Source organism: Cyprinus carpio, chromosome A19, assembly GCF_018340385.1.
Source record: "Cyprinus carpio isolate SPL01 chromosome A19, ASM1834038v1, whole genome shotgun sequence".
NCBI lineage: Eukaryota > Metazoa > Chordata > Actinopteri > Cypriniformes > Cyprinidae > Cyprinus > Cyprinus carpio.
Window position 1 is genome coordinate 23,333,036 of NC_056590.1, and position 126,839 is coordinate 23,459,874.

At 37.5% G+C, this 126,839-nt stretch overlaps 4 protein-coding genes across 6 annotated transcripts in view; 2 read left to right on the forward strand and 2 right to left on the reverse strand.

Annotated features, from left to right (window-relative positions):
• The window catches only part of LOC109058164 (calponin homology domain-containing protein DDB_G0272472-like), a 1,959-nt gene extending 92 nt beyond the window's left edge, over window positions 1–1,867 (reverse strand). Inside the window, exons 1-2 of the mRNA XM_019075388.2 lie at window positions 1,436–1,867; window positions 1–1,269 (exon numbers count right to left, since the gene is read on the reverse strand). The exon at window positions 1–1,269 is cut by the window's left edge and continues 92 nt beyond it. Of these exons, the coding sequence (XP_018930933.2) occupies window positions 1–1,269; window positions 1,436–1,648 (1,482 nt within the window). The 5' untranslated portion in view covers window positions 1,649–1,867. The remainder of the gene's footprint in view (window positions 1,270–1,435) is intronic.
• A 1,879-nt stretch (window positions 1,868–3,746) lies between these two features.
• LOC109058163 (regulation of nuclear pre-mRNA domain-containing protein 1A-like) lies at window positions 3,747–22,454 on the forward strand. 2 transcript variants are annotated; one of them, XM_042777114.1, is made up of 14 exons: window positions 3,747–4,068; window positions 7,841–7,970; window positions 9,504–9,610; window positions 9,769–9,863; window positions 9,960–10,086; window positions 10,469–10,644; window positions 12,609–12,759; window positions 16,450–16,599; window positions 16,710–16,856; window positions 17,628–17,781; window positions 17,938–18,193; window positions 20,419–20,524; window positions 21,458–21,592; window positions 21,716–22,454. In XM_042777114.1, the coding sequence occupies exons 1-14, from the start codon at window positions 3,918–3,920 to the stop codon at window positions 21,859–21,861; spliced, it is 2,031 nt and encodes a 676-aa protein (XP_042633048.1). In that variant the 5' UTR covers window positions 3,747–3,917; the 3' UTR covers window positions 21,862–22,454. The 2 variants fall into 2 exon arrangements, with proteins under 2 accessions (XP_042633048.1, XP_042633047.1); XM_042777113.1 differs by lacking the exons at window positions 12,609–12,759; window positions 16,450–16,599; window positions 16,710–16,856; ... (3 more) ...; window positions 21,458–21,592; window positions 21,716–22,454 and adding an exon at window positions 10,979–11,643 and having other exon boundaries at window positions 3,748–4,068.
• A 1,681-nt stretch (window positions 22,455–24,135) lies between these two features.
• On the forward strand, window positions 24,136–43,327 carry LOC109096777 (mediator of RNA polymerase II transcription subunit 30-like). The gene is made up of 5 exons (XM_042777117.1): window positions 24,136–24,284; window positions 24,651–24,889; window positions 24,972–25,130; window positions 31,949–32,056; window positions 42,733–43,327. Exons 2-5 carry the CDS (start codon window positions 24,737–24,739, stop codon window positions 42,826–42,828), a joined length of 516 nt encoding a protein of 171 aa, XP_042633051.1. The 5' UTR covers window positions 24,136–24,284; window positions 24,651–24,736; the 3' UTR covers window positions 42,829–43,327.
• A 187-nt stretch (window positions 43,328–43,514) lies between these two features.
• Window positions 43,515–119,552, reverse strand: LOC109050531 (exostosin-1b). 2 transcript variants are annotated; one of them, XM_042777116.1, is made up of 12 exons: window positions 118,976–119,552; window positions 117,664–118,873; window positions 63,936–64,029; window positions 62,699–62,806; window positions 61,420–61,539; window positions 58,884–59,016; window positions 56,439–56,557; window positions 53,210–53,305; window positions 49,611–49,700; window positions 47,632–47,792; window positions 46,685–46,856; window positions 43,515–46,614 (listed from the first exon to the last, which is right to left on the reverse strand). In XM_042777116.1, the coding sequence occupies exons 2-12, from the start codon at window positions 118,602–118,604 to the stop codon at window positions 46,429–46,431; spliced, it is 2,220 nt and encodes a 739-aa protein (XP_042633050.1). In that variant the 5' UTR covers window positions 118,605–118,873; window positions 118,976–119,552; the 3' UTR covers window positions 43,515–46,428. The 2 variants fall into 2 exon arrangements, with proteins under 2 accessions (XP_042633050.1, XP_042633049.1); XM_042777115.1 differs by having other exon boundaries at window positions 117,664–119,552.
• Window positions 119,553–126,839: the final 7,287 nt, after the last annotated feature.

Consider the following 126,839-nt stretch of genomic DNA (forward strand, 5'->3'; position numbering starts at 1 on the left):
CAACAAGTGCTTCAGTTTTGGATCGTTCCTGTAGCGTTCAAGCAGCAACTCTTTTTGTCTTCGCTCCTTCTCCTTCCGTATTTTCTTCTCCTCCTTTTTCTTGACCTTTTCTTCTGCCCAGGTGAACAGGACAAGTGGCACTTTTCTTTTGCTCTTTGGCTCTTTCACATTGTGCTGAGTCTCATTCTTGGGACCTTCAGGAGAGGTTACACAGAACAGCTTCATCATGTGCTCATCCATCTGCTTCTTTTTCTGAGAGGCGACATCCAAATGGCCTTCTATGGCCTTGGAGTCTCCCATTTCACCAGGGTTATCTTTCTCTTCCTCACATCCCTGGACCTCCACCACTTCACTCGCCCATACTTCCTCCAGCACCTCGCTGTCACTCTCCAACCAAGCAACCATTTGTCGTGGTTTCACTTCAGCCTCCAGCGGTCGGGGGCGTTCAGACTTGAGTAAGTCACAAGCCCGGATGGTCTTCCCTGTGTGCTCCACATACTCATTCTCCTCGTCCTCTATGTCAATGAGCATGAGTTGAAGAGACAGGGAAGAAGTGGACGGCTGAGGCTTCACCAGGCTGGAAGGACACACTTGAGTAGGAGAACAATGCAGATCAACAACATCTGGTGAAGGAGTGGGGCTCGGAGGAACCACCAGTCGCTTGGGAGGATGCACTTGGGAGTGTCGGAGAAAAAAGAGTTCATCGGGTGCTGGACTGAGACGTGGAGGAACAGCCAATGGTTTGGGAGGATCCACTTGAAGAGGAGAACATGGCAGGGACTCTTCCTCAAGTGTGGAAGCTGGCTTTTGAGGACGCATGGGCGGTTTGGCAACTGGCGGCAGGGGCTTGAAGCGAGCAGCTGGTAGAGTGAGGTGTTCAGAAACACTTTGACGCATCGGAAGTTCTCCCTCTCTTGGCTTCAAGAAGGAAGATCTCACTGGAGGACTGATTATAGTTTGCTGAGGTTTGACCTCCACAAGAAATGGAGTTGGCTCAGTGGTCTTTCGTTCCCTCAGTTTTCTTATCTTCTTTTTCTTTTCTCCAGCCTCTCTATGCTCACTTCCTCCCTCCATCAACTTTTCTAGACTCTCCATCTCTCTGAATTTGGCAGACTCTCTTTTTGCCTGCTGCACATATCCACTCTCTTTTATCTGATCAAGTTTCTCTCTTTCTTTTTCAGCCTTGTCTTTATGACTTCCTCCCTCATTCATCTCTCTCTCCTTCTTCACCTTTCTCTTCTCCTGTCTTTCCTCCTCTTTCTCTCCATACTGTAAAAAACGATTTTTTTAAGGTTGTAAACATTGTAATATTATTGCAATACAGACAATACTATTTCAGTCTTTCTATTTCACAATTTCACATTTAACTCAATGGGTTACTTAGTTTCTTCGTAATTAATTATGAAATGTAATTTTTTTCATTGTAAGCTGGTACCTTGCGACATCTTTTTCTGCACTTCCTGTCATTAGCAGTGAAGTCGAAGGCCTTACTCTCACCCGCCTTCGTCAACGGTGCCTCTGGAAGTTTCTCTAGTGCCGCCCATTCTTGCGCTGCACACTGCTGTGCCTTCAGAGATGTCTCCTTTTTGCGCAAGAAGTGAGCAAAATGCTCAAAAAGTTGTCTAAATACACTGCTGAACAGTGCCATTGTGGAAACTGAATGCTGCAAGTGAACTCAGTATTTGTCGTCAATATCTGCAGAAAGTCACGAAAGTATCTTTTGATCTTTTCACTCCTAACACACCAACAGAAGACAAGGGTCAGAGCAGCAGCTTAGAGCTGCCAGAACGGAATCTCCATTATGATGTCACAACAGTGTGCTGAACCCTGAGAACTCGGAACTATGTGAGCAGCTAACATACACAAACACATTCACACTAGTGGCACCAAGTTTCCCAAACAAAAACCAATCAAATTAAAAATTAAAAGAAACAATTACAATGCAGAACAATGGTACAGACCAGACTGGACAGAAATTAAACATCACTTTTAAAGAAACAATGTAGAACAATGGTACAGACCAGACTGGACAGAAATTGAACATTTCAATAGACAATCTAACACATTTTACTCTGCATTAAACTTACAAATTAATAGAAACATTCCCGTTATTATACTTTTTATTGACAATTTTATTTAGCTTTATTAAAAATATATCTGTCCACAATAAGTTATCTTGTGCCTTTTCTATATCATGAAAGACATCTTTTTTTTAATGCAATTTTACAAATGATTTTGATATATCGTAAACATAAAAGAGCAGAAGTAATATTGAAATAATTGTAATATATCTAAAATTATAATGATATTTTATTTTATCTTTATTTATTTATTTGTTATTATTAAAATTTTTGTTTAGTGGATGTTACAGTTAGACTGGTCTTGGTTGGTTTTAGAGGGGCACTAGCTAGACCAACTGGACTGAAGAGCTTAAACTACAGTGACTGTTTTAATATATATATATTAAACACTACCATTCAATATATATAAACTATACCATACATATATCTCTATATATATATATATATATATATATATATTAAACACTACCATTCAAAAGTCTGGAGTCTGTGAGAATTTGTCTTGTTTCTGAAAGACGTCTCTTATGTTCACCAAGGCTTAATTTATGTAATCAAAAATACAGTACAAACAGAAATATTGTGAAATATTACAATTTAAAATAAGTGTTTTCCATTTAAATAAATGTTAAATTGTAATGTAGGTGTATTCCTGTGATAGCAAAGCTGAATTTTCATCAGCCAAAACTGCTGACGTTTATTTATAAAAATGTTTATTACTATCCATGTCGAAAAATATTTCTTCATATTATTGATATTTCTTCATATTATTGATTATTGTTTTTATGTTATGCTGTCCTGGCGTCTTCATCTGTTCCTTAGTGCCTGATCCCCTTTGTTTTCCCCCAAACCAAAACTACATATCCCATCGAAGACTATTAAACTCACATTTCTATTTTATTATTAGTGAATGACTGCAGTTTGAAACAGAGCTACACTGTATGCCTCAACTCGCTGTCTGTGTGGTCATGGATACGATTTGTAACAGCCTCATTCTTGCGCGTCGAGACTGCGCATGCTCAAATTAGGGACCGTCTGTAAAGTTACATACGACATTGTTTCAAACTTCAATAGCATTTGAAGGGACTGACATAGGCTACGTTCACACTGCAGTTCAATAGCAGTTGAAGGGCCCCTATGCGACCTAACTTAGTCACAAATTCTTTTCAAATGTAAAGTGTTCAGGCACCTCCGTCTGAAAATAAACTGTCAAATCAAAATATATACACATAAAATACCAAATGAACACAAACACAAAAAACATTTTCACAACCCAATGCACTAAAAAAAAAAATATCAATATTTACACATAAGGCTCCGTTGGGAAAGCTTTTATTTGAGGAGAATGACTTATAGATCAGTCGTTTAAGCCCGCCTGCTGGGTCACTTCTGGGTCATTTCACGTTCACACAGGAGATCACAAAAGTGGTAGTGAAAATACACCTGCAAAAAAATATTTACACATTCAATTGTGACAGTTTGTTGATTTTGTGACTAAGTCATTCCCTTCAAATGCTATTGAAGTTAGAAAAAATCCTAAAGGTGTGCATTATAGATGACACCTACATGAAGACTTTCAGTTGATTGTGTGACTAAGTCATTCTCTTCAAATGCTATTGAAGTTAGAAACGTGTATACCAACGTCGAATGTAACTTGAGAGACGGTCCCTAAATTTGCGAATATCGCACGTTCAACGTCAAGCCAACTTTATGGCAGTGTGTGGTAAACCAGGGAATGTGTAGCTAGCTTGAGGAGTTACCAGCGTTAATATCCTCGACCTTCGGGTGCTTGGTTTAGGCAAGGAGCCTTTTCTACCCAATTCTTGCTTATAATTGAAAATGTCCGTGTTCTCGGAGCCTGCTTTGGAGAAGAAATTATCAGAACTGAGTAACTCCCAGCAGAGCGTGCAGACCCTTTCACTGTGGCTCATCCACCACAGAAAACACTCCAAAACCATCGTCAAAGTCTGGTATAACGAGCTGAAGAAAGGTAAGGAGAGGTACATTTTACCGCAAACACCTAGAATAGCTTTGCAATGCGAGGTTATGTTAGGTTTTTGTCGTTTTGAAATGAAATTAAACAGCACATGTAGCAAACAAACTAATCATAGGCTCCCTCGCAAGCTAACCGCTTAGCTAATCTGCATGTTTTGATTCATTTACACATTCTGCTGCTTACTTACTGCAGGCTATTATTGAGACAAACCCTCAATTCTTGACTGGTTTTACAATAACACAATAACAGTCTGTATGAAAATTGCAGATGTTGAGACACTCCGCAACATGTGTTAAGTCAGCGCTATGTGCAACTCAGACTAAAGTTTCACTAACGTTACTGCATATAAGATTTTGTTGAATCCCAGAAGAAATATTGAATATAATATCTACATTAGATATGTTATGATCTATTTTCCACTGACCCTGGCAGCCATTTTGAAGCATCTACTCATCTGTTTCCTTACTAGATTCAGTTTTATTCCATATTTTTGGGGGGCTTTAGGCCATAGCCCAGTGTTTTTATTTTATTTATTGTTTGGTCAAGTAAAATTTCCAGTAAAAATGGCAAGACACAATGATTGTACATATAGCCAGGCCCCTTCACTTTTCAGCATGGCACATGTGGTCTATGTTGGGATGAGAACAGACCTGTCTGATCTAACACAGGGTGTGATATATATATATATATAAAAAAAGTGGTTTAGGATCAACTAGATCCCACTCTTTGAATGGCAAGTACTGTTTTTCCCAAACACACACTTGCTTTGCTTGAACACCCAGTCTGATGGCTATAAAAACTTTATTAGTTCCATAACTGCAGATTTTGTCAGTGCTATTGCTGTAGTAGTGATGGACTGAAATATTCAATTGAAACGGCAAAACAAAAATAAAAAGTTTTATAGTTTTGGGTGGCCAAAATCATTGACTGAAACAGTTGTTTAATTAGCGCTTCTCTGATAAGGTGTTTTACGTATGCCACTATCTAGGCCTACTGTATTTCATGCACACATGGATAACATGGACAAATTTTAATGTGACAAAATTATGCTGGAGTAGCAATATGTGCAGTTTGTTTGGCTCATTGCTGAAGAACTTTATTAAGACTGGTTTATCACTTGACAACACTGCATCCTGAATAGTACACCTGAGTTACCCAATTACCTACATTTAATTAAACTTTGTTTTAAATTTTTTTAAGAAATTCATTTTGATGCATCACTAAGTACCAGTTAGAATCCAATTTCACAGTGGCTTTAGGTTTGATTGCTTGGTAATTTCCTGTTTAAAATTTTATGGTGCCACAGATTTTTGTATAGAGATAATTACCAGAAATTGCGTAGGAACAATTTTTAAGGCTTTCCGTTTGCTATTATCACAGGTTAGCACAGTCCTCTTTATCTTCTCACAGACATGATAAACATTCACTTCTAGTCTGATCCTGCATAACCACTGGTTCCACTATAAGGCTTATTATAATGTTGCACCTTTGTGATAATGACACACAGTGCTGTAGGAGTCTAGATTCTGTGATCAGCCCTGTTGTATTTATCTCCAACCGAGTGCATGCGAACATCAGGTTAAGGTGTACATTAATCTTACTTGTCTTAAGGTGCACGTTAATCTGAATGTACAGTATAATGATTAATTTTGTGTTTGGAAAACGGATTACTCTAGTAATTGACGTGTTTGATTTGTTGCCCTGTGATTACATGGCAATGCTGTTTACAGTTGACGTCAGTCAGAGAAGATGCAATACTTGATTGACAGAAATGAATACAAGTTATTAAGCCTCTGTGTAGTTTGTTGTCGATGGAGAAGTGCTTTTTAATCTGCCCTTTAACTTGCCATTTTTCTATATGGAAATAAATTATCATTGTTTTCTTAAGAGTTTCTCAGCAGTTTTATTTAGACCTAGTCAGGGTTTAGGACCACAATGAGGGCTTTGGATTTCTGTATGGGATAGCAGTGCAAAGATTAATTCATAGGATTTCATGGCATCTCCCTGTGATGGGCTAATGGGATAATATTACAGCTTCAGAATAACATGATCAAGTGCAGACCTTGTTTGAATTCAGCATTGTGTTTATGAATTAGATTTTTTTTTTTTTTTTTTTTTTTTTTTGAGTGTTCAAGTTATTACATGGCCTTCATTTCTGCTTGGAGATGGGATTGTATAATGGGTTCATTGATTGGGTGGTGATACTAAAAAAACAGAGCTATCTTTAGATCATCTCTCCTGAGATCTCAGTGTCTCAATAGTGAAGGTGTAGTTTTCAGAGCAGGTTTTTGTGTTCAAAAGGAATCCACAACAATCATTTCTCGCTCGAAAACCTACATGCCGAGCATGGCTGGCCTGTATTGACACCCTAGCGACAGTGTTTTTGTTGCTAGTACATATTTTAATTGCTATTTAGTTGCCTCAAATATATTTTTCCCCCTCTCAACATTCAAAACCAATGGTATAAATCAGGGATCGGCAACCTTATCTGCATGACGTGCCATTTTTAATTTTTCTGGTTATCCCCTTTTTTTTTAAATGCATTCTGAGCTTTTTAATGCATTTTGTATTTATACATTACATACACATTTTTAAATGGTACGATAGAAAACAATAGGCCTATTTGATTTTCATGCAATTTTCCTAAAAAGTTGTTTTAAATTTTTCAAAAGTTTCTTACTTATGTACAGTGTGACCGTACTGAAGGCCACTGTATGCGTGTGTGTGACAAGGCCAAACCGTTCAGTTTGATCACCGTTCTATATTAATGTGCTGCTTTAATTGATGTGAGTGCGCACACACACACCACTTGCAGAGATCTGAGATTGCGCTGTGCAAAAAGTAACATTCATAAACTTCTTGTCAGCGCTGCCACGCGACTTTTATTAATCAATACTAAATTTCTACATTATATTTCTCAGCAACGAGGGGGTAAAAACGCTGTTTTAAAGTAGGCCTAACTAAACTCAGCTTCATTATGTGTAGAGAGAGACACAGACAATATACACCTCTCTCTCGCTCGCTCTCTCTCTCTCTCTCGCTCTCTCTCTCTCTCTCTCTCTCTCTATCTCTCTCTCTCTCTCCCCTCTCTCTCTCTCTCTCTCTCTCTCTCTCTCTCTCTCTCTCTCTCTCTCTCTCTCTCTCTCTCTCTCTCTCTCTCTCTCTCTCTCTCTCTCTCTCTCTCTCTCAAACTGGCCATATTTGAGAAAAAAAAAAATTCGAGTAGTTTGCGTAACTGGATATAGCTGTCAGTCATTTAACATTTCTGTCGTAAAATGTATTGTTAAAAGTGGACTAATATTAAATGATTTACAGCTTCATCTTACCTCGCTCTCTTTTATGTCAAACTGATGCCTCGTGCTCTGCTTCTGTCAACAGTAAACCCCGACTACTTTGATTTGATTGGCCATCTCAGTCATTTTGACATTGATGAGTGCTGTTAGACCACTGAAGCTTTGATCTGAAGCGCCAGTATGTGCAGCGGTCGTGTGCGCATCCGTAGACTAGCGCAAGTTAATTTTCACACTTGAGACGTTATTACCTCAAAATGTACGTCAGTATGCAGTTTTCCTTATTGCTCGTGTGCCAGCGATCATCCCTCTGCGTGCCACTGTAGGTTGCCAACCCCTGGTATAAATGATTTAATTGGTTTAATTAAACAGCTCATGCCTTTTCTTTCAGATCACAAATATTTAAAGAATCATTCCTCCCCAAACAGACAGCCTATTAAATAAAGAATTGTTTTCTTCTCTTTCTCTCTGTGCAGCCCAAGTGTCCCGTAAGCTGACTTTCCTGTATCTTGCAAATGATGTCATACAGAATAGCAAGAGGAAAGGACCAGAGTTCACACAAGATTTTTCCCCAGTCATTGTTGATGCTTTCAAACATGTCTCCAGGTGAGTTAGACCAGTCTGTTTAGCTCCCATTTAAATTCTAATTGTTATATTTTTTTTATTTAGTGGGTTTAGTACGTTGTATTATGGATTGTATAAAGGCTGTGTTATTGTGAAATAAGTAATTTTTCCCCTTTTAATGGTTGAATATTAAGTATATAAGTATATCAATAACACGATAATGATAATTATCAAGGAATAATTTTCCTCGATAAAACGATAGTAAGAGTACGATAATTGTTTGATATAATGTTTATGCACCAAAAGCGGAAACAAAACAGTGCGACTCATTTGAAGTGTGCCACACAGACCATTTATCCGCTCTGCTCAGAGTTCAAACGGCAGTGCAGTGCAAGCTTACTAGAGCAGATAAACAGAGCTGTGAGATCCTGTGTGAGACGCTTCAATTCAGCGAACAACACTGACTCTGTGATTTAAACAAGTTTAAAGCTGAATGAAACAGTGCTGAAAAACAGGAGAAACACTGTGTGCAACAGTACAGTCAAAGGCTTTTCAATCTACAGATCGCTATAATTTACCTTGGATTTACTAACTGCATGATGGTATTGTGGCAGAAATGTGGGATATCAAATTTTCTTCTTATATTATTAATTTAGACATGTATTAAAGGAGTAATGGAATAGTAATGGAGTTACATTTTTACAACGCAAATCTACAAAATGAAATCAAACATTAACATACAAATCAAAATCAATATAAATCAATAAATGAAACAAAAGAAACAAGAAACAATAAATAAATCATCATTTCCATAAAATAATAATAAAGGAGTAGTTCACTTCCAGAATAAAATCTATGGCTGGGAATAGTATAGAGCCAGAATTTGAAAATTTACTGCACCTATATGGATTTTTTTGGGTGGTTTTAAAAAAAATGACAGATCGTTTAGCACTATAAAACAAAAATTATATGCATTTATCATATAGACCCTAAAAAAAATCACAGAAACTTCAATTTGGACCTTCAACCCCTTGACCACCAATGAAGTCCTAAGAGTTTGAAGTTGCATTGATTGTTTTCCTTCAAAAAGTCCATTATTGGAGAAGAATTGGATTGTTTTCTCTGTCATTTGTGATACACAAGTTTTTAATACTAGGATAATTTCCTCCAACGTGTTCTCTCTGTCAAAACCCTTTATCCCTGAAGTATGTTTTATTAGATTGTGCTGGTTTTAACCCTGTGAGAAAACTTTTTTTATTCAGTTAACTCTTTTTAAGAGATTTTTTACATAATTAAGCCAAATACAAATTTTATTATTTAAATCAAATAAAAAAAAAAAAACATAATATAACCAAACATTACACTCACCTCACAAATAAAAAAACAACATAACATTGCATGTTGTTAAACACAAACAGACCTTCAAGGAGTTTCTGTCTATTGAATACTTCAAATATGAATTTTTCTTAGGCAAATATAATTGGGTCTTAATTTGAATATTTGCATCTTGTAGTTGTTGCTATGATTCTTCCTGTGCTAAAATTATACTTACCATGTTTTGTCTACCCTGTTCAGTGAAGGAGACGAGAGCTGTAAGAAACAGTTAGGTAGAGTTTTATCCATCTGGCAGGAAAGAGCCGTCTATGAGAATGACATACTGGACAAACTCTCTGATGTCCTGCGTAAGTAAACCTCCACAAGGTCATACTGATTCCACAGGTTATTGCAACCGCAGTGATAGTCGCTCAGAGAGACTCAGTAGTTTGTTTTGATAAGTGTGATGTAAAGTCATTGTTAAAAGAGAGAATGCCTTTGTTAATGTATGACATGTACCTTACAGAGGTAGAAAAGAAGGCCAAGAAAAGGCCTTATGAAGAGATTAAGGTGAATGATGATGACTTTGCCTCCCAAAGCTCCCCTGCTGAACCTCCACAGGTATGAACGAACGACCTTACGTAATGCATATTTACCTATAAACTGAACTCAAGTCAGTTTATTCTTCCATGTCATGACATGTTTTGTGTGTCTCAGACAGCAGATCTGATCCGAGCACTACAGGAGCTTGAGAACGCAGCCTCCAGTGACGCAGCTCTCCGCCAGAGGATCTCTACTCTACCCCCAGAGGTGCAGGACACCTCCCTATTGCACAAAGTTACAGGTGAGAATGCCAGTAAGTAACTAAGTAAATGCAACCGAATTAATTAAAAATGTAATTGATATGTATTGAATGGTAATTGATAAGCAGTGATTTAATTTATATAGGCTTAAAGATCTTATAGACTGAAACTCATCTGATATTAAAGTTCACCCAAAAAAAGTTCACCAAAAAATTAAAATTCTTTCATTATTTACTCACAGGCGAAAAGTTAACCCAAAAGTTAGCATGACCCTGGTTCCCTCAAGAAAAAAAAATGCTAACTTGTTTTCGGGTTTTGGCCTACAAAAATACATCATCTCTACAGTAATATATAGAAAGCTTAAAAATCACATGTAGTTGACCATTCTGACGGTCTAAGTCTGTCCTGATTGTGTTTTTTCAGATAAAGAGTCAGGGGAGCGTCTTTCTCGGTTGGTGGAAGAGGCCTGCATGCTTCTAGCTGACTACAGCGGACGGCTGGCGGCAGAGATTGATGACCGGCGGCAGCTCACACGCACGCTTGCCGTCTTTTTGCAGAGTCAGAGAGACGGCTTGGCCCAGAACGAGCAGAAACTAGAAGTGGGTAAACTTACTGACTTCACATTTTCTTTCCTTTTCTTCTTTATCCTTAGTTGCTGTCTCTACGTGTCAGTTTCTTCCTTCTATTCTTTCTCTTTATATTTATGTTCATGTTATTACTGTGATCATAGCTGCATGTGGTTGCTTCATATTTGGGTTTGTTCTGCACATAGAGGGCAGTGAAACTCCAGTATCAAGTCATTTTTCGCAAATGCAGCCCTAGATATCTCTTATCTTTTAATTCCTATGCATGAGACTTGCACAACTGGTCTGGTAAGTATAAACACTAAGTTCTCGTAAAAGTTTTATGGACATTAACTGCTTCATTTTCCAGCCTTTGCCAACAGGTAGTGAGCAGGTTCCTGTGTTCCACCTGATGTCGCCTTTTCAGAATAAATAAAAATAAAAGAAAAAACATCAATCTCTTGAGTGTGCATCTTTTTTGCTTATGGCACTAGCTTTCACAAATACATCCTTATTGAGTGACATAACTTAAAAAAACTGGCTGTGGCTATTCTGTAACACTGTAGTTAACATGATTTAAACAATGAACACCTTTGCACCATTTAGTATTTTTGGTTAATATTAACAATGCAAGTTCAAAATGTATAAACTACTGAACAATAGCGTGTTTACAAATGCTGATTACCTAATGCTTGTAAAAGATTGTTCATTATTGTTTCATAATGCCAAATGTGTTGGTTAATTTATAGAATTGTATTATATATATAGAGAGAGAATTTAAATTACACCTTTTATACACAGTTCATCATCTAGAACTAAAAATGTGAAAGTATTGGTTATATATAGTTTTGTTTACAGCTGAACTCAAAGTCTGATTGTACTCTTAAAGGCTGGAAAAAAGTTATAGTTATCCTGTCATTGCATCAGTGTAGTCCATATTTCATTTCCATTTAAAATCTGTGCTGTTTATAGTTTACTTTACATTGTAGTAGAACAAACATTAATCATTTACAAAGGTACAAAATGTAAATTTTTGTAATTAAATTAGTCTTATTTATAACATATGCACACAAAACATCTCATATCACACACACATATAATATATTAAAAAAATATTTTTGTAAAAAATTAAAATTATGATTTAAAACTCTAGTACTGAGATGCCTATCTAATTCTTTACAATAGTAAACATTCTATTGTTTAATTAATTAAACGTGGAGGAATGTTGAAAGGATTTAAAAAGTAACTTTTAGAACTTTCATGTACTTAATTTTACATGATGGAACAGAATAGCAATCCTAAACTTTTTTACTGATGTAAATTAAACATTAGTAGCGTAAAAGTAGTTGTTAGGGAACACAAATGTCAAGAGCTTAAGCCTTTGGCACAATCACAGAGGTTCACTAATACTGAAATATATCCATATCCAAGTAATATATATCATACAAAATGTAATAACTCTAGAAACTTCTCAATGTTCTCTATTCTGTTGTACATATATAAATGTTTAAAATGCTTTAAATAACAGCAGACAATATTGTTTTAATGCATCTGTACTCATTGTAAAGAGAACTGAAACAAAGTGATGTAATAACACACTTTGCGTATCTGAACTAAATTAAAGTTCATTAAATGTAATAAATTCCAAAAACAGTTAGACTTGTTGCACTTAAAGAGCTTTATCTTTAATATAGAAAAACATTTTCATAAAAAAAATATATATATAAAAATATAAATGAAGGATTTCTGCAACATCAGAAAAAAAAACATAATATGAAAATGTAAATTTCGGGGGGGTTTTTTTTCCAAAGTTGTAAATAAAAGAAAGATTATTAGAGTACATTTACAAGAAAATAGTGTTTCAGTTATTTTACATATTATAATTAAAATTTAATTAAATGTTTAATTCTATATTTTTTCCATTGTACATTTTTATTATACTATTATACTGTCAGTTATATTTTTGCACTAACTAGGTTGTTTGCATGTTTTTATTTTAGGAATACAAGCGCAAATTGGCCCGGGTGTCCCAGGTACGGAAGGAGCTGCGATCTCGTCTCAGCAGTCTCCCAGACCTCTCTAGGCTCCCTAATGTTACAGGTGGCCACGTTCGCCTGCCCTCCTCCGGCGATCTTTATAGCCCCTCTGATTGAGCTGGACTCTCACCCCATCACCTCTCTCCTGGTCCTCTGGCTTTCTTTTTTATTTTCTAAGAGTTGACATCACCTAGCCACTAAACTGTTAGTGGATGTGTCCAATATGCAGTCCATGGCTGCCTGAGTGTTTCACTGATGAGCACCATCACTTGAATTCCCCATTGTAATGGAAAAAGTATTGTTCAAGTAGGGTGACCATCCTGGACACTTCCTGGCTGGGATTCCTAAATTGCCTAAAATGTTGGGGATTTGGCTTTCTTTTCTTATTGTCTTGCTCTCATCGTGCAGGCATTGTACATAATCGACCAGGGGGGGAACTACAGAGAACGGTCAAAGCAATGCAAATAGGGCACTGTGAGGACTGTATAGAGCACATCAATAGGAAAATGAAGCCAAAATGAAGACATTTTAAGGCCATTTAGACATCTCGGCCAGTTAAAAAAGAGAACTTATGATTACCCACATTCAAGTGCATTGGAATCAATGCGGACATTTAAATGATAGATGATAGTTGTTCTTGAAAAACAAGATGAGTCCGTAGAAGAACTTCTGATTTTTTTCCTTTTTTATTGCTTTGTTTTGGAAGCTTCCATAAAGAAAGACACCAAAAGTAAGTAGACGTCCTGCTCAACAAACAAACATCTGCAGTGGTAAATTACTTTACAAACAGACATTATATAGCAGTTTGGTTTGATAATACCCATCTGTTCTTCAGTCTGTAAGTTTCTCTCCAGCTCCTCTCCTACTCATTTGATACTACTACTTGTTATTTTTGTATTTTTGCAGTGAATATTCATTTCGGTGCAGCAGCTTATAATCAGCTGCGGTATTTTAGTGCGCCAGTCATATCAAGGAACCCCGTTTGGAAACTGAAGGTTACATGTGCTATAGTTAATGTAGTTATGAGAGCTTTGCAGTGAGCAAAGAGATATTTTCCCTTTTGGGTTTGTGCTTACCAGCATGCATCGCTCCAATAGTAGTGTATACCTTATAATATTCAGATTTTAATCTCTTTAGGTTTATTTTATTGTTATCACGGAATCATGACCCAGAAGTAAACCTATCTGAAACACAATTTCAGATCCCTCAAAAGGTCACAGCGGTCGTTCGCACCATTGATCAAACAAATTCAAATATGTTATCTGTCATATTGTCCCCTTTTTTATCTAGAAACAGTGCTTTGGTAATGATGATTCAATTGTTCATTGTCCCTATGGGTTTGTTGAAGCATTAGTGTTTATGTGCATTTTACTGTATGGTCTCTCCCTCATTGGTCATCTGTGATGAAAAGAATTAAACTACTATACAACCATTTCCTTTGTAGGAGCTAAAGGGGCCGCTCATTGCCTGTGAAACCACAACTTTTAACTTATTTAGTTGCAAGTGTACATTTTAACATCAGCCTTTGTAAGTAATGTCTTGGTCTGAGCCAAATAAAGCAGAAGGCAAAGAATAAAATCATCCGTTTACTTGTTTATATTCTATGAGTGTAATAAAAGTGAAAAGGTGCATGTATTTAATGTAGTCCACATTCTCACTATGCTGTTGAAAGAGGATCATCTGGACATATTTTATTTATTTATTGCCATATGATGTGAAATTTCCATCAGTATCCTTCGGGACTGTTATCAAATTATTATAATAATTTCAATAGTCTTTTTGTGGCTTGTTTGGAAAATCCAATGTAGCCTACCATTAAAGTGATTAAATTAGTCAAACATTTAAACCTAATCAACTTACTGAATGTGTTAGAGCTTTTCAAGGATGTGATAACTAATGGTCTCTCTTGGGCTCTTTCAGTAATGGGGGTGATCAACCATTATAGATCAGCTAACATAATCGGTGCAAAATGCATTTAGGCTGCTTACACATTTTAGAATCTAGATATTTCATGATATATAGTTAACACGTTTGGGAATATTTCTAATAAAAAGGAAAAAATGAATAAAACAGTTATACAGTGCTAAAGTGGCTGCTGTGTGTCACATGACGAGACAATTCTTCTAGAGATTGCAGTGATACATGACATTGTGAAAAATGACTGAATGAATAATACTGAAAGGAGGTTAAGATGGATTCTAAAAGCGCAAGTGGCCCCTGCCTGGCCCCCCCCAGTTACTGTGGTCTAGGACTGCCACTGCTTTCAGTGTCAATCATCGCAGTCTGGAGCAACTTGCAAGCAGCCTGAACGTTTGCGCACGGTTCACAGTCACAAGGCTTCAGATAAATCCGCTTTTTTTCTGAGAACCAAATATTAAGACTTATACCTCCTGCATTTATACAACACGGGTTAAAATTATAATATTTGATTTATGTATTCTTTTAAAATAATAACATCTTACAGTTACAAATAACAATTTTAAAATTTACCACAGCAGCATGGAGAATTTTAGTGAGTTCATTATGCACAAATAAACAGCGTCACTTTATTCATGTAAATGGTCGAGTTATTGTCTTCCACTGTGTCTCCAGATTGAATGATCCTAAAGGATGCTATTGTCGTGGTTTGTATAAGAAAAACACATCATAGTTTGATCAGAAACTGTTTGCACACGGTTCGCAGTCACAAGGCTTCAAATAACAGCGCTTTTGCGCTGAGCCTCATATCATCACTTCATATCCTGGAGATGCTGCCGGAACAGTGACAGGACGAATTTAACGCCCTTGTTATTATATATCTTCGCTATTTTAGCATTTCATATAGGAATAACTCATTTTTTAAACGTTTGATAAGTCAGTGAAGTAAAGGAAAACTAAAATCATGCTCAAAATTGATCCGGAAAAGGTCCATTTGGTCTCGGACAACGGCGCAAAAATGTACACCATCACCTCGGAAAGGTAAATGGACTGTTTTCTTTATTTTAGTGTTTAATGTTGTTTTCATTTTCTTTTCTTTTTTCTTAATTTATTTGTATTGCAAATTGTTATTTTAACGAAATGTTGAGTTATTTTATTGATTTATTTTACTTGAATTAGATTTTGAGTGTTTTATAGGCTAGACTATACACATAAGGGCACAATGAACTTTTTTTTTTTGTTAGGCTACTTTTTTCCCTTTCTTTAATGTAACAATAATGAGTGAAATTACGCAAAGTCATAAGTGTCTCAGTGGAGTGCAAACTTTGCACTGCGCCCCAAAATCCAAGCGAGAAACGGTCTGAATCGATTTGCGAATCGGTTCTGTTCGTTCGGACCGCTGTTTTCTAATTGAATCATTTGGAAAACATCCCACCAAATATTTCCCTTCATACCCAAAAACTAAAATTCATACATCACCAATTTACCCTCATGTCGTTCCAAACCTGTATGAGTTGCTTTCTTAAGATGAACGTAAAAGAAGTTATTTTGAAGATTACTGGTAATCAAACAGTTGGTGGTTACCATTGACTTCCATAGTAGGAAAAAAAAATTACTATGGAAGTCAGGGGCAACCACCAACTGTTTGATTACCAGCAATCTTCAAAATATCTTCTTTTATGTTCAACATAAGAAAGCAACTCATGAAAACAGAGATTAAGTCTATTTCACCTATAACTCGACTAAAACAAAAGGCTACCTTTTGAGAGATAGCTCTTTGTAAAGCATCCTATTTATTTAAATACTTTTCTACAAATCTGCTGTTTGTCATTCAAAACAAATAAGAGATCTTTATTTACTTCTGTTTATGACTGTTCCTTCTGTTTCAGTATGTCCTCAGTTGAGATGAGGGATAGTAAACACTGTCATGATAACAGCCGTGCCCTGGAGGACCGAGAGCGTGAAAAAAAGCTTGCCAAGAAACGCCTATACATTGTTTCAGTAGTGTGTCTGGTCTTCATGGTGGGCGAGATCTTAGGTGTGTGACCCTTACTGATGATTGGCTGCAAATTGGCTGGCTGCCATACTTGTTTTTGCACACATAAAGGATTGCTGGTGAATATGCGCTGCTGTCTGGTCTGTGTACAGGTGGGTATTTTGCTGGGAGTCTGGCAGTGATGACAGATGCCGCACACCTGCTTGTGGACCTCACCAGCTTCATCATCAGTTTGTGCTCACTGTGGCTGTCATCCAGGCCTGCTACACGCACTCTCAATTATGGCTGGCATCGAGCAGGTGAATCACTGGATTTGTAGAACAGTAAATTGTTGTCATGTGGCTCAAAACTCCTGGATGGCTGCCACATTTTTTTTTTTTAAATAGTACACAATTTTTTTTAAAGTAATGTTTTTATTCAGCATTAAATTGATCAAAAGTGACAGTAAAGACATTAAATATGTTACAAAATATTTCTGTTTCAAATAAATTATGTTGATTAAACTTTTTTCATTAAAGAATCCTGAGCAGATAATGTTTACACAAAAATATTATGTATCACAGCTGTTTGTTATATTGTTAATAATAAGAAATGCTACTTAAAGGGATAGTTCATCTTAAGTCGTTGGTCCCCATTGACTTGCACAGTTTTTTTTTCATACTATGGAAGTCAGTGGGGACTAGCAACTGAAGGTGAACTATCACTTTAAGCACCGAAACAGCCTATTAGAATAATTCCTGAAGGATCATGTGACACTGAAGACTGGAGTAATGGCTGTTGAAAATTCAACTTTGTCATCACAGGAATAAATTACTTTTTAATAAATATGAAAATATAAAATATTTAAAATTTTAATAATATTACACCATACTACAATTTATTTTAATTTAATTTTTTTTTTTTTTTTTTTTTGATCAAATAAATGCAGCCTTGGTGAGCATAAGAGACCTCATGCATTTAACATTAAAAAATCTTACCCCAAATTTGTATTCATACTTTGATGTATGCTAGTAAACTATACAAAGTACAGTTGTAATTTCATCTACTTATATACTATTGGGTATTTTCAGAAATCTTGGGTGCTCTGCTATCTGTCTTCACCATTTGGCTGGTGACTGGTGTGCTGGTGTATCTGGCAGTGGACCGGCTCATTCAAGATGACTTCACTATTGAGGGCACAGTCATGCTCATTACCTCTGGCTGTGCTGTACTGGCCAACATTATGTAAGACAAAAACCTCACTGAGCGATGCAGTTCTATTTCGGAGTATATCTGCACCCTATTAATAGCCCTAATATAATAACTTACTAATCTATGGCATTTTAACAAAATCGTTATTTGCTGTGAAAAGTGACCTTCTGTCTGCTGTTCTCTGTGCAGAATGGCCTTCACTCTGCATCAGTCAGGTCATGGCCATAGTCACGGCGGTCTGAGCGGTGGCCACAGCCACAGTCATGACAATGGGAAGAAAAACGGCCACAGCAAATCTAACGCTAATCATTATGATGTCGAGAAGCATGGATCTGGTAAAAGACAACAAGCTAATGCTAGCGTCAGGGCAGCATTTGTCCATGTGATTGGAGACCTTCTACAGAGTGTCAGTGTGCTTGTCAGTGCCCTCATCATCTTTTTTAAGGTAAGATATTATTAGCAGTTTAAAGGTGCCATGTGTAAAAATTGAGGTAAAAATATCCAAAAAATGACCTACACGCATCAAAAGAATGAGAAGAAATAAGGGAGATGATGTCATTAAAAAAATGTCAAGTTATAGTGCTGCAGAGATATCAACCTTAATTAGCATTAGCATTACTAGCCACGGCCCGACAGGTGTCGTATACCAGTTTTCGGCCATGGGAGGCGGTATGCGGGCAACATAACCACCAGCCAACCTGCAATACACGAATAACTCGCACGGCTTGTGGGCGTACTTGAAGCTGATGTCAAGCAACCAACCGCGCTCGGAATCACAAATCAAATCCGATAAGAAAAATAAGAGCCGAAACAGAGTAAACATCGGCACTGCTTTCCATCGCTGGAGACAACTGATGGACTTGAAAGAAATGAGCTTCGACTCCGAAACTTGCAACATTTCTTTTGGATTGGTAAGTAAGATGCTGTTAGTATTTCGCTAGAAGTTTGTTTTTGTTTTTTTTTCGGGAAGTTATAAACATAGAAATGTATCGAAGGCTGTTCGATAAACGTGCTAATGTTAGGGATGGCTTAACCGTAGCTGCGTTTGATAGTAAGCTAGCTATAACTTACCCACAGATCCGATCCGGTTTTCACCTGTTATCTACCAAAGCCCGTCTCTACCAAGCTGATGCTAAAATGTAACATTACCTAAGAAGCTTGAAATGTCTTCGATGATAATGTAATGAACCCGAGAGAGAGAGAGAGAGAGAGAGAGATAGCGCCCCGGCCACGCGCGCACTCATTCACTATATTCAGAGCGGTCAAGTTTTTGAAAGCGTGTGAAAAGAGTCAATTGCGTGTGTCTCACGGTGAATGCTTGAGAGTTGGCAGCTCTGGTTACGTTGGTTGGCGCTAGCTTGGTCAACATCAGCTGTCTGATGTTGACCAATGATGTTGACAGAATGCTGTCTGTCAAATTAATTTAATTCAAATAATGTGTATATACAACTCAAAATGTAATATGAACAAAACGAATATGAAACATATTCACTGGTAAAGGTGAAGGGGAGTAGCTTGAAGATGTCATGTTTCAAAATCACTTGACATCACCCAACGTTCCTCTGGAGGCAAAACGTCCTTTAGGCTTCGGCTATGGCTCTAGGGTTGTTGTGAAGGTAGGGGCGGAGCATAGAGACTATCATAGACAGTAAAAGAAATGGACACAGCGACCCCATTGGAACTCAATTGAGACAAGTGAAGCCCGTTTTTAGCGATTTTTAGCACTTCCGTTTCTGACGCGCAGACTCAAACTAAGCTTGATGACGTCAGCAACCTGTCTGACAGATGTAAAACTTCTAGTAGCTGTGAGTGCAAACTGCCATCGTTAATCTTGCAGACACGGCGATCTTGAGCGGGGAGTTCTTTGGCGTGAGTGAGCAGGAGTAAGTATTCTGATTAATTATTTTGTATAGTATTTTTAAAATGTAACGCCAGTACGCCATATCTCTTGACGTCTCCCCCCGATTGCCTGCGAGCTTCTCCTCCTGTCTGTACGGTAAATTCTCTACTGTGCGACAGAGAGTCGAGTGGTTATGACGCAATCGTTAGCCTATTTTTACAAAAACTGTTTCTAATGTAACATAGAAGGTAATGGAGCCCTTTATACATTGACGTGTATCTTTAGAAATAAATAATGGACAAATGGAGTCTTTATAAACGCCTCAGATGCAAAGTTATTCGCTGTCAAAGTGACGCCAAAATGAATGGGAGTCAATGGGATGCTAACGCAAGTGAAGTTCTGCTACAAGATGGCGGCACGCGGCCGACTTCAACTTCCGGTCGACTTCCTTGCCCCCTGGAGACTATGCCGTTTCTCGTTTGTTACTCTAGAGTAGACCAATTCACTTTATTGAGGCATACTGCCCCCATCTGGTATGGAATGTGGAGTATGACTTGAATAAATTTACAAAACAATACACATGTCAACTTTAAATTCTTAGGTCTGATGAGTCCTAACTGATGAACCAGCAGTATTTAATGTAAAAGTAACATCGGCTTAACCAGTAGCTGTTTGTTATATAGAAAAAGAGCAGAAAACAGGCAGTTATGAGTGAATACTAGTGTTGTCTGAATGCATTTTAATGTAATAGTGTGGTAGATAATGATCAGTATAGATCCAATTTTGATGGCATAATACTAATGAAGAACTGAATTATTTTCTTTTTATAGCCCGAATATAAAATTGCAGATCCCATCTGCACCTTTCTGTTTTCTCTGTTTGTCCTGGGAACCACAGTCACCATCATGAGGGACATTATTATTGTCTTAATGGAAGGTAAAAATGTCTTGTGTTTTTTGCTGTTTCAGTTATGCTTCAGAAATCATAGAGCTGTAATTTAGGTAAAGAGTGGTGACTTTAAAAAAGATTATAAATATGTTTACGTCACAAGTTTACAGACATAACATTGACTAAACTTAGACATACTTTGTCTGTTTTAGTTCTTCCAATGAAAATAGTCCCATAAGAAGCTAAAAGAGAATCTGTTATATCTGTGGATCTGCAATAGTGGTGTTCTGTTCCTGAATTAATCTGTTTTTGAGGGTATCGGTTACGTGAATGACTGAATCACTCATAATGATGTCACTGATTTTGTTCCTGGTTGAGTGAATGATTCAGTGACTCACATATTATGACCGTCACTGGGTTTGTTTCTGAATGAACCAGTGTTTTTGAACGAATCATTTGAGCAAATGGTTGATTAATCACTCACTCGGTCTCTTCTCACCACCTCCAGGTGATGTATGATTTAACCTTTAAAAAAGAGTCACTCATCTTCATTGCTAATAGGAACATGCAAACACGAACAAACTGAGCAATTAACAAACAGTGAAACATCATCAATCAAATTCAAGGACCTGAATGAACTGCTGTAAAAGATAGTTTTGATTAGTTTAATTTCTAAATTTCTGGTCAGCACAAAATTGTCATACTTCAATCGTGAAATTTCGGTTTTGATGAGTTAACTATTATTCTTAATTTAGAATGTAGCAATAATGATGAATAAGTAGGTCTGTCAAAACTTGTGACTGGCAAATTAATTGAAGCTAAATCTTAAATATAAGTATCTATAAATAAATACAAGCTGTTTAATTGGCCACTAGGCATTCTATGGAAGGCTGTTTCATTTTTCATGCCATCTGAATTACTTATCCTCATTAAAACATTTCTTGGAACATGACGGTTTTAATTAGTGTTTCTCCTCCACAGGTACGCCGGCTGGTGTGAACTATAATGAGGTGAGGGAACAACTGCTCAGAGTAAAGGGTGTCAAAGCTGTGCACAACCTTCACATCTGGGCCTTGACAATGAACCAGGCTGTGCTCTCTGCTCATGTGGCTATAGGTAACACTTTTAACTCCATATGGAATCTTTGTGGCATTTATTTGCATAACCTAAAACAAAAACATAAATCTGAAATATGCACCCTAGCCATGAGTTTATAACTGTTCATTTTTCACTCTTTAGATGATACCGTAGAGCCACAGGAGGTGTTGAGAGAAATGACCCAGACCTGTTTCACCTCATACAATTTCCATTCAGTTACCATTCAACTGGAACATCAGGCGGACCAAAGAGCTGACTGTAGCCTCTGTGAAGACCCCACAAAGTGAAACACCCAGAGACTTTTATATTAAAGAGTGGCCCTGGTCCAAAGGGATAAAAGATAATAACTCCACAAGTTTAATTTTCAAAATAAGGTCTTTTTGGATTTCAGACACCTCTGTTCTTGTGTGTTTTTTCACTAATTTGGATTTAAAGGGATGGTCACCCAAAAATGAAAATTCTGCCATTATTTTCTGACCTTTATGATGTTCCAACCCTTTATTGCCTTTTTTATTATTCATGAAAGTTGTTTGGACCCCATTGTTCTTCTTTTGTGTTCTGTAAAAGAAAGTAAGTCATACAAAACGGCATGAAGGTGAGTTTAAATACCTGAATTTTTATTTTGGGCGAACTATCCCTTTAAGAAGAATTTGTTATATTCTTATATAAAAAATAACTTGTTGAAATGTGCCAAATCTAATTCACTGAGCCAGATAAGAAGGTACTTTAGCAATGAAATTAAATTTGAATAGTCATGCAATAACATTAGTTGTTCTGTCGATTTACTTTTTTTTATTAATATGTTTATTTTTTGTGATCAGCAAATAGGACTACTGTGCTGGTGTAATGTACAATAAAATTATTTTCATCTTATTGTTGATCTTAGGTTTGTTTTTTTGTTTATTTTCATTCTTATTTCTGTAACATGATCAGTATGATCATGATCAGTATGATCAGTAATTTTGTCCCATTTTCAATGTTATGTTTTGCACTCCTAGAGCAAAGACTGAATATTCATATTATGGTAACACTTTACAATACGATTCTATTAGTTACAAGAGTTACTAACAATAAGCAGTACAGTTACAGTGTTCATTAGTATGTTATAGTTAAAAATATATATTTGTTATTAGTTATTATTCTGATTTTTATTGTATATGCTAACTAATGTAGTTAACTAAAATGGAATTTATTGTAAAGTGTCCATATTCATATATTCAGAAAAATATATGTATTAAAAAGTGAATATTAAAATTAAAAAGTAAGTTTGCATTTGTTGGTAGTGTACAGTTTGGTGTATTTGCCTTACAGAAGCATCTTTGGTATGTTTTTATCACTCATAATTAAACTAATGAATGTACAACATTACAACTTTGTCTACTATCAAAATGTTTTTGTGTTTTGTATCACTTACCAGGTGATCTTCGTTTATAATCTTAAATTGATGGATGAGATATTTCATGTTTAAGGATCTTCCAAACAAACTCTCTTATTCTTCCATCCCAGATATTTTTACATATAATAAAGCGAGAATTTAAATCAAATCTAGAACAGGTTTCTACACAAATGTTGTTTTCCGTCTCTTAATTCCCTTGTTGGATGTATTTTTCAAAAGAATGCCCATCAAAAGAAAAAGCAGCTTAATTTGCACCATTGCTATATTCATTTTTAAGTGAAATACTGTATCTCATTCTACCTCCTGCTCATCCATGGTCTAATCCTCTTATAGTCCACTGGATGAGGATAGAAAATCAAGCCAAGCTAATAATCAGAATATACAGAGAAAAGCCTTTTTGAAGTGGGAGTCCCTGTGTGGCTTTACACACTATGAATAAGAAGAGTAATCGTCAAACTGTTGTGTGTAAGTGCATATTCTCTACTGAGAGGAACAATATCACTCCGGTTTACAATGAAAGGCCTGCTTCTCTGAAAGCTACACAGACCACAAATTACCTTAAATTATAGTAATCATCTTCTTTGATATTGAAAATGGATTTGTAGGATTATTAGGCATATAAATAGAGATAAGCAAAAGTGCAGGTCTACAAAACAGACTCAAGTGAAATCATTGTTACTGATCACAGGGAGTCTGAAGGTCTCATTGATTCTTTTTGAGTTGTTATTTAAAATCACACAAATTGATTCAGTATGAAAGTCTACAGTATCTTTGTTTTTCTGTCACGAACCAATGATTTGAGATCATTATGCAACTTTAATCTTTTAATTTCCAATAATGCATTGACATTTCTAAACAGACACATACAGTTTCAGTTTTATTTAATCCAAATCATATTACAGGACTGTAGATAGCAGATGACCATTTTTAAGAAGCACTAGGATTTTTAAATGTGGCGTGCATAATAAAATAAAACATAAAAAAATGCAAAAATGTATGTAAAATATTAGTGAACGCTAGATGGCGCGCTGCACCTTCAGCTAAAAAGCGTACTCGCATTTCCACTATACATTTAGTAACAATATATCCCATATAAGCTTGTAGAATATAGATATTTGTTTTGAAAACAAAATTCAAGTACAATATTTATTTAAACAAACATACAGTTTCCATCAAAAAATGTTCTTTGATGAGCTCTGAGCCACACACTTTATATATATGAGACGCGGTGACTTCTCGTGAAATCTCGCGATGGCTGACTCAGACGAGAATACAACACGGAAAACATGACGTCTTGTCAACAACACTAACAAGGTATCTAAACGCTGTTAATGTTTGCATATATTTAGACGAAAATCCTTTTCTGTGTTTATGTCACATAGATGTTATGTCTGATAGTTGCTGTTTGTCCAGTTTCGTTAGAAATTCAAGCTTTGATAATAGTAGCTCAGTGTAGAGCTAAATAATAGATTTTGTTGTATCTAAATGTTTATTCTGTTACGACTATTATTATATATCTTCGCCTGCTTTTGTGTTTTATTGTTTTTTATTTATTGTTTATAATTTGACTTTATAATGCTAAAATGTGAGGTATGGTTTATGTTTATATGTTTTAGGTGTATGGTTCAGTTAACATGCCAGTACTCTCTCTCTCTCTCTCTCTCTGTCTCTCTTATACAGTCATGAACATACATTGTTAACAGACATGCCACAAAATAGCCACTAAATAGCCACCCAGCCATCAGTGCCCACATCCCACCGTCCCCATGACAACCCCTCCTCTGGCCCAGTTCCCTGCGCAACAGGCTCAGGCAGCTCGGGATGTGAACACAGCCTCGCTCTGTCGGATCGGACAGGAGACGGTGCAGGACATCGTCTTACGAACCATGGAGATCTTTCAGCTGCTGAGAAACATGCAAGTAAGTTCATCCCCTCAAAAGCATCCATCCACAGATGAAGACTTACCCTTCTGACTCTCTTTCTCCCTGTCTTCTCACTCAGCTGCCGAATGGAGTCACCTATCATCCCAACACTCATCAGGACCGGTTGGGGAAACTGCAGGAGCACTTGCGGATGCTCTCTGTTCTTTTTCGCAAGCTCCGTCTCGTCTATGACAAATGCAATGAGAATTGTGCTGGTCTGGACCCCATCCCTCCTGAGGTGAGATTATGCATTCTCTATCACATTACATTTAACTTTTTTCATGATATTAAGTAATTTGGTTCTGAATATGAAACCTATCTTTTAATTTTTAACAACTAAAAATCAAGATTGTATAAGTCAGTCATTCATGCAGTCTTTTTTCTTTTATCAAAGAGAGCAGTGAAATAAAGTCATTAGATCTGCAGTTATTTTATTTATTACCCCCTCGACGACTTTTTGTTTCCTTTGAAGAACCAGGTAGTACCAATATATCCCATGTAAGCTCACAGAATACAGTTATTTGTATTGAAAACAAAATTCAAGTACAATATTTGTTTAAACAAGCCTACTTTTTCCACCTAAAAACTTTCTTGGCGAAGCACCCCCTCGATAACTTTTTTTTTTTTTCTTTGAAGAACCAGGTTTACCATTGTCTTGAAAAACCTGGATATATGTTGTGGCTTCATTTTAAAAGTAATTTCTAGACCTGGTCATGTAAATAAAATCGTAAATCTACATGAGCATTAAATATATATTTTTTTTTAGTTACAAATAATGTATATTAAGTAGAAAATGTGTGTAAAAATATTTCTAAAAATCCTTGTCTTTATCTCTTAACAAGTAAATCACAAACAACTGGAATCATCATGTGGCCTTGGGACAATGGCGGGTCTTTGAATCAAAAAGGTTGATAAACACTGGCATATAGAGAATAAAACAGCTTTTTCTAGGCCACTGACATGATTGAAGCATCTCGTATGGGTGTGCATCTTTTTAAACAATTTTTTTAAAAGTATTAATTTTATTACAAAGGGTTGATAACTTGAAAGTGGAGTTCGAGTGATATATATATATATATATATATAAGAGTGTGTTCATTTGATCTTGTACTTGAGGGAATTCTGTCCATCCATAACATAGACTCGCCTGTGAATGTTTTAATTACTGCACCTTGTGAGTGCTAGCTTTCAATTTCCAGCAGAGGAAACATCCTTGAATCACACTGTCATCTTGGCTTCCTATTAGCATTGAAGTGATCTTGTGATTGAGTCCAACTGAGATTCCCGCTGACTCAGTTTGGTCACCCTAAGAGCTCATTGACATTATGTCTGGACTTGTAAAGTACAAGCTCTACGAGAGCTTGTATGTTTTTCAGATCTTCTGTAGCACTGCTGTTATGACTTCTGAAAACATCTGGAATAAAATATAATGTTTAAATCGAGAAGAAAGGATATATATGCTCTAATTTTGCCTTGAGTCATGAGTGACATATGAAACATGAAGTGTTGCTGTGATTTAGACATAATTTGGCCCTCAGGAATTAAGACTCGAATGTGTATGAGAGCAAATTAAGCCCTTTAGAGTTGGATCCAATGCACAGCTGGTCTGTTGAGTCATTTAAGCGTCATTTGTACAATCTTTTTTCTTTTATTGAAGAGAGCGCTGGAATAAAGTCATTAGATCTACAGTTGCTTTAACTGGAGGGTATGAACAACAGCCTTGAGAGTCGGAAATTCAGGTTCTCTCTTCTCATTAACAGAAGTGCCCCTGTGCTCACAGGATATTTATTTTGGCTCCACCTTGTCTTTTTGGATGTCAGGTGTTCTCTTTAGCTCCTGTTGCACTTTCTCTCCAAACAGGAAGTGCTATAATGGATTCAGTGGCATTACCTCATCACCTCGCTAATTAGCTGTGGCGCTCTGTAATGAACAGCTGGCGAAGTCACTCATTGTCAGCATTTTCCAACCCAAGCAATCACCGGCTCCCAATGGTGGAATTTCCTGCACAACGCAAACGAAATAGCCATGTCATTTCATTTACCACCTCATTTTTTCCATCCACTTCAAAGTAATCAACCCGAGTGGACCTCACTGAATCATTGTTTTCAGGCAGCTGGCAGAACACATCCATCTTTCAGTGTCTGGACCTTGAGTTATGTGTTGTCCGCGTTATATTAACTTGCTGGTTCTGTCTTGCTCCACTTGCTGCCGACAGGTGGGTACTTCCTTTGAAACTCAATGTGAGTTTGGTTCAGAAATCATTTTGGTTCTTGTTCTTTTCTAAAATCCTTTGGACCTAAAGTGTGCAAAGCTAATTAAATCAGTCCTTGAGCTATGGCTTGTGTCTTTTCTGTCTGTGCTGGGCCGGTCACCCACCTGTGGTTTGATGCATTCACTTCCTTGACAAACCTGCCAGGGGCTTTTCTCTCTCCCTCCTTTGCAATTCATATGATCAGATTTTTCCTTCTTGCTTTTCTGCTGGCATGTGACAGCCTAAAGCTTGTAAGGTCTGTTCTCTAAACCGCAGACCCATGAAATATGAGGGATTCAGAATGTGGGACTTTATTTTCCTGTTGCTGCTGGAATTATAGATCATTTAAGCTGTTCATTGGTTACCTTTGCACTGCGTGTGTTAAAGTTGTGTTAAAGTTTGATGAAAAGAAATAAAAAGGGAAAAGGCAGACTTACACTACTGTTCAAAAGTTTGGGATCAGTTATATATTTTTTTAAATAAATGAATACTTTTCAGCAAGGAGGTGTTAAATTGTTACAATTTTATATTGTTACAATGTTACAAAGGATTACTTTAACAAAAAAAAATTGAGGAAAAAAATCAGGGTTTCCATAAAATGATTATGCTGCAATAATAATAATAATAATAATAATATACAATCTTGAAAAAAAAAAATTCACTAATTGAGTAATGGCTGCTGTAAATTCAGCTTTGGCTTCATAGGAATAAATTACATTTTAAAATATGTTTGAAGGATCTAAGGATTCTTTGTAGCAACCTGTATGTGTTGCTTCAAGAGAGCAACCATACATTTGTGTATGAAGTAATAATTATTTTATATCATAATATTTCACAGTATTATTATTATTTTTTTTATAAAATAAATGCAGCCTTGGTAAGCATAAGAGACTTTCAAAAACATTGAAAAATCTGACACCAAACTTATTTGTAGTGTAGATCTTAAGATTAGTAAAATATATTCACTTGTAATGGGTTGTTGATGCATAACATGTTTTATCAAGGTTTTGACATGTATATTAATATATAAGGGCACTTGTATATTTTAGGTAATATTACTACATTTTTTTAATTTTACCTTTGACCTTTTAACCTTCACTTATTCTGTTTAAATGGTCTTAAAAGTCCAAATGTTCCTCAGCATAATCCTCATAATATGAGCTGTATGCATAATAAATGAATTGGTGAAAGTCTATAAAATAGTTTGAAAAGAAGTATAGCATGTCACACCACAGGTCATGTCAACAAGAATTTCTCGTCAATATCAACTTCCTGAAAGTATTTCTTGTCTTTGTATTTCTTTCCAGTTTATTTTCATTTTTTCATTAATAATATGTTGTCACACTAATAATTCATTATTAGTCAGATACACTATAACAATAAAAGTCTTGAAAAAAATTTTTTTCCAATTGAAGTTTGCACGATAGGACTAGGTGTTTAAGTGTAAAGTTGTTCTTGAACCTAAAGTTCTCGGATGTTTACAGAATTAAAGAATATACTAGAGTAGAAGTACAAATCTGAACTTTATTAATAATAATAATAATAGCAACATTTGAATGCAGTTATTTTTTAATGAGAGAGTTAGAATTTGTTTGTATGCCCGTTATAAGAAAACTACTGTCTATGCAGAAATGAGGGTATTTTTCTTCACTTGCATGCACTGATTGCTCATCCAGAACACCAGCAGGTGTCACTGTGATGTTAAAGCGAGGAGATCATGATCCAGCGCCAGCAGAGCTGTGAGACCGCTGTCTGTTTGGCAAGGTCACAGAATGATACAACCTCATGAAAAGAATGAGACACTTTATGGATCTCAGAAAGCACATGTGGATAGAACTTAAAGCATTGTTCTGTGGTAAATTGAGGGAAACAACGTAGCAAATGTGAATGAGATTTATTTGAGGGCGGATCTGACGTTTTGCTTTTACTGCAACCCTGTCCATGGCTGATGAAAGGTTGAATTTGAAAGCCAAAGGGCAGTGCCTGTTGAGTGCTTTATTTAAGAAAAATAACAGATGGCTGTTATGTTACAACATTTAAAACCTAAGACTTAAGATCTGATTTCTCTGTTTAAGGCTTTTGAATTATGCAGTAATCCATTACTGGGGCTTCACCAGGTTGTTTAACTTTACAATCTCATATCTTAAGCTGTTGTTTTATTTAGACAATAGATCACCGCAGTAAATGTTTGCATGAAATTGTATTCCAACCATGGTAGTTTTTGTCTTTGGATATTTTTTGTGATTATTTTTCAGGCTATCACATGTAGCTTTGGATAATGTCCCAGCTTATCCCTAGTTCAGGGTGCTCATTTTTAAACTGCCTAGAGATAAACCAACTATCAAAATTGATGTTTCTGTTCACAAATACTAACATATCTTTTTCATTCATTTTTAATCCAAGATGTCAGGAAGGCATCGGATTACTTGTGCCAAGTAAATAATCAAACAAATACCTGAGTCTTGTGTAGTGACCCTGATTTATACAGGTGAAATTCGAAAGGTGCCTCATTCATCTACAGCCGAGCATTAAAAATAAATAAATCATTGCTGTACCTTTGTAGCCAAGACTTGTGGTTTGTGGTAGCTCAGTGATTGAATATCTAGGTTTGCAATCTGAAGGTTTGCATGTTTAAACCTCACAAGTGATGTAATTCATGTACTGTCATCATTGTGCCCTTGAGCATGGCACTTAACCTGAGGTTTTTCAAGTGAGACTGGCCTTGTAATAATAGAATTGCAAGACTCTTTGGATAGAAAAAGTGCTTAAAAATCATTAACTGATTCAAAATTTGTTAGAAGATGATCAGGAGTTTTATTTTCCCTTTCTTTAATTTATTTTTTATTTTTCAGATTAAATTAGCGGAATTTCTGATGTAAATGCACTCATCTGCAACTTTATTAGGTACACCTCGCTAGTTTCGGGTTGAAACCCCTTTTGTCTACTTCTTTGTGGCATAGATTCAACAAGGTGCTGGAAACATTATTTTGGTCTGTACTGACATGATAGAATCACTCAATTGCTGCAGATTTGTCGGCTGCACATCCATGATGTGAGTTTTCTGTTCTTAGCTGACAGGAGTGGCACACAGTGTAGTCTTCTGCCACTGTAGACCATCTGCTTCAAGGTTTGACGTGCATTCAGAGATGCTCTCCTGTAAACCTTGGTTGTAATGAGTGGTTATTTGAGTAACTTTCTATGAACTCGAACCAGTCTGGCCATTCTTAACTACACCATCTAGACCAAAAAGCATCTTTCACCATTGAATGCTTTTTTAAAATATCTGTTAATTCAAGTAAAGTCACCTTTATTTATATAGCCTTTTAAACAAAACAGATTGTGTCAAAGCAACTGAACAACATTAATTAGGAAATTAATTAGTGTGTCAATAATGCAAAATGACAGTTAAAGGCAGTTCACATTGAATTCTGTGATGTCATCATGCAGCTCAGTTCAGTTTAAATAGTATCTGTGCAATCGTTTGCAATCAAGTCCACAATATCGCTGTAAATGAAGTGTCCCCATCTAAGCAAGCCAGAGGCGACAGCGGCAAGGAACCAAAACTCCATCAGTGACAGAATGGAGAAAAAACCTTGGGAGAAACCAGGCTCAGTCAGGGGGCCAGTTCTCCTCTGACCAGACGAAACCAGCAGTTCAGTTCCAGGCTGCAGCAAATTCAGATTGTGCAGAGGACTCAACTGGTTCCTGTTGTCTTGTCCCCGTGGTTGTCTGAGACAAGGTCTTTACAGGGGATCTGTATCAGGGGCTCATCTAGTTGTCCTGGTCTCCGCTGTCTTTCAGGGCTATAGAGGTCCCTTCTAGGTGCTGATCCACCATCTGGGCTGGATACGTACTGGATCCGGGTGACTGCAGTGACCATCTGACCTGAATACAGACTGGATCTGGTGGCTACGGTGACCTCGGAATAAGAGAGAAAAACAGACTAGTAGGTTTCAATTGACCCTATTTGTGCAGCCTATCAATCTACAAATAGATTTAAGTTAATCTTTCCCGGTTCCGGTTAACCTAATTAATACAGCCTAAAAATCATTTAACGGATTTGGATATTAGAAGCGTATTATTGTGTTATTTGTAAGCCAGGTTAAAGAGATGGGTCTTTAATCTAGATTTAAACTGCAAGAGTGTGTCTGCAAGAGTGTGTGCTAAACCATTCAGGGCTTTATAAGTAATGAGCAAGATTTTAAAATCTATACGATGTTTAATAGGGAGCCAGTGCAGTGTTGACAGAACCGGGCTAATATGGTCATACTTCCTGGTTCTAGTAAGAACTTTAGCTGTTGCATTTTGGAATAGCTGGAGTTTGTTTATTAAGCGTGCAAGAACAACCACCCAATAAAGCATTGCAATAATCTAACCTTGAGGTCATAAACACATGGATTAACATTTCTGCATTTGACATTGAGAGCATAGGTTGTAATTTAGATATATTTTTGAGATGGAAAAATGCAGTTTTACAAATGCTAGAAACGTGGTTTTCTAAGTAAAGATTGCTATCAAATAGCACACCTAGGTTCCTAACTGATGACGAAGAATTGACAGAGCAGCCATCAAGTCTTCTGTGCATTTAATGACAATTAACAAACATCATTTAGTAGATGTTTAACCAGAGCCTGATTGTTTTTTTGAAGTGTGAAATAGGCTTTATATTTTCCCTGGCTGCTGCTTTTGTCGTCACACCTCAGGACAGTTGCTAGTGAAGGGCAAACACAAAATGAGTACATAACAGTAACTGAAGTAATCAAAAAATCACTATGTGGTAATTTTATTCTGTCTTTCTTTTTCAGCAACTTATCCCATATGTAGAGGATGAGAGTTCTAAACTGGATGACCGAATGGCCAATCAAATGCGTGCAACCAGCGAAGAGAGAAGAGAAGTACTGGAAGTAAATAAGGTAAGAACCTTATTTTTTGGGGCATTTTATATTTGACAGATGCTTTTATCCAAAGTAACTTACGTTGTGTTTAAGGTATATATTTATGAGGACATGCATTCTCTGTGAATCAAACCCCATTGACACAGGAACACTCCTACATCAAATGTTAAAATAATACATTTTAAACAAAATATTAAATTATTGGCAGTATATATACATTACAACTATACATATAACTACATATACACATTAATACTTGTATTCTGCAAGGATGCATCAAGTTGATCAAAAGTGATAGTAAAGACTTTTACATTATTACAAAACATTCTTTCAAATAAATGTTCTGTTGAACTTTCTATTCATCAAAGATGATATAGATAATAATAACAACTATTGAATTATTGAATAATACAATTACTGAAAACCAAATCAGCATATTAGAATGATTTCTGAAGGATCTTGTGACTTTAAAGACTGGAGAAATGTCTGAATCCTGAAAAAAAAAAAAAAAAAAAAAAAAAAAAAAAAAAAATAATATATATATATATATATATATATATATATATATAGATATATATATATATAATTGTAAATAGGAAACACAGTTATATAATATTATTATAACATTTCACCCTAAACTGTAGTGTACTGCACATTATATAAAATAAAAACCATCCTGAGAGATTTTTTTCAAAAACATTAAAATTTTTTACCGACCCTAAACTGTAGTGTACTGCACAGTATATAAACTCAAAACAGGCCACTTCACTCCCTGCAGAGATCGGTTTACAGTGTCAAGCAATGAGATGTCTGCCATATTCACTTGGATAATGAAGCCATGAAAAAAATAAATAAATAAATAACACCTGATGTCTCTCTACTGAGAATTTAACGACTTTCTTGCAATAAAAAAAAAAAAATCATAATATTTTCCTCATCACCTCCCCTCCACCAATTATTCCTTACTAAATAAAACTGCAGCATGCTCATGAAAGGCAGTCGGTGTGGAAATGTCATGCGACAAGGGCCCTGGAGCTTTTCGCCGGCCAAATAGCCAGCTGCAAATAACACGCTGGATGAGGTGATCATGTTGGGGGAATGAAGGATGTCAGACTCAGGGGAGGTCAAGGTTGCGTCAGGATGTGGAGAGCAGCTGTGTTACAGCTCTCCATCATCTGCTTGTGCAGAATTTGCATGTTCAAGGATCTCTGATGTTGGCTAATAAGCATGCAAGTAAACAAATAAAATATTTCATGTTTTTTTTTTTTTTTTAGGAATTGTTTATTTTGATTGTTTTTGTTTTGAAAGAGTTTATTTCAGCTTTTCATCAACTCCAGTCTGGATCAATGGATGAATTGATTGTCTGTCTGTCTGTCTATCTATCTATCTATCTATCTATCTATCTATCTATCTAAATCTTAATCTAAATCTTAATCTAAATCTATCTATAAAAATGTTATGTATATGCGCATAATAAATCTATAGAAAGATGAGGTATGAAGGATGATGGAAAGACAGATAGACGGATGAATGCAGAGAATGTCATAGTAATGAATGGAGTCATGGATGAACCGGAAGATAGACATCAGCTTGAACGAACAAATGGATGCATGCATGAAAGTAATGAGGCCATGGATGATTGAAAATTAGCACTCAGGTCAGTTTGTTGTAGCATAATGGAGACCGTCTGTCTGACTCATCCCTTTGCAGGCTAGGTTGCGCATTTTAATAGAGTCATGCCATTGTCCTGCTGACTAAGTGCCGCCGTTTTCCGTGCCAATGGAGCTCAGGCTTGATTTAGTGAAACTTTCCTCACTGTTGCTCCAATGAGTTGGTGAAGTGGTGGAGAGATGTATAGCACGTATGGAGTATGGTAATGCCCCGCTGCTTTATGGGACGTTCCGTCACTGAATGATCACCCTGCTCTCGTTATCTGTCGACTGGTGTAATTGCTGTTTGTCAGGGCCCCGGCTGAATAATGCTCCTGCAATCTAGAGCGGCCTTCATCACAATGACCGATCTGTCTTCACACATCTTGTATGTGTTCTGCAGAGTTTTATTGTACCTTTCATTTGTGGCGTAACAGAACATTTTTTTTTTCTCTGAGGTGTAATCGTATTTTAGTCGCACAGAAATTTTGGTGCAATTTAAAGTGGATAGAGAGTAAAGAGAAGCCATCAATGTAAACAAATGCAGGTCAGAAATATTCATCATCTGACTCAAGAGGATAATTTACTTCAAGCCTGTCATCCCTCCCCTCTTCTTGACTCTCTAACTGCTTTGGTGTGAGAGTGGCCCCACAGATGTGTGAGGCCATCCAAAGGTCCACTGTAGTCGAGGCACTGTCAACTCATCCGAGCAGGCGCTTTGATTGAACACTGCTCTAACTGTTAATAAATTCCTGTCACAGTCCATTAAAAAGGCCTTGGAGAGACGGCTGCTCTCATTTATTCTCCACCACTCTCCTCTTTTTTTTTCTCTCCCTCTCTTTTGCACTCTTTCTTCCTCACTCGTCCCCCTTTTCAATGTTTTTTTTTAATACCCTGTTAATTACCCCGTCTGTCCTCTTTATTCAAATGAGAAAGTGAGAAATGTGAGAGGAGAATGTTTGTAATTTCAAATAGGCCTCTCAGAAGGCAGATACCTTGAGCATAATCAACAACAACAGAGGCTGCGGTGGAGGTGGCGGCACAAGCGTTTACCGTTATCTCTGGAGCAGGGCTGGGGCTGAGGGGCCGTGGTGGAGCTGTGCTCTAATAAACAAACATGTCGGAACCATAATGAGGCAGTTCAGAGAAGACAGTCCTCCCCGTACACACACACATGCTCGCAGGAGGCACTCAGTTCTCCACATGATTAGTCAGTTCATATGTCATCCATTAGAACAGGTTTACCGGCTAGAGGCCTTTTAATTGGTGCACATGGGGTCAGGGAGGAAGGCCCAGCATGCTTGGGGCATGGAAAAAAGGGACACGCCGAAAATAGAAAACAGTTCGCAGTGCTTCTTTACGCTTCAGGTTAAGCAATTGCTGTTTGTTTTCCTATTATTACTTTGTTACTAGTATACGAATAATTAGTATACGAATAATTAGCAGTGGTTGTTAATGTAACATTTAAACAACAAATTAAAGCCACTCGAGGTCTTGAAGGTCTAACAGGTTAGTTTAAACCCAAAGGATTATGGAGCTTCTTAAAGAGACAGTTCACTCAAAAAGGAACATTTTGACATCCTTAACATACCCTCATTTTGTCTTCAAGATGTCTTCTGAAGCCATACGATAGCTTTGTGTGAAAAACAGGCCCATATTTATTTAGAAAATTGGAGCTCATTCTCAGTTACTAAAATATCTTTGCATTATCATTGATCAGATTATACAGATTCGCCCTCCATAAATCAGTGCTCAAATATGAACTGACACTGCTCTGATTTGTCTTGCATTTGTACTTTTCTTGGCCTACTACCCATGAGGGAATGTGATTCAGTTTCAGAACGAACCCTTTTTGTCTCCTCAGCCAAATCCAGAGTTTTCCCTTTTCTCCCATAAGAGCAGAGAGGCTAAAATTACATCTTTCTCACTTTAGGCTTTAAAATGGAATTACTGCTACAGTTTCCCTGAAAGATTTCTATTGCTCATCTCTCCTTTATGCTGCCTGGGAAGCGCTCATTGGAGCCAGATGCAGTAAGCCCCCGACAGTCTGAGGAGAGATGAAAGAGCCCGCTCTAAAAAGGGATGCAGGGACATGCCTGATTGGGAATCACACAATCCTTTCTTTAAAGAAAGCTTTCTCTTGTTTTAACAATGTCTTTAGGACCATTGTGTGTTTTTGCATAAAGAAAATGAAGCATATTTTTACATTTTCTGCATTGTAGCACTAGTCACAATCCCCCAAATGCAAAACAATCTCATTACTTTAATACAGTAATAAAACGATCCTCTCTGGACTGTGCTTAATTATTCATGAAAATCTCAATATTCATCAATATTCAAAAAATGTAGTAGTAAATATAGGTTTTCTTTATGCAAAAAAAAACAAAAAAACAAACATAAACATGTCTTGTTTTCAAGATGCATTGTGCATATTTTTATAATCCCTGTGAAGGGACATGCCTTATTTAAGTCTGAAATTCAGTACTGCCTTATTTAAGGATTACAAACTGATAACATGAAAACACTTCAGCTTGCATTAACGTTTGACATGCTGTGGTTTCTCTAATACATTCCATTGCATCAATCATTTCCCAAGTGAATGCCATCGTTCTTTCATCCCTCTCGTCCTTCACCTCTGATCTATGGAGATCTCCTCCCTCCTCCGGCATCTCGGTCTCATCACATTGGGTTGGGGCTTTAGTTCCTCTCGGTTTCGTTTCTCCATCAATCCTTTTACTCCCACTTGTCCCAGTCGCAGCGCTCACACACAGCACACTGTTTAGCTCAAAACCGGAACGTTCCTTTGAAAATCTGATGACCTTTTCAACCTGAACATTGTGTGTTTAATTGAGTTTAGGTTCTTATTTATGAATTGCTCTAGTGGAACAAAAATAATGAGATATTTGAGAGAGGAAAGGAGATCATTTGCAAATCATTTGCAACTAGATCGGTTTATGTTAATTCAGTAGACAGCCTACGTACATATCTGTGTTTATAGTCGCAGATGGAGTGGGCAGGGAATGGTCATGAAGGGTTGTTACAAGCACTGTAAACAAAGTAACAATAAACAGCAAAATCAATACTGCAGGCTGACTGTGTTCTGGTGTTGCCAGATTGAAAAATGTTGGGGAGCAGAGTTCAAGTTCAAGTTCAAGTTCAAGTCTGCTTTATTGTCAATTTCCACATGTACAGTACATACATACAGAGAATCGAAATTGCGTTACTCTCAGTCTCCGGTGCATACAGATAACATTAACATTAAAGCCTAAAAAAATAACTAGATCAAATATAAAATGTAGATACAATTATACAATAAGGGATTTATAAAAAAAAAAAAAAAAAAAAGACATATAAAAGACATATAATAAAAATAAAAGTTAAAAATAAAGTTAAATAAAGCAGCGCAAGGTAAATGACAGATATAGTGCAAATCAATGAAGTGAACAACAGTGCAGTTAAAAGATTTTTAGTGCAAAAAAATCACTTATTAAAAATATCTTAAGTCTGAGCACTGATCAATGGAGACAACCTTCAATACTTTGACATTTCACACACAGTCTCTCTTTACTGTTGCTTATACTCCAGAGTAGATGTAGGAAAAGAGGTTTACTGTACATGTTGTTTCATTTATGGTGCACGGTAAAGCAAGTATCATTATTACTGTTGCTTATAGTTATGAACAAACCCCTTTGCGCTTACAGACAGGAGTGAAATCGCGCAACTTGTTAAGAAGCGTGTTTTATTTCTTTTCTAAGTGATATTTTATAAATATAAATTTAATTAAATTTATAGTTAGAAATTAGATTAATTTAAACGTATTAGTGCTGTCAAATCGATTAATCCTATCCAAAATAAAAGTTTTTGTTCACATGTGTGTGCTGTGTATATTTATATGCATATATAAATGCACACACGTACAGAAATATTTACAGCTATATATTTATTCATATTTGTATATGATTTTTATTATATATAAATATAAATATTACATTTATTTCTTAAAAATATACATATATATGTGTGTATTTGTATACATATACATAGCACACACACATATATTATGTAAACACAAAATTTTACATTAATAAGAATTATAACTATTATGCTTAAATACTTAAAAACTTAAATACTATTATTTACTATTATGTTTACTTTGTATTATTAATACTATAATTAGATTATTACTACTATTATGTACAACTTTGTGGTCTCTGGAATCTCAGTGAAGTTAACCTCAACAGAACTTGAATGTTAAAGATTTTTATTGGTTGTGCCATGTATAATATGGCACTGTGTTCATTCTGTTATAGGTGAGGATTGAAATGCAACACTCACTTTTATACAATATGTAACAGGGTTTTTGCACCATCTCTCTCTGTACACCAAGGGGTCCATGGTGCCTTTGGAAAGTGATGAAGACCTTTGTACAAGCATCATGTTCTGTTGGTGACTTTTTTTCAGAAAATGTAAACATCTAGTTGTATTTTTAGCTGTCTTTCAAAGACTTTGGTATATTTTCTGCTTGAATTGTAAACATGTCTATAGGAATCTTGTTGAAGGGCAGTTGTGCAGTGTTTTTTTTTTTAGATTTCTGTCACTCATCATTTACCTCATTCTTGCCATTAGCAGTCTTTTCATGTAACACAGAGAGGGGCCATCTGGCGTCAGCTTTGATCAGAATAAACAGCTGATGAAGCTAGTTCAATTTTTGGATGTTCAGCAGTGGCATTAATGCCAAAAGAACACACTGTACACATCATTACTCTACAAGATAGTTGACATTGGAGAGATGTCTAATTCACAGAAAATACATCTGTTTAGGGAAATGTACCTACTTCATTCATTCATTCATTTTACTTTGCATCTCACCTAAATTAAATCACATATATATATATATATATATATATATATATATATATATATATATATATATATATAAAACATTATACACACATAAACACACACACACGTGTGGAGTCCAAGGTCACAGTTTTTATGAGATTTGTCCCGATTGGACTGACAAAATTTTGAATTGTGATTTCTGCCACAACTTTTTTTTTTTTTTTTTACGTAATAATCATGCAACTTATCAAATATTAGAATGATTTTGCTTTAGAAGTTGTATTCAAAATCCCCTGGGCTTAGACATTTTAGGTGTGATGTGAATGGGAATGACACTTCTAGGTTAAATCTAGTCAAGGTTTTGAGAAAGAATAAGCAGTGTCTTTAAAAAGCAGAACTCCATGGTTGCATTAAAGATGTTGTGGTGTCACCTGGATTAGAATGAGGTAGTACATAATTTCCCGCTCTTCAGTCAGTGTAATCCCCTTGCTTCACTCACAGACACTTACACTAGTAATTCCTACTCAATCTCAGCAAACAGAAATGCTAAATCAAGTCGAGAGAGACGAGGCGGATTAGCCATGTGGAAACCAAGGTCACAGCTTTTATAATGAAGACTTGTTCTACAGACAGTTCCTGCATTTCGTTTAATTCTACAAAAATATTATTTTAAAATTCTTTCTCTTTGATCAGTATCTGCAATTAACACATATTAACTGGTATTTGTGTTCTTTTGGTTCAGTGGTCGAGCATTGCGTTAACAGCGCAAAAGGTTGTGGGTTCAATTCCCAGGGAACACGTTAGGTAAAAAACTTATAGCCTGAATGCACTGTAAGTTGCTTTGGATGAAAGCATCTGCTAAATGCATAAATGTAAATGTAATGTAAATGTATTAATCCAATCAGACCTCAGAGACTAATTTGTGGTTCTCAGAGTTTTGGGTGCCATTTAAAAAAACACTAATTTCTTTTTTGCAAACTGGTGCAGTGGTCCTAGCACATCATCCAGCTGTCACTCAGAGTGTAAAACATAGCACATTTGAACGAACCTGAATTTTAATAAGTTCGCATTTTGATCAAAAACTCTTCCCTCTGCGCACATTATTGAGGGAGGCTGCTTTGATCTCATCGTGAGTCGATGAGGTAAGAGAATCAGATGAAGGGAGAGGCGAAAGGAGACGCCATGTTTGAGCTTAGGACTGAATTATATGAAAAGTAAATGCATCAGATTGTCTTCATTGTTATAGACAGCAAAATTCAAATAGTTCTCAAATATTACTTCCTATTGTCCATGATAGCAATACTATGAGGAGTAGTTTATTAAAAAAAGAGAAAATTCTGTCATTTATTCTGTCATTTTTGTCAGTGAAAGTCAATTGTTGTTTTGGTCCCCACTAACTTTCATTTTGTAGGCAAAAACGAGTGACATGACTGCGAGTAAGTAAGTGCATTTTGGGTGAACTGTCTCTTTAGTAGTCAGAGTATCACTGTACAAGTACATACTAAAGTGCCTATTAGACTTCAGCTCACACTGACTTCATGTTTATTAAGCAGTCCACGGTGGCTTTCAGTGCTCGATAAGAAGAAGCAGTTTTGTCATGAGAGCTGTGCTGCCACCTACCATTTGCCTTTTTTTGCTAACTTCTGAAACTCTTAACTGCTTAAATGCTGAAAGCCAGTGTGATGATGAGAGCCCTTTATCAAAGTTAACATCTGTACTGAGGATCATGATCAAGTGAGGCTTAACGTCTCTGCTCTATGAGAAACTTGTGTCCTCTGAGCTTGCCTCAGGACTCCTGTTTCAGTGCTTGACAACAAGTGCCTCAGACTCTCTTCTTGTCAGTTTTCCTGGAGCGATCATGATCCAGGTTGACCCTGCTAAGAAAGAAAGAAGCGATCAATGTAGTGTTCTGCCCTGTACCAGCTGGGACCTGTTCACTTATACAGAGTCTTTATTGGGTCTTAATGGTGCTAGACAGAAGTTCAGCTCACCAGGGTCATCTCTTGCTGCTGATCCCGCCAGGCCTGTTCCTGGAGCTCTGCTTTTTCCTAGTAGGTTGAGAAGCACCATTGCCATTGCCTGCTGTGAGAAATTTGCCTAAAATGTAATATGAGGCATCATTTTTTGTGTGTGAACTTTTGTGCAATAAGGTTATAGATATTAAGCCTATATGCTTCCATTTAAAAGTTTGGGGTAAGTTTATTTTTTAAATGCTTCTATTCAGCAATATCAAGGATGCATTAAATTTTTTTTTTTAAAGTGGCAGTAAAGACTTTTCAGGTTATTACAAAATATTTGTTTCAGTTGTAAAAACGATGATTTTCTTCCATGTGGACGTTTGGACGGTGAACCGTTAAAGAACGTGACACACGTCTCCTGGAATAGTCATAGAATTCAACCAATCGAATCAGACTTTAAAACTCCTAAAGTTTTCCCATTTTGTGTGCCTCATGCATCAGATGTTCAGCCAGTGGTCTGTGGGCATGACGCATGAGGCAGAGGCTATCTATTGACCAAAGAATCCAGAAAAAAATGTATCTCAGTGCTCTGCTGTCACTGCTAAAAATTTCATGTCAGCTCCTCTATTAAACTGAATATATTAAATACATGTATCACTAGCTATATCTCAATGTCCATTGATAGGTACACCTGTGTAGTACAGATCAGCCTGTCTGAATCGTTTGAGGCAAGGATTCAGCAGACCATGCTGGAAGAATTCCTCAGCAGTTCTAGCCAGGTTAACTCAATACAATCACACAGCCTCTGCCCATTTACAGGCTGCATCAACCTCTCATTTCAGTTCACCCCAAAGGTGCTCTATTGGATTGAGATCAGGGGACCGTGTTGCCATTGGAACAAGCTAAAATCATAGAACAAGGTGGAGATGATGAATGCTTTGTGACATTGTGCATTGTCCCAGTGGAAGTAGGCTGTTCATTTCAAATGGGTAGACTGTGGCTATATAGGGATACAGATGGTCAGTAACAATGCTCATACACCACAGCATCTAAATAGAGCACTGTTTGTATTTAAGGGTTCCTGAACTAATACACCACCAGCAGCTTGTACTATTGAAATGAGGTGGGATTGTATAAGCACATTATTCTTCTGCTCTGGCCCAACACCATGAAGCTTCAGAGATGCTCTTCTGCACAGAACTGTTATAAAGAGTGTCAGTTTCAATGACATTTTCCTCTAGCCATTTCCTTTAACAAGGTTGTTTTTGGCCAGAGGACCTCTCGCTGTTTCTAGCCTGCTGTGTCCAGTACAACACCAGCAATCATACAACAAAGTGGCTTGTATCACATTTATTGGCCTTTCAGTTTGGTCGAAAAACAGCTGAACATCTTGACTTTATCGGCTTGCTTTTTGTGTTGAATTGCTGTCACGTGTTAAACAAGTAAATGTAAAAAACTTGCTTCTGAGTATAAATATATATATACTGTATGTAGTCCTTTTCATAAAGCAGTTAAACTAACAAAAGCAACAACTTAAGGTTATGCTATTTAACTATTTACACAAATACAACATGCAGCAGTTTTCAGCACTGCTTTTCAGTGATAATCTCCAGCAACACAGTAAAAGAAATCATGTTTCACCTGAGTTATGAATGCGAGTTTGCCTTGTGAATCGAATAGAAGAAGCACAATGTAATGCCAAAAAATTGAAAAGAAAACACATTTTATGTGTTATCTCACATTGCAGTGTGATGAATTCTCCACTGAATGAACTAAATACAATCATCTGATCGGTGTGGAAGCTTGTGTTATTGGCATGGTACATGCAAAAACAAAGACTGGGCCCAATTAAAATGATCCAGCAACACCATGTTATTTAATCACATTTAATTAATTAATAAATTAGTCTCTGGCAAAATATAGTTTCTGTTGCGCTACAGATTGTGTGGTAAAGGAAACATGCACTATACAGTGAATATAACTGATCACACTATTCTGTGAGTTTGCTTACATTACTGGCTTTACAGCTCTGCACACTGAAATAATGACATATAATGTGGCGTAAGATGAGTTTTGTCATGCTACACAGGTAGTTGTTGGGAAAAAAACCGTGCTACATCATTTTGAAAATAGCTGTGCTGTTACACTACTGAAAAATGTTATATGTCAGTGATGTTCTGCTCATTAGTGCATTAGTCATTTTCATCTCAATAACTGAAAATGTTTATTTCCATTTTTATCACAGAAACTCAAACAGAAGAACCAGCAGCTGAAGATGATCATGGACCAGCTCAGAAACCTCATCTGGGAGATCAACTCCATGCTGGCTGTCAGGAGCTGAAACACACACTCACACACACATGCGTGTGCAGTCATACACTGTTGTGCATAGACTGCTGGTATTCCCTGCATTCGTGAGCTCTGTCTTCAGCGGGACACGCAAGATAGATGCAGGAAAGAGCAGCGAGCCACAAAATTGAGAGAAGGTAGGAAGCGAAACGAGGACTGGACTGAAGAAATTCTGCTACATTCATAACACACGGTTGAAATACCATTCGTTTCAGCTGTCTTGGTTTCAATTTTCAACGTGATGAACATTAGGTCTGAGCAGTCTTTCACTCAGATATGCTTTAAAATTAGCCTTTTACGCAAGTATACTGCTCATATTTTGCATGCGCGATGGCTCCTATTTAAGGTTAAACTGTGTAGTATAGTTATAGTTCAGTCGTAACTTGCAGAAAAATATTGTATGAATAAATATGGCATACTAGTGTGGCGTTAATTTATCTATTATGTATGAACGTATATACCAATGCTATTAAAAAAAATTCAAGAACAAATGGTCTGACTTTAATATTAGATATAAAAGCATCCTATTCAAAAAGAAAAAAAAAGCACAGTGGTCTACAGTAACTGCACAATCAATAGTGCTAAATTCCAGCATGTACAGTACAGTATACTCTACATTATTTATAATCCCTTATCTGTAAACTGTAATAGGAAAAAAAAAACATGCAAGTCATGTCATTATAGCATCAAATATGACTTTATTCATTTTTATTATAAATCATTCATACAAAATTGGCATTTTGCAATTTCTTTATTTCCTCTATAAAAAGTCATCTGTTAATTACTGGGATGAAGAGTCAGGACAGGAGGGAGCAAAACAAAACAGCTTTGAACAAAAATAACCCAAAAGAGATTGGCATTTACTCATAAATAGTCTAAAGTGGTCATGCAAGTCTGGTTAACAGCCTAACGTGAGAAATACAGTTGAGTGTTTAACAGATGCTGTGAAACTTTAGTGTCTGCAGATGATGCAACTTTATTTGAAAGATTTTGCCGCTTCTGTCCTAAGTGACAGCGGGGGTCACAAACTCAACTCAGTTGAATCAAAAGGCACAATCAGGGAGAGATCAGTGATGTTTCTGAGCATGACTTCATATTGCTTATTGCTAATCACAGAACATAATGTAAGATAAATCAGATGCTAATTTTACCAGTTAGCCTTGAGACAGGATGATCTCGACAGAATTAAAAAGTACAGAAACAATGAAAGAATCAGTTTGCTAACGATAACATATTACAATTGCATGAGTTTATGTTTGCCAAGATTCTTTGGTGATCTTGCAAGTGTGTGTAGTGATAGCAGCAGCATTCAACAGGCCAATTTCAAATGAATGGCTTTGTCACGTTAAGCTGGATAATTAAAATAACACTGGCATCGATGCAAACACCTATCAGTGCGTCGTCTGCACTGACGAGGGCCTTGGGCAGATCTGGACGATGCTGGGCATATCACGAGCCCTGATGACAGTGTTGGCAAGGGCATCATGACGGAATGTGATGCACATATTAATCAAAACAGATATCTGATGCACACATCTACCCATCAAAATCATCTTGGATGCATCATCCTATATATAATTGTGTAGCTCAAGCTGTATGAACAAGGATTATGTACATTATATTTTGAAGTGTACATAATTGGCCGATGACATTGTGCGAGGCCAGACGTTAAATGTGTGATATGACAGCAATGACAACCACAGGTATAAATGCTATGGAAAATTTTTTTAAATTAGATGATTTGCTGAACTTGAAACTTAACCAGATGTGTGCCGTTTGTTAAAAAAGACAGAAAAGGATGACAAAGACATAATTACTAATGATCATTTTATGCAACTGTTAAGAGGGCAATTATAGTAGAAGCTTTCAGGGACTTGAAATTAATTCACACTTGTATAACAAGATTCAAGCAAGCACCTTAACGTTAAATGTCGAGATGGACATTTTACAATTTTATTCAGGCCATTATAAAGATTTTCAGTTCATTCGGGTAACGTCAGATGAATCACAGTAGCATTACTGCTAATTTCTCAGGCCTTTAACTCATGATTCAATGTCAAATAGCTTATTAAAATACAATTGTAGTCTGCAACTTGGGTTCCTAAAAAACATTCAGTGTCAGGTATGCATTTAAATTTCTGCTAAATTCATAAATGTAAATGTCACCGCATCTACCGAATTCTGATGCATTATGTGAAGAAAACATGAAAAAAAAAAAAAGGCTTTGGCTCACAGCTGGCACATTTTAAGTCCAGTCACCTTCACAAAAGGCCACTAAAGCACGGCACTCCTTCAAGTCATCAGACATTCAAGTACCTGTGAGCAGAGGCTAACAACATGCTCCACTCCAATTCTGGAAAACAGTGAAACACTGCAGGGGCCCAAAGTCTTGAGAGCCGTTCCCTTGATATGAAATCAACAAGAATGGATGTTCATTTTGATGTAATAGAAGCATACTTGCCACTTTCTAGGGTACATAAATTTGCCAGGTGTCCATTTGTGGCTGAGTGAGTTTTATATGCGAAGGAGTCGCATTTAAAATAGGAGGCCGAAGGGGAGAATTGAGGCAGTGTTCATTGAACTTTGACGGACAGCTCATTTTTCACAGGGACAGGGAAGATAGAGGAGGTGAGAGACGTCTCACTTAAATTACAGCCATAAGTCCTTACGATGCAACCTGTCATGCGCTGATGTCTACGAAAGCTTTCTCACCTAAACAGATGGTGTTACTGCACTGTAAGCTCTGCCTTTGTTTCCATGCTAATTCTTCTCTTGCCTATGACAAACGTTTTTTTTTTCTCCAAGTCGGGCTGTTTGATAACATGAGGATTTAGGGATTTCTAATGAATTTTTTTTTTACACTTTAAGGTGGATTTGCATGAATTAATTAGGTAGGGAGGGTTTGACAAGCTACGTAAGGCAACTCATTAGTCTTGGCACCATTTTTGAAAATAAGAAATAAAATACTGCAGGGTTTTTAAATGGTTTTTATACCACTAATAAGAGGGACCACCGTTTCAAATGTAATGTTATGGCCCTTTTTTGCACGCTGCAATATTTCTGCATCTTTTCACCTGCACTGTTTACATTATAGCCTTGAATCACTTCCACTGAAACAAAATGATTATGAAGCCTTTTGAAAAGGAAAAAAAACCTTAACACCTCAAACTTGGAAATTAAACCATGGGCTCAATTGTACACAATCATGGCTCAAGACCTTAGAAAGAACTGATTCAGAAAAAGTGATGCTGACATCCGAGGCAGGAGGATGGATGGATGGATCTAGATGTGGCGGGATGAAGAAGTGCTAACACGATGACGCGTCCCTCCTGTCGTCCAACAGCTCGCTCATGTGCTGGGAAAGATGAGTTTTTCTGTGGCATTTGTTACCAACCTTGAAACAAAACTAAATCTTCCGAAGAGTTAAAAGTGTGTCACGTGTGTCTGAAGGTCCACAGAGGCCATCACATCCTGCTGTCTTTGTCCTTTGCTTGTGTGCTGAAGGGAAAACTGAACCCACTATGGTCCTCCTCTGCTCTGGTGAGTCTACTGCGGCCCCCTGTTGAATGTCCGTCAAGGGGCGCCAGTCTGGTCAGAGCCGCTCGATCTCCCTGTATTTCTTACGGAGGATGGAGACCTGGTCCTTAAACAGAACAGGGTCCAGTCTCATTTGGGAGTGGACCAGTGGCATGCCACCAAACCAGCTGGCGAACTTGTTCATGCAGGTCTGACGCTGGGCGAAGTGGTCCGGGTCCGCCCAACGCGAGGCTCGAGATGACTAAGAGGAACAGATGTACAATGTTAGATGGTTTGCTCAAGCTCGTGTAGGTTTAATTATCTACACTTACCTGACCCATCATGGTCTCCTTGTACTGCTTTTTTTGTGTGACCTTGATGGGCGGCAGCTTGGTGACAGCAGACACTAGGAAGTTCATGAGGATGTCCTCACAGTTGGCCAGCTGGTCCACCATGCTCTTCAGGCTACTTGGCAGGAAGTGGGAATACAGGAAGTGGTAATATCTGTAGAAAAGGACAGAATGGAGGGCATGGACATTGTCAAGGACAGGTTGAGACAACCAAATCATAAATTCAAACGCTCAGTGTTGGACTGGATAAGAGATATTGATCAGCCTTTTAATCAACAGGTTCTTTTTTCAATACAATTTTCCTTAAATATATATTTAATGCCTGCTTGTCCTATAAATGTGTCCTTGCTGCAAGTTTCTAGATTACTACGGAAACTGCACATGTTTTTCTGACACAACTGAACAATTCTACATTTGTGGTGGCAGGTGGTGCCCATCAACTTTACAAAAATAATAATCTGAAAATATTTATTTAAAATAAATATTATGCATGTTAAATTAAATACAATTACATACTAAAATAATTATATTGCCAAGAAAATAATTTTACAGAAATACTTTTTTGAGATTTTAAGAAAAATCATGTCTGTGGTGTTACCATGATAGAAACAGATCCTTATATTTGGACTACTTCCTGTTTAGCATGATTCTATTTAATCTGGGGATTAATATAATCAATATATATATCATATTTACAAAATATCGCCTGGTCTACTTATCGCAATGGTAACCTACATTTTAAAGGTTTTCTAGAATTATGTAAATTTGTGATGTTACTGCTTTTAATTTTGGACATAACCAGATTATTATCTAACATTTAGTATGAATAATTGAATGAATTTCATTAAGTGTTTACTCGACCTATCAAATGATCTATCATATACAGTCACATGATCTTTCTGTGAAGCAGCTGTTTCCAGATGCAGTACCTGTGGTAAATGGCAGCTCCGGTGAGAACCATGGAATAGTCATTGGTCCATTTGGAGGTGTAACCCCAGCGCTCCTTATTATTGTCCCAGAAATGACTGCGGGCAGGATATCCCACAATTCTCTCAGGAAAACTCTGCCACACTGTGAAGGCAAAGTCCACCTGCAAGGCAACGTTGAGCTCAAGTTAGAAGCTGCTCGCCAAACCAGCGGTCGGTATAAAGACTTAAAAAGAAGGAATAAAGAATCGAGGATGGTGGCATGAAGGCTCTCTCATGACAACATCCAGACACAAAGATACACACATACACAAACACGCTTTCAAAGCTGCAGGCTGAGAAGATGCCCTCCTTTTTCGAAGATCAAAGCATTTAAACAAATAATTACTGAAACACATCAAAAGTGTCAGCGGCGGAGCCTCAGCTGGATCCAAGTCAGCAGTGAATGGAACCACACACATACAGACACACACACACACACACACACACACACAAACACAGACTAACTATATACACTGAAACCCTGGCGTAACCCCACCGGCAGTACATCCGCCTCACATATAATGCCAAAGTCTCCAGCTACACAGATGGGTTATTATGGGAGGGGGAGTTCAAGAAAGAAAGAGTAATTGGAGTTTCCCTGCAGTGTGGTCAAGATAACACATCATTAAAGATATCCATTTCAGGAAGAAAAAAAAAAACAAGGCACAGGAGGGAAGACAGGTCTAGGAGGTTGACTTCAGCTGTGTGGGTTCTCACTGACTGCTGCCTCTGATAAGGGATGGCCATTTCTCACTGGCGTACACTGCATAATGCAGGGGACAGAAAGAAGCTGAGAGAGGGAAGAACCGAGGGCTGAAGAGACCATGCAGAGCTGATTATGGGTGGCGGAAGCACGGTGGTTGCCAAATCTGCACTGCCAGCTGTAAGGTTGGGGGTTTAATCTGAGAACGGCTGAGGAGGGAGCGATCACAACCCTGCTCAAACGATAAGGCGTCTTTCACTTTAAGGAGCTACAGGGTTATAGATCCGACATCTGCCCTATTGTTAGCTGCAATGGATGCTATTTTTAATATAGGGCCAGGAAAGGAGCGGTCTCGTTCCCTGAGGCACACTTATGATGTTATGCACGTTGTCTTCCACCAAAAACTTTTTCATCTGCCTGATCCTTTCAGGGTATTCTGGCTACTCTACGTATATGTAAATGACCTCTGTTATGACTGCAATATATATACACATATATATATATTATTATTATTATTATTTTTTTTTTTACAGTAGCCAGAATACTCTGAAAGGATCAGACAGATGAAAGTTTTTGGTGGAAGACCACTTGAATAACATCATAAGTGTGCCTCAAAGAATGAGATCTGTAATAATTCAATAATAAATAAAATTAGTACTACTTTATGGATTTAATCTTTGTAAATATGTCTGTCACTGATGTTCACGTTTCTATAAATGGTGTTTTACTCATGAATGTCATTATACTTGTTGAGTTTTGATGTTAACTACGTTAATTAAATGTAAATGATTCAAATAAATTAATTTTGTTTAATGGACCATCTTGGTTTGTTTAATTAATAATGAGAAAAAAAAATGATAAAACTTTTCCAATAAAAAGGGACTGATCAGTTTTAATCTAAAACAAAAAGCAAACGTTTACAGATGACATTTCAATCAGCTTTGATGGTTCCAAATCAAATCTTTTTAAATTAACATCATTAATAACTATAACTGCATTAAATGTGTCATCAAATCGCACACATTAACTTTGACAAAGCTAAAATAAAAACGTCTCTGAACTCCTGTCCAAGACCCCAGAAAACAGCAAAAACTAAAGATGACATTTACAGCCATGAATCGTGATAGAAAATGAAAAAAGAAACTTTCTAGGAGGAAGCGGCGTCTTCTGCAGGCTAACAGAGATGATGCTGCTGATGTGTGAGTCAGAGACGGAGCAGGAGAATTACAGTCCATACCTCAGTGGTTGACAACACAGTGTCCTCATCCAGACTTAACACTGCATCGCTGATGATACTGTCATAGGGCTGAAACCGACTGCTCATGACCTACAGAGAGAAAATAAATATGTACGGTCAGATTTTGTCTTAAGACTTCAGATAGAAAGCTTGTATGCCTCTCTTCATATTTTTCTTTGTTTGGATTAAACTCCAAATATTTGGTTATTATTGAGCATGTGTGGTTGATGCGGAAATGTACAAAACGGGACACACATTGAATTCCTGTCACAGACGCATTCAACAACAGGCCACCCACACACATCCCCTCACAGTGCTTCAGAAACATGGAGCAAACTCCACATGCACAGCACAGCACAGCCACATGCAAACATTTCATTGAACTTTTGTCAAAACACATATGGACAAATCAAGCCTCAATAGCACTAAACGTCAAAACAGTGTCAGGAAGTGACAAACTGAGTCATAAATACACCAAAAGAAGACGGTGTCTAAAAGCACAACTAAACAGGAAATAATACACATGTGCTTCCCATTGTAAATCCCCCCTCAGTCCCACAAGCTGTCTGCCAGCAGTGCCCGCAGGGAACACTCCACATACAATCTGCACTTCTAGAAAGCCACTGCCACAATATGAGGGTGAAAGATGAGTGATGCAGGTGAGTGATGGCTCTGTGAAGTCAGGATTAAATCTAACGCTGGAAGTCTCACATCTCTCTCCTTCAAATCCACAGACACCATAGTGCCGTACCTCAGAATCAAGTTTGAAAACTGAGTTGAGTCATGTTTCAAGTAGATTTCATGATCATTTTCCGCCACTAATATATTACAACTAAGAAGTTTGAAACCGAAAATATTTGTGTTTTGACTGTGTCAGTGTTCAGTTTAATGCACAAAACATTGATAAGCTTGGCTGAATGTAGAAGAACTTTAACTTGTTTAATTTTTCACATAAGAAAACAACACTGTGAACGGCAGGGTTCAATTACCCAGATTTAATGAACAATTTTTATTTTATTTTTTGGTTTAGGTTTCTTGCTAAATGAAAATATTAAAGGTGCTGTATGTAGGATTGAACCCAGTGGTTGAACTAGGTATTGCAGTCCAAATTCAAAATATTGGAGAGGGTTTTTTTTAGCCGGCCCCTCCTCCTCAGACTTGATGCACACACAGGTTGCCAGATTGACGACACCAACAGGAACAAGTGCACTTGACGATGAATGAGATAAAATACACTGTGTTTTCTGCCAACTGGCAACCAGGGGTGCCGAAATACAATTGGGTAAACTGGCAGTGCCAGGGTTTAACAAACCAAAACAAAGACCGACATTCCGGCCCGGAACGCACATTTTCAAAGGAGAATAACTGACTGTAGCATTGTTTTTTAGATAAACAAGTATGTAAACTTGGCATGTTTCTTTAATATCTGCAAACATATTATGGTATTCTTATGCTTAAGTGAAGTCAAAATCTTACATACAGCACCTTTAATTTTGGTCTCTGTAAAAAATGCCTTCGGGTGCATCACTTCTTTAAAAAAAAAGAAGAAAAAAAGGCCCTTATTTACAATCATATCACACAGTGCATGTTTTTGCATGCTTGTTATTCTTAATAAAAAAAAGAAAGAAAAACATTTTAAAAGAATAAAAAATGTATCTTTTATTAAAATATTATCTGCCTTTTCAAACTTTTCTATTGACGTAAGTCAGCTTGCATGGAAAGGTTCACAAAATTACACAGAATTCTTTTTAACTTTCCAAACAAATCCCAGTGGCTAAAATCAAGTCCAGCCTTATATAATTCCCCTTAAAATAACACTCCAAAAAAAAAAAAAAAACAATCAACAAGAAGTAGTTAATGTTTTATCATGCAGTCCTTAATGAAATCCAGTGCAGCACAGCTGTACCACAGGAAGTGAGTCTGAAAGGCAAGGTATTCTCTGTAGGTTCTCATATACTGTAGAAATGGGAGTGTTTAATAAGGAAAATGTCCAAAGCAACACTTCAGTGTGGCATGGGACCAGGCTGTCATTCATGGCTTAAAAGAGCTGTCTCCTCATCAGCTAGTCTGGGTGGGAACACACACACACACACACACTACTCTGTAAACAAGACAGCCACAAGCCGTACAAACCACAGGCTGACTGGCACTACTTCACTGCTCTCTTCCCTCAGCCAGAGGAAAACTAATCCCTCTCCGCTCCAAACACTGGGAAGCAACACTCACACTCACAGTCCCTCTCTGTTCCACAGCTTTAGCCTACACCAGAAACATCCACACAAACCCTATGAGCAACTAATGTACGAAAGTACAGGATGCTGTGTTATGTGTCACCAATATTTTACTGCAATACATATAAATATAGTCACAATTTTGTGAAAAAATACTTTACCAGGGCAATAACTTTCATTCACTTACATATACACTACCATTTTTTCAAGAAAGAGTTTTCTTATGCTCACCAAGGCTGCATTTATTTGATCAAAGATACAGTAATACTGTCAAACACTAGTAAAATTAAAAATCACAATTTTTCTATTTTAAAATGTAATTTTCAGCAGCCATTACTCCAGTCTTCAGTGTCATATGATCCGGTAACGCTTTATTTTAAGGTCTCATTCTCGCCATTAACAAACAATTAATAACTACATTTGCCTCAAACTCCTAATTTGTTGCTTATTAATAGTTAGTAAGGTAGTTGTTAAGTTTAGGTATGGGGTAAGATTAGGGATAAAGTAGAAAAAAAGTAAAAACAGCCAATATGTTAATAATAGGCATGCTAATAAGCAACTAGTTAAAAGTGAGAACTGGTCCCTATACTTAAGTGTTACCCATGATCCTTCAGAAATAATTCTATGCTGATTTGATACTCAGGAACATTTCTTATTAATATCAATGCTGAAATCACTTTCACTGACTTTTACATTAACTGTTCCCTCCTGGAGGGACCCTCGACCCTCTAACATTTGCACTCTCTATTCTATTTCTATTCTTACTAGTTTTCTTTAAAGAAAAAGCCTCTAACACTAGCATTCTCTATTCTTTTTCTATTCTATCTTCTTGTTTTCTTAATATTTATTATAAAATAAACCTTGCTATGTGTACTGCATTAGGCTTACTGAGACTTGTCACAGTGCTTACATATTATTGCCCTTCTGTGGGTTTTAATTGCTTCTATTGTCCTCATTCGTAAGTCGCTCTGGATAAAAGCGTCTGTTAAATGACTAAATGTAAATGAAAAAAGTTGTAATGCATAATATTTTGGGGAAACTGAGACACATTTTATATAATTCTTCACAAAAGTTCACAAGAACAGCATTTATTAGAAATAGATTTTTTGCAACATTATAGAAGTCTTTACTGTTACTTTTAATCAATTTAAGGTGCGTTGATGAATAAAAGTATTAATTTATTTTTTTTAAAATTTAACTGACTCCAAACTTTGGAACAGGAGTGTATACATAAAAACCAGCATTCACAAAGTTCCATGCCTTTATTTTTAGAATTTTAGACATCTAATACTATCATAATGTCATTTGCCAAAAAAGTGGAAACAACTTGGGAAACCTTATTGAAATCTCAAAGAAACCATATCTCACCTTGTTCTCTCCTTCAATTACAATAATTGGCACGGAGGTGGCCGGCCATCGATGCTTGGCAGGTAAAGGCTTGTCACAATTCCACAATACAATAATCTGAGAAACAGAAGGAAAGAGAGATCAGAAACACAAAGCAATTTTCAAAACTATGCATTCTTTTGAATTATACAGTACATTTCTTTTACTGAGGCCTCAGGGGCAGAAAGACTAAATTCAGATCCAGTCGCCAGTCGCTTGTTTCTTTCCAAAGAAACTAAATAATACAAACCATAATATACTATATTCCATACTTTCATACACAGTCATACTTCATTAAAAAGCCTCACTTAGAGCATGTGACAGTAAAACGTATGCCGTGAATGCCAAACATGCCACATTAAAACATCTCAGTACTTCACTCAGGGCTTTTCACTCGGTGAAGTTTCTGTAATTGTTTATCTGGTTTTAGCATTAGCCTGGAATGTCGCAAGTTTGAGATGCAATGTCAGTTTCAATTTACAGCTTGTCATAGCCGTGAGTTTTTTTTAATATTCATTTTGTTTTGTCACTTTCAAGTGTCTTTGAGTGATTACACCTCCGGCCGAAGTGACTGGCTCTGGTTTTATGTTAACACTCATAAATGTCTCATGTGGAACATTTTAAGAGGGGCCCTTCCTCTCAGAGAGTGTCTGTGATTTAGAAGTCAGTTAGTTCACAGAGCGGGGTTAAATAACTCATTAAGAGCACTCGAGTATTTCAACTCACCCTTTGCACACTTTCAGGGGGATTTTTCAGGGACATATACATGTACAACAAAACATTGATAGACTATCAGAAAGTTTTAAAAACCCACAAGAAAAATAAATGCATATAAATGAGAATTTAAAATGCTGAAATGATTAGGTCTCTGGTCTCATTTCTTTGATCTTGACATCAAAACATGACACACGCACACTGAATAAGCCTACAGAAAAGCAATAAAGGCGTGAAAGTGAAATTGGGTAAAGACCTAGGCTTGCTGATGTTATTAACTTTCCCTTATAACAAAAAAAGAAATAACAATAATAATAATAATATTTAAATAGAAAATATTTTAAATGTATTTCTATAAAATATTTAAATAGAAAATAATTACATGAAAAATATTTTATTTTATTTATTATATTTTAGTTTTCAGTGCACTTTTTGTTGTTCACAAATACATTGGCAATGGCATCAGGACATGATGCGGGCTCCATGAGCATCATTATTAAACACAAGAGCTGTTCAAAATGAAAAAGTACTATATTAATGCACTGATTTTTAAAATCCTGTTTTAATGCGCTGGTGATATAAACTGCCATCAAGCTTTTTACTTAACCGCATCTTTCATTTCATTAACTCCCAATCGCAGAGTCACGTAGCTCTCAAACCATGAAGTAGAACAATAAATGAAAGCTTGACTGTCTAATGATAGTACATGCAGGAGGATCAGGAGGCCTCTTCAAACTCTAAGTATTCTATAATCTATAATAAGAGACATCAGAGACATAATTAAACTACTTAAACTCTTAGAAACAAAACAAAGCCTGAAGGTTGGATTTTTTTGATAATGCAAACTGCATTCATGGAGGAGCGAGGCAAAGATAGGCCCATCAATGCTAAAGCATTCTGTTATACCATTTACTATATTTAAGCTTTTATGACCTTAATTTTGATTAAACTTTTTAAGGACATGCAGGGATCCTTTAAGTAGTTTTATATGCCTTATTTAAATGTTTATTTTTAACTGTCATTAGTTGTGGCATGCTCTGCAATGTCTTTAAATGCAGACAGTATCACTTCCCCTAGTTTTGGGGGTACACGCGTACTAACTCACAGCGGTGGGCCACAGACTTGGTTACCTAGCCTGCCAGAAATAGCTCAAAAGACACCCGTCATTCTCCTCTACCTCCCCTTGATTATTTATATCCCTGCTTCCTTTCCATTCCTCTGTGCAAAGACTCCGGCTGATGAATTGTAGCTAAAGGGTGTTGTGCTATTCCCATCCCTCCACTTCAGCTGGAGTAGAGCGTGCTCAATTCAAGCTCCGCCAGAGAAACGAAAGCCAAGCGTTCAGCAGCCGAGTCTTTTCAAGCCCTCCCGCGGAGAAGAGAGGAGACAGTCTGAGAAAACCACCAGCTTGTGTGTGTGCAACATGCTTCACGCAGTCAGCGGGGACACATTGCATTTAATTCCCCACCTCTCCTCCTCATTCTCCTCCCCCACTAGCCCCTCTCTCTCCTGCACCTTAGAGAGGAATCAATACGTATTGGTTCCCAGGTTGGTAAACACTTCAGAAGGCAGTGGATGCCATGGAAACGCATGGGCTGCTGGGCTCTGGTTTAGTCCCTGAGGTTTAAGAGGGGTGTAAACCGAGGGGGCGGCAGAGACGAGTCATCCAGATGCACTGAAAGTATGATGCTTCAAATCGCTTTTAACATTGAGAGAGATCCACTCATCTTCAAGAGGAAAACAACATCGCTGTGTCCTCATCAGATCAAATTGCATACATTTCAGCATTTTCTGAAGTTCAGATATCAAACAGTCTAATGGGAAGCCTCAAGCAGTCAAAAAGTTAACTCAGTAACTAGTTCATGTCAAAAACAGCAGTCAGCTCTGATTCTGATACAGATGTTTTTTTTTTATCGTTATAGGAATTATAGCAGGGCTGTCAATTTAATGTTAATTTAGCGCAGTGGTCATCAGCCTTTTTGACTCAAACGCCCCTTTTGTCCATCACAATATTCATTATCTGTATGGCCCTATTCCTGCAGATATTTCAGATATTTATTTATTAACAGAAACTGAAATTGTTGATATACTAAACTGATTAGCCATGATTCATTTTGAGATTTCAAGAACTGTGTGTTCTTCCATAAGAACAACAGATATAGATTTTTATGCGTTTTAAGCATTTCAGTTTAGATTAGTTTGACTATTTTATTATATAATAATAATTTATTAATTTAAATACTTTTAAGTCATCCTGCGGAGCCCCTGGAAGTTTACTGAGACCCACTGGTTGCAAACCACTAATATAGTGCAAATGATTAAAAAAAGTAATAAATATTGAAATACTGAATTAAATTAAGTGAATTTTTTAAAGGTAATAAAGTCATGTTTCGTCATCTTAACTGGGTACTTTTTTTTCAGCAAATACTGATATATATTGCAATAATTTGCCATTGTTTTAATTAATTAATAAGCCATCAAAAGAAATGGATGTTACCTGAGCACAGTACTGGGACCTTGCCACTGAGACGAGGAGCTTGAGAATAGGCTGAGACTGAGACACCAGGGGTGTGACTGCATGGATAACAGCAGTGAACTTAGGATTCGGCTTGATCCCTAAAAAAAAATAGAAGAGAATAAGTTTGAAAGGACCATAATTAGACAAAAAGAACCATAATCAGACAAAAATTATATAACAAATCTATGCTGCACCTGTTCACTGTACTTGGGTGGGTGGGTTATTCTAAGGAATTCTGTTGAATGGATTTAAATTTAGTAAAACGGGAAAAATTTCTAATAAAAAAAATGCAATATTTGATAAAATTTTTATATTTAATATTTACCAAATATACACAGATTGAATGATGCATACAGATTACTGAATGTGAAGCTTTCTACAGAACTCCTGTGAGTTTGATAATAAGCCGTATATATATATCCATAAAATACTTCAAGTACAGTGATTTAGTTGTATGAGTAATGCAGGATTTAATGGGAGATAAATAATGCATGTTTAACAGTTATTAAATAGACTTCATATTTAATTACAATCAATGATAATGGCATTAATATCATGCACATTGTTTTTAATCTCTCAATAGATGCAGCGCTTTTTTCATCTATTGCCCTCTTTGCCCACAAGACGATAAAACAGACAGTTGGCACCATCTTGAAATAACTCACCATGTTTAATTGGACAATCTAATATGATAATTCTTTCACAGATACAAGATGATAATTCTTATTGGTTACCACATTTTTTCCCACACTTACATTTTCCCACTAACAAGAGGTGCTCAATCAACAGCTTCATACTGATTGGCCTGACAAGCAGTGCAGATTAAGATAGAGACATGCGTGGGCTGCATTAGCAACTGTGGCGATGCACGACTTTAGATTGAGAATATGGATTTTGCAATCCAATTACACAGGGCTGGTCGATAATCTATCACGTTGTACAATGGTTGTCACTTAGCTGCATGGTAAATTTTTAGATATCAAGACACCTCTGCAATTAAGAGATGGCAGGAGAGGGTGTTTAAAAATAAATCAGATGATTACAAAGGAGAGAACCAGAGACAACGCAACTTGGGTTTTGAATGAGGCTAGTCACAAACTTGGCTATGACAAGACCCACGTCTGTAAAAGATGAAAGAGGATCTGAAAGTCCCATAATGCATGTCTGTCATATCTTGGAAAGCTCATTAATTCCAGAAACTTCTGAACATAACCTCAAAACGTCATGCAGGACTAGTTTCTGAAAGTTTAGGAGAAAAGGGTGTACCAATATTAAAGTCAGAAAGACTTTTGCTCTGTAAAAATCACTCACTTGATCACTCTATAAATGTTACATACAGAATAAATGCACTGTAAATCAAGAGAAACTAGTGAGCGAAATCAGAAGTAAATGCTGCTGCTGTATTTCATATTACTTTATCTAACATGTATCTTACTTTGGAAAATAAGGATGACAATGTTTATTATACATGATTTGTAACTAAACATCATCAGCTTTGTGGTTTGGGTTCATGAATGGCATGATGAAAATAAATCTTTATTCTGTTTATGTTTAATTTATTTTCTGACAATAATTAAAAACAAGAATGAATGCAATCAGCTTCAGTTGTATCATTATAATTAATTATATACAGTATTTTTAGTTAAATTGATGTATTTTAAAAAAATATATAACACATATATATAACATATTAGCTCATAACAATTCAAAAAAGAATTTACATTATCACGTTTTTTCATTTCTCTTTTGAGTTGATATTTTTCATGGAATTAATGGCAAAATAAATAAAATGTTACATTTGAACTTTTTTCAATTATTTCTGACAATTTAAGACAATTAGCAGAAGATAATAAAAATTGCTGGAATGAAGGAAGCAACAAACTCTTTTTCCTTCACGCTCAAAATTTTCATTATTAGATTATGAAATATTATTTCAGCAAGTACTCAGCACTTGTACACTGCAAATCAGAATGCATTATTAGTATAAAAGAAATCAGTAACACTTTATTTTAAGGACCAATTCTCACTTTTAACTAGCTGCTAATTAGCATGCATTTTACTAGCATACTGGCTGTTTATTAGTGCTTTTAAAACAAATATTAATGCCTTATTCTGCGTGACCATATTTTACATCCCTTAATCCATCCCATACCCAAACTTAACAACTACCTTACTAACTATTAATAAGCAGCAAATTATGAGTTTATCGAGAAAAAACTCTGAATTAATAGTGAATATGCGTTCCCCATTCTCAAGTGTTGCTAAGAAATCTCTATAAAGTTGTTCACTCAGAATTTGGACAACACTACAAAAATGGCAAACCTCCAAATAGTGCACTATAGGGAAAAGAAGAGCAATTTTAGAAACAGCTTTTGTCTTTAACTTTGGAAAAACTGTGCGCTATAAAGATGATTGTCTAATTACCAAGTTCAGCGTAGAAGAAAGGGAAGTCTCCCAGGTAGGATGAGTAATGGGGCAGTGTAAAAAGTCCACCGGGATGACTGTTCCACATCAGATTGCTCCTGGAGGTCTGCTGAAGCACTCGGTCCTGTATGATCTACACAAACAGGTAAACAAACAAATAAACAGCCTGCATTACAGCCTGTGTAAATCCTAAACAATTCCAGCTAAATTCCCCAGCCATGAGAGCTATGAAGTTGTCATTTGGAGAAGTCTTTGTAAAAGGGTAAATTAATGTTTCAAAATAAAACTTCAAATTGAGGCGCAGCTCTGGGTCTATAAACTATGAGACAAATTATCAAACGCTCCAGCGATTTCACCACCCTCATCTTGCCAATCAGATGCCCCAGCGCTAAGACAGGCAATTGCTTCTCTGGCCTTGAGTGAGGCTCTCAGCGATGAATGGCTGCTGTAAAAATAGACAAAGACTGATAGGCTTTTTTGTCATCGTCGTCTTTGGGTTATATTGTGCCCCTTGGTGTGAAAGCGGCTTGGCTTAGTGACAGCCTAATCGCTGGCAACTGGAATGGGGTTTCACACAAGCTGGATGTCTCTGAGATTGTGTCTTCATCGTAGCTTCTTAATTCTAGCCTGGAGGCTTTTTCATAGTACAAATGACAAAAGTCTTGTAGAATTTACTGAGCAGCATCTGGAGTGCATTCATCAGATGTAGGATAGTGAGATTCCACAGACAACCTCCACCTCACACAAATATACATTTCAAACACAAATACAGACATTTTCTATAGACAGAATCACAGCTGCACAATTAGTTTGGGTGTGAAGGTGAATGGGGAATATATATATATAAATATAAATATATATATATATATATATATATATATATATATATATATATATATAATATATATATATAATAGGTATAAATAAATAATTTAATGGTTATTAGGATTAAGAATGACTAAACAGAGGAATCTTCACATTAAAATGTGTGTAATTTAGCAGTACCAAACAATCACTAAATTTTGTGTGTGTGTGTGTGTGTGTTTGTTATAGTTTGACAAATATATGTTTTAAATTGCCAATATTTTGTTGTGTCATATTCAAGAATTGTACTTTCATTAAAATGGCATAATATAATGTAATACACATTACTGTTCAAAAGTTTGGGATCATTTATTAAAAAATTAATCTTTTGTGACAGCAAAGATATTTATAATGTTTCTAATAAATGCAGTTTTTTAACTTTGTATTCATCACAAGAACCTGAAAAAATGTTTTTCCACAAAAATATGAAACGGCACAACTGTTTTCAACACTGATAATAATAAGAAATGTTTCTTGAGCACCAAATCAGCATATTCGAATAATTTGGAGACCGGAGTAAAGACTGCTGAAAAATTCAGCTTTGCCATCACAAGAATAAATAACATTTTAAAATATATTAAAATTAGAAAACAGTTATTTAAAATTGTAATAATATTTCACAATATTGATTTAAAAGTATTTTAGGAAACAAATGCAGTCCTTTAAAAAACATGAAATCTTACAGACCCCAAACTGAACAATATTATTATATTATATTATATAATAAAATGTTATCTGAGGTGACCAATATAAAGCACAAGTCTGAGTGTTTGCCCTGTGTTTTCTTTTTGCTCCCCCTGGCGCAGTCAATAACCATTTGACACCAGCATAGATATTAAGCAGTGGCCTTTCAACCTTGCAGAACCCCACCTGTCATCTTAAAAACCCAATCTGAGCGGCTGATGAAAGGCCGTTCCTCTCGCTCAGCTAAAAGTCCTCCCTTTTAGTGACTGAAGACATGTGATTGACGACTCAATCTCGCAACAGGATGGCTGCAATCTTCCAAATGGAGGGCAGCGGATGAAAGCAACTCTTCGGATGCTAGCTGTAATTGCAATGACGCTGTACAGGTTGAGGGTGCTCTGACAGCTCTGTCACTAGCTCATAGTCTTCTGGGGTTAATTGTTGTGATTTGTTGATTGTAGACGCTTATGCATTATATGACACTGTCAGTTGCTAAACATTGACCGCAATGGCATGTGGATCTAAGAAGCAGGGGGAAGTAGTTACACTAACAAAACTTCTGACAGAATATATTTCATATATAACAGTGCCAAATAAACGCACAAAAGCACCCAATTACTTTTAGGGTCGCTGTATGTGTCTAGCCAAATGCTAGTCAAGCTAATAACTCTAAGAAGAGGTCACTGAACCAAGGACATGCATCATTTCCCAGACACTGATAAAGGGCACGTACAGAATTAAACAAGGCATGTGAATGTGTACGCACTTAGCACAACCCCTAATAAATCATCATAATTCTACACTTTGTCAAAATATTTAAACCCAGCTTGTGTGTCTGGAGCAGCTCTTTCAAATCTCACAAATGAGAAAGAGTATCGAGCGCGCGTGTGTGTGTGTGTGTGTGTGTGTGTGTGTGTGTGTGTGTGTCTTAGTGTGTGTGTGTGTTTGTGACGGTGGGAGACGGCATGACTGAACAGTCATTGCTTACTTCTAGAGTGGTGAGCACAATCTTCTCCACGGACGAGAAGTAGGCCTCCCACAAGAACTGCGTTTGCTGTCGCAGAGCCAGAATCTTATCCTGATGAATGGAGCGCACCGTGGACGGGATCTGCACAGGGAGAGGGAGAGAGAGAGAGAGAGAGTGATAAATCAGCGCCCTGCTGCTAGAGAGGTTATGTATGAACAGAACAAATGGAACAAGTGAAAACAAGGGAGGTATATGGGTGTATGAGGTGGACATCATTTCAGTGGCATCTCATACTGCTTGGTTAAACAAATCAAATCCATATAACCTGAATATTCTGAATCTTAAAACTAGATCATACCAGACTAAGACGGCCAAACCAGTTCAAGCTGTGTTTTAGAGCAAACAATGAGTTCCAGCCAAGTAGGACTGGATCAACATCCTTCATTTGACAGGAATCTTGATCCACGACCAAAAATCAAGAGCCCGACCGATATATCGGCCGGCCGATATTATCGGCCGATATGAGCTAAATTCAATCAAAACATTCCTCTTCATTAACACAAATGTGCATAAATCTAAAGACATATTGAATATCATTAATCATTATAATTAATACAGTTCAAGGAACAATCATAATTAAACCTTCTCCGAGAAAGACCTTATTGGTCCAGATGGGAGAGTTTGACAAATGTAATGTGCAGTTTTTGTATGAAATTACCATCAAAGCTTAACAAGTAATTTTTGATATATTCCCTCTGAGCGAACCAAAATCATTTTTTTCTGTCTTTAAAAAGGAATTAAAAGCAAAGAGAAGAAGAAAAAAAAAATCTAAAGAACACAGGATTAATTGTGAATACTTTAATCTTTTGACAGCCTTAATATAATAATAATTTAGTCACAATTCCTGTGAAGCTCCAGCATTTCCACTGTTCAAGAGACAGTTCACCCAAAACTGAAAATTCTGTCTTCATCGCATGAAGATATTTTGAAGAAAGTAAGTCATACAGCATTGGAATGATATGAGTATGAATAAATGATAAAAGGATTTCTCTTTTAACAAAGGAAATCCTGGAACCTCCCTGGGATACATGTACATCAGTATGGGAATCACTGATTTGGGGTAAATCATTTCAGGTGATTTTGAATACAATTAACCAGCTTAATCGGCGCAGGTGTAGTCTAAAAGCTCCAACCAAGCTGACTGCAGCCCCAATATGTCTGGCACCACTATTAAAGTATTTGGGCAGAATACAAAAGATATTCTGGAAAAAATGTAATAAAAACACAACAGATTTCAGACCTGCAGTAGGAGCCTCTCGTCCCCGATCACAGCAGCCGTGTTCCAGTCGATGACCTCTGAGAAGGGGAGTTCCCAACCGTTACTCAGCATGACCGGCACACAGGCCGCCTACAAACACACAGACAGAGCGATGGGGTCACAGCGCGAGTCATATGTGCTGTGTTTTGATTACAGGACAGCACAAAGACAGAAAACACACAGATTAATAAGAAAGAGAACAAACACAATGGGATGCATATTAAATTGCTTATACTGAATGCCAGAAAAGCCATTAGCCTTGTTACTGATACTGACTCAAGAGTCCAGCATACAGACGCCTACAGATCAACATCCAATTCACTTATACAGTTACACATTTGACAGTAAATACAAAAAGGGAGAGAGAATAATAGATAATAGTTTGTTAAAAAAGTTTCATAAATGGGCCAACTAATGTTTTAATTAACATCCAAAAGGTGACAAGAAGGGACAGAGTTAGTACGCAGTTATGATTAGTGATGTTAATGTTTTCAACTTGTGAGGAAGAGTTGCACAAGAAAGAAGTGTACAAAAAAGGATCAGAGGATAGATGGAAGGGTGAAAATAATCAAGGAAGGAGGGAAAGAAGGAAGAATGAATGAGCTTGAAAGGATTTAGAGAAAGAAGGATGGATCAAAGAATGTAAGAAAGAAAGTTCAGAAAGAAGTAAGTGCAGAAGGATGGATGGAATCAAGTAAAGAATGAAGGAGGAAAACATTCGGAAGGATTTAGAGAAGAACAGAAAAAAAGGACGAAAAAACAATGAAAAAGATGTATGTAATGACAGAAGGAAGAAAGTGTGGAAAGAAGATATAAAAGAGGTTTAAAGGAAAGGAAGTGAGGAAGGAAGCGTGCAAGAAATGAAGGGTGGAAGGATGTGAGTGCAGAGGGAAGTATGTGTATAAGAAAAGATCAGAGTATGAAAGGAAGGGTGGAAGAAAGTAAGGAAGAATGGAAAAAAAGAATGAACTTGGAAGGACTTGGAGAAGGAAGAAGGAAGGATATAGGAAGTGCAGAATGGAGAGTATGGCAAGAAGGAAGAAATAAAAGAAGTACAGAAGGAAGTGGGGGAAAAAAGAGACAACATCAGGAAAAAATAAAAGATGAAAAGGAAAAGAAATAAAAACAATATGAAATTAAAAGGAAATGAAACCAAAGAAAAAAAGAAGTAGAAAAAAAACAGAAAAAGATGTAGACCAGAGGACAGATGTGTGCTCACCTGCAGAGCCTCCAGGAAGCGAAAGGATCCCAATCGTCGCCCTCGTGGAACCAGGCAGAAGGTGGAATTGTGCAGCATTTCACGATAGTCATACCTGCACAAAAACAAAAACACATGAAAAATACAAACACCTTTCTTTGATTTTAAGTGTCATTTCTCCATTAGTCTCCCTCCGTCCCACCGATGATCAGACTGATCAGATGTGATGTGTAGTGAGGTTGTGACACCTGCCCCTGCACATTTATGAGGTATATATATATATATATATATGTACAGAAACAAACAGTGTGCACACATTCAAACGCTTGAGAAGACACAGCCATGTTTTTCCCATATCAAAGAGACTGTCATCTCTCTGCCCCTGTGCTCTGAGCTCAGGGCAAGCACACTGACACAGATGGCGTCCTGTCCTCTCATGCGCGCACGCAAAAGATACAGTGTCAAAGAGCTCTCGAGGTTAAAGGAGCAGGCAGTTATTTATCAAGCAAAAAATCATTCATCAGTTACTTGTTAGCATGTAAGGTGAAGGTTGTGCGACGCTGACTTCCACGTGCTGCCATTATCTGCCTTGTGATGATCTTGCTGACTCCAGAACAGCTGTGCCATTTGCCTTCTCAGCTCATTGGTAGATGCTGACTTTGAATACTGCCTGAAATGGCAGGTTACACACACACACACAGCCCTACAGAATGAAACCGAGGCACAGAGGCCATTCTGTCGCAAAGTGAACAAACAAGGCATGTGTGTGAGCACACACGCACGCGTCCCAGCTGTCTGGATATCGGACTGATCCCGTGTTAATGTGATAGAATATGAATAAGGCTGGAGGGCGAGCGTTGGTCTCTGTGGTGCCATTTCACGTAGATTAGCTACCTGAGGAGCAATATCAGACAGTCGGCAAACACTAAGGCTCAATCCATGCCTCAGTGTGAGCCCAGGACAGAAACGATGCTTTTCCATACAGTTCGTAATCTACTGGTCATCAGGCTTTCCTTGCCCAAAGTAACAACACTTTCCTTTTTTTTTTTTCACTCAAAATATTTTTCTTTAGTAAATCAGCATACAAAGAAAAAGGGCACAATAGCCAGGTGTATATGTATATAATATTATACATATATTCATACTATACTATACTATACTATATATATATATATATATATATATATATATATATATATATATATATATATATATATATATATATATATATATATACACACACATTTGTAAGTCATTCAGTCACTGCAATCATTCAGTACCACAGTATACACCAAACTATCATGGAATTACCATCTGATATCTCAACTGCACAATGGTTCCACCACAGTTTTTTCTTTCTGTATGCATTGTGTGTATTGCCCATGTTATTTCAAAGCAGCTCCTTTTACTAATTTCCCGTCAAACACTGAGTATCTTTTGACTTTGGGAAGCTCAGAGCACTTAAAACAGCAAAGCAGAGATGAGAGGGTGTTATAGTCAGTGTTTATACACAAGTGAGAATTGTTTGGGTCTTTAATGGTGCTCAGGCACACACAAGTGTTTCTGTGAAGTGAATCTGTGGCAATGAGCATCTAAGTTAGATGAAATGCAGTAGAGAAAAGAACAGTGTTAAAGTATTAGAGTAAACTGCTGGTGAGTGAATCAATATCAGGGTCTAAAAATGAGGATCACCCTCTGTGATTGTGTTTATTTCACAGGTTGGGTACGATTATACTACCCTGCCCAAACACAGCCCTAAGCGCAGCTTTATGCTCCGTCTCCATAGCAACTCCGGCTAAATGCTTCCATTCGGAGTGTGTTAATTATATGCGTTCTGCACATGGCTGATGGGGGGGTGGACCTTGCACAATGAGGTAATGTTTTAAAAATCACCTCTGTTTTATTTCTTTTGCTTTCCACCACTTTCTAAAACTTTCTCTCTCAAACTACCCCACCTCTTGCACATCTGAATGAAAGCTTCCCTGGGAAAGAGCCAGAATGGCTGTCACTTCTGAAGCAGAACAATCAGCCTACGGCACAGCGCTCCCACTTCCCAGCCATCATCTCATGAGAAAAACCCACAAATACTAACTAAAGTGTAAAACAGATAAACAAATGTGATATGACCATATTAGCATAAAAATGGGTAATTCATAAAATATGAGGTAGTCTCAGTAGTAGAATTAGTGACAGTAGATTCATTTACAATAGTTAGAGATAACAATTAGGCAGTTATTTCATGTAAAAATGACATATTTTGTGCAACAATAAGGTTGTGAGAGACAGAAGAGAAGATTTTTGAGTAATCAAGCAAACAAATAGGTAAATCTGGTGTTTCAACCAATTCACTGAAACATCCAGATCGAAAGAACTGATTCACAAAGATGAATCAAACTTTGATCTGAACTACCTTTGGAGTCAGTAAAAAAAATTTCCTTTAGAAACAAATTCATGCTTTTATTCTGCATTAAATTGATGAAAAGTGATGGTAAATACATTTAAAATGTTACAAAAGATTTCTTCTTCAAATAAATGCAGAAACGGCTTACTGGAATCCTCTTTAGAATATTTAAAGCTATATAAAAAGTGCAGTATTGGTTAAATTTATATTGCAAGAACTCATTGAGAGCAGAAATTGTATTGAAATTGCAAGCGAAATCAAGGCTTCCTTGAACATTTTTGAGTGATGATGCACTATTAGCATAAATGCTATTTACACAAAAATCATAATCTCAACTAAATCAACTCACTGAAAATGACAGTTCAAAAGAACCAATACACAAAATAAATTAAACAACTATAAGTATTTTTGCTATTTATAGCAAAATCATAATCTCAAGTAAGCAAAAAGAGGTTAGATTTGTACAGAAAGCTTAAAACTTCTGCTTGAATCTGTTCTCTCACGATTCATTGCATAAAAACACAAAAGAAAAAAGGATTAATTACAGTTTAATGGGAAAACATAAACATCAACAATTAGTTACAGTAATTATATTCATTGCCATAAAACTGACATTAAGTAACAGAAAGCCTTCTGTGTATGAACATCCTCACATGACAGTTACTAGCAGGCCACACAGAGATGCTTACAGCTCCCTGCGGGGATGAGTGTGTGTACATGTGTGTGGCCTTATGAAGTGTCCGCACTGTCTTCAGAAGTCTCAATGCAACTAATTCATTAGAGCAATTAGTGCTCATTAGAGGGCTTATGCTAGTTTCAATTAGCATCCACAACATAAGATATCCTAGAGGCATTCCAGAAAACACCCCTGTCATATAATCTAATCTTATAATGGCCATATGCCCCAACTATACCACAGGAATCAAATCGGGGCCAATTATGGGCAAAAAAAAAAAAAAAAAAAAAAAACTTAGTTACTAGGGCTGGGTAAAAAATACAGATATCTCGATATTAATCGAGTCTCTTTTTTACGGAACGACATCAATTCTTAAAACGCAAGAATCAATTAGTCTAGCCTGTTTTCAGTTAATGGACGGAACATTGAAGGGCACTTCCCAACCAATAAATCGCAATAAGCATTGTGCTTTGGTGCTTTTAATATGAAGCAAAGTCTCAGATTTCAAATTCTGTCCATCCATTGTATTGCAGTATTTAAAGAATAAATGCCGTTTTGGTGCTATTTAATGTGGAGTGACAGATCGCTGTAGCGCATCAGTTGAACAGACGTGGCAGAGCGTCGCACACGTGAACTGATCATCTCCTCCACATTAATACCAGTTTCAGCACAAAATAAACACGACTAAACATCCGAATGCAAGTTAAAAGAAAGAGTACAACTTTACAATCTTTATCCTGTAATCACTCAATCAGTGTTTCAGCCGCGCAAATACGTCAATATAAAGTCTTGTAAACATCGTCACGTAATGTCACATTTACATATTCGGTCACCATAAACTCATTAGTCAGCCAGAAAAATAAACTATAGAGAGGGGTATTTTGCTAAATATATGCACAATATAACATATTCATTATAATTTTTACTGTTCATGTGTTTTTTTTTTAATAAATCCATTTTTTTTATGACAGCCAAAGTAAGTAAAAATATTAAGTAAAAATATTATGTAATTGTAACTTTATCATTTTAAAAACTTCATTAAGTGTAATTTTAGCAGTTGTAGGTTATAGATTACAAATCAGTCAATTATAACCTTATTATAGTAATGTAGTACCAAATGACTCAAGTATACAGTATTTTACAGCATTAGTTGAGATTTTTTTTTTCCTTGAGAAAATTTGGCAAGTAGGATACTGTACCTGATATATATCCAAAATAATCGACATTGAATCGAATCGGTAATCGAATCGAAAGCGTGTGAATGAGAATAGAATCAAATTGTGTAATTTGTGTCAAAACCCAGCCCTATTAGTTACTACTCTATATCCATGTATATACTCTATATCAATCTATCCTACAAGTTTATCATGAAAACCTTTCAATTGATCTCCCCCTCTACTAACCAAAACAGACTTGAGCCAATTGCAAAAACGAAACAAAAAATAGTGTGAAAAAACCCCCCCAAAAAACAGGTGCCTCAAATTGGTTGATGATGCTTTGGACATGAAATGAAAGGACAATCACATAAAACGGTCACACACGGACACGTTTTGTCCTGTTTGATTGGCCTGTCAGCATACAGGGACACTCTCCATACAGGCCAGTTATCCTGTCGGGGCACGGGGACAGAAACGTGTCTTGATTGGCTGGCCTGTCAGCATACAGGGACACGCTTTGTGAAATACTGGCTGTCCTTTCGCCATAAAGGGAATATTTCAGCCCTGACTGGCTGTGGGGTCTGTATAGTTGGAAGTGCAATTCAGACCGTGGCATGTTGATGACCAGATGTGTCTCAAAGCACCAGTTTATATCCAGATGGTTGGCAGGACTGTGATGATGTGACCGTGCACAAGTCTGATTCAGGACATGTCAGCACAAGCCTGCTCTGCGGTCTCGCTCTAGTCCTGCGTGAGAAGCATTTACAGATGGAAGAGTCGCTTGTTTCATAGATCACAGACTACAGTGGTTTTAAATATTCCCAAGATGTCAGAGTGCTAAACAGCTAAGTGGGTTGAAGTTGTACTGTGACAGCCCTTCGTACTGGTCTGAATCTGTGTATTCCCAAAATGGGGGGAAAAACAGCATCCTATCAGAACTTGTGAAGGGTTTATATCGACAAACTTTAGAAATCAGAAGGAGCCTTTTATGCTGGAGTTAAAAAGCAGCATTTCTAACTTTTACAGATTCAGACAACTTACAAAAACAACTCAGATTTTCGATCTTTCAGCCATATAAAATGCTAAATTACATTATTTTTATCCAAACACCAAGAGGAACAAGCCTAACATAAATAAAATGATCTCGCTACCTATTATCTGAGGTTTTGAACTATTCTAAAACAATCCACTGTTTCTGTTTGGTCTTATTGCTTTGGATTGATGGCGTTTTGTTCTATTATTAATGGACTTATGTTTTTTTTCCCCACAGCAATACGAGTTCATTTTACTAACAGACCATCTACCATAGCCTTTCCCCCTAAAGGTGAACAACAAGTCATAATTAGCTCATTTATTTGCAAACACATTTAAATTTATTCTATTTTAGGGCTAAACCCGCAATATCTCCTCACCATATGTGACTCCAAGACAGAGAGGGAGAGAAAGGAAAAGAGGGAGGGCACGCAATCAAAGCTGCAGATGGGGTCCCTCAATTGCTTGTAGAGATTGTCCCTAAAGAGCCAAACCCTTGTTTATTCTTCAAATCCAAAGACTCCAAATTGCACACCACACCCTGGCTATGACTGCATGACACTGGAAACATTATTTGCTAGATTTATATTATTTGTTTAGAAAACAAATCATAAAAGGTGCATCTCACAAAAGCATATCCAGTTAATATTACAGCACAAAATAAAATGGAAATAAAATAATTTAGATAAAAATTTTTTTTTTTTTGCATTTTGACATTAAAAAAAAAAAATCTTTGCATTTTGACATTCATTTAATGGCAATTAAGCGCATTTCAACAATTATTCAAATTAAATTGTTGAATTAAAATCTAAAAGAGTATATATTATACAGTCAATTTTGCATTACATTAATGACAAATTGGGGATATCAGAGAGATAGATAGAGAGATAGACAGATCTTTGAGTTTTCTTTTTGGGCTAAAACATGACCCGGTTTTATAAAGAACTAGTGGCATTTTAAAAAGAAATTCCTTTGCAGGACAGTGTTATATGATACAGGTGTGTCTCTTAGAACTGGGTCATGTCACATAGCTGGAGGGGGAACTGACAAAGGCGAGGGGGCTGCCGACTCGGTCACCAGAGGTCAGAATGTGGTTTTTGGACATTGTAGACAGAAAGCACCATCCCTAACAAAGTTCTAACAAAAGCGGCTTCTTTCAGGAGGAGGCTACAGCGGGTGTCAGGTTGCTCAGAAAGACACTCACAGAGAGGAACCCTGGGGAGAAAGATGACAAGAGAACGACGCCGCAAAAAGAAAAAAATGGATTGAAGACACAAGGAAGAATGAGGGAAGAGGCACAGTGAGGCTGGTGCTGCTCTTTCCACCTGGACAGGAAGTAGAGCAAAGTAACATGGAGCACCTGCATTCTCAGGTCTATGTGTTGACAAGCGGCAGACTCACTTCAAGCTTGAAGTGCCGCTATCATGTGGCATTAAACCTGATTCGGTGAAGAATGGTTTGCAGTTTTAGATCACAATTATGACGAAACCCAGCGAGCCCACTAAAGCGCTCATTAGAGTCTGTTCAGAATAAACAGTATGAGGCTAAAAGAAGTGCCGTCTTAAAAGAAGTGAATGAGAAACTGACTAATAACACTTTCCCCACTCCTGAAAAGATGTAATTAGAGAAGTGAATATAAAAATGAAGAAATTGAGATGGGGAATCAAAAGAAAAAAAAAGGTGACTGGTCACCTGGCAACCTGATCTTGTGAGAGTGTGTGGGTATAATATTTCTTTTTGATATGGAAAAACAAAGCACACGCACAATAAATGGATGGCGAAAGTGAAGTAATTACATAAATGTATAGCAATATTAGATTATAAGATCTGAAAAACTAGCAGATACAAGATGAGATGGAGGAAAGTCTTTGCTGAAATAACTTACAGGAGTAGAATGTAATGGCATAAAACAAATGAATAAAAACAAGCCTCTTATAGTCTATTAAATGATAAAAACAAGTGTTGAAAAAGAAAGAGAGAAAGAAAGAGCAGAAAGAAACGAAAAAAAAAAAAAAAAAAAAAAAAAAAATATATATATACAAACAAACCTGACACCTTTAATATATCTTGGACAACATATATGTTGTCAAGATTGAATTCAAGTTGAGGAAATAAATAAACAAACAAACCTGACACCTTTAATATATCTTGGACAACAATACAGCTGGTGAAATCTCCAGAAATGAAACTGTAAACTAGAGTTTTATAGCAAAGAATGCAGTAAAAGGCTTTTTCTTTGATGTCTTCATTCTACCACAGGCTGATGACATGCACACTCTCTCTCTTTGAGAGCGATTATTTAACTCTGTGTTTTTCAGTCTTTCTTAATTTCTTTATTTGCAAAGAAGCCTATATCACCTCAAACAGACAGATTCTTTTGCCGAAGAGCCATGACATCGCCTAAAAGAATTGGTGCTCCTTCAACTGAAACGCTGCACTTCTTAAGGTAAGAGTCACAACACAGGTGGAGGGAAAAAGGCTCTCAGAACTCTCAATGTCAATTACACCACAAAACCACACGCAGTTGGGACAGCACAAAAAAACCCCAACTTCACTTCTATAAACAAAAACACACCTGTGTATAACCGAGATTTCCGTTTGAGTTTACGCAAATACAGGCTGAGTTTGCATACAGTTCCTTGCAGTGACAGTGTAAGTGTCATCCTCCTGTGAAGCATATCAGTGGTTACCAATGCCATTCTAAATCTCTGGTCACAGTCTCAAGATGAAATAATCTGGTCAAATGTCATGAAATCAGCACCATTCTGAGGTTGTTTTGCTATCAAACAGAGCCAACCTCAAATGGGATTTTTTTTAAATTTTTTTATGTAGGTCAAATTTGACTCATTCAATATAATACATTACTGCTTTAAGTCTTATTTTTAATTTGTGAAGTACTTTCTGTATGGATGCAAGACTTTGTTAGGAGTAATGAATAACCCAAATAAAAATTAAAACCCCATAAAACTGCAATATCAAGATGAAATGGCACTTTTATTTGAAGCTATGGCAAGGCCAGAATAATTAGATGACATGAAATGAATCATCCTCTGTGCATGGTGAGTTATTAGCAACAGTAAAAAGAAAATCAACATGAACTAAACCTATCAATTAAATGGGAGTGGCGTCTTACAGGCCTATTCACACAGAGCATGAAATTTCCTGCAACAAGATGTTAAAAATGACACAATGTGCCTCTATACAGCCCCGGAAACCAAACTGCAAAACGTCACTTTGAAATGAAGCAACATTTAATACATTAATGTGAATTTTGGCTTTGTAACATCACACTTGATGTGAACAGGCCTTTAATTTAAACCCTTGAGAACTTGTCAGTCAACATGACAGCGAGACACCAAACACCTAGAAGCCTCACTACCCCTGTAAAACACAACATATTGCACATGAACTGAAATAAAAACTTAACAAATCAATGATGTAAGACCATATGTAAGGGAATGTAACAAATTATTTGAAAAGCAAATCAAAGCTCTCTTATTCCACAGCAGCTCTTTAAAAGCCAACACGTTCATTGTCTCGGCTTATGCTTCACCCCCAAGCTGTAACAGTTCAAAGAAACTCAATAAAACATTTAAGACAAGCCTACGATCCCCCCTCTCTCAGCAATGTATGACCTTGGGTTAAACGTATTTAATTAGAACACGAGATTCCCTCAACTCTGCCTTCCCCCAGTACAACAAACATCCATCCTTCATATGGATGGCTTGTGCCTCCTTTTAAGAGAGCTTTGTTTTCAACTATGAGAGTGGGATTTAGGAAATGGCTGGCATACAAACAGAAGACTTCAAATAGCTGTGCGGCTTTACGCCACACCAAATGGCACATCTGGGTCGCGGCTTCAAAGAGCTCCACTCCCACACCTTTAAGTGCCAAGGCAGGTGATGAGATACTTCTGAAAGCTGTCTGAATCCCAGTGTTTGATAATAGGAGGCAAGTGCAAATCTAAAGCAAAGTGACTGCTCTATCCTGCTGCAGAGAACCCCCTTTCACACATAAAAGGTTTTCTTGTTGCAACGGACAAAAGCTGTATAGACTGGTTGTGGTATGCACTTTGCCATTTTCAAAACTTTTTGTTTCTTTTTTTTTTGCCTGAGGTCAAGAGAAGCAGTAGTGAATTTGGTAGTGGAGAAACAATGCAATAAAGTCATCAGATTTAATGTTCCACTGCATCTGGGGAATGTTGGAAAGGTCAAAGGTTTATACTTAGAAAGACAGCTTATAAAAGTCAATGTTTCATAATGGGGAAAATACACCAGTCGGAAGGAATGGTCTACTCTACGGTCACATGGCTAATCTGAACTCTTTTCTTGATCCTTTTCTGAACTATTTTCTTGGTCCTTTTCTTTAAACATGAACACACAAGCTAAAGTAGCAAATGGAAATTTTACCACGTAACACTACTGAATGCACAAAAAGGAATATTCAGCCATATGCTACTGTTTAAAGGCAGAGAGATGTCATTTACTCACCCATTTAAACCTGTATGACTTTCTTCTGTGGACTTTGTTTTAAACATTGTTTTTGTTTGTACTGTGAAAGTCAATGAGGTCCATTGTTGTTTCAGATCCTACTGACTTTCATTGTATGAACAAAGACAACACTCTTATTATTATTCTTCAAAATGTCTTCTTTTGGGTTTCTCAGAAGAAAGTCAGTCATACAGGCTCTGGCGCTTCAAATCGCCAACTCACACTGAAAACGAATGGTTTTAGTTCGCTTCGTCAGTGTGAACGTCCCAAAGGACTGCTGTGCTGACATATGTACTTAAGGTGGTTGACAAATAGAGCAAATAGCCACTGAACTAGAGGCCAACTTCGGTAGATGTCAGTGAATTATTCATCGCTTTATTCGGCTTGCATTGTACAGCTCATTTTTATTGAGTTTGTATGAAGTTTAATGTCTTATGTGTCCAAGCCCATATCTAAAACGGTCATTCTTGAGAAAGTGTTCATGGGATAACACTATCCATCCACACAACATTAAGGCACTGTCTCCCTGATGCAGTGACATGAAAGAGTGCGGCTGAGCTCACATTCGTCACCCATGCTGTTCTTGTTGACACCTCAGGTGTCACGGTGAGGTCATTTAGGCCCCGTCCACACGGAGACGGAGCTTACCCCAATCCGATCTTTTTTTTTCCTCGTCTCAAGAAATATCCGCGTCCACACGAAACCGCTGGTATACATGCCAGACCAGCATGTGGCGCTGTAATTCTTCACAGAGAGACACTAAAAACGTAGAAGAAGACATGGACTATGCTCATAAACCCTTGCGCGTGGTACCCAAACGAACATGGAACAATACATTTATTAATCTGTGTTAATGTTAGTTAATAAAAAAGACAATCGTTCAGGTTTGTTCATGTTTTTGTTGCTGTTACGTGATGTAGAGGTGTCTGACTGCGGGGGGACCACGTGGGCTGATGAGGTTTCAGAAAATATATGGGACGAAAACGGACGGCGTTTTCAAATTTATCCACTCTGGGGTTTCAAAAAATCTTTTGTGGTCCCTTAGAAAACGCCGGATCCGTGTGGACGAAAAAGCAGGGAGGACTCTGCGTATTCACAGAAACGCGTCTCCGTGTGGACGGGGCCTTAGCAAGCAGGGAGGACTCTGGGGAATCTTCCAGAAGTGAAACCAGGGTTATCCTACTGATCCAACCCTGACCACTTCAAAGGGATTTTCTGAACCCTTCCCATATGTGATTAAATATAGTGTAAAAAGCTATTTTAAGAGAGGTAATTACCTGTGATAGCTACATGCGAAATACAGCTTAGCTTTGGCTTAAAATACACCCCATTCACATATTAAGTGACCCACTGTTGTAATTACAATAAAGTCAGATGAGTACTGTAAATTAACTAAGACATTAATTAACATATCACATGTCAATTAGAATGAAAGACAATACAGACTAGCCCTTAACTACTCTATAGACAAACAAAAATTCATGTTACATTCTTTAAAGATTTGAGAACTGAAAAAGTGAAATATTTTATAATTAAGTTTTTAATAAGTCTTTTATGTAATCTGCCATTTGAACTGTCAAGGTTAGTTTTTGTAGCCTTTCCAAAATGCTGCGGTTCAATAAAATGACTACAGTCAGACATAAAAGACTTTCCAGACACTTATTCAACATCTACGAGTCATTCCTCTCAAGTTTTAGACAATAAATTTTCATTGAAAACAATGACTATGTCACTGGCAGACATCAGATCCTAAGGCATACAAAAGAATGATGAAACGGTTCTCCAAGGAATTGATTCATTTTATGGTATGTGACTGTGATCCGCCAAATGGCTTTCATGCATCAGTATTTTAGACAGAAGGGTTGGTTCTGCATTTACAAGTCAATCAACTATGATACAGATCAAATATTAATGTTTTCCGTCTTATATAGTGTGCATGGTTCCTAGATGGCATCACAAAGAATGCATCCTTTAAGTTTATGCATCCATACAAGTTTTAGGGCAAATACTGATTTGTTTCATTTTTCAAAGAACATACTTCTTTGGCATCCACGGCTTTTGGATAGTTTTTTTACTAATAAATTGTATACATAATAACATGTTTTGCAGTGTATATCATGTTTTATAAATGTATATATTATAAATGCCTAATGCATATAAATGCATAACCAATGCAGTATGCAGTTTTTCATACAATGTATGCAAGCTGAGCTTCAGACACACATCATTCATTTAAAACCGCAGCTTGCCACTAAAGTTAGAACTAATGTGCAAGAGGAAAAATGATAACAGGGAAAGTTAATATGCTAATTAGTGAACTAAACTGTAAACAACCTTCAAGTCACTGTGTAAAATAAAGCGCATCCTTGATGCCTTTAAGAATATGAATGGAACTTCAAAGCAGCCAAGAATGAAACCAGGCAGAGGCAATTATCAATGCTCTTTAGCACAACATTAGTCAGGAGCTCAGACATAAATCTCCAACATTCAGGTCATGATAATCTTTAACTTCTCAGAAATGCCACAGCATTTGTCGGCGGAGGAAGATTCGTCCAACCTTAGCTGACAGACAGTGGAAATGGCCAGATTGTGACAGATAAACACAAACAGACTTTCTAAATGTCACACTGCCAGAGGAACAGGGTGCGCAATAGCTTTATCCTGCTCGGTGGCCTGTAACGATGGAACCACTCATGTTGATTGGAGAAGAAACAAAAAGCACCGCTGTGATTGGGCAAAGACAGAGTTCCAACCAAAGCAGATAAAATGTCAGCGGATCTGACAGTGCCGGACTGTGTCTCTGTGGAGCGTGGATGCTTCAGAGGTCAGGGAATGCGCAGTAGTGATATTTAATCAACCTGACAGCTCTCGGTCTGGAAGTCACTTTCTTTGAAAGAAGTCCTTGTTCAAAAGACAGGCCTTTCTTTAAATGTGACTGGTTTGAGGGAAATCCTTCAATTAAGTCCTACCACTGAGACTGAAGACTTGATGGGGGTTGGTGGTCACGATAAGGGGCAGATGAAGTGAAAGACTTGTTGATACACCAGTATCAGTAATATCAAATTCGGTAAATGTGTTAAAATGTTGTTTATATTTTAAAAAATATATATTTATATATAAACATTAATATATAAGCATCAAATCATGCCTCTATGCAGAGAGAGAGAGGAGACACTAAAACCTGGACCATCAGTACTCAAGCCTGTCATAAAAAGTTAAGTTTCCCCAAATGCTCATTTTACATTCAAAACCTCACCATATTAAAATTCAATAAGCAGATAATTCTTTTTAATAAAAATAGAAATTATTTTTTTTATGAAAAATTATTATATATTCTATTTTGCATAAATTAAGAAAAAAAATGCTAAAAACTAAAGTAAATAATTTTTAATGTAAAGTATTAAAATTATAAAAAGTGAATTCATGCATCACATCATTATAATGTACAGTATGAAAAATGGATATTCATTTTGAGATTTTCTAAAAAGAAAACAGTGTTATTAAATTATTAGTGTTTGGCAAAAGTAATTCAAATGTCAATATAGGGAACATTAGTGTGTACAGTTAAATATTCAATATCAGTATAATATGCAATTAAATACATTAAAAATACACGTAAAAGAATGTAAACGTACATTTAAAAATATATATATAGATAAATTTATCTTCAACTTTAAAATAACAACAACAACAACAACAAAAATACTGGTTCAAAATAACAACTGCATTAGTTTCATTGCTACATGATCTTAAGATGCTCAGGTACAGGGCGCTGCGTTCGCCTCTTTGCTTGAATGATGAGTTCTAATGGCCTGTCTCCAACATCCTAGCCACTATAAATCTTCCAGAGGAAAAATGAGGTAGCAGTCACATGTGAGAGCATGGTTGGCGTTCAGCATGTCTACACACCCAACACTTCATATGATTAAAGGGCTGAAAGAAGCCAAAAAAAATAAAAAAATCCTTCTGCCTGCATTTTAAACTAATCAAACCATTAGCGATATCAACTCTGGAGAGATTTCTTTCCTTTTTCTTTTTGTTACATTTGCACTGTTGGCCACAGTTAAAGGAGGTTAAGCCAGACCAGGACCCGAGATGTGCTCAGAAGTGGATCTGCCACAACAAATCAAGGCCCAACAGATCTGCAGGGAAGCTTTTCTAAAGCAGCTGTGGAGCTGCAGCTTTTTCTCTCTCAGCTATGCAAAACATATGAGTAATGAACACTTAAGTACCTGCATGTGTAGGAGCCTGGAACCAGACCCCAGGAGATCTGGGAAAAACACGGATGCACTTTCACCTTCTTAAACCATTTTATGTCCTTTCATCTCTATCTCCTAAAACAATAAAATCATGCTGACTCAGAGCAAGACAAAAAGACATACATAAATCAGCAGGCTTTACTCTAGCATCCTACTCTGACTCTCCAGATAATTAGCTCTACTAATTACTTTGAATATGACTCCTACTTCGACAGATTGCATATGAGGACACATTTATGACAACATTAAGAGGTTTAGACTTAAGGCTAAGGGTGAACAGGAAGTGAGTGATAGTGCAGAGCTCAATAGATCTCATACTAAAATTAAACTTTGCACTTCATCAGCATGGATGTAAAAACCTCTGAAAGTCTCGACTTCGTTTAATTCCTAGATTATAGTGTCTCTTTTTACATAAATAAAAATGTCTCTTTACATAAATCACAAATTGAGGATAATATTTAATAAGGAGTTTCATCGAATAAAAAGGGCTTTCATTTCATCAACAAAACTGTTTCAGTTAATAAACACACCGAACAGTAGATAAACACTGGTAAACTGATGCGCTTTGCTAGCACATAAATGTATTACAATACACATCTGCAAAAATAAATACACAAGTAAACTTGTGAGAAACTTGTCAGAATGTGCAAGTCACGTTGTCGACAACAGTGCATGGACCAAACTTTGAGGGCAAATGGACTCAAGTTCACACCAAAAGCAATAGTGTGAAACCCTAAAGCTATGAAACCATTTGGACTATTGCATCAGTGTCCAAATACGCATTTGAGTGTGAGCTGCCATGACAATATGGGTCTTTATTATAATTGTGCGATCAGTTTAGCAAACCCGGGAGAAAACGACAGAACCACAGAAGTCCCAAGGGCGGAAGAGTGAGACAGATAGAAACACTTATTTCAGCCGGCGAGTCTAAACAGCCTGTCATTACACACAGCAGCAGAAAGGAATAAACATCCGCTGTCTCCTGCTTTCGCTGTCTCTGGCTCAGAGGGAGGGAGAGCCAGAGTATGAGCCTTGGAAAGGAAAAAAGGTAGAGCAAAGAGTGAGGGAGGACCTCACAGAGATCAAATCTTGACTTTTTTTTCAACCATACAGCTGAAAGCGCTACATTTATGGATATGCACTGAGAGAATGATAATTAACCCCACTTATTCGACAGAGTCAGCACTTCACAGTTCACAGGAAATGATGAAATTCACCTGCCACAGACGCACTTTCGAATGTCTTAAAGGGATAGTTCACTCCAAAATGAAACTTCTGTCATTATTTAATCAACCTCACATTATTCTAAACTTATATGAATGACTTGCTTCTGTGAAACACAAAACAAGAAATTTACAGAGGAATGTTTCAGAGCTCACACTGAACAAAAAAAGGATTTACTTTGAAACAATTTTCACTCAGAAATTGATGGATTTCCCAAATAATTACAAAGAAATGGCATTTAACATGTTGAATTAAAATTTTGAAGTAGATTTTTTTTTATTGTATTTTCTTGTAAAACTAAATTTTTGTTTTATTTTCAACTTCAAAAAAATATGTGGGTGTTGCTCACATTACGATATCAAACTGTTTAGGAAGGCATGGAATTTGGTGAATGCATGGACTGCTTATCTCTCCTTTTTAGAGATGGCCCCTTTCCACTTTTTTATAAAAAAGAGCAGGGTGAAAATTACTCAAATCTCCTTCTGTGATTCACTGAAGAAACAGACATATGGGTTTTTGGACGACCTAATGGTGAGTAAATCAACAAATTTTCATGTTTGGGTGAGCTGCATCTTTAAGTAATTACAAAAGTATACAGTATGCATTTGCATGTGCCTTGAATTTTTGCTCTACATCATAAGATCCTAAATCCTTCAACTTAAAGGGTTACTCCATCCCAAAATGAAAATTTGGTCATTATTCACTTACTCCCATGTCATTCCAAACTTTGTTCGTCTTCGGAACACAATTTAAGATATTTTGGATGAAAACAGGGAGGCTTGAGACTGTCCCATAGACTACCAAATAAATAACAGTGTCAAGGTCCAGGAAAGTATGAAAAGCATCGTCAGAATAGTCCATCTGCCATCAGTGATTCAACCGTAACATTATGAAGCGACGAGAATACTTTTTGTACACAAAGAAAACAAAAACAATGACTATTCAACAATTCCTCTCCTCTGTGTCTCTCCAAATCAGCGTAGCGCCATTTTTGGCAATTCTGAGCAGTACGCAGGTGGCGTACGCTCTTCTGTGTCAGCCGCACGGCACCGCTGCACTGTTTGCTTTCAAACCACAGCGTAAATACACATAAAAAACGTATCCTTGTGGCGTGGCTGATACAGAAGAGCGTACGCCATCTGCGTACTGCTCAGAATTGCCAAAATGGCGCTACGCTGATTTGGAGAGAGACAGAGGAGAGGAATTGATTTGGCTTAGGCAGATGGACTATTCTGACGATGCTTTTCATACTTTCCTGGACCTTGACACTGTTATTTATTTGGCAGTCTATGGGACAGTCTCAAGCCTCCCTGTTTTCATCCAAAATATCTTAAAATTGTGTTCAGAAGAAGAACAAAGCTTTTACGGGTTTGGAACGACATGGGGGTAAGTGATTAATGACAAAATTTTTATTTTGGGATGGAGTAGGGCTGGGTGATATATCGCATGTGATCGTCACGCGCATTTCGTCAGTAAAGCCTGTTCCCTGATTACCGCTAAATCGCCATCACCTGCTTTCAAATGGAGCGGCATTTAATAGACAGAGCCGTAGATCATTGACAAGCTACGCAATATCGCATTCATTGTCGCAGATGAATCTCCTTCGATAATGAATGCGATATTGCGTAGCTTGTCAATGATCTACGGTTTTGTCTATTAAATGCCACTCCATTTGAAAGCAGGTGATGGCGATTTAGCGGTAATCAGGGAACCCCCTTTACTGACGAAATGCGCATGACAATCACATGCGATATATCGCCCAGCCCTAGGATGGAGTAACCCTTTAATCCACATGAGCTTTCCAGAGAGATCGGTTTAAACCTGCTGCAAAATGAGAAAAAAATTATAATAGCCTGCATTATTTATTAGTGAAGCATTAAAAAAATAAAATAAAAAAAAAAACACAGTTGGCCACGTTTTATTCGAGACGTGACTCACTCTTCTTCTCTTTCCATCTTGAGGAACATCATCTCTTCCTACTTGACCAGGAAAGAGGGATAAATGTGGTCTTTATTTGCGGGGTGTTAATAAGAAAGTCTTAAAAGGCGTGACATTGTGTTGTGGCAGAAGTGGCCTGGTGGGTTTGTTTAAATGTGTGTGGCGGTCACATTGATAGTCGAGGCATGTTCGGGAGAGGCTGTCAGACTGTTCTCACGACCTCCCCTCCTCCTCAGCCCATTTTATTCACTCAACTAGCTCTAATGAACTGTGTATGTTTGTATCACAGGAAACTATGCATGAATTTTGCCAAAACTGAATGCATAAACAAAGGCAAATGAGCAAGCAGGGTGATGGATGATAAACTTGCTTACCTTTGTCGATGAACCGCAAATAAGGAGAAGGACATGCAGGGATGCAGGGGAGAGAAAGAGAAAGAGAAAGAGAGAGAACATTAATGACATGTCAAAAATAGAGGCCGAATTTCAAATACATTTCTTTTTCTAAATTCAGATTTTATGAACTCTGTGACACACAGAGCAGTCAAAATTGAAAAGAAAATACATTTGCAACCCATTTTGCTTCTGTAAAGTGACATCTCTGACTGAAACATGTTCCTATGGTAATTCATTTATCCTATAAATGTTTTTCTTTTTTTTGATAACAATAATAGCATTATCTCTTAGCAATGATAATCTTTTCATGTCATGGGTGATAAACAATCCCATACCCTTTTGTCTAAACAAATGAAAACAAAACACTAAAAACTAAAAAACTTTAAAGATTAAATATAGGTAAAATGAATATGTACTATTAAATATTCAATATGCAACAATATAGATATACAATTTCTACAACCAAAAATCTCAAATATAAGTCAATTACCTGTATGAAATAACTGCCATTCATGAATTGTGCATAATATAACCAGGAACATGCATAATAATCAGTTTAGCTTTCATTTTGACTTCTAGCATTCTAGATCCTAATAATGCCATACACAAATGAAAAACAGATTTCTGTCATAAAAGGCACAAATGGAAATTTCAGGGGAATAATTTCTCAATTTATCACACTGTTCAAATAATGACACCACGTACTGCTCTTAATTTGCTTCTTTGAGCTTTATTACTTAATGTTAACTTGAATAATTACTTGGGAAAGTTTGGTCCAAAACTGATGTTTGTAGGGTTGTGTCTCCATCTAACCAAATCCACAATAGGACAGACAGGCTTTAGGGATACAGGGAAACATCCTCATTAGACTGGCCAAAGTGGTCTAGGGTTTAACCGAGGAGACACACCCCTCCCCCCATTTGTAAATCCATCACTAACACCCCTCAAGGACCAGGCAAAGATATCTCCTAAAATATAGAGCTGACAGCAATGAATGCATGGACACAGAGAGAGTGAGATAGACGGGAAAGCAAGAGTGTGGGTGTAAGCCAGATTGAACTTATTTTTAAAGATGGTGAAGAACAAAGTAAGATTGAAGAGAAAAGAACTAGGGAGGATTACGGAAAGTGAGAACGAAAAAAAGAGACTCACTGAAACAGGAGAAACCGAGGGAGATGAGTCAGTGAATGTAAGAGACACCATGGTGAGTGAATGAGACCATGTGTTGCTCTCTTTGGTCACTTCTCATGGTAAATACATCTCTCTCTACATTAGATATGAAGAGATTAAGGACACACTTATTACAGTTTTGTAAAAAAAAAAAAAAAAAAAAAAAAAAAAAAAAAGATTCTACATAAAAAACCCCTCTAAAGTATAAAATGACACTTTAAATGCTGCAAATAAATTAAGGGCTGACTGATTTGGCATTTTCATGTTGTGATGATAAACGGTACGTCTAAATGGTTGATACCAAAATACGAAACTATATCATCTAAAAACTAAAAATCTAAACATTTTAAGTAGAGGTCGACCAATTGATCGATTTAGCAGATTTATCAGCACAGATAGTTGATTGCTGGAAGTATCTACAAAATTCCATGCCAATAGTTTTTCCGGGTTGTTTCCGTTGATGGAGCGACTGACAAGGTCTGTACGACAGTACGAGCATTAGTTTTGTGTTTAAATGTGGTTTAGGGGCAGAAATAAATAGATTTATTGCTTGAAAATTTAATAGCTAAAGAAAAACAGTAAGTACATTAGTAAACAAAAATGGGGGGGGGGGGGGGAAAAAAAAAAAAAAAAAAAAAAAGAGGATACGATCAGAATTTAATTAATGGTTATTTTACAGGCAACTTCCAAAGAAATTACAATGGAAAAACTAGTGTGCAAAATCAAGTTAGGAAACTTTGGACAACTTTCTTCAAAGTATGATTGGGACTGGCAATTTTAACTAGTGTGTGCTATTTTGTGTGCAATATGCATTAGACTGTCCATTTCATATGTGAGAGCTTGTTCTTTTGTCAGTCTATAACATATGTATGCTTCTGGCCTGAACACTGTAAACTCAAATATCTGATTCGTAGGGATCAATTTAAGCCCCAGAGGGCAAAAGCGGCTAACAGAGTAATAAGACTGACAGCACATTCCAAACTCAACTGCAAATAGCCTAGAGTAAACCCGAGTTTAAACCTGCAGTCTGCAAGATCTTTCACTGGTTTGGTGCAGGCACAAATACAGCCTGACACCTTTGATTTAAGAGCTCTCAACTAAATGAAAAAGGTCCATAAAAGACTGACACTTTAAAATCGGCTGTGTTTGAAAAGGAAGAATAGTTCAATGCTTCCTGCACAGTATGCACTTTACATTCCTGACTATTTTTTTTTATTAAAATGGTATTTGAAATACATTATGAAATATATTTTTTTTAAACTGTTATATGATTTACTCTCATCACAACCTGATCCACGGATTAAACTCCGCTAATGTGTATTAATTTCAATCCAAATTTGCCTGATTTAGAAGATTATCTGGATACTCTTTGTTTAAAGACTATTTGCATACTGCAGAAATAGTATGAGTAATATGGAAATGTGCAATCCAGAACCTAAACATAGTTTCACAAAGGCTCCAAAGAGAAGGTCGCTATAAGCTTACAGACTAGATATGGAGCGAAGCAGTTAAACGTGACAGACTGGCCAGCCATTCTGGTTTCCTTCACTTTAAAGCTTTACTTGTATCAGCTGGTTTTTCAATTGAAACCAAAATGTCGCAAAAACAGAGAATGGGTGACTTGAGGGAAATACGTGTCTGAGGTTTTGACTGGGTTGTCAGCCAATCCTTAGCTGCTGACCATCAAAAGCACAAAGTGGGATCTGTCTGCAGACTAAGAACTGGGAAAAAGCCTCAGCTGGGCAGAGCGGTTCCACAGTGCAGGAATGGCTGCAGCTGGAGATCCGATCTGCTGCTGATTTTATCAGCTGGAGCTCACAACAAAGGTGGCATCCTGATACAAGCCATCGGTCACATCTTTCAAACACACTACAGCAAATTATATATGTCAAAAGTAGAGCTGAACGATTAATTGAAATCCAACCGAAATTGTGTTTTGGCTTGATTTTTAATGAAATAAATATATGCACAGCGCCAGCAGTAAATGCTGCTCAACTCTGCAAGCGCAAGTCGCTTATAACGTGCATCTGATTAAGCAACACACTCTAAACATCCTCTCAAACTTAATGAGAAATGTTTATAAACCTGTTGTTGAGAACATTATAACATGATTTTACTCCAAAACATCAGTTGAGTGTTTTAAAATTATAATATAATACAAAAATATTATACTGCTATGTCGATTAGCACTGCATCATAAATTGACTTTATTATTATGAAAATACCAGAGATGGCATGAAGAACCCAGATAAATCATATATTGTTGTAGTTTTATTGTCTTCATGTTTAATCAGTTCATATGTTATACAATAGCTAGATAACTTTCTCCATATTAGAGATTTCCTGGAACGTCATGAGTTCTATTACTTCTGTGATGGATTTGTGGCGTTTATGTGTGAGGGCGCCCTGTGGCGTCCAGTATGAATGAAACTGACATTACATGAGTTTAGCACTCAGTAATGAGCACTCAGTCCATTAAATAGGCCAAAAATAGGAAAAATAATACTTCTCTCTAAAGAAATTTGAAGCACAGATATGATAATCCATGGTTTTCTCCAGTGTATAATTTTTTTTTCTTTTTTCTTTGCCCACAGTGGATGTATAAAAGGTTCATATTTCATATTAAAGACATGGACTCCATTTTTGATTTTACATACCTCCTGATAAGAATTAAGATATTACTGTCAAAGATTATCACACAAATCATGCATATTTGTGCATGAGAAAAGAGTCCAGAAAAGAGGGACAGAAACACAGCCAGTTCAATAATGTTTATGGTTTTCAATCACATGTAATTTACACAATCTCGCTTTTCTGCACTGTTTTGACCTCTAAAAAGTTGAGGAACAGACATATTTTTAATGTTTCACAGAATGCACCAGACCATAGCCTCACAGCCTTGATTTTGTTTGCATCAAAGGAAATACAGCAAATATGTCACACGGAAGTGTTGTACTAAGAATACAAGAAAGGGATAGTAAAGTTATGATGGGCTGAGGGTCAAATTAAGGTTTGTTAAAATTCCCAGAGCACTATTAAAATTTACACTCAAAAGAATTAAACCTCCTAGAACAAGCAGGCCTACCCCTCAGCCCTGAGGTGTTTTGGCATTACATGAATTCTTCAAGAACTGCAACACAGCTCTGAAATGCTAAGCCACGTGTCTTCCAGACATCTCATCACATACGTTAACTTTAAAATCCCATACAAGACAAAAATAAACTTTTCCATATTAAAATCTAATTTCAGCACTCAGCAACAGAAAGCAAACAAGTCAAGCAAGCAAGTCTGAAGAAGACCGAGATCTCGGCAACAGAATATTTTGCTGTAGTAGCGGATGCTCATCTGTGTCGAGTGGAGCTCATCTGCGTAAACTCAGAAGCCACAGTATCCACAGGGGAAAGCACTGTAGCCGCAGCAGAGAGGGGAACTCATGCTTTGCATGCGTCCTTCCTCCTCCGCACACAAATTTTTCACCCGACCACAGATTGCTGGTAATTGATAGAATCTGACAGCTGGCCAATGTCATGATTTGTTGGGAGCTGCTAAAAGCTCCTCTGCAGCTCGGGTTGGGGTGTGTGTGTGTGTGTGTGGGGGGGGGGGGGGGTACGGAGGAGCCCTGAAACAGTGTGTGATTGTGTTAAGAGAGACGGACTGAGTGAAAGTGTGTGTGTGTGTGGGATTGGCCATGATGGACGAGTCTCTCAGGCGACAGTGGGATGGAGACAGCTGTGTGATTGTTGTGGAAATCCCTGAAGGGTAAAAAGCCACACATAAAATGTTTTTACCCTCTCACCATAACCTACTTCCAAAACCACATAAACCACATTTAAAGTGCAAATTCATAACCCTTTAACAGGCCACTCAAACATTTGGTACAGTATATTTGGAGTCAATATATCCCATTGAAAAAGGTTCACAATTTACTCTACCTGGCTGAAACATCTCTACCATATATAAACATGGAAAATTAGTGTTCCAAATATAAATATATTTATACAACTTTCTGGTTCTTGAATCTGATTGGCTGAGAGCCTTTTCCAGAGATGCGATATTCTAGTGATAACAGAACTCCAACCGTTTCACTGTGTGTTCAACAGTGGTTTAACATTATATAAATAGTTTTGGATAATTCCAACGTGCTGTCTTTGGTCTTATTAATCTATTATTTGTTCCAGAACAAACAGTTTTGGTTGAGGGCAAAGTCTCATAATGTCATATTTTATATAACTTTAGCTAATGCTGTATCAGAGTATTTATGCATTTTTTCATGCATTTTTAGCAGACGCTTTTATCCAAAGCGACTTACAGTGCATTCAGGCTATACATTTATTTTTACCTGCAAGTGTGTTCCCTGGGAATTGAACCCACAACCTTTTGCGCTGCTAACGCAATGCTCTACCACTGAGCTACAGGAATCATATTTTTCATAGGTATTTAATGCTGTTGTATACAACTTCTGACTGAATTGCCTAGCAAATCTTATGATGGCTGTTGTTGCTGTTTATTAAATATTATTTCATAAATAGTAGTATTTAATAATAATATTTAGTATTGAGAAATTGTATGTGTTTGTGATGGGGATTTTAGTTACATTATTCCGCCATTAGATATCGGCAAGAGACTGCAGTCAGCAGTAAAGACTTTTACTTTAGCCATGCAATATAGCTTTATATCAGCATGCTGTGATTACCTACGACATTTAGCCTGCAGCCGAATCACAGCCGTGATGATAAACAACCATATTGCATTGATTCTCGTGTGATATTGCTCATTCATTTTCACACATATTATAAAACATCATTTTTATATATTCAGGTGTGCACTTAAGTTTACATAGCCCTTGCAGAATATGCAAAATGTTCATAATTTTAACAAAATAAGAGGGATCATGAAAATGGCATGTTGTTTTTTATTTAGTACTGTCTTGAATAAGCTATTTCACATAACAGATGTTTATATATACTCCACAAGACCAAATTTACCCCGTTCCAAAGTTTACATACCCTTAAATCTTAACACTGTGTAATTTCCTGGATGATCCATGACTGTTTTTATGTTTTGTGATAGTTGTTCATGAGTCCCTTGTTTGTCCTGAACAGTCAAACTGAATGTTATTCTTCTGAAAAAGCTCCAGCTCCTGCACATTCTTTGGTTTTCAAGCATCTTCTGCATATCTGAACCCTTTCCAACAGTGAGTGTATGATTTTGAGATCCATCTCTTCAAATTGAGGACAATTGTGGTACTCATACACACTCATAAATTTAATATATGTACAAACGGATTAAAACAAATATTTAAATACTGAACCTATTTAATTGATTCATGCTTATGGTTTTATTGTAAGCTATTATTGTTATTCCAAAGGGGTCACAAAAATCTTCATAATCTAACTAAAGGGTATAAGGAACAAACCAAACAAAGTAAAACTGCACCAGGGCAGTTTTCTACCTTCTCTCTTTATCTATTGTTTTGTACATTTTCTTTTTTTGTTCATTTTTTTTTTTTTTTTCATGGTTTCATTTTCTCTGTCTCTCTCACTTATTCGCTTCCCATTCCTCCAATTTGCTCAGGGTAAAAATGAAGATAGATGAAGCTAGACTTGCCAAGAAAAGCCAATAGTTGCTGTGGAAATTGTGTTTGCTCAAATATAATTATGAACACCTTACACACACTCATATTTTTTAAAGTCAGAAGAATTATTGCGGGTATGCGTCAGGTGTCGTCTGTCTCTCTTTCATATTTCTATTTCAGGAAACTTCACCAGAAAATTACCTATACTGAGTTTTTGTTTGTGTCCATTGACTATACACAACTATAAACCACCTTTTCCGTACTGTTCACCCTCGTCTCGTGCAAACTCATTTTCTGACAAACAAACACACATGCATGTGTGTCTGGGTCTCTGAGGATTCTGGGCTGTTTCTTTCCACCAGCAGCCCTGCAGGGGAAACACACAGTCAGTAATTAATCACGGTAGATATTTATGAGAGGGGAGTGGTACATTTCTACTGCACTGCACTGAAAAGCTTCATTACCACCAGCTAAAGATTCCCACGTTAACTTAATGAGGGATGTACACACACACAGAGAGAGAGAGAGAGAGAGAGTCTGGCTTTGTACACATCTCCATAATGTGTTGTATCACCTATATGGACACGTGCTCACACATTATGGACACATTTTCTGCCCACATTCAAATACTCATTCATTCATGGATACATGGTCATACATAAGGCTGCGTGTTTCATTCAATAATCACAACACAGTGATAATTTGGCTGGCTGATAGTTCAAACTGATTACTGAACTGTTTAACACTGTGACTGGATCATTGAGGCAGAGAGCTGAACTTCTGTGAAACGGATCTACTGATTCACTACAAAAGATCTGACTCAAAATTAACTGGCATCGCTACCTCTCTCATTATAGAGTGAATAACTATAGTTATTCTATGCTATAATTATAGGCTCTCATTTAAGTGAATAACAACTTAAAGTCAGCATAAAATTTAAATTTACCTTTTTTTAAATGCAAGTTACTTAATCTTACAATTTTCTGGTAAACAACAAGATTCTCTCTAATGACATGCAGAACTTCTCCAATCATTCAGTAGGCTGAAATCACACATGAAAACAGTTCTAGACGACTATATAGTGCACAGATCGTATTGGACAGTTGAAACATGGAATAGAGCAACCAGCACAATTCTTCAAAAATTTTGGACCAACATGAATGTGAGTACATAACAGTATTTTCAGATTTTGGGAAACTAATCTTTTAAGCCCAACCAACTGATAACCTCAAACACAGGTCTAACTCTATAGACATTAATGAATTCTCCCTCAAATGCAAAAACTGTGCATAACTCACTCTGGGACCTATCGCACACACGGCAGCATAGAATGCAAGAAATGCTAGCTGTTTAACTTCAGGGAAATCAAACACACTCCCACGCACAGTGACTTCAGTGCTGGAATCTGTGTACACAGAACAGAAGTACTAGACATCCATACCAAATGACCCTCCGGTCCAAATCTCTCCTCAACCACACACTATCCTCTTAACTACACACCCCATCGCAATCCTACTCTGGGCTCAACTGCCTGCAGATAGCAGAGCTACCCTGACCCTTAACTCTGAGGGATCAGACAGATCTGCACACCTGGCATGTATGGTCAGATCGGAGTAACTGTTTGTCTTAAGTTCTTGTCTCGGTTGGAGTGATGACTCCAGCGAGACTGCCAGTAGTAGACTTTACAAATCTTGACAAAGTGCACACCCTGCTGAGAATTTGCCCACGGTCAAGTCTCTGAGGTTAGTGGTATGACACTCATCTGAACTCCGTGCAAATTTATGTTTCTTGAGGATTACCAATGCAAGTCAGGACAGCATCAGAGATGAAGCTAACTTATTTAATAATAAAAACACAATTGGACATTAAATTCCAGACTTTTACAGGCTTAACCAATTGAATATCTGATAGATAAATAAATATAAAATATTGGTTGATAACTAATGCTAATGTATTATGCAGAAAAATAATATTAACTTGCGATATTACAGCTTAACTCCAACCAAAACAAAACCAAAAAATAAATAATACTTATAAAAAGTCATTATATCCCAATGCATGTTTTGTTTCACTCAAAAGTTCAATGTGAATAAACTGTGAATGCGATTTCATGTTGTTTTTGCTTCGTTTCTCATTTAAAGTCAACATACTGAATCACTATCGAAACAAGTATTCAGGCACAGACTGCCTAAAAAAGGATCTCACGGATACTGATCCAGGATCAGTCATGCTGTAAATATGTAGCAGTGCTGCTCTGCTGTCAGACATTCTGGCCTTAAGTTGATCTTAATCTGACTACAGAAGAACACTGGTATGTCTCCAACTCTTTGACGGGCCGCTTTTTCCCAGAATGACTTTTGACCCATGTTGTGCGTGACCCTCAAAGTCCAGAGTGGGCAGACACCACCTGCTCCCCTGTGATCTTCAACACACTGCTGGACTAGAATAAACACACAGATCAAGCTCATGAGAAACCCACAAATAAGCAAATACACTCAGATATGTTCTTGTGAGCACAAGAACGCAGAAGGGGCAGATGGTCATTCCTGTATATAAACATGGGCACATGCACTCAGCCTTATTTTCTCTCCTACACACTTGGTCTTTAACTATTAAAAGAAGCCGTTCCAACTGCGATCCCTGTAAAGTACTCATCTGCTACTGGATCTATAAGAGGCATCCATGTGATCTGAATGTTGCCTCATTTATAGCGCAACATCACATGCTGGGCTCTCCATACAGGAAAATACAGCAGCATTTAAAAATAACTCTGCTTTAAAGCTTTAAAAATGCAGTGACTAAATGAGTGTCCTCTAAAAGACAAATGCACAATGCAGCACGTAATCACAGAGAATGCTTCCACCAACAGAGAAAAGAGGTGCAAAAAGAAAACGAGTACAAAGAAAACTGTTGAATGCTAGAAAATGCAGTTTGAAAAAGATTGACGCCACTTTAATAGGCATAAAACTCTTAGTTTAAAAAAATAAAATGAAAGTACAAACCGAGGCCAACCGAAATAATACTAGTGCAAGAATACCCAAGACAATAAAACAATCCTTAGAGCCCTTTGAAACTCAATACACCACATGAACCACATTACATACAGTACACAAACCTCACACGTTCTCTTAAGTCACTCTTTGTAATGTTAAGTGCATCTGTGATAAAAATCCTTGGGAAAATATTTTGCAACATTTATTTTCCCCTGAAGTCTACTTATGTTTCTTTCACCACTACTGGTTTTGCATAACCATTTTGCACTATCCTTGTGTTTTAAACAGCTCCTTTTTTTCTACTGTACCTTTGAATAGTTGTTGATATGCAAACATGGACAATCATAAGTTACATCTGCTCATTGTTCGATCCTACAGATGAGTGATAAAATTAAACCAATAAACAAAACAAAAGTTTAATTAAAATTAAAGTATGACAGGTGTTTAGTGGGGAGAGGTTGCAAAAGAGGATTTGGGGACATCAACTAAAAAAAAAAAAAAGTCTTTTTAGAGGTAGACAAATTAAATTAAAGGCAATGCAGCCCTCTACATTGCAAGCAAATCCCTCTCATATGCGGCTAAATCGTCACTCTGGGTGACTAAATGTCTATTGTTGGCTAATAAATTCTTAGATTTTACTCGCCAGTGTATGTGTAGAGGTTAATTACAAGGTTAGCACAGATATATTTTCAATCACTGAACACTGAGTGCCTGATTTTCGCTCTCCATCAAGCAATCTGTCAATTCAGCTCAATGGATGCGCAGCACACCTGTATTTGATGCACTGTAAGCTAGTGTTAAGGCACACGACTCGCAAAAACTGTCGCTTTGTTGATAGAGACGTGATAGAGAGAGAGTCTTACATATTCAATACAATATTCTTTGTTGTATTTTCCTGTCAAAATAACAGAGTTAATTTAGAATTAATCAGCTTTTAAGAACAAGCAGAAGATATGTGGGATTTCTCAGGCAGTAGGCAGAACTAATGTGCAAGCGGCAATCTCATTGGCTGGCTCTCTATTACTGTCCCTCTTTTGATTTCAGCAAATAAGTTTGAGTGAACGCAGACACCGTGATTAATATTCTTGAACCCAGCAGCTCATCAATCCTTAGTGTGTTGTATATTGTTAGTATAGTAGTAGAATTAGTAGTAGTATTGTCTTTAAATATTACTGTCATCTATTTTTTTTTCAGAAACCCTGGATGACCAACAATATCTTAAGCATCTCCACCACTAAGTTCAGTTAAAATGACAAATATGCATGGGTTACCAATTTTTAGTTCTAATCACTTAAATTCTATTATTATATAGTGCTTAATTATCATAATATAATGCTTGATTAACTGATTAAGAAGCTAAGATTTAAGAAGCTGTGCAATTTTACAAAGATAAGTTGATTTGGTGGAATCAAATACATACATGTATGTATGCATATATATATATATATGTGTGTGTGTGTGTGTGTGTAAAATAGTACAATATATCTGTCTGACAAGTAAACTAAAAAATGAACTAGCCAATGGCAATTATACTGCCAAGGTGTGTGTAGAGGGTTGTATTGTGATTTAATAGTAATAACTGGAAAATAGTTCCCTATCTGTCGGTCACTACGAGTTATGTCGAATGATGCATGGGGTCTCACATGGGAGCCCAATCATTTCTGAGTTTAAGAGAAAATGCCAATGAGAATTGGCTGGTGGATTTTGCATGCAGATCCACTCCCCGTGCACATGAGTATATAAGGCGACAACATGCATCCACTCATTAGATTTTTGCTTCGGAGCTGTGTGGTTGTTTGAAAAGCTGTTATACTCCACAAAGCTATTCATCTGCTGTGTGTCAGGAAGCTGTTTTGGTTGGCGGTACGGCACAAACAGCAGTGTCCCTTTCAGGGAGCCCTCTGTCACTACCCATCTTGGTTTCTCTGCCACAAGCAGAGGACCGCCGGCTAGTGCTCTGGGAGATTTAAGAGTGACAGTGAGAGCTTCTCCGCCAGGCCACGCCCCATGGACCTCTCACTCCTTCTGCAGCGCTTGTCGTTTGCGGCTGCTGAGTGATTCTGCTGGGCTGTCTTATGGTGGTCCCAGTACATCCTGCCCTGGGGGGATCAGATGTCGATTGCAGGATTGGGGGATGGGCTATTGACCTCTTTGGATGAAGATTCGGTGGGCTCTGTCGAGGGCTGTGCCCAGCAGTTTTCGGTAGTACAACAGCTAACTGAGGTCATACAGCACATCTTGCCCTGACGTGATCTTCCAACTGCCACCATTCCATCAAGGGCCGTGTCTCAGCCTACTTGTCGCTGTGGGTGCCCTTCTGCGTCCTCCTACACCGGCTCAGCCACATGCTGAGACATCGTCGAGGCACACAGGAGAGTGGCGCACCCCGTGTTGCATCCGGCCGTTAAGTCCTCCAAGAAGACGACAAAGTGGCCCTGACACGGGCAACCCAGAGATGTGGGAGACTGCTCTCCTATTTCCAAGATATATCCTCATTTGGTACTTTTCCACTGCGTGGTACAACTCGGCAAGGCTCAGTACGGCATGACTCGGCTCGGTTTGCGTTTCCACTGCAGTTTAGTATCATTTTAGAGTGGGTGGGATTATTCACATGTTGTTATAATTGTGCCGCCTCTACTGCCGCGACTTTGGTTGTTAAAATAGGTGCACTCGTTCAAAACAGTTGCGTTCGATCCTTCGCTGGCTGTGCTGATTTAAATCAAGTGTTTCTGTTGTGTTTGTGTTGCAAATTCAGTGATGGAGGTAGTGACAATTCTGTCCAGCCAATCAGTGATCGGCAGAGTTTACACGTCACGTTGCGCCGCCTCTACTGCCACAACTCCTAAAAAAAAAAAAAAAGTTTTCATTCCGCGTTGCCCCATCAAGCTCTCGCTGGATCCGTTCCTCTGCTATCAACGAGAGGAACATCTTTACTTCCGCAACAGACAACAAAACTTTTTGGTTGTTAAAAAAAGGTGCGCTCGTTCAAAACATTTGCATTCGATCCTTCGCTGGCTGTGCTGATTTAAATCTAGCGGGTCTGTTGTGTCTCGTGTTGCAGGTAGTGACGATCCTCTCTGGCCAATCTGTGATCAGCAGAGCTTACACGTCACGTTTTGGTAACAGTACGGTTCACTTGGAACCTCAACCGAAGTGGTACTAAAAAAAAAAAAAACCCAAACCCCCCAAAAGTGAACCATACCGAGCCGTACCGTGCCGTACCATGCAGTGGAAAAACGCCATTAGAACCTCAACCGAGGTGGTACTAAAAAAAAAAAGTACCAGGTACCAGGTACTGTACCCAGTGGAAAACCTCCCAAAAGTGAACCGTACCAAGCCGTACCATGCCCTACAATGCATTGGAAAAGCACTAATTGATGCCTATCCAATTTTTATGTACGTCTGCATCTCAAAATCCTTCCCAATGCACATCACATCCACACACAAACAAAACACGCTCACCCACAGTCCATTCAGCTCGGTGACAAATCAGAGTACATCCACCAGCTATTCAACACAGCCACTGAAAAATGCGAGGCCATTCAAATGTCATTCAGTGTGAGGAGACTCTGTCATTTACATATCTACAGCTCTTTACATAAAGATGCCCATCAAGGCCCTGTGAGCCTTGCTTTCCCCCCCTCAGGATCCATCCAGTGTCATCAGAAAAAACGTGGTGGGTTTCCTCTAATGGCTCAGCTACAACAAAATGAGATAAAGCGAACTACACAAGGTCAAGGTAGAAAAATGTCAAACTTGTTTTATTCAGAGAGAGGGTTATGGAAGCATGAAAGGTGCAATCTGAAGGACGAAAGAGGAGTTCACAAGGTTAGAGAACAGAAACGCCAGGCTTTCTTTAGAAGTCTGAGAGAGCAATAAAAATGGAAATAGTAAACCTACCGAACACAAAGAAATCAAAAACTGACTTCAGAATAAAATGACTATAGTGCATTTCTACTTTTAGAAATGTTAGACTACACACACACACACAAACTAATCTAAAAGACAAGGTCTGGCCTTTGCCATGTTTGTGCTTGACAGCAGAGGAGGTGTCCAACAGCACCAGGGACATTTCCAAAGGCATAGGGGTCATTGCCATCGCCTATGTGTGTGTAGCACTGTGAGGACCAGACACACACATCCACAGGGGGCTAGACCCTTAACGACATGCAGACAGCCTCATGCCTGGTGAGCAGCCAAAGGGCAAGTATACACAACTGCCAACACTGAGACCACAATACAAAAACACTTCAGTTGAGACACCTGAACAGATTTGTACTGCCTGTGTTTGGTACACAGCCAAACTACTTCATGCTACAAAAGCACTAAAAATATATTTATTTTTGTAATGTTATGTGTGGTTTTCATAGTATTCTTTTGCAATTATGGTCCCATCGCTCCAACAAAACAAAATTTAGGACTACATCTGGATTGGTAATCTTCAAAGACTCGTAAACAATACATTTTAAAATGAGTAAACTCCAGGGCTCAACAATAAGGATATTTTTTTCTGCTTGCAAGTCAGACCAGTAGTTACTTTCCCTGACATCTTTTTCACTAGCCAAACCACAAAAGTTTATTCTTTATAAAAAGAAAATATACTACAATCTGGCAGCTACAAGTTCATGAACACACTTTTTCTGGAAAATTATAGACATACAATGCAAAACATTACATTGGTTTGTAGTTTAACATTCTTACTGATGGTTCAAGACTACCACCTACTAAATCAACTGCTAAAAATGACAAAACCCCAAAACAAAATTACCAAAACTTTAAAATTAAAATGAAAATGGAAAATTTAAAAACTTGAGAATGATGTCTGATTCCTGTGCTCTCCATCTTGATTTAGTCTGCACCGGATCAGCTGGGAATTTCCCACAGAGCAAGCAAGCAATCCGATCACAGCATCCGAGAGAAATAAAACAATCTGTTTGGATTTCCTCCATCTTTGTAGGCAGGAACTAAGTGAGGGGAGGGTGAAAAGAGAGGGAAATTCATTGCGCTAGCAGGCAAATGAAACGAAGAGGTGGAGCTGGACTGATTTTCAATATCCCCAACTCAACTCAGACTTGAAAACTGAGTGCATTCTGCTTGTACATATACATAAACCACACAGTAACACACACTCATAAGGATGCTAATCTTTACCTGATCTCCTGAGACTTGCCGGAATACCTGCAGAGCGACAAACACACTTCACACAACGTGACCCCCCTTCTTCCCCCCAACTTCTCTCTGCAATGGCTCATAATGAGGCACTGTGGGACTGGAATTCTCATCGCACAGACCCCATTCCCCTGATTCTGCAAAGACACCTACCTGCCTGTTCACCAGATGGGTGTAATTTTCCTATGGATGTCAATGGTTTTACCAACATTTTCCCTCTAAACCGTGTGCGAAATGCTAAAAATCCATGGAAAAATGACAGCCACATAGCTGCAAGAAATCTAAACAAAGCATCACGCAAAATGCTGGCTAGATCACACAGACCTTCTATTTTTAGCATTTGTGTCAACCACCTACCAAATGAGACACCTTTTGGTCTGGGGAAGTTCACTAGAGAGGCCTTCTAAATGACTGCGGTGATCTTTTATTGACCACAGAGCATTGATAAGATTTGTTTCCCCCCAGAAGGTTGAAGTTTAATTAAAAAATTCTGAAGTATCACTTCCTCTCCTTGATGTTACAAAGTTCCCTTGAGGAAAACAGAACTAGCTCAGTCACCATGAGTCATTATACAAAGTACACATCTTTCACTTCCTAAAACTTACTGAGGTTTAATCATAACCACAGAGTCAATAACAGACGAGTCTTAGTTCATTGGATTGCCTTTCTAAATTGCAAAAAACAGTTTTTGGGACAGGGAATAACAAATCAGCCATCTGAAAAAGTTATTTTGTTACACTGTTTTAATGATGGTATATCTGACTACTAATTAGTGCAATTTCAGCACTGTTAAACTTTCAAAAAAAATCATCATGATTGAAAGTGACAATAGTAGCAACATGTCAGTGTCCCACAGGTGTTATCAAGAAACATGGCTGAAAATACTTTAAACCCCTTTGCTGCTAGCTATTTTTGGCCAAATTAACATTTGGATCCATTGACATAGCTACTTAATGATTGTTTTATCAGACTACTAATTACCTTATTTTAAGATTGTTGTATCAACTTACAAAAAAAAAAAAAAAAAGAAGATATAACCACAGAAACATTACAGTCCTCCGCCAGTATAAACAAGAAACAAATTTGTGAACAGTATAAACCCTTTGGCTATTTTTGGACAAACTAACATTTGCACCCAGAGACACAGCTTTGACTCGGCTACTTAATGACTGTTTATCAGACTACTAATTAACTCTGGTAATTTCAAAAACCTCTTACCGATTGACAGTGATATTGCTATAGTTAACCCTTTTAGCACTAGCTACTTTTTAACCTAACTAACATTAGTACCTGTGTGCAATGTTGCATGGCTTGGCACTAGACAGCAGGGCATGTGGGACCAATTACTGGTATCAACTAGCTGTTCAGTTCAGTTCCACACACACTGGTTCATGCAGTGTTGTACATGTAGATTTAATAAAAATCTGGTTACCACTACCCAAAAGTTAAAGGTGAAGACCTGATAACTGCATTGCATCACTGTAGTGCACTGGTGGCCAAAGTGTTAATGCTTTACCCCCTCAACCATCACAAGGTCCTTAAACGACAGAGTCGAGAATTTGTGCACTTCACTGATTCCCACCTAGGTCATTTTCCTCTCTACTGTGTTGCTTAGATTAAGGCTGAGACATGGCTTCCATTTCCAGACAAAACAGGTGGATTTTTTTCAGCACTGTGACAGACAGTTCATTTTTGGGAATCTGGTATTGCCAGTGATTTGGAGGAGGAGAGATAAATGGGCACGTAGCAATACGTTCTCCCTTGCCCCACCTCCAAGAATCTTCAGTCTGCCAAGAGCTCTTTACAGCACAATGCAACAAATAAAGTCCAGAGGCTAAGAAAGGCCTGCTGAGGGCTTTTCCCCCTTCTTTTTTTCCTGCAAGCACACAGCTTTTGTGCTCCGATCCAGGGGGAGGGCACAACGGCAGTGCCTTGGCATTGCAAATCGGTTCCTGGGCATTGATGGACGTCGCTGTGCTGTAACATTCCCGCACAGCAGCTCGATCTCTGTAGATTCGGCACAATTGCCTCTCCTCTGTGAGGTTGGGCCCTTCATTTCCTTTCATTAAAGCCCCCGGTTGAAAACGTTAATAAAAGGCAGTATCTAATTACAGAAGAACGTCTCCACAGCTCTATAGAAAATCATCAGGCTAATGGCAGTTTCCCCCATTCTCTTTTTGCTTTGTGCTTGATTGTTTTTTTTTGGAGAGCTGGTTTGGTTTTGTTCTTGCTCTCTCTGTAATGGTGAATGCAGGAACTCTGGAGGTGGGTGGAAGGACCAAGTCCTTCCTGATATATTCTGAATCACTTGTATTTGGCAACTGCAATGATGGACGCTGGCCAAACTGTCTGCGACTGGGGACTTGTGAAACCAATTTGTACACAATGACATGCAGATGCCTTTTGTAGAGGTTCTGGGCCATAAGACTGTCTGCCTAGTTGGATGCTTTGCTTTTCTCCATTTTCCAAACTGTGAACCTGGTAAACTGAGGCTATGCTGCTCTACTTTCCAGCAATTGCCTCGCTAGCTGTTTATTCTAAGTGAAGATTATTTTTAAACAAATTCTGCTGACTCTGCATTTCTTTCCCGCTGACAAGATTCACAGGATAAATGGGGTCCCAGACGAGGTGTTGCTCACAGCAGATGCCCTACAGACATCCAACAAGCATGTGTCCAGGACTGCACATCTTCGTCTTGTATCTCTCAGGGTCACAAGCAATGCCGCCCCAGATCCAGTCGACGGAGTACCTACAATAACCATAGTGCAACTCACTCATGTGCTAAATTACAGTCACAAATGGTGTCCTTCCACCTTTGAGCCTAACAATTTTTTCCCTCCATTCAGCTTTTCACCAGCAGTCTCCGGCTTTTCCTGGAACATAATTGTATTTCGGTGAGCCAGCCTGCTGGAAAAGGGACGTTTTAAAAGGTAGAGAAGGAAAAAAGGTGAAAGCATAACCTGTAGCAGTTCTGACAACATCATTAGAAAAGCAAGTGTTGAACATAAGCTCTAATCTTTGGTCTCCCATAATGAAGTTCTCCATGTTGCCACGTACTCTCCCCAGGAGTACAGTGTGCCATAATTAAGATTCTCTCCTCTGAACCCAGACACAGCAAAGGTTAGGGTCCTTTCCCAGGTGTATTGACTAAGAGGAATGTGATGGTGGGCATCAATGTTTTTGCTGAATAATGGCCTTGAGGCAAAACCCAGCCATGTTCCATTCTTCCCCAAGAGGGTAAGAGCCACCTCAGAGGATCTGCAGTTTGCCGAGTAAGTTGACCTGAGTGTGATCTGATCCCCTCTTGAAGTCGTGCATGATTTACGGTTGTGCCTAGGGCACTAGAGGTACTGAAAAAGCTGTAAAGTCTGCCATCTGCAATCAGAATGCGACTTATCAGGTAAGTAACGGCAGAAATTAGCATAGTATAAAGTCACCTTGATTAAGTAGGGGTGTTTGCTGTTATCTTTCCAGTGCTCTTTTCATATGGATCTCTGCCTAAATTTTAACTGCACCATAATTTATTGAACAATGGTCTGCTGTGTCCTACGCAATACAAAAAAAAGCATATTAGTAACATTTACTGTACAGAGCACATTTTATAGCACCAGGTGTTTTTTATGGTACACAGTTTGAACGGATTCTATATAAGCATCAAGATACTGACACCTTCAACAAGCTGGATGATTGACAGCACAAATCACTACTGCAGTTATGATAAGGACATGTAGGCCCTGTCAGTCACTGCCAGACAGGAGACCACAGTAGTCACAAGAGTCAGATGTCTGAAAGCAACTTGTTTACAGATGCTACAAAAACCAGAGTACCATATTAAGACAAAACAGAATAACAATTCTAAGACCTTAAAAATTTTACAGCACAGCAAAAATCGCAAGAGCAGCCACTGTTAAAATGGCTGACAGGAGCATATTACAAAATCCTTTCAGTCCAAAAAAAAAAGGTAAATTTTTGCCTCAGTTGCTTGGTGACTATAGAGTGTTATCTAATGGCGCTTTTCCACTGCATGGTACGGTACGGTTCACTTTTGGAGGGTTTTCCACTTGGTACAGTACCTGGTACTATTTTTAGTACCACTTTGGTTGAGGTTCCAAGTGAACCATACCGTTACCAAAATGTGACGTGTAAACTCTGCTGACCACGGATTGGCCAGAAAGAATCGTCACTACCTGCGTCACTGAACTTGCGACACAAACACAAAAGAACCACTAGATTTAAATCAGCACAGCCAGTGAAGGATCGAACATAACTATTTTGATTGAGCGCGCTTTTTTTTAACAACCAAAAGTGTTTTGTTGTCTGTTGCGGAAGTACAGACATTCCTCTCGTTAATAGCAGAAGAGCGGATCCAATGAGAGCTTAATGGGGCGACGCGGAATGAAAAAGTTTTTTTAAGAGTGTGGCAGTAGAGGCGGTGCAACTGTAACGACATGTGAATAATCCCGCCCACTCTAAAGCAATACTAAACTACAGTGGAAACGCAAACCGTGCCGAGACTTACCTTTAGAGAAGTGAGAAGATACTTCTAATTCACTGAATCTGTCGTTTTACTCTTGAGAATAACGTAACGTGAAAAATCAATAAAGCACACTGTTAAAGAAGATTTACTCTAGTGGTGAATTGAAAACTGGTGAAAATTTAATGATGCTCCAAGCAAAACTTCACACAATACAGCAAACAAGCCTAGATGTGTGAAACAACTGAGATCTCACAGAAAGCTCACACACACACAAACCTTTAAAGAAAGTTTTTGAACATTTCTGCTCTAAAGAATGTCAGATACTTCATGACACAAGCACAAGGGAAAGTTCTTTATAAATAACTTTTTTTTCCCTTTTTTTATTTTTTATAAATGGTAAGCATGTTTCTTCATTAAGACTTGAAAGATTTATGAAAAGTGATCCAAGACAAATGGTGAGTGGCAGACTCTTCCTGATCTCTTCATCTAACAGAATGAGAAAGAAAGGTCAAAGTGGTGATGAAAGAAATGACTTTTTATTTCTGACCGAGACAGACGACTGCTACATGACCTTATCATGTGCTTTTCTTCAAATAATTAGTGTCGGCATCTAAAGACTGAATCAGTTCAGGTTTTTTTTTTTGTATTTCCAAGAGGCAATTATCTTTATTGGGCTTGGCCATCCATTAGCGTGCACAAAATCAATTAATCAATAGCCTGTTTTCAGCTCCATCAACAAGCTTCTAATAGGGTCAACTGTACGAGAGACTTCTATTGAAAGGGTTTCAGTAGCTAGACCGGCCTTGGCTAATGACAATTACTTAAATACTAGAGAGAAGGTGGAGAGCTCTTCTGCAGTGGATGGTTAATGTTTAAGGAGGATAGCTACACAATAAAAGACATCTGCATCTTGAGCTCTTAGGGTATATAGCTTGAAACTTTACATTAGAAGCAACTGAATAATAATTGTTTGGCTGCTACTTCTTAAAAAAAAAAAAAAACCTTCCCTTCATACCCAGAAGGAAAACTTCAAATCATCACCCAGATACCAGAATGAATTTAAACAGTGTCCATTGTTTTGTGAAAATGAAAGCAAAAGAGAGGCCACATGTGTGGATGAAAGACTGAGTGGACATGCTCGATAAAATTGCAAGAAAAAAAATATATGAATAAAACACAGGAGCTGAATAATTCATTCTGTATTGCTGCCTAGGTTCCACATGAATGCCCACAGCAACTTGTGCTTTAGTCCGAAAGCACCAGGGAACCAAATGGCTGGAGTACATCAGAAAACCGGAGGGGAACATAGGGAACAGAGAGACGGTGAACCAAAAAAAAAAAAGTGTTGGGTAACCATATAAACCACTTAAAGTGGCAAACACTCTCCAAGTCAGCCCACACACAACCTAGTGAAAGCTGGAAGCACTGACCACAAATACCTCAGCATTTGTTTCAGATGAGGACGGGAAAGAATACAAGCATGCATAAAAGCTATGTAAACAATTACAGCATTCAAGGGTTATGCCAGTTCAGTCTCAGTGAGATGTACATGTGATAAAAGTTTTCTGTAAGAAATCAAAAGAAGTCAAAATCTGACGCAGAGCCAAGAATTTGGAATGGTTACAAACCATTCAGAACTGAGCCATTGAGAATGCTTTTTAATACAGATTCACTTTTTAAATTTTAATTGAATTTGAATTAAGGTAACAAACATGATGCAGGATTGCAAGCAGAAAGTTTATTGAAATTTAAATAGACAGGGATCAATACTACGACAGAACTATAAACTGATAGATAGAATGACTTAATGATAAAATGATAGCCAGAATTATAGACAGACAAATATTCCATGAATTACAATTCAATAAATTTCTCTCCCTGTTTTGTAGAGTCCTACAACATTTCACCAGCTGCACCCATCATCACTGCAAGCGCAGGAGGAAAGGGGGAAGAACAGAGATGCAACATATAGCAGATTTTCAGCAAAGGTGGCCTTTTTTTCTTTGATGCGGTGAATGATGCTCACCCAGACACAGAACAAAGATGACGCAGGTTAAAAATAAGTCATTGTAAAAAAAAAAAAACAAATAAAAAAAAACCTTACGTGTCCCCTCCATCACATAGCAGATGAAAGAATGCCGAAAAACCGTATCACGCGGCTCACCCAGAGCTTTTGTTAAACAGTCCTTTTTCTTTATGGCAGCCAATGACAAAGAAAGTCACAGATCAAATTCTGCCTGATGCTGAAAAGAGCGCCGGACTAAATAAGGTTACACATTAGGAATAGGGATGCACGATTTAACCAGCTTTACTGACGAGATACCCATTAAATATCGTGCCGATATTTATCATGCATCCCTAATTAGGAGTTTGGGAAGCAAGCAGCTACTTTGCAATACCTGTGAACATGTGAGATTGCTTGGTTCGACATTGCTGTTTGTCTTGGACGACTTCTGAACAAACACAAACAAGTGCATTCTCAGTTGCACAGATGCTGTCACACACTCAAAACTTGCTTTCAAAATATGCACATATAGTTATGACAGTAATAGCAAAGTTTCAGGCTGTTCTCACAGCATTCCTTTTTAGTCCATGATGAGTTGCAAAACCAACCTATATTATTCTTATGATCGATTAATTGTCGATAAGAGATGCAATCGATTAAAGCAATCATGGTCAATTAACCTGTTTGGCTGCTTAAATAATTAAGGCAATGAATGTAAAACCGAAGTGTGGCGGCGCTCCATAAATTCATGTAAAAAAAAAGTGAAGACAACGCACATTCAGTTTGTTTGATTTATTTTACAAGAGCACAAATCTTCTGTTTTTATTGTGAGTGTGCACAAATGAAAGTAAACACTTTTGGGGATTACATCTTACTCCAAAAAGTGTTATTTTTTTTTTTTCTCTCAGTTGTTTCGATCGTGCTGGCGCCTCGCGCACATATTCTAGCAATTCAAACTTACACTGCAGTTCATTATCAAAATAAAATACAGTCAGCCAAACATATAAAAGGTTACACTGGTCAGTTTAAATAGACCGTGGTATACCGGTCCACTCTGCTGTTATGCCAAGGATGTTTTTTCTCATGTGAAGAGGATGATCTTTTCTGTCTATATGCGAATGCGTGTAAAGTACAAGCCTAGTTTACATTATAAATAATAGTTTAACATTCAAATACATTGCGAATATGGAAACATTTGGATTTGTGCCGAATGAGACATGAGCTATCCTCCAAATCCAAATATCAAATGCGCTCGCTCGTCCTCGTATACACGCACGCACTGTCATGATCTAATGCACGGTAAATGCAGGATTTTTAAAAACAAATAGGCCTACCGGAACGCAAAAAAAATTCAAAATCTGACATTTTCTGGAACAGAACAAAGCAGAATCAAATTAAGTACTGGTCATAATACTCCGATAAAAATGTTTCATGTGAGCAGTGTGTTTTACTGCAGCAGCGCTAATGGAAGTGGATCTCTGACTGCGTAGCACAGCCACACGAGCCACAGATAGGCCTATGCTTGGGATGATTTTATTTTAAATGCCAAAATGTCAGTTGAAAACATTGCAATTGTGTTCTAAAATACAACAACGAGCACCACGAAACCATTTAAAGAGGCGCGTTCAGCGATCTACGTGCAGGGATAGAAAACGGTCAATGAAGTAAAATGATCTCAAACGTATGGCGCGCTCTCTTCATTTTATCAAATGATCTGAATCACATCTATTCATTTTATAATCCTGCAACTAGCATTTTATTCAGACTAAAACCCCTTTAAATCAAGTGAGAAAGGATTTTTTTTTTTTTTTTGTGGCTTTTGCACATCCTGTCATACCGGTGACTGCGTGCCGCTGCAACAGACACATTTTGCAGCATTAAGGTTAACGATAAAAAACGACATCATGTAAATGATCGAAAATTGACATCCCTAATCTGGACTGTTCATTATCAGCATGGATTTTTGCAGCTTGTCAGTTAACAACGGCTCCGTGTAGTAAGAGCTGTTCTATGTGAAATCACGTACCTGATGGAATTTACCTCTGATTAGAGAACCAGCTTTACTGACGAGATGCGCATTAATTATCAGCCGATATTTATCGTGTACCCCTACTATTTAGTCTCAATTTCCATTACAGGAAACCTCTATTTAAGTGCTAGAAATGAATGCAAACCCATAACCTGCTAGGGTCAACTGAAGAGAGTAATTTTTGTTTTCAGTGTTATTATTATTTATTATATAAACCTTACATTTAATATAGACTGGGTAAAACAACAACAACAACAGAGAATGACAAGTGAATTAAGATATAAATATTTTAAAAATTGTAATATCATTCATGCAATTCTATCCCCGTGTGCAATCAATTTAAAGCCTTATAGAAAAATCTTTTTTTTTTTATTTTAATGTAAAATATGGGTAAATGACCTCTTATGGTGTTTGTGTGTTAAACTTTCACTGAAAGAGACATGAACAAAATGGTTAATTACATTGTTAATCACAATTATATGTATGACAATCAGCAGCCAAAATGATCATGACTGCTCTAGAACAAGTAAACAATCCATTTGCAGATCTGAAAGACATGTTCCTGGAAAAAGCTTAATGTCAAACCCTGCGTAGGTCTACAAGTTCCTCAAATGAAAGCTCTGATTCACTGGAAAATTATTCTAGACTACTTTGCAATCCTTGACATTAGAGCTGAAACAACTAATCGATTTAATCGATTAAAATCGATTATTAAAATAGTTGTCAACTAATTTAGTAATCGATTCGTTGCTAAATAATTTTTATTTGCCGTAAGCGGGTCATTTCGTGCATATTTTAAATCTGCGGTGACCAAAGTGTGGCAGTAATGAACCACCGGAGGTTTTACTCAGCCAGCACAGCAGGAGAAGCAGCGAATAGCCAATATCTAGCCTCGTTTTATGTCACGTGCTTCCCACACAGCGTCTCTCTGCAGCATTCAGCGTGATGGGTGAGGCAGGCGGCAGTGGAGTAAGCTCGAGTAAGAAAAAAGAAAAAAGCGGAAGATAAAACTAATCGGACGAAGTCATCCAAAGTGTGGGAGCAAAAAGAGAGCAAGCCTAACCGTTAAGCCCTGAACATTTGGACATGTTGACCTTTTTGCACTGCAATGCAAAGTTTTTCTCAAATAATGAGTGAATAGTGTTCTGCCTCATTTCCCACAGGTAGTCAAATTCCTGTCAGTTCAGGCATAAGCTGTTTTGTTAACATTTTATCGCTTTATTACATTTTTGAATTTTGCACTGTTATAAGGACCACTACATATTTAAATCCGATGAAAATCACAGTGTGCAAAGACTTTTATTTGTGCAGAATCTGCAGTACAATGTTGTTTGCAAATGTTTAGTCGTAAAAGCTGATAACATTGCTTTTTAACAATTAACATGTAAAGCTTTGTCGTTTACCAGTTCATAATTCAGTCTTGCAGCCTAATTATGACTGACTGAGAGAGGTTAATGTTTAAATATATTTGAAATGCACTTTTTTCTAAGTATTCACTGCTCTTTTTCACACAGCAGGTTTTTTGTGTGTCCAATTTTTTTTCTGGACAACCTTCTGATGGATTTTACTTAAAATTTTACTTTAAAATGTGAGTTCCATTCAGGTTTGATGCCATTGGGACTTTATTCGAAGGATTGTTTACAATTTCACAGCATAAGCTATAAAGCTGTTTCCCAGATATAAGCTGTGTGTTTACAGGAAAAAAATTAATAAAATGCAATTTACTGCAATTTTAATTCTGTTTTATTCTTATTCTTCGTGATAATATGTTCTGAAAGATTCCTTAATAAGCTTTGTTCGGGATGTTAAACTACTTTAGGAGCCCTAAGGACTGCCGTGGTGAAAACATTATTTGAAACCTCCTTGTGAAATTTGCTAGAGTATGTATGGGTCAGTGTTTTGATTGCAGAAGAGTTTGACAAAGGATAACCAACAGATAATAAAACCACACTCCGGGTATGTTTTTGATGAGGATATGACAATGCAAAATGGTTAAAATCTCTAAAAAGTCTATGTTGAATGATAAAGACCCTTTGTTAATAATTTACTTGGGGAAAAAATGGGCAAAACTAAAATATAAGTACATAAACCGATTCATCGATTAATCGTAAAAATAATCGACCGATTAATCGATTATCAAAATAATCGTTAGTTGCAGCCCTACTTGACATCCTAGAACATGAAAAAGGTTTATAATTAAAGGTTAGAACCACTGACACCAAAAAATAAATAAATAAATAAAATCCTTCAATGTCATCTATGTGAAAATCGATTATCACAAAGCACCTCAAGGCTTTTCGTATTCTTTTTTTTTTTTCATTTTGAAGACTAGAAGTAGCATCAGAGTAGGTATGCCAAATCTGAACTTTACCCTACATTCTCTATAAACATTCATATGTGCTTATCTTACACGACCTTGGAGTAAGTAATAATTAAACCATTACTTTCAGCGCAAGTAAAAAAATACTGCATCAATAAAGCTGGTCACCACTACGCTAGGGTGTTATGGTGGTATTTTTGTGGATTGTATTATGGTTGCTAGGGTGTCGACTACTGGCCCAGGTTAAAAAGAATGGGGTCCACTGTCAAAATAAGTCCATGAGATTTTTACAGTTTTATCACCAATTACTAGGTGAAGATGTTGGATCACTTAGAAAAGTAACAGGCTCATCAGTCAGTGGGGTACAAAACAAGCATTCCTTGTCCAGAGTCAAACTACTGTTCAAAACTTTGGGATCAGTAATATTTTTTGTAAATAAATTAATACTTTTATTCATTCTTTCAACCTTAATAATAATATTAAGAAAATCTTTCTTAAACACCAAATTATCATATTAGAATGATTTCTCAAGGATCACTGAAGACTGGAGTAATTCAGATTAGCATCACAGTAATAAATTACATTTTAAAATGCATTACAATACAAGAGAGAGATCATATTTTCATATTTCACTGTCTCATTGCTTTTACTGTATGATCAAACAAATGCAGCCTTGGTGAACATAAGAGACTTATTTCAAAAACATAAAAAGTTACCAACCCCAAACTTTTTAATGGTAGTTTACATAAACATCCCTTAAATCCCTAGTGTACGAACAAGTGTAAAAAATATTACTTGCCACTATCACACTCTACTAATCTAGCAAATCAAAGTACATTTCTTAGATTAGACTACATTCTCAGCTTGGCCAGATGCCGTCTGTACCCCCCTCTTTTTTACAACAGCGACGGCTCAGGCACTGAACCATGAACTATCATAGAAGCCTGCAAACAAGAGTCGCCAGTGTCTCTGTGCGGCCTTTTGTTTGATGCCTTCCAGAATTCAACAGCTATGACAGAAATCATTCTTGTTTTACTGTGGTGAATCTGAGTTCTGAGGGGGAAAAACATGGGAAGTCTGAAGTGGGGGAGGGGGAAGTTGTTTCAGAGCTTTAGGCAGAGGAAGGGGGTTCCTGTGGGGGATGAGAAGGGGCCGTGGTGTCAACAAGGCACAGGCTGCGAAAGAATCTGAACAAACTTTCGCACAAAGGAGCCCCTCAGTGCCCAGGGGCAAGAGAGCCGTTTCACTGGAGAGGTAGTCAAATCAAACTATAAAACGGTTTGGGCGCGAGCCATTAGAACAGCTAGCACTTAAACAAAACGCTCTTTCTATAGCAGCCCCCCACTGTCCTAATACAGTCTCCCAGTAGACTTGCATGTATGACACAAAAAGAAAAATGTATTACAAAGAATTTAAGCAATCCCCCTTCAAATTCCTCGGAACGGAGCTGACCATCAATGAAAAATATTTGTTTTTGTTTCTCGCAGTAATGAAATGGCCGAACAGTGAGAGCTCTGTTTCAAGAGGGCCAACATTTAGTGTGACGGAGTCAATGATACAACTCTAATAAAAGGCAACAAGTCTTGCGAATTACCCTGAAGCTGTAAAAAGTCCCAAACCTTCTGGGAGAGGGTCGGCTTTCTGATGACCCAAGAGGGCCAATCCTATGGTATGAAGATTCTTTAAGCTTTAAAAGTAGATTTGAGTTGGGCTACAACGTTTCAGCTGAAATTGTGACAAACAAAGTATATTTATAAAGTTCAATTATGCATTATTTAATGTACCTAGATGAAGACAGTTGCTGGACTACAAAAAAACCTTCTGTACCTCTATTATAATTGTGCATGTAAACATACATTCTAACAAACCATGTCTTTAGGTACAAACGTATGAACTTGAAGGGATCAAATGTTACTCACAGCTGTGCAAAAACACTCCTTTAGAAATGTCTTACACACACAAATGCATGACAATACACCCTGCATTAGGATAATAGGACTGAATCTCCAGCTTTCTTCACCCCTTATTCACCCTGCACATGCATTACAGCTCCAATGAGATTTTGTTCCATCCTCCACATTGTGCCAACTCACACCAGGAGCATTGCAGAAGCAAAGCAACTGGATTCGTGAGACCATGAGATTTGCCTGTCTGAGGTTGTCTTGCTTAATGTTTTGTGTGTTTTTTTTTTTTATATATATATATATATATATATATATATATATATATATATATATATATATATATATATATATATATATATATATATATATATATATTTGAACTGTGTGGTTTGGATGTGGCATCCATCAAAAATCGACTATATCTTTAGCAAAGCAGCATGAAGAGCCGCTTCTGAAACGTGCTGCGGCACGGCTGGTATTAGGGATGGCTCGATACCATAATTTTTGCTTTGGTACGATACTAGAAAGTAATACCTCGGTATCGATACTAAATTGATACCATAGGTGGCAAATAACCAGCCTCAAAAAATAAGTGAACTGAAAAGAAAAAAAAAGAAAAAATATTTGTGAATTTGTAAAAAATTGTATTAATCTTGGTTAATGTTAGGTATGTGTTTAATACATAAAGTAATGTTAACATACTAAACATGTATTAGTAGCCTAAAGACACTTAAAGACATTTAAGTGTAAGGGGATATGCTTCCATCTACAACAGTGCACAAAAGAGAGATGAGTACTTGCTCCTTAGAATAAACAAATCTTATTTACCCCAAATCATATAATGCCTTAATATCATCTGTATCATCTCCAGCAATCCAATCAATCCATGAAAAATCATGGCTATACAGCATTTAACAACACTAAACACCACCTGTGTCTCCAAGCATCCGACTGCTGTAGATATGTTTTCATATGTCCCAAAATGAGTGCAAAGCAGAATCTGACAAGTCTGGTATTGAGAAAGGCTGGATTGCTTCTTTTAGCACTTAATTAGCATGCAAACTGCTGTGTTAGGCTTTGAGGCTGATCAACAGACGGCAAAAACCACAGCAGTAGTGAAAGATTTTCTCCCTTGAGAGCTGGATTAAAAGGCCATGGCTAAAACTCATGTCTAATGGTCACGGGGGAGACCAACACCCTTAAGCCCAAAGTAAACTTTAGCCATCCATGTTCCACAACGGTCCGCGCACTGTCCTTGTGATGCAATTTTGGTCATCAGAAGTGTCCGTGGATGTCCATGCACACCATTCCCGTGCAGCCCAATTTTTGTGACCAAGTGCAAAACCGGGAATGTGGCTGAGGTGGGAATGAAGCCATTTTATTGGCTGATGCCTGACCAATATGCAATATGACGACGTCATGCAACGGTGGCAGCCAATGTTTTTTTTTCTCAGGAAAGCTGGTTTTGGAAAAACAACTTGGGATGGCAGAAGACTGGGGAAGCTATCAGCTCACCTCAACTTATGGACAATACTGGCTGCTGGGAAGCCGTGGTGGATCAGGAAACTCACTCACCAACACGGACGATTCACATCCTCCCGGCGCCCGCAGCAGAGTACACACTCTGCCATAATGCAGGCCTAATGGTCGGTTTTACAGTAATGTTAGTGTTATATACGTAATTCCTTTTATTAACAAATGGTCTGTACCAATACTTCAGGGTTCTTATTGCAAAAAAAAAAAAAAAAAGAAGTTCTGTTTTAAATTAATAAAAAAAGAAAAAAAAATTTTTTCGTTTAAAAATAACTTCACTTAAATAACTGATGCATAGCATAAAAATGTTTCTTTCTGCATGGCAAGTCACGCTGGCTAGCATTGTTCATCGGTCAGTCTCTGACACATTTACACATTTTTAACTAATAATCTGCAACTTCGAATTCAAAACACGGGTGTTTGATTATTGTCTGGATGTACAAATTGAAATTTTCAGTTTTTCACATTAGAGCGGTGAGTGTGAATTTCAACTTACAAATGAGAATATTAATTTTTATTTTGAAAATTAAGTTCTCATATTCAATTGAACAAGCTCTCAGGCAGATGGCTGGAGTAATGGCTCCAGAAAATTCAGCTTTGCCATCAAAAGAATAAATGATATTTGAAAATATATTCAAATAAAAAAAACTGTTATTTTAAATTGTAATAATATTTCACAATTTTACTGTTTATAAATAAATACTAAAAAAAAAAAAAAATCATAATCAAGCATTACAGACTTCTTTAAAAAAAAACAATAAAAAACCTTACTGACCCTTTTGAATGGTAATGCATATAATGTTTGATATTGGAAGAAATCATTTAAAACTCTCACCGAGTAGGTCAGGAAGTGTTTATTAACACTTCACACACTTTTAGAAAGCAAGACGTAAATATGCACCTCAAAAAGACATACCTTCCCAGAGATCCCACTCAACAGTGAACCAATCAATGGTCTGCTCTGCAATTCATTTTAGGAGAAGTGTGTTCTTGGGGGAGCATGGAGAGGAAATGAAAGATGTTTTTCCAATTCTAAATCCCACTTATTAATTCATACTCTTCAAGAGCACATTGACAGGCTTTGGATAAAAAGAATCTTTTTGCGTCTTGTTTTCTCAATTACTGCCAGTTCTATCGCTATGGCTTGTACTAGCTTTAACATCCAGAATTTAACTTCAAAGCAGGCTAGTTTTTTTCCCCCAGGGTCGGTTGTAGTTATCCTTAGTAATAATTGACTTATACCAGTTTAAACTGCAATGGCCGTTTCCTAATTGGCCTGGTGGACTTTTTTTGTGGCCAGAGGGATTGTTCCTCTGGTAATCCCACTGAAAGTGGGTCAATGAGTCAGGGGACAGAGCTCCCAGAAAGGGATGGACAAAAAGGGGGTTGGTGACCACCTACACAAATACTCACAAGAAACTTGGGACAATATCTAGGCCTCAACCTGGTCAACATTTCAATGATCTTTTAATGATTAAATTACAACAAAAAACTTCAAAGCTCTTCTATGAAGAAAACACTAAACACACAAATTACCTCCTCACTTTAACATGCAATTTATCTAATGCTGTGATCAGATAAAGTCAGCCTTAGCCCAAGCACATTATGCACAGAAATATATAATCAACCAACAGTAATTAAGCAGAACTCTATTTGGACTAATTACTTCACATTAGCATTTGTCACACAAGCTCGGGCCACTATTTTATCTGACTGAGGTCAGATCATGAAAAATTCATGATTTATTAATGTGACAACAGAAACAAATAAGACAAACAGTGGAATAGAGCAGATAGGAGTGCATGTCTCATATTAAAGGGGTCATATGATGCTGCTAAAAAGAACATTATTTTGTGTATTTGGTGTAATGAAATGTGTTTATGCAATTTAAGGTTAAAAAATATATATATTTTCCACATAATGTACATTATTGTTTCTCCTATATGCCCCACCTTCTGAAATGCATCAATTTTTTTTATTTTTAAGCTCATCGGTGTGAAAAGCGAGGTGTTCTGTGATTGGGCAGTTATCCAGCGCATTGTGATTGGCCGAATGCCTCAAGCGTATGACGCAAATATTACGCCTCTTAACATATTGTGATGCCTTGTCTGGCCGGAGCGACGAGACAAACTAAAAACCCATTATAAACGTGATCTAAACATGATTTCTAGTCATGTCTTCTTTTGGAAGGCCAAACAAGGTAGTTTCGCTTTCTCAACGAAACAGCATCACACACTGTGGCCTTGAGTGAGCGGAGGCTGGAGGCCTAAAGTGAGCCGCGGCCGGCTTGAGTGAGCAGAGGCGGACGGCTTGAGGTGAATTCTACGAAGGAGCGTACCTTGTGTGTACGGTGAAAGCCAATTCGGTGATCCACAGTGCAAAGTTGATATATTTCCTCAGCGACCAGCACGGATCAGCTACAGGCATGACGAAGCAGATATCGTCCTCTTTTGGAAGGCCAAACAAAGTAATTTCGCCTTCACAGTGAAACACACTGCATCTATACGACATGGCGGCGGCAACAACAATACTACAACGAGAATAAAAGGTACGCCTTCTTTCTTTGCGTGAACATCTGGGCGGCGTTATGCAAATCTTCCCACATAGTGACGTAGATATGTGGGGGTGTGTTAGAACGAGCCCGTTTTAGGGGGGCATGGAGGAGTCTTAACTTTTAGAAAGAATATCTCTTTGGATTTGAGACTTTAGTCTTTGCAACTTTACAGATCTTCTTTATTCACCAAGAGCTTGTAACACTCCAAAGAGAAAGGAAAATTTGAAATCGCATCATATGACCCCTTTAAAAAAATTAAAGTGTTCGCTACAGACCTTTCAGGCGTTAATTTCATTCGTACAAGTATAACACTGACTGGGGCTGCTCCGATTGATCGGCTACTGATTGCTATCGGCCATAAATCACTTTGGGAAGTTTGATCAGCGGTGTCTATAAACGTCGATCTCAGAAACCGATCTCAAGCTGATGACGCTCCTGTCATGAAAGGTTTGGCATGATATGCAGCAGCACAGTCTCAATCATGTCCGGCAGGGTAAAATAATTATAATGCTGAAGGTGAGGTACAATTCATTCATATTTTCTTTATTAAATAACTTAAAGTAATTGGAAAACCTTCTTGATGAGACGCAATTTCACAAACAGCGTGAGTGAATCAACAGGCACTCTTTCTCTTTCTCTTAACACAGATGGCTTCAAATCACTTCAAATCAATAAAACTGTCTTGTTAACTTTAGAAATTGGGTAGTGGATTTCTAGTTCCCAACATGCTTTGCATAGGACTGGATAAGGAGAGTAAATGTTGAAATTAAGTGTTATTTTATGTGTTTTTTTAGTGAAGGGAAAGATGTTTGACATTTAAAAGAGTTTCTGTTATGTTGAAGTTTTCATGGTTACCATTGTGTGCTGAAGAGTAGACCACATGAAGGTAAACACTGCATTGACTCTATTAGCAATGACTGCGCTAATGCCAGTGACAAATAACATATTACTTCATATTAATTCATTATTCATACTAAATAAGTTACATTTAGCATGTGCTATGATAGCTGTGTATTTGAACTAAAAGAAAGATAATATAAATTGGTTCCAAGCCGACAAATCCATTAGTAGGGGCAGCTTAATTTACTTATCGTAATTAACTTAAAAATATGTTTGTTACAAATGATTAAGTTCTTTTAACACAATGTAGTTTGTTGACTGAACATAATTATATTAGAAGCTGTCATAACTCAAAAAAAAAAAAAAAGATGCAAACTGTTTTAATTCATTTTTTTGTTGTTGAGGTAACTTTTTTTTTTAGAGTGTACAGCTCAGTAAATCAGGCTTGAGCTGTGTGTAAGCTATTGTGCAGCAGTTACCCCACTGTAAAAACAAAAATGTACTGCATGATCAAATATTTAGGTAAGATAATTATATATCTTTGAAAAATGTCTAAAAAAATCCCCCCTCAAATTAAAAAATCCCCCCCACAAGAGTCACCTAAGAGGGAATTCCCCCCATTTTCAAAAATGAAACTCAGGCCCTGAATGAATGTCTGTAAAAATCCTGATTGAAGCATCACTATAAATAATTCTACATGATAAAATGAAGCCTTCAAAAAGATTGGTATCAGTGATCGTATCGGCTTCCTGTGATCGAGGATCGGTGATCAGCTCCAAAAATCCGGATCGGAGCACCCTTAACACTGACATTCACTAGCACCAGCACAAAGCCATCCATCACCTAAAGGTGGGGAAACCAGTTTGCCCCCCCCCACCCACCCCCACCTCGGTCCTTGCAATGGCCTTGTGAGTAAAGGCTCAAAGAACAGTTAATAAAGTCTGAAAAATCTGGTTGGGTATTAAAGAAGGAAAAAAAAAAAAAAAACACAGAGTTATTACACATACTGTGAGGGGAAAAATGTTGACATTGCAAATATTACCCATCTATATCTATGCAGTGACTCATTTTCCAGGAAACAAGATTTATACAATTTAATATGACCAAAAAAAAAAAAAACTTTTAGACTATGACAGAGTCTTATACCAGACTGAATATCATTTGCAGCAAGGGAATTTGAAATCATTTCCTTCATCTGTATCAGATCAATATGACAACTTCCACAAATCACACTGAGGCAGATTGGATTTTCTCCACTCTTCCAGCTGGGGCAGTGACCAGCACTGTGCTTTGTGACACATTTCTGAATGAATCTATTGTTTAATAACGCTTGGCACTGTTGAGTTATTCCATCTTGGTAAATTCCAAACCGTGGCATGGAGGAATTTCAATCTCAGGGCCAGGTCTCAGCTACAAGTCTGGCAGGATCACTGTCAGACCACCGGTGCCTGAAGCCATTCAGATGCAATTCAATTTAAAAGCTGGAAAAGCACGCAGTCTAAAAGGTAAATCTGCAAAAAAAAGCTCAAATTATTTTGGGTAATTATTATGGAAGCAGAAGCATAATCCAAGTAACCTGAGATTGCCAAAAAACTTTTTCAAATAGCAAACACCAACCAACCAAATGGGGAAAAACATTTTTTTTGCAGACCCTTGTCAACCCGGTCATTTTTGCACTGCTCAGCTTGCTCATGTTCCAAACAGCTGTTCTGCCTTACACACACACACTTACACCCCAATTAACAGGACCACATCCTGCGGAGAAGCACCTCAGCAGCATCATGGGAGGGAGAAACATGCCAAAAATATCACACCGACCAACATTAGTGTCATGACTAACCAGGAGTGGGCTAGAGCGGGAGGAAGAGCGCTGACTACCTCTAGGTGCTGAGTCTGAAATCCCATTAATGAGTACTCAGGCTGTTTTGAAGTGATATGCGCCAGGTAATTACACTCACAATATACAGTGAAATTATCAGTGAATTCTAACGGATTGTGATTCAGAGTGCTTGACTATGTAATTCATTCATTTTTAGAAAACGAGAAACAGATCAGGGAAGTTAAAAGTGGATTATTGATTAACTTCTATCTGTTTAATCAAATCAAGCTTGTATAAAGAACAGTGTTGTGCCAAATTCGGCACCCCTGGCAGAATATGCACCCCTATTATTGGTAGGTTTAGGAGTAGGTGTTGGGGAGGGGTTAGGATTAGGCAATCAATTAGAAACTTCAACGAAGGGGTGCATAATCTGGCAGGGGTGCAGAATTGGGCACAACACCGGCAGGGGTAATGGCTAGTGTGTAGGATCTACTTGCGAGCATGTTAACATTTCAGGACAAAAAAAAATAAAATAAAAAAGGTTCAAATTATGGTTTATTAACATTATTATCAAGTTCTAATTATGCAAGGTCATATGCCTGTTCGCTCTGTTGAGAGAGCGTTATATTTCAAGCATATGAGCAAGTCCAAACATATCCAGATTGGGTTGCTATATTATCTGAGATTAGGGTGAAATTCCCATGGTGGAGGTGTTTTAAAAATCAGTGCAATAGAGTTAGGATATAAAAACAGAAAGGATTACAGCTCACTACTGTGCCTGGTAATGTGTCTGTATGTCAATGGCTTTCTAAAGCAATAAAAGTGTTTCGCAATCTGGTGTAAAAACACATACCCAGAGAGCCCTGCTGGTCTCCATGGCACATGAAACACCACTTAAAAAATATTCAAGATGACACAACTCACTGAAACAGTTTGCATAAAAATGGCATGTTACCTGGTAAATTGGACGGCATGTCACATTACAAAACATCTTTGAAGTGGTTTACATTACAGTGTCCAACTCATATTCTGTTATTATTATAATCACAACAACAAGAAAGTGTAATTATCAAACTCCACACGAATAAACATCAAGTACATGAAGTGCTTAGTATTTCTGTAATTAGACTGTAAACATAAACAATAAAGTAAACTGTATCCCATTTGCAAAGTAAAGTCACCAAAATACTGCTTTCCCAGACTAAACTTGACCATGGTAACCACAGCTTCCCAAAATATCGGAGGCTTTTGACATTGCACTTTACCTTGTGTGAACGTTCTTCTAAAACCTCAGGTTAAGGCCATGTATAACTCTGGGTTTAGAAATGTTTCACATTTGTAATTCTGAAACAGGTTTTACACTGCATTTAACCCTGGGTTATGAATCCCTGTTACGCAAAATTATGGTGCCAAAGGAGTGTGAGGCGATGCGGTACTAGAATGTCACACTGGAAAAGAAAGAAAGAGAAAAAAAAAAAAAAAAAAAAAAAAAAAAGGGAGTTGAGTCCTTAAGCAACAGACAACCAATCAAGTGCCCAAGACATAGGCCTACATAGCGACAACTTCACATATAAGTAAAGGCCAAATGTTGAAACCTAACAGCTCGGGAGAAATGACTAACCCAAGATAAAGTATGAACAGTGTGAAACATGAACGTTAAAGCAGGGATAGCACATTTTTGTCATTTTGACCACTGTAGTTAACACTGGTGTGGAAATTTTAGTTGCCATAGCAATTTCAGAAAAGACTACAATGCATTCACATGAGAATAACAGAAGTGAGAACTTACTTTTCATACTCGGCATTGTCCTTGTCACATCGCGCGTCCTTGTGTTTCTGCCAGTCTTTGCCGTGTTTGCAGGTGGTGAGGAGAACTACATCCTCCGCGTTATGAACGTGATATAAGGCATTCCTCGTGTCCGAGCCGATGCCGGTCAAATAGCGTTTCCCCTTAAATACCAACATATACTTTCTAAAAGGTGGAATGGTGTTGTATTTCAAGTAGCCCCTGTCCCCACCGGTCCTTGGGTGGTCCTTGGAGAACAAGGGGATGGATACGTCAAAGTTGGGTCTGAAGTTCTCCGTGCTGATGCTCGCTTTGGCCAGCATGGCCTGACCGATGTCAAAGCCCAAGTCTTCCGTGTAGTCAGGCCATGTGCCCGAATACAAATTAAATATGAGATGGTTTCTACCATTGTTCCACAGAGGCAAGCTCTGAACCTTGGTTTTGAGATTGTGCACGTACTGTGGCGATAACTGGTCTCGGTCAAGAGTGTCCAAGCTCAGGACGAACAGACACGCTTGACCAGGGTCAGAAGTGTAAAACCTAGAGCCCTCGATGGTGGATAAAATGTTCTGGTAACTTTCCGAGATCTTCTCGCCCTTCTGCTGCGGGTACACGTACACTTTGAATCCGTTCCTTTGACACAAGGAGAAATCGAAGCATGATTGCATGCGGCACCTTTTGCCCTTGTAAACGCTCGAGTTAACGTCTCTCTTCTGTCTAGGCGATATGTGCACATTATAGTCCTCCGTGTCCGAGTGGTCCCACGGGCTCAAGTGTTGTAAGGGATCCGAGAAGTGTGGCCACGGCTGTTCGGGACGATTATATCCATGCCGGCTCCTGGACCCCGTGGCCGCCGGACCCGGGACCACTCCTCCAAAGTAAAAGAGCAGAACTAGAAAGGCGCCAGTCAAGAGTGAGATCAGATATCGTTTTTTGGCCTGCATGTGTCCTGAAGGCCAGATCGCGGTGTTTGCAAATAAATCTCAAGCGGCTGGAAGTTTGTCTCTCAACACCACCTCCTCCAGCTATAGTACTGCTCCGCCATCTTCCAGCCTGCGAGGATTTACAACTCACGTCTTCCCTCTTCAGATTCCGATCACCTAACAGCAAGTGATTGATCCAGCGCATGTGGGCGATTTTACACCGGGCTCCTCGCTCTCCCTCGTCGGTCTTGTAGCAACATCTCACAGTGCAGCCGTAACAGTAACCGTACCTGTTAAGATCATTATAAACACAATCAGGTATGCTTACTCACTGACTTAGTTTCCCCCCGGCGGAATAATAAAAATGCAACGTTTGTTGACAGGACACGCACTAGATAAATGCGTCGCACGGTCCGACTCGCGCTGGAGAGTTGCGGCGGCACTGACTCATGGAGTTTGTCTTTGGAGAGCAGCGGGTCCCACTGGATAAGATGGAAAGTCGTTAACAACAGAACGACCGAGGTTTATCTCTGATGCTGTGGCGTTTCCGAACCACACGTAGAGTAACTCCATTCACCTCCGAAACAATAATAGCCTACGGACGGGGCAGTTCACGGGAATGACGGTAACCTTACGAATCCCTGCATTTCTCTTATTCCTGCGCTCTCTGTGGATCCTCACACACGCAAGAATTACATTTTCTCTTCATCGGGACACCGGCTCTGGAAAGCGGCGTTTCCCTTTCGGCGAAAACACGAGGACAGTGAGCGAGTTTCACAGAATGTTTCCTTAAATGAAATCAACTGAGTTCTTTGATCCGCGAGCCCAGTCACCTATTGCTCAGTTGTTCCGATTGTTACTCTGTTACATTCCAATCCCGACACGACGCCAGTGTGCGTGACGTCCCATCATGGTGCATCTTGTGTTTTCATTGGGCAGAGGAACCGGATGGGGCGGGGCGTCTACAGCACCCATTCATTCCCAGTGCCGAGCATCTCACTGAACTGACTTCCAACCACTATAGGCTACATTAAACATTTACAAACTTTTTAATGTAGAGGTTTTCTTTTAACTCAGCTTTCACTAAATAATTATGCCCTACACTTATTACGCCAGAGCAAGATTCTAAAGCACAGGTAGACATTTAAATTCCAGTGAAACGTTTATGTAAATTATATTGACGGGCGGTGGGAGGGGTGGGACTATTTTTACTTATATTTTTTTGTTTGCCTCTTGGTATAGGATAACAACAACAACAACAACAACAATAACAATAATAATAATAATAACACTTTTTAATTTATTATTATTTTTATGATATTTGTCTTAATTAGTCATTGATTACTGTTATTATGATGGTGATTATGTTATTAGAGTAAAAAAAAAGACTTGGCATTGCAAAGTGTTTAGAGTAAATTATTTGAATTGGAACATTAAAAAAAAATGAACCAGGTAAAATAATAAAAAAAATAGAATACAGACATAATACAGTGGAAATAAATTTGCATAAATTATATTTTATGTATAAACAAAGTATTGGATCAACCAGGTAATAAATGATCATAACTCTGTGCCTGTTGATATGATGGTGTTGTTTTTCCAACTGTCCCCAGCTGAATGAAATGTGTTTTTTTAAGTTTGGATATCTTGGAATATCATTTGTTATTGTCCAAAGCCTTATTATAATGACTTAGTTATGATAACTAATTATTAAAAATAACTATTGATGATCAATCACTGACAGCTAACCCCTCTCTGTAACTATCCGCATTGCTGGGCACATCATTTATTGTTTGTTTATTTAACCAATAAGTGAAACAAGAGAGCTGGATTACCCAAGGGATTTGCTTTTGTATCTAGCTGAAGATAAGAAGCCCAGCTCTATAGCACTTCCTCTTCCCAAAGCCTCTCCCAGCTTGTGATAAAAAGCCCCAAATTTGGGCCGCTGTAAACAAATACCCGTGTCTGGATGGGGTAAGCTGTGAGTTCAGAGAGTTCTAAGCCCTGGGAAAGACAAAACACCCTTTGAGAGTCCTCTACCCTCCACTGTTCCAAGATCTGATAAAGCTGCTTGAGATGATTTAACACACTGCATTCCCTGAGTATTCTGGGTAGGGCTGGGCACAGTGATATGGAGACACTACACAGGTGAATGTTGTAAGACTACAAAAGGAACACCTAATAAAAGGGATATGGAATGCAAATCCAAATACATAACAAAGCCAACATCAACTGTACTAAAAGATTAATGCCTTTCTATGAGGACAGATATAAATCATGTGAGTGAAAAGAAAATCAATAACTCAGATTGTTCTGGGAAATGATTCTTTGGCCACAGGACATTGAGAACTAAGTGAAATGAAAACATAAAACTATTTAAAAAAAATCCTAAATACACATATTTTATTTCCACAATTATAATGTCTGAACATTTTTATTCATATAATTAAATATATTCTAATATAATAGAATATCACATTGTCTTGTAAAACTGTTTAAAATACAGCATAGAAACTCAGCATGAGTTTATATATCAGTTTGATGTCTCATGGCTGTGTGTTGTTGGTGTCTTTCACATTGTTCACGCTTGTACACCTATTGTATTTTTTATCTCACCAAAACCAAACAAGCACAGCTGTTTAACTGCAATGCTATGGCCATGCTTCCAGGGGATGTTAATATGTTAAGATCCTGTTCTCTCCCCACAGCGAGAGCTAGAGTGCTGAGGAGCCGACAACATTTAAAGAATCAAGCAGCGCTCCATGACTAACACAGACATAGCCATTGAGTAGGCGTGGAATCTGAAGTTCTGCTCCTCTTGTTTAACTCTCACTGATGCCCTCCAGGCAAATGAATCTTTAGGAGACAAACAAAACTGGCACACAGCATCTTAAAGCATGAGTGTGAGTGTGGGATGGCTAGATACCTCCTCGTTGCTTTATTTATTTTAAATGACCTTTCCGAACTGGAACGGAGTTCGCTCTTGGCAATGTTAAGGTTTAAATGTTGGAAGATGTAGGAGGGGAGAGCAGCAGAAACCAAGCCCAAGAGGAAAAGGAGAGAGAGTCAAATCACAAGAAAAAAAGAACTTGAGTGACTCCAGGGAGAGCAATGCAGTAAATGAAGCAGAAGAGGTTAGATGTGTTGATAGGTTTTTGTCCTCATTAAAAAAAGCCATGTTCTTGACTTCTGAACTCCTTCATTTGTATTCTGTGGCAATTTATTCCATACAGATTTGGACTGGAGAATTGGGTTAGATTGGGGTGGTGAAATGAGCTTCTTTGCTAAACTCCAGCAAAAGATTGTTCACATTTGGCTCTGTTTTCAACTCAGAAGATTAAAAGAGTGGGAAAGAGAGAGTAAGCAAAAATAGAGAAAGAATGATGCCTAGAAGAACAGCGGTACTTCAGTTTCCAAAGTGATTCATGAAAAATTACCATAGTTAAACAACATCATAAACAAAACTGTTTTTTTTTTTTTTTTAATTGTGTTTAATTATAATGCATGCTGATTCATTGCCTAATAAAAAATTAAATTATTATTTAGGTGAAGTGTGTAGTTTGTGCACCACTAGTGATCCCAGCTAAAATGATAAAATTAAAGATTGTTTTCATACCAGTTTTCTCATGCATCTGCCCATTCTGCTTGTCTGGCAAACATATAGTCTTGCACTAAACTCAAGTTATTGTCTGAATCAATGTTGCTATGAAAAATGAAAATTCAGTCATTATTTACTCACTCTGGTGTTGTTCTCGGACAATAGAAGGAGAAACAATAGCCTGTTCAGTCCATATCATGGCAGAGACCAGCTTCAGGTTTCACTGAAATATCCCATATGACTTCCACATTTGCTGAGGGAATAACACAAAACTTGTTATTTATTAAAAATCCTGACCAGCTGGTTTTCTGTGCGCAACTGCACAAGATTGTATTATTGCAGAATTTTGAGAAATCCAAATGCTACACAAAACATGACAATTATAAAACCCCAAAAAAGTACTTTCTTCTCTAAGGTAAATAACCCTGGACTGGACAGAAGGGTGGGCAAATAATGACTGAATTGAAATTTTTGGGTGAACTATTCCTTTAAGATGCTCAAACAGGACAATATTTTCATAGCACCAGAGCCACACTATTTCTTTTCAGGGAAAGCAACCCACTAATGGTTTATTTACAGTTGTCTCTGCATATTATGCAGGGTCTGGTGGAAATATTTTAACATAAACAAAAAGTACACACTTCACCTTTAAGTGAACTTCAAAAACTCTAAAATATTATTACAAGTTTGAAAGACTTGGTGAGCAGTCACAGAATCCAAAAATATAAACTTTCCCTTATGCATTCCCATTAAGTTGAACTTAAAATGCTGAATATAAAGTTCATGTCACGTTAAACCTGTGATTTTGCTGGGGCACAGAATGAAAAATTTGAATGATTTTAGCACAGTGTGCCCTCACACACACACACACACACACACACACACACACACACACACACACACACACACACACACACACACACACACACACACACACACACACACACACACACACACACACACACACACACACACTAACACTGTCTTTGATGACCTGCAGTGAGAATGTTAATGCATTACCTCCTCAGGCTGAGATCAGAGCAGGCTTTCCTCACCCCCTTTGAACTTTCTTTAGTTTTCTCTCCCAGTCATCAGGGTTCCCAGCCACAGAACAGGAAAAGTTATCTGGATGGATGCCCTGCCAGTGAGGGATCCTCAGATCTTCCTGTGCATGCATTCACTCACTCACACACACACACACACACACACACACACACACACACACACACACACACACACACACACACACACACACACACACACACACACACACACACACACACACACACACACACACACACACACAACACTTTTGGCTCACCCTTTCCTGCACATTACCTAGTTCTGTAAGGATAAATATGTGAGAGTTTATATTTGGGAATTTTTAGATTCCTTATGGTTTAGTAAAATTGAGATGATTGGAATGTCATAAAATCGTCCATCTCAGAGTGAATCAAGGAAACCGTGTTTAGAGTAGATACAGAGCACAACAAAGCCATCAGTTTATTCATATTTATTCTGTTAGCAACATGAGGGGAATTCTTCCTCTTAAAGAGACACTCGTGGAATTATTTGTATGTGTCCATTTTTTAAGGCTGATGTTGTAGAGCAGTTTTATCTTTTTCTGATCTGTCGTTCTACACTACAATTCCAACAACTGGGAATCTTGACTTTCTGTGATAACTGTACTTCAAATATAGGTGTCTTGAATACAAGGTTATAGTTGAATATTAGCTGATAGTGTATAATATGGTCAAGAAGGGTTAACATTGCAGGGCTTGAATTGGTATTGTCACTGGATACTGTAAGAGATGCCATCTGAACTTGACATACTTTGACTTTTGGTGAATTTACGCACCTGTTCCCCCATCTATACTAAGTGGCATATTCATTTTTTTAAAGGGTCATGTCTTAAATTATTTTGGGTTTCCCCAAAAACATTTTGAAGTAAACAGGATGTTTATACTACTGTGCCTTTGTTAAAACCCTCTTTAAAAGTGAATTAAGTTTAAATAAAAGTTTTCCTGTCAGACACCATATACAGTTTTTAACAACCATGTTCTTCAAATAACAGCCTCAGTATTGTCACAGGAACACAAACAATCTGCATTGTAATACACTACAAAAAATGTTAAAGTAAAACTGATGTGATTGACTTCACATTATTATTATTATTTTTTTTATCAACAAATCACCGCCATCACTAAACAATACACAAAACACAATGTATGGCATAAGAAAAATCAATTACCAACAAACATGTCAATCTAGCAGTGTTCTTCTGGGACACAGCATACAATATCACATTAATTCTGCACATTTAACTAATTAACAGCACACCCCCAAACTCATTTCACAAAACTCCAAAGTCTTTGTGAGCATTTACGCCCAAACCTGGTTAGAACTCACCCAACCCCAGGGCATGATGGTTAACCTGCAACACAATAGTATCTATTATACATTTCTCCTTATTGCTTCACCATTACTGAGCAAAGCAAGCTTCTGAACACAGAACAGAAATAACACAGAACTTAATTTAAATGTTGGCAGTCATGTATTAATGTGTTAATTCAGTATTCATTTAAGGGGAGTTCTAAAGCTATTTCATGCATTCTGACTTATTTACAGTGTTAAAGAGTTGGAATCTCATGCTAAACATGGCCAAAGTTTAAAAAAAAAATGAGTTGGATGTGTGACGGAGTATTTTTGTGCCAAATGAACTCCTTCATGGTTCGTAAGTTTCGGAAAGTTTTTTTTTTTTTTTCTCTCGAGTATGGCTCTGTAAGACGTCATAAAAGGCACAATTCCTTGTATGGGCACTTCTCCAGAATGAGCACGTGCACACACGTCAACCAGAGCGAGAGCAAGAGCAGCCCATCAACATGCTTCATTTGAGTTATGAAAGTCATCGGCATCGCTGCACAGGACTTGCTCGAGAAGGATTTATCATTTTGTTTTTAGACCACAAAATCAACAATGTCACCAAAGTTTTTTGGTTTGGTTTGTTTTTGATTGTGAGAGAAAGATAACAGCTTCTCAAAGAACCCACCGTTACGGAAACAGTGGATGCAGTTTGTTTCTCCAGGCAGCAACTGAGTTGTGCAGGTGTGTTTGTTTGTTCCCGCCATTTCGTTGACGAATGTTTTATAAACAAATTAAAAAAAAATTAAGTCAATTAAGGTTCCTGTTTTATTTATGTCAATGTCACAGCTTGCAGATGATCGCTACACAAAAGCTTTGTGTGCTTGTGACTCTTAAGCTCCGCCCACAGCCTCCAGGAGCTCAACTGTTTTCAGAGAGAAGTGGTACAACTGTATCTGTCTTTTATAAATCTGATAAAACTGAACACTCTTTGGAGATATGAAAGATGCAAGACTAACATGATATCAGCAGAAACTGTATGTGTTATATCCCCTTTAAAATCTGTTTTTCTGTCTGGCTGAGGAGAATGTTTTGCTCTACTATTCAAAGGTTTGAGGTCAATAACAAATTAAGCATTAGCATTAGTTCTGGCAGATCATGTGAGTCAAGCTTGCATCTACCTATAGGCATACAACACCTATCGCGACATTCCTATATGAGCTCTATTCAGTATTATTCAGCAGCTTTCTGCTTGCTCAGGAACAAACTACCCTCCTCCATCCCCAACTCCTCCTTTCGCCACAGTCAGGACTTGTCTTTCTGATATTCCTCACTGAATCAGACTCCTTTATCTTGAATAATGTTACACTTAAATATCATTAAGTACATTAATAATATCTGCCTTGTTCTGTTCTGTTTTCCTCAATGGGGGTTATTATTGCTTCTCTCCCTGCTCATTCATGACAGACTGCATGGATGGGCAGGGAGTTTTTGCCCAGAACAGAACCATACCGCCAAACCAAACTTTGCGCTAAGTATCTATAATTTTTTACGATAGTGGTCCTGACAGAAATTAATTCATTGAGCAAGGACACACTAAATTGATCAAAAGCGACACTAAATACATTTATTTTGTTTAGGGTGAATAAAATTACTTTATATAATATATTTTAAAATATATTTTGAAATATGATAAAATAAATGTATCCTACCGACCAGTAGTTCACATCAAACTCTTGAATTTCTCATGAGAAGAAACTTTTAAATTTTTCTCTGTTTTGTCTATTATACAGCAATATAGATGTAGGTGTCATCTCAGGACTGTTTGGAGTCATATAATTTGACAGTCAACAAAAGACAAATAGAGAAGCTCCCTGTGATTGAGAAACAATATGACACACACATAAAAAAGCCAAAACTGACAAGTGTGGACATGTAAGACAACTCATGAGACCTGACAGCAGGGGTTAATTATGTATGCTTCGTCATGTCGCCTGTGAACACAAACAGCAGGGACTATGGCCAACAGACCCAGACACAGCACTCTTCAGCGTGTCCTCTGTGTCATACATCACCACACACCTCCAGACCAAACATCACTTCAGCCTTACCTCTGCATTAATCTTGGCTATTAACAGTTCAAATGCTTAACTTGAGCACATCTGTTTAAAGTGGAGAAATAATGAAAACCTTTGTAAAGATGGCCAAGCCAGACATCATCAGTTTGTTTTCCTTTCAGTTTGCCTTCAAATTGACATAAAGGGATAGTTAATCCAAAGATGAAAATTCTGTCATCA

Excerpts from the sequence above, each read along its gene's own strand:
- LOC109058163 (XM_042777114.1), top strand. The coding sequence starts at position 3,918 with ATGTCCGTGTTCTCGGAGCCTGCTTTGGAGAAGAAATTATCAGAACTG. Across the intron at positions 4,069-7,840 it reads GTATAACGAGCTGAAGAAAG|CCCAAGTGTCCCGTAAGCTG; the intron begins GTAAGGAGAGGT and ends CTCTCTGTGCAG. Across the intron at positions 17,782-17,937 it reads GCTGTACTGGCCAACATTAT|AATGGCCTTCACTCTGCATC; the intron begins GTAAGACAAAAA and ends TTCTCTGTGCAG.
- LOC109096777 (XM_042777117.1), top strand. The coding sequence starts at position 24,737 with ATGACAACCCCTCCTCTGGCCCAGTTCCCTGCGCAACAGGCTCAGGCA. Across the intron at positions 24,890-24,971 it reads AGCTGCTGAGAAACATGCAA|CTGCCGAATGGAGTCACCTA; the intron begins GTAAGTTCATCC and ends CTTCTCACTCAG. Across the intron at positions 25,131-31,948 it reads TGGACCCCATCCCTCCTGAG|CAACTTATCCCATATGTAGA; the intron begins GTGAGATTATGC and ends TTTCTTTTTCAG.
- LOC109050531 (XM_042777116.1), bottom strand. The coding sequence starts at position 118,604 with ATGCAGGCCAAAAAACGATATCTGATCTCACTCTTGACTGGCGCCTTT. Across the intron at positions 56,558-58,883 it reads TTTCTTCTACGCTGAACTTG|GGATCAAGCCGAATCCTAAG; the intron begins GTAATTAGACAA and ends ATTTTTTTTTAG. Across the intron at positions 46,857-47,631 it reads GGAGCTGCCATTTACCACAG|ATATTACCACTTCCTGTATT; the intron begins GTACTGCATCTG and ends CCTTTTCTACAG.